The 143,314-nt window shown below is 52.2% G+C and overlaps 2 protein-coding genes and 1 non-coding gene across 5 annotated transcripts in view; 1 reads left to right on the forward strand and 2 right to left on the reverse strand.

Moving 5' to 3' along the window:
• Positions 1 to 19,189: 19,189 nt before the first annotated feature.
• Positions 19,190 to 84,128, reverse strand: LOC127587239 (transcriptional regulator Erg-like). 3 transcript variants are annotated; one of them, XM_052045505.1, is made up of 9 exons: positions 83,860 to 84,128; positions 34,674 to 34,873; positions 25,773 to 25,927; positions 23,816 to 24,019; positions 22,454 to 22,525; positions 21,850 to 21,912; positions 21,583 to 21,642; positions 21,449 to 21,496; positions 19,190 to 20,338 (listed from the first exon to the last, which is right to left on the reverse strand). In XM_052045505.1, the coding sequence occupies exons 1-9, from the start codon at positions 83,875 to 83,877 to the stop codon at positions 19,800 to 19,802; spliced, it is 1,359 nt and encodes a 452-aa protein (XP_051901465.1). In that variant the 5' UTR covers positions 83,878 to 84,128; the 3' UTR covers positions 19,190 to 19,799. The 3 variants fall into 3 exon arrangements, with proteins under 3 accessions (XP_051901465.1, XP_051901466.1, XP_051901467.1); XM_052045506.1 differs by lacking the exon at positions 21,449 to 21,496 and having other exon boundaries at positions 83,860 to 84,126; XM_052045507.1 differs by lacking the exons at positions 21,449 to 21,496; positions 21,583 to 21,642 and having other exon boundaries at positions 83,860 to 84,127.
• A 7,432-nt stretch (positions 84,129 to 91,560) lies between these two features.
• Positions 91,561 to 91,634, forward strand: trnan-guu (transfer RNA asparagine (anticodon GUU)). Its single transcript has one exon. It is a non-coding gene; the product is annotated as a tRNA-Asn (tRNA).
• Positions 91,635 to 107,698: 16,064 nt separating this feature from the next.
• The window catches only part of LOC127587179 (alpha-tectorin-like), a 40,053-nt gene continuing 4,437 nt past the window's right edge, over positions 107,699 to 143,314 (reverse strand). The window contains exons 4-13 of the mRNA XM_052045372.1: positions 140,536 to 141,131; positions 133,606 to 133,892; positions 131,171 to 131,439; positions 128,073 to 128,192; positions 122,607 to 122,791; positions 120,620 to 120,777; positions 117,828 to 118,076; positions 113,622 to 113,781; positions 110,013 to 110,106; positions 107,699 to 107,909 (exon numbers count right to left, since the gene is read on the reverse strand). Of these exons, the coding sequence (XP_051901332.1) occupies positions 107,812 to 107,909; positions 110,013 to 110,106; positions 113,622 to 113,781; positions 117,828 to 118,076; positions 120,620 to 120,777; positions 122,607 to 122,791; positions 128,073 to 128,192; positions 131,171 to 131,439; positions 133,606 to 133,892; positions 140,536 to 141,131 (2,216 nt within the window). The 3' untranslated portion in view covers positions 107,699 to 107,811. The remainder of the gene's footprint in view (positions 107,910 to 110,012; positions 110,107 to 113,621; positions 113,782 to 117,827; positions 118,077 to 120,619; positions 120,778 to 122,606; positions 122,792 to 128,072; positions 128,193 to 131,170; positions 131,440 to 133,605; positions 133,893 to 140,535; positions 141,132 to 143,314) is intronic.

Genomic DNA, 143,314 nt, shown 5'->3' on the forward strand with positions numbered 1-143,314 from the left:
TGTCAGATGCACAAGTCCGTGTGTGCACGGGTGCAATGAAAAACTTACTTGCAGCAGCATCACAGAGCATCAGAGACACAACATTCATTAGAAATACATAAATTATACAAGAAAGAACACATTTAAAACAAAAAACAAAGTCCATTGGAGTGCAGAGCGGTCCCAGTGTTGCTGTACTGAGGCAGTGATTAGGGTTGTGCCGGTCGGTTCAAGAACCGAATGGTTGAAGGGAAGTTGCTGTTCCTGAACCTGGTGGTGTGGGGACTTCAGACTTCTGTACCTCCTGCCCGATGGGAGCTGTGAGAAGACGGCACGGCCCGGATGGTGGGGGGATCTTTGATGACGCATGTTGCCTTCCTGAGGCAGCGCCTTCTGTAGATGGTGGGGAGGGACGTGGCCGTGATGTATTGGGGCTGAGTTCACTACTCTCTGCACCTTCTTACGTTCCTGTGCATTTGAATTGCTGTACCATGCATGTCAAAAGCTTTGCTAGTCCATATAAAAAACCATCAATTTGTTTTTAGTAACCTTGTCAAAAAATTCAGTTGGATTTGTGAGATGTGATCTCCCCTGCACAACACCATGTTGGCTCCCCCAAATCACTCCATGCCTTTCCAAATGATCATCAGTCATCTTCACGGAATCTTCCCTGCCATTGATATAAGGCTCTCTGGCCTGCTGCTTCCAGTTATATCTCATTAAACAGAATGTCAAATACCCGGGAGTGGGTTACAGGCTGGGATCTAATCCAGGGATTCGGGGGGTTTTATATATAGAATAACAGATCCCTGGGAGTGGGTTACAGGCTGGGATCTAATCCAGGGGTTTGGGGGGGTTTATATATAGAATAACAGATCCCTGGGAGTGGGTTACAGGCTGGGATCTAATCCAGGGATTCGGGGGGTTTTATATATAGAATAACAGATCCCTGGGAGTGGGTTACAGGCTGGGATCTAATCCAGGGATTCGGGGGGGTTTATATATAGAATAACAGATCCCCGGGAGTGGGTTACAGGCTGGGATCTAATCCAGGGGTTCAGGGGTTTTATATATGGAATAACAGATCCCTGGGAGTGGGTTACAGGCTGGGATCTAATCCAGGGGTTCGGGGAGTTTATATATAGAATAACAGATCCCCGGGAGTGGGTTACAGGCTGGAATCTAATCCAGGGGTTCGGGGGGAGTCGTTATATAAAGAATAACAGATCCCTGGGAGTGGGTTACAGGCTGGGATCTAATCCAGGGATTCGGGGGGTTTTATATATAGAATAACAGATCCCTGGGAGTGGGTTACAGGCTGGGATCTAATCCAGGGATTCGGGGGGTTTTATATATAGAATAACAGATCCCCGGGAGTGGGTTACAGGCTGGGATCTAATCCAGGGGTTCGGGGGTTTTATATATGGAATAACAGATCCCTGGGAGTGGGTTACAGGCTGGGATCTAATCCAGGGGTTCGGGGAGTTTATATATAGAATAACAGATCCCCGGGAGTGGGTTACAGGCTGGGATCTAATCCAGGGGTTCGGGGGGAGTCGTTATATAAAGAATAACAGATCCCTGGGAGTGGGTTACAGGCTGGGATCTAATCCAGGGGTTCGGGGGGTTTATATATAGAATAATAGATCCCCGGGAGTGGGTTACAGGCTGGGATCTAATCCAGGAGTTTGGGGGGTTTATATATAGAAAACAGACCCCTGGGAGTGGGTTACAGGCCGGGATGTAATCCAGGGGCTGTGCACACACAGAGAGTTGTACAACGCCAAGCACTTTCTCCCGTTGAGAATCAGTTAAGGTTGAGAGACATGTCCCTACTTGACCCTGAGCCACTCCTTGTGCCAGTAGGACAAAGGCTTGACTTCACTAAAGTTTTCTAGAATTTCCAAAGGTATGAGTCGAAGGTCAGGTGTGGGAGGTGTAGTGAAAGTGAACAGGGATTGGTCTATGTATCCCATATCATGGGATTACAGAACCACACACCACAGGAACAGAGCCTTTGGGCTGTTGACCTACCTGAGTCAGTCCCATTTGCCCGCGTTTGGCCCCTATCCGTCAGAACCTATCCCATCCATGGACTGGTCCAAACTCCTTTTAAATGCTGTAAATTGTACCTGCCTCTACCACTTCCTCTGGCAGCTCGTTCCGCACACCCACCACCCTCTGAGTGAAAAACGTGCCCCTTTAAATCTCTCCCCTCTCACCTTAAACTTGTGCACTCCTGTTCATACAATATCGAACATACAACATAGAACATAGAACAGTAGAACCATAGAACCATACAGCACAAAACAGGCCCTTTGGCCCATCATGTTGTGCCGTCCATCAAAACACAGGAACAGGCCCCGGGAGTGGGTTACAGGCTTGGATCTAATCCAGGGGTTCGGGGGGTTTATATATAAACCCCTCGAACCCCTGGATTAGATCCCAGCCTGTAATCTGTTATTCTATATATAGATCCCTGGGAGTGGGTTACAGGCTGGGATCTAATCCAGGGCTTCGAGGGGGGTTTATATAGAGAATAACAGGTCCCCGGGAGTGGGTTACAGGCTTGGATCTAATCCAGGGGTTCGGGGGGTTTATGTGTAGAATAACAGGTCCCCGGGAGTGGGTTACAGGCTGGGATCTAATGCAGGGGTTCGGGGGGTTTATATATAGAATAACAGGTCACCGGGAGTGGATTACAGGCTGGGATCTAATCCAGGGGTTCGGTGGGGTGGGGTGGGTTTATATATAGAATAACAGAACTCCAGCAGTAGGTTACAGGCTGGGATCTAATCCAGGGGTTTGGGGGGTTTATATACAGAATAACAGATCCCCGGGAGTGATGTTTTGCCAAACTAATTAAACGTAATTAAACGCCTAACTGAACTAATCCCTTCTGCCTGCACAATGTCCACATCCTTCCACTCCCTGCACATCCATGGGCCTGTCTAACAGCCTCTTAAACCCCTCTATCGTATCTGCCTCCACCCCCACCCCTGGCAGCACATTCCAGGCACCCACCGCTCTCTGTGTAAAAAAAACTTGCCCCCACACATCTCCTCTGAACTTCCCCCCCTCTCACCTTAAATGCACGCCCTCTGGTATTGGACATTTCGACACTGGGGGATAAAGATACCGGCTGTCTACTCTATCTTTGCCTCTCAGATTTTATAAACTATCAGGTCTCCCCTCAGCCTCCACCGCTCCAGAGAAAACAACCCAAGTTTGTCCGACCTCTCCTTATAGCTCACGCCCTCTAATCCGGGCAGCGTCCTGGTTAACCTCTCCTGCACCCTCTCCAAAGCCCCCCACACCCTTCCTGTAACGGGGGCGACCAGAACTGTATGCAATACTCCAGATGCGGCCTGACTAAAGTTTTATAAGAACTCCAGGGACAAGGAATAGGTTTAGTAGGAATAGGAAAGTTTGAGGAATGGAATAGATCCTATAAATCCGGATAGGATTGATGAGCATTTGGAGAACCATGGCTTAATTAGGCACAGTCAGAATGCCTGTGATCGGGGTAAGTTATGTCTTACTAACTTGAGTGAGTTCTTCGAGGAGGTGACGAGGGTGATTGATGAAGGTAGAACTGTCCGGGTGCTCCGGTTTCCTCCCACATTCCGAAGACATACAGGTTAAGATGTTGTGGGCGTGCTATGTTGGCGCCGGAAGCGCGGCGACACTTGTGGGCTGACCCCCCAGAACACTCTACGCAAAAGGATGCATTTCACTGTGTGTTTCGATGTAAGTGTGACCAATAAAGATATCTTATCTTACATGGATTTTACCAAGGTGATCGACAAAGTACCCCATCCAGAAGATTAAAGTGCATGGGATCCAGGGGAACTTGGCCGTTTGGATTCAGAACTGGCTTGCCCGTAGCAGACAGAGGGTAGTTGTCGATGGGACGTATTCTGGCTGGGGGTCGTGGCCAGTGGTGTTCCACAGGGATCCGTACTGGGACCTCTGCTGTTGGTGAGGTATACAAATGACCCAGATGAAAATGTAGATTGGGTGGGTTGGTAAGTCCACAGACAATACAAAGATCGGTGGACGGTGTAGAAGGTTGCCGAAGGACACAGCAGGATATAGATCAGTTGCAGATATGGGCGGAGAAGCGGCAGATGCAGTTTAACCCGGGCAAGTGTGAGGTGTTGCACGTTGGGACGTCAAATGTAGAGGGACAGTTCACAGTTAATGGCAGGACCCCGAACAGCGTTGATGTACAGAGGGATCTTGGGGTCCAAGTCCACAGCTCCCTGAAAGTGGCCGCGCAGGTCAACAGGGCGGTAAAGAAGGCGTACGGCACGCTTGCCTTTATTGGTCGAGGCATCGAGTTCAGGATTTGGAATTTTCATTGTATTGTTGAGTAGTGTGTAAGATAAAGGGATTTATAAATGTGCTTGAGTATTAATAAAGTACAATGTTCAATTGATCAGACAATGGAGACTGCGCCCAGGACCCCAAGAAACTGCAGAGAGTTGTGGACACAGTCCAGCACGTCATGGAAACCAGTCTCCCCGTGGAGTCCATCTACAGTTCCCGCTGTCTTGGTGAAGCAGCCGGCATAATCAAAGACCCCACCCACCCCGGGACATTCTCTCTTCTCCCCTCTCCCATCGGGCAGAAGATACAGGAGCCTGAGGGCACGTACCACCAGGCTCAAGGACAGCTTCTACCCCACTGCGATAAGACTATTGAACGGTCCCATTAGACAATGAGATGGACTCTTGACTTCACAATCTACCTTGTTGTGACCTTGCACCTTATTGCAGAGAAAGTGCAGTGCAATAAGGTAAGGATCTCCGCCAGAGGGTGTCGGGAGTCATGCGGTCAGCGACCAAGTCCCCAGAGATATGGCGTCGGCCATCGATATCCACCAGTGTCCCCACCTCCGGTTAAGTCACACACCAGAACCCAGTTCAGACAATTCGACTCCTTGTTTGTGGATCTGTGAGCAGTTCACCACTGCAATGGGGACTTCCCTTCCGGATTCCAGAGTGCACCATTCCCATTCACTTCCACTGCACCTCCCACGCCTGAACCCGGATCCATTCCTTCGGTAAATCCAGACACCAGAAACTAAGTCACGGATTGGCTCTCCTGCTATGGAGGCTGCGATTGTTGGATTGGTTCAGGCTCCAGTTGGGACAAGTCTCTGAACCTTACCTGCTTCTCAACGGGAGAAAGTGCTGGGCGCGGTACTGCTCCGTGTGTGTGTATACATTCACTGCCAGGGATCTGTCATTGTGTCTATATGCATCCTCCTGAACCCCTGTATCAGATCCCAGCAGGTAACCCACTCCCAGATATCTGTTATACTATTTATTACCCCCCCCCCCGAACCCCTGGATTAGATCCCAGCCTGTAACCCACTCCCGGGGATCTGTTATACTATATATAAATCTCCCCGAACTCCTGAATTAGATCCCAGCCTGTAACCCACTCCCGGGGATCTGTTATACTATATATAAACCTCCCCGAACTCCTGAATTAGATCCCAGCCTGTAACCCACACCCGGGGATCTGTTATTCTATATATAAACCTCCCCGAACTCCTGAATTAGATCCCAGCCTGTAACCCACTCCCGGGGATCTGTTATTCTATATATAAACCCCCCGAACCCCTGGATTAGATCCCAGCCTGTAACCCACTCCTGGGGGTCTGTTATTCTATATATAAACCCCCCGAACCCCTGGATTAGATCCCAGCATGTAACCCACTCCCAGGTAGCAGTTGATCTCTCTACAAACCCTCAATTAGATTGCAGCTCATTCAATACCAGGTTGCTGTTTAATAACTTTGATCAATTGTTAGTAACTTCCCCTAGTCAGTAATTATACTTGATCGATTACTCGATGAATAGCTGTTGAGTGATTTGCGAGCTGGTATCTTAGCCAGGGGTTCGGGAGGTTTATATATAGAATAACAGATCCCTGGGGGTGGGTTACAGGCTGGGATCTTATCCAGGGGTTCAGGGGGTTTATATATAGAATAACATCCCCGGGAGTGGGTTACAGGCTGGGGTCTAATCCAGGGGTTTGGGGTGTTTATATATAGAATAACAGGTCCCCGGGAGTGGGTTACAGGCTGGGATTTAATCCAGGGGTTCGGGGGGGGTTATATATAGAATAACAGGTCCCCAGGAGTGGGTTACAGGCTGGGATCTAATCCCGGGGTTCGGGGGGAGGGGTGTTTATACAGAAAGATCCCAGGAGTGAGTTACAGTGCGTTAGCGAGCAAGGGAGAGGGAAGGTGTACATGGGGTTAAACTCTGCCTGTGTTGCTTCTCTCTCTGTCTCGCCCTCTTTCTCTCTCTCTTTCTCTCTCTCTGACACTCTTTTTGACTCTCTCTGAAACTCTCTCTGACACACTCCCTCTCTCTCTCACTCCCTCCCTCTCTCTCCCTTCCCCTCAGAAAACAAGGAGAGCCTGAGGGCTGAGGATACCCCTGGCAATTGCGACATTGTGGGTGGGAGTGATTGGACGGGTTCGGACAGGATGGCGTTCCCCGGAATTCAATCCGTGTCCGGCAGGCAGGGACAGACCTCAGCTGCATTGCAAAGTTGGCAAGGCAGACACACCCACTTCAAAAGACCCGAACTATCAGCCAGAAAATCTCAGGGAAAGCCCGTGGTTGGGAGACACACAGGTTGCGGGGGAGATGTCAGTGTTTACAGAGTGCTCCCGATGAAGAGGTTTCCGGGGATTCCAGGCAAACAGAGGCAGTAAACAAACACAACAGGACACAGTCTGATGCTGAAACTCAACGGGACAGAGTTCTCTGGAAACGTCACCAAGACACAGAGAGAAAGTGAGAGAGAAGCTGAACCGACGTCTCGAGTGGGTGACCTCGAGGACAAGTCGACAGGTTTGAGATTACAGGAGAAGGTGAGTGGTTCGAATTGAATGGAAACACAGCCGTCCGGTTCATGGCCTCTTCTACCCAAGCTCCCTCTGTTCCCAGTGAATATATTCCAGATTTTCAATCCCATTCCCGGATACAGTGAACCTCTGATATCCAGACTTAATATTGCACTTCTGGACACACTAGTGAGTACTCAGACACACCTTAACCTGACAATTCTCAACGTTTCTTTGAGGAGATTCAGCACGTCACCGAGGACTCTGACAGACACCTACTGTTACCCACTCCTGGAGATCTGTTATTCTATATATAACCCCACTCCCCCGGGGGTTTATACAGTATATAGAATAACAGATCCCCGGGAGTGGGTTACAGGCTGGGATCTAATCCAGGGGTTCGGGAAGGTTATATATAGAATAACAGACCCTGGGGGTGGGTTACAGGCTGGGATCTAATCCAGGATTCAGGGGGATTATTTATGGAATAACAGATCCCCAGGAGTGGGTTACAGGCTGGGATCTAATCCATGGTTCAGGGAGATTATTTATTGAATAACAGATCCCCAGGAGTGGGTTACAAGCTGGGATCTAATCCCGGGGTTCGGAGGGAGGGGTGTTTGTACAGAAAGATCCCAGGAGTGAGTTACAGTGCGTTAGAGAGCAAGGGAGAGGGAAGGTGTACATGGGGTTAAACTCTGCCTGTGTTGCTTCTCTCTCTGTCTCGCCCTCTTTCTCTCTCTTTGACTCTCTCTCTGACAATCTCTCTTTCTGAAACTCTCTCTGACACGCTCCCTTTCTCTCTCACTCCCTCCCTCTCCCTCCCTTCCCCTCAGAAAACAAGGAGAGCCTGAGGGCTGAGGATACCCCTGGCAATTGCGACATTGTGGGTGGGAGCGATTGGACGGGTTCGGACAGGATGGCGTTCCCCGGCAGGCAAGGACAGACCTCAGCTGCATTGCAAAATTGGCAAGGCAGACACACCCACTTCAAAAGACCCGAACTATCAGCCAGAAAATCTCAGGGAAAGCCCGTGGTTGGGAGACACACAGGTTGCGGGGGAGATGTCAGTGTTTACAGAGTGCTCCCGATGAAGAGGTTTCCGGGGATTCCAGGCAAACAGAGGCAGTAAACAAACACAACAGGACACAGTCTGATGCTGAAACTCAACGGGACAAAGTTGTCTGGAAACGCCGCCAAGACACCGAGAGAAAGTGAGAGAGAAGCTGAACCAACATCTCGAGTGGGTGACCTCGAGGATAAGTCGACAGGTCTGAGATTACAGGAGAAGGTGAGTGGTTCGAATTGAATGGAAACACAGCTGTCTGGTTCATGGCCTCTTCTACCCAAGCTCCCTCTGTTCCCAGTGAATATATTCCAGATTTTCAATCCCATTCCCGGATACAGTGAACCTCTGATATCCAGACTTAATATTGCACTTCTGGACACACTAGTGAGTACTCAGACACACCTTAACCCCTCAATTCTCAACGTTTCTTTGAGGAGGTTTGGCATTCCATCAAGGATCCTGACAGACTTCTATTGGTATTGGTATTGGTTTATTATTGTCACTTGTACCAAGGTACAGTGAAAAACTTGTCTTGCATACCGATTGTACAGGTCAATTCATTACACATTGGGTTAGTACAGAGTGCATTGATGTAGTACAGGTAAAAACAATAACAGTACAGAGTAAAGTGTCACAGCTACAGAGAAAGTGCAGTACAATAAGGTGCAAGGTCACAACAAGGTAGATCGTGAGGTCAGAGTCCATCTCATTGTATAAGGGAACCGTTCAATAGTCTTATCACAGTGGGGTAGAAGCTGTCCTTAAGTCTGGTGGTACGTGCCCTCAGGCTCCTGTATCTTCTACCCGATGCAAGAGGAGAGAAGAGAGAATGTCCCGGGTGGGTGGGGGTCTTTGATTATGCCGGCTGCTACACCAAGGCAGCGAGAGGTAACGACAGAGTCCAAGGTGGGGAGGCTGGTGTCCGTGACACACTGGGCTGTGTCCACAACTCTCTGCAGCTTCTTGTGGTCCCGGGCAGAGCAGTTGCCGTACCAAGCCGTGATACATCCGGATAGGATGCTTTCTATGGTGCATCGATAAAAGTTGGAGAGAGTCAAAGGGAACAATCCAAATTTCTTTAGCCTCCTGAGGAAGTAGAGGCACTGGTGAGCTTTCTTGGCCGTGGCATCTACGTGATTTGACCAGGACAGGTGTCTGGTGGGAAGCATCCCGACCGGTTGCATCAGCTGGTGTGGGAAATCCGACGCACGGCAACGCAAAGGGGGCTGCAGCGAGTGGTGGGACTCAGCCAGCTCCACCGCGGTACAGCTCTCCCCATTGTTGGGGATCACCTACAAGAGGTGGCGTCTCAGGAAAGGCGACACCCACCATCAGGGACCCCCACCCTCCGGGACGTGCCCTCTTCTCGATGCTGCCCTCAGGCAGGGGGTCCAGGAGCCCGAAGACCCCATACCTCACGGTTTAACAACAGCTTCTTCCCCACTGCCGTCAGGGTCTTGAACCCACCTGATAAACCCTCACACACCCTCGGACGATATCCCTTTCTCTCTCTCTCTCTCTCTCTCTCTCTCTCTCTCTCTCTCACCTTGCACCGGTGTCGTGTGTTTTAATGTGTTGGTTATTTTTGGCACAGGTGTAAGGTATGTATATTTATGCTTTATGTTAATTCCTGCAACGCCAGAAACGCTGGAGGAACTCAGAGGGTCAGCCAGCATCTATAGAGTCACACAGCACGGAGACAAGCCCTTCGGCCCAACTGGTCCCTGCCGACCGAGACTTCCATCCAAGCCGGTCCCACTTGCCTGCGTTTGGCCCATATCCCTCTGAACCTTTCCCATCCGTAGACCTGTCCAAGTGTCTTTTAAACATTGTTAATGTACCTGCCTCACACACTTCCTCTGGCAGCTCATTCCATATACAGACCACCCTCTGGGTGAAGAAGTTACCCCTTTTAAATCTCTCCCCTCTCACCTTAAACCTGTGCCCTCTAGTTCTTGATTCCCCAACCCTGGGGAAAAGACTGTGCGCACTCACCCTATCGATGCCCCTTGTGATTTTATACACCTCTATAAGGTCACCCCTCATTCTCCTACGCTCCAAGCAATAAAGTCTCAACCTGCTCAACCTCCCTCCATAACTCAATCCCTCGAGTCCCGGCAACCTAAATCTCCCTCTGCACTCTCTCCAGCTTAATGGCATCTTTCCTACAGCAGGGCGACCAAAACCGAACACGATATTCAAAGTGCGGCCTCACCGACGTCCTGTACAACTGCACCGTGACCTCCCAACTCCTGTACTCGGTGCCCTGACCGATGAAGGCCAGCATGCCGAACGCCTTCTTCACCGTCCTGTCTACCTGTGACGCCACTTTCAGGGAACAGTGTACCTGTACTCCCTCTGTCCTACCACACTCCCCAGGGCCCTCCTGTTCACTGGGAAAGTCCTACCCTCATTTGTCTTCCCAAAATGCAACACCTCGCACTTGTCTGAATTAAACTGCATTTGCCGCTCCTCGGCCCACTTCCCCAGCTGATGAAGCTCCCTCTGTAAATCCTGATAACCACCTTCACTGTGAACAACACCCATTGTAGTGTCATCTGCAAACTTATTAACCAGTTGACAGTCGATTTTCCGTGTCGAGACTCTTCCTCTGTACCGATTCCAGGATCTGCAGACTCTTCTGTTACCGCATTGCTACAATGTTCTGTGCTACTGCTGCAAGAAGCTAATCTTCATGGCATTTATACCCTGGGTATGTACTCTCCTGACAATAAACTTGAACTTGAATGCTGGAAATACTTTGCAAGCAGAGAGAAAAGCAGCTGGCGTCTCGGGTGAGAGAGGGAGCCGTCACAGTGGGCTCCCTGTGTTACACCGGTTCTGAATCTGAACCCGATTCACCGCGAGGGACTAACTCACCGACCTTCCCCACCCACCCACCCCACGTCTGTTGTTTCAGGATGTCGGGGGGAACCGGAGCACCTAGGGGAAACCCATGGGGTCACAGGGAGAGCGTGCGGGTTGCATCACCGCCTGGTATGGAGGCTCCAACGTGCAGGATCGCAAGAGGCCGCAGAGGGTTGTAGACTCAGCCCAGCTCCATCACGGGCACAACCCTCCCCGCCACCGAGGACATCTTCAAGGGGCGGCGCCTCAGGAAGGCGGCGTCCATGACTGAGGACCCTCACCACCCAGGACATGCCCTCTTCTCGTTACTACCATCGGGGAGGAGGTACAGGAGACTGAAGACCCACACTCAACGATTCAGGAACAGCTTCTTCCCCTCCGCCGTCAGATCTCTGAACGGTCCACGAACCCATGAACACTCCCTCGTTATTCCTCTTTTGCGCTATTTATTTATTTTTGAAACTTACAGTAATTTTTACATCCTGCACTGTACTGCTGCCACAAAACAACACATTTCACGACGTACGTCAGTGTTAATAAACCGGATTCTGAGTCAGGTGGAGAAGAAAAAGGCCCTTTGGCCCATCTTTTTCATGCTATCCATTGACACCAACAATCCCAGTCCCAGTCCCAACCATTCAGGCCAACATCCAACTGGTCCAGGACCTGCCCAACCATTCCCAGACAGCTGGATCTTGGCCACTGGAAGAAAGATGCAGAGTTGGGGTGATCCCAGAACTTAGTCCCCTCTGGTGGTCGAGCAGAATACAATGAGTGGAAGGAAGAGGAACAGAGGGACCTCGGTGTCCAAGGGTAGGACACACACCGTGACTGGTGGGGAGTACTGAGGGACAGAGGGACCTCGGTGTATAAGGCCAAGGATCTCTGAAGGTATCAGCACAGGTCGGGAAGGTGGGGAAGCAGAACTTTGGGATACTTGCCTTCATTATCCGGGACACAGGAGAGAAGAGCAGGAGGGTTACGGTACAACTTTATCAAGAGCCAGTCAGGCCACACCAGGAGCACTGCGTGTAGTTCTGGTCCCCACACTGTGCACTGGAGAGGGTGCAGAGGGGATTGCCCAAAACGTTGCCTGTGATGGGACACTCCCCACTTGCCTGGGTGGAGTTAGTCCATGCACACAACATCCGCCACATTACCTTTCCCGCATCTACAAGTCAGGAGTGAGATGGGACACTCCCCACTTCCCTGGGTGAGAGCGGCGCCAACAACTCTCGAGAAGTTCGACACCGTCCAGGACAGAGCAGCCCGCTCGATCGGTGCCCCACCCACCCCCTCAAACACCCCCTCCCTCCGCCACCAGCCCACAGTAACCGCAGCGTGCACATTCTACAGAACACACCGCGGTCACTCGCTGGGGCTACTCTGACTGCACCTCCCGAACCCGCCCCCCCACCTCTCCCGCCCAGAGGTACGAGGGCAGTGGGGGTGGGGGGGCAGTGGGGCAGCAGGGGATCACCACCACCCGCAGGTTCCCCCCCCCACTCCCCTCCCCCCAACCGACTCAGAAACCTGTCACCCTCGCCGGGTCTGAACCCCGGGGGCTCCCTCCCCTCCTGACAAGCACAGTGGGAGCCCTTTCCTCGCACGGACTGCGAGGGGGTGGCTTGACCACCACCCCTACCACCTTCTCTGGGGGGGGGGGAGCGGGGAGGGATGGGCAAAAAATGCTGGCCAACCCCAGACGCGGGAATATGTAGATGAGATGAAACGCCAGGCACTGAGACCTTCGTTGAGGCAAGACCTTCTGTCGCGAAGGGCTGAGGAATGTCGATATATCGTTTGACCTTGCGCTTGCAACTGCTCTGAGAATAACATGGGGACCCAGACTTGTCCCAAAACAAGCTGGGATCTCTCCTGGAGCAGCACGGTACAGCACAGGAACAGGCCCTTCGGCTCACAACGTTGTGCCAGACAGGATGCCAAATTAAACTCAATCTCTGCACTTGATTCAGAAAAGGCGCGCCAGCGTCTTTACTTTCTCAGGAGGTTCGGCTTGTCACCGAACGCTCCAACAAGCTTCCACAGATGCGCTGTTGGGAGTGTCCTGACCAGTTGCATCACGGTCTGGGACGGCGATTCGAACACGCAGGAACGTAAGAAGCTGCAGGGAGTTGTGGACTCAGCCCCAATACATCACGGGCACATCCCTCCCCCGCCGTCGGTGGTATCTACAGGAGGCGCCGCCTCAAGAAGGCAACGTCCTTCGTCAAAGATCCCCCCACCATCCGGGCCGTGCCGTCTTCTCACAGCTCCCATCGGGCAGGAGGTACAGAAGCCTGAAGTCCCCACACCACCAGGTTCAGGAACAGTGACTTCCCTTCAACCATTCGGTTCTTGAACCGACCGGCACAACCCTAATCACTGCCTCAGTACAGCAACACTGGGACCACTTTGCACTGCAATGGACTTTGTTTTTGTTCGAATTGTGTTCTTTCTTGTAAAAATTGTGTATAATTTATGTTTAATTCATGTTTTTCTTGTGAATGCTGCTTATCTGATGCTCTGTGCCTGTGATGCTGCTGCAAGTAAGTTTTTCATTGCACCCGTGTACACACGGACTTGTGCGTCTGACAATAAACTCGACTTTGACCTTGACTTTAAAGAGAGCTCCCTCCCTGTCCTCAAATTTAAGCTTCTCAGTACTTGACATTGACTTTGATTTCTCTCCAGCACATTCATGTGACTATCGGACGCCTCTATCGTATCTGCCTCCACCCCCACCCCTGGCAGCACGTTCCAGGCACCCACCGCACATCTCCTTTGAACTCTCTCCCCCCTCACCTTAAATGCAAGCCCTCTAGTATTAGACATTTTGATCTTGGGGGATAAAGATCCCAGCTGTCTGCTCTATCTGTGCCTCTCATAATCTTATAAACCTCTATCAGGTCTTCCCTCAGTCTCTGCCGCTCCAGAGAAAACAACCCAAGTTAATCCGACGTCTCCTTATAGCTCATGCTCTCTAATCCAGGCAGTGTCCTGGTGAACCTCTCCTACACGCTCTCCAAAGCCCCCCCACACCCCTCCTGTAACGGGGGCGACCAGAACTGCACACAGTGCGGCCTGACCAGAGTTTTATACAGCTGCAACGTGACTTCCCGACTCTTGTACTCGACGCCCCGACCGATGAAGGCGAGCGCGCCGTACGCCTTCTTTACCGCCCTGCCTACTTGCCCGGCCGCTTTCAGTGAGAGAGTGCAGCAGTTGTGTGTTGGACATGGACAAGCACACAGCCCAGGAGTAGAAGAAGGTTATTCAGCCCTTCTAGTGTGCTCTGCCCCATTATGGGTGATCTCCACATTGCCCCGACCCCCTCCTTGTCCTTCCACCCCCCCCCCCCCCACATTGAGCTAAAGTTGCCTTAAAAATAGTCAGGGGTTGGGAAAAGGCCATTTGACTCCTGCTACCTCACTCACCCAGATCCTCAGAGACATTTTCCCTGCTTCCATATTCCCTTGAAACGCAGAAATCTATCTATCCACGCATCCGGACTGAGTCATGGAGACGTACAGCACAGGAACAGGCCCTTTGGCCCAACTGGTCCCTGCCGACCAAGATTCCCATCCAAGCCGATCCCATTTGCCCACGTTTGGCCCGTATCCATCTGAACCTTTCCCGTCCGTGGACCTGTCCGAGTGTCTTTTAAATGTTGTTAATGTACCTGCCTCAACCACTTCCTCTGGCAGCTCGTTCCACATACAGACCACCCTCTGCGTGTGAAGTTGCCCCTTTAAATCTTTCCCCTCTCACCTTAAACCTGTGCCCTCTAGTTTTAGACTCCCCGACCCTGGGGGGAAAAGGCTGTGACCGTCCACCTTATCTATGTCCTCGTGGTTTTATAAACCTCCATAAGGTCACCCCCTCAGCCTCCTCTGCTCCAGGGAAAACAGTCCCGGCCTGTCCAGCCTCTCCTTATAACTTGAGCCCTCCAGTCCCGGGAACGTCCCCGTGAATCTTTCCTGCCCCCTCTCCAGCTCAGTGACGTCCTTCCTATAGCTGGGAGACCAGAACTGCGCACGGTGCTCCAAGTGCGGTCTCACCGTTGCCTTGTACAGCTGTAACGGGACGTCCCAACTCCCGCACTCTTGAACAGAACCTCCAGGGGAGAGAATTCCGAAGATTTCCCCAACCCCCGGGTGAAGGAATTTCTCACCAGCTCTGTCCTAAATGGGACGGCAACTGCTCTGCCTCGGGACCGCGAGAAACCGCAGGGAGTTGCGGACACAGGAACGGAAACCAGCCTCCCCTCCGCGGACTCCGTCTACACTCCCCGCTGCCTTGGGAAAGCAGCCAGCATAATCAGAGACCCCCACCCGCCCCGGACATTGTCTCTTCTCCCCCCTCCCATCGGGCAGAAGATACAAAAGCCTGAAAGCACGTACCACCAGGCTCAAGGACAGCTCTGTTATAAGGCGATTGAACTGTTCCCTAGTACGATAAGATGGACTTTTGACCTCACGATCTACCTCGTCGTGGCCCTTGCACCTTATTGTCTGCCTGCACTGCACTTTCTCTGTAACTGTGACACTTTATTCTGCATTCTACTCTTGCTTTATCTCAAAATGCAAGACAAGTTTTTCACTGTACCTCGGTACAAGTGACAGTAATAAAACAGTTCCGATCCCTGAACGGCTGACCCCTTATTCTGAGAGTGGGACCCTTGACCCTGAACTCCTCAGCCAAGGGGGAAACTCCCTTGGAGCAAGAATTCTGTGAGCTTCAGAGTTCTCCTTCCGTTTCCCCTAAACACCATCCCTGTTGACTCAACCTCTTCTCTCATGGAAACCCCCACCATGCCTGGAACCATCCTGTGAATAGTCTCTGCACTCCTTCTGTGGTCAGTACATCCTTGCAGAAGTTCGGAGACCAGAACTGTGCACAACATTCCAGATGTGGTCTCACCAAGGTTCTACATAAATGCAGCGAGACTTCCTTACCTCTATAGGGAGAGGTTGGGCAAACTTGGGTTGTTTTCTCTGGAGCAGCAGTGGAGGCTGAGGGGAGACCTGATAGAGGTTTATAAGATTATGAGAGGCACAGATAGAGTAAACAATCAGTATCTTTCCCCCCCAGGGCTGAAATGTCTAATACTAGAGGGCGTGCATTGAAGGTCAGAGAGGGGAAAGTTCAAAGGAGATGTGCGGGGCAAGTTTTTTTACACAGAGAGCGGTGGGTGCCTGGAATGTGCTGCCAGGGGTGGGGATGGAGGCAGATACGATAGAGGGGTTTAAGAGGCTGTTAGACAGACACATGGATGTGCAGGGAATGGAGAGATGTGGACACTGTGCAGGCAGATGTGCGATTTAAATTGGCATTGTGTTCAGCACAGACATGGTGGGCCGAAGGGCCTGTTCCTGTGCCGGACTGTTCGATGTTCTATCGTCAAAGACCAGCATAACATCGGCCCTGCTAATGGTTTGATGCTCTGAGCTTTTGGTGACTGGTGTCTATGAACATCCACTACCTGATCTCTCAACATTGGAGAAGTACGAACTGAGGGTCTGTGTGTGTGTGTGTGTGTGTGTGTGTGTGTGTGTGTGTGTGGCCCGTCCCCCAGTGAGGGTCAGTGTGTGTGTGTGTGTGTGTGTGTGTGTGTGTGGGACCCGTCCCCCAGTGAGGGTCAGTGTGTGTGTGTGTGTGTGTGGGACCTGTCCCCCAGTGAGGGTGTGTGTGTGTGTGTGTGTGTGTGTGTGTGTGTGTGATCCGTCCCCCAGTGAGGGTCTGTGTGTGTGTGTGTGTGTGTGTGTGGCCCGTCCCCCAGTGAGGGTCTGTGTGTGTGTGTGTGTGTGTGTGTGTGTGTGTGTGTGTGTGTGATCCGTCCCCCAGTGAGGGTCAGTGTGTGTGTGTGTGTGGCCCGTCCCCCAGTGAGGGTCAGTGCGTGTGTGTGTGTGTGTGTGTGTGTGTGTGTGATCCGTCCCCCAGTGAGGGTCAGTGTGTGTGTGTGTGTGGCCCGTCCCCCAGTGAGGGTCAGTGCGTGTGTGTGTGTGTGTGTGTGTGAGATCCGTCCCCCAGTGAGGGTCAGTGTGTGTGTGTGTGTGTGTGTGTGTGTGTGTGTGTGTGTGATCCGTCCCCCAGTGAGGGTCAGTGTGTGTGTGTGTGTGGCCCGTCCCCCAGTGAGGGTCAGTGCGTGTGTGTGTGTGTGTGTGTGTGTGTGTGTGATCCGTCCCCCAGTGAGGGTCAGTGTGTGTGTGTGTGTGGCCCGTCCCCCAGTGAGGGTCAGTGCGTGTGTGTGTGTGTGTGTGTGTGTGTGTGAGATCCGTCCCCCAGTGAGGGTCAGTGTGTGTGTGTGTGTGTGGGACCCGTCCCCCAGTGAGGGTCAGTGTGTGTGTGTGTGTGTGTGTGTGTGTGTGTGTGTGTGTGTGTGTGTGTGTGTGTGTGTGTGTGGCCCGTCCCCCAGTTGAGGGTCAGTGCGTGTGTGTGTGTGTGTGTGTGTGTGTGAGATCCGTCCCCCAGTGAGGGTCAGTGTGTGTGTGTGTGTGTGGGACCCGTCCCCCAGTGAGGGTCAGTGTGTGTGTGTGTGTGTGTGTGTGTGTGTGTGTGTGTGTGTGTGTGTGTGTGTGTGTGTGTGTGTGTGTGTGTGTGTGCGTGCGGGACCTGTCCCCCAGTGAGGGTCAGTGTGTAGTTCGACTCCGGACTTTTGGGTGAACCCCCCTCTGTCAGCAGCCCGTTGCCTGGAGTCGGGAAGTGTGGGATGGTGTCGGGAAACGTGGGACGTGGGTGACAGGGAGCCCTCGGACTTCGGACGTTCACAACTACATCCGGCTTTCCTCTAAATATAAATTTATTCATTTCATTACATATAGGTAAAAGGCAGAAGCTGTAACGATCCCAACTCCCTCGTCCACTCCCAGCCCATTCCTCCCAGCAGTTCCTGAGGCCAGTATTCCATAACCTCGTAGGGTCGGAGCTTGGGATGAGGTGGGTTGGTGGGACACCACCCGCCGCCCCACCACCCCCCCCCCCACTTTCACCCAGCCTCTCCTCCCCACCCCGGATATGGGTCTCTCTCCTCCCATTGGCTGGCTGGGGGGAGATTGGGATGGTCCAGGAGTGAAGGCGATGAAGGGGTGGGGTCTGTTGGTGTGTGGGAGTGGGTGTTTTGGCAGGGATAGGATATCAGGGCTTTGGTTGGGGCCGTACGGTGTCAGGGAGAGGCCTTTTGGGCCATCTGATGCGTGCTGGATGTCGAGCGCCCAGTTACGTTTAATCCCGTTGGGTACGTCCCATAGCCCCGTCATCTGCCTCCTGCCCCTCGCTGGGGTGGGGCAGCGGGGAGGGGGGGAGGTTCACATGCCAGCCCCGCGCGTCTCTTTATTCTGGACGGTGGGGGGGCAACGGTGGGGAGGAAGGCACGGCACCCGGAAGTGTCGGGGAGAACGCGTGGACTCCATGCAGAGAGGCAGCGGATCGAACCCGGCTCTCCGGTCACCGTGGGGGGGGGGGGGTGGCGGGTGGGTGGGGGTCGCCTCTGCCCACCAGGAGGTCTCTGTCCACCCACTGCAATCCACAGTCAATGGGCTCTCACACCCCCCACCACGCCCATCCCTGCTCCACTCATCGATTCCACGGCCAATGGAAACCCTGTCTTGTCTTGATGTCATTGAGGCCGTGACCAATGGGCTCTCTCCCCCTACTGTCACCTCATTGGGTCCATGACCAATAGACACACTCTTCTGTCATGATGTCATTGAATCAGCAACAAATGGCCACACTCCTCTCTCATGATGTCATTGGGTCCATGACAAATGGATGCTCCCCCCTGCCCCCCTGTCATGACGTCATTGAATCAATAGCCAATGGCCACTCTCCCCTCTCATGATGTCATTGGGCCCATGACCAATAGACAATCCCCCCTATCATGACCTCATTGAATCGATAGTCACTGGACTCACGATGCCATGGAGGCAATGACCAATGGACACGTTCCCTTGTCATGATGTCATCTTCCATGGCCAATGGGCTCTCTCCCCTATAATCTCATTAAATCCACAACCAATAGGTGCTCCCCTCCGTCATGATATCATCGAGTCCATGACCAATTGACACTCCCTTCTATCATGACCTCATTGAACCAATAAACCAATGGCCACACTCCCCTCTCATGATGTCATTGGGTCCACGACTAATAGACGCACCCCCCCTGTCATGACCTCAGTGAATCGATAGCCAATGGACACACTTTCCTCTCACAAAGCCATCAAGTCAATGACCAATGGACACATACCTTTGTCATGATGTCATCGAGCCCACGACCAATGGGTTCTCTCCCCTATCATAACTGCATTGAGTCGACAGCCAATGGCCACATTCCCCTCTCATGATGCCATTGAGTCGATGACCAATGGACTCTCTCCCCCACCCACCCTCCCCCATCACGAACTCACTGAACCCACTCCCCACCCCATCACCGCCCCTGCCGACCCCCAACCGCGCCCATCGAGAAAGGACGCCCTCCCCCATTGCCAACTCGTGCAGCTGGGCTCGGGTGTGGCGGGACGTGGGGAAGGGGTGCTCCACCAGACGACCCTGAGCCGGATGCGTGCAGACCACCGAGAAGCCAGCGCGACTCGGGTTTCCGGCACAGTGGGATCCAAAGTGAGCTGCGAACTCAGTTGTCAACTGTCCTTCAAGAACAATGTATCCTTCATAGCCACAATTATACACATATATGTTTATATATATCTCAAACCACTAGTTACGACAAGTGGCAGGATTGTCTACGAGAAACGTTGTCACTAATTGTCTGTAAGATATCGATAGCATTGTAAATGTCCGAAGCAAAAGAAAATATACCACATTTTACAGGGAGGTGTGGATCTGCTGGGTCGATCCATCCTGCAGTACATTAGCAAGGAAGATGCCTCGACGGGTGCTGGGGATTAAGGGTCGGAGGAAGGAGGGGACAGGGAGAAAGCTTTTGCCATGGGGAGAGATGTGTCCCGGAGGCAGAGTCCACCAACAGCCGAGTCCTGTTGACCTTCTGATCTTCCGTCAGTAGAACGTGCCCAGGTGGGAAGGCACGTGAGACGGAGCCGGGAGCCGGGGGACGCTGGGCGCCGGGTACATGGTGGTGGACGCTGAGCTCCAGTAGGCATTGCCGGGGGCGAAGAAGGCTGCGGAGGAGACAGGCATGGGAGACGGGTGGGACGGCGGCCCCACGAAATTCATCTTCTGCTGGTGTGCGTGGTAGGCCGGGGCGTAAGGCAGTTCCGTCGAGTACTTGTAGATGGGAGATTCTGGCGGGTGGGGCTGGTGAGCCTGGGCGATGCCCTGGAAGTCGAACTTGTAGGCGTAACGCTTCCCGTGGACCTTGGTCATGATGTTCTTGTCGTAGTAGTAGCGCAGGGCGCGGCTGAGCTTGTCGTAGTTCATGTTAGGCTTGCTCTTGCGCTCTCCCCAGCGCCGGGCCACCTCGTCCGGGTCGGTCATCTTGAACTCGCCGTTGGCGCCCTCCCAGGTGATGAAGGCAGAGTTGGAGCCGTCTGACAGGAGTTCCAGCAGGAACTGCCACAGCTGGATTTGTCCGCTCCCTGCAGGGGAGGGGAGGTGGGGTGGGGGAGAGAGCAGGGGGTTGGTGAGAAGGACAGGGGCAGGGAGGAGCTTACATGGACGCCCTCCCCCGTCACCGACTCTCCCCACAGCCCACGGACGCCCTCCCCCGTCACCGACGCTCCCCACAGCCCACGGACGCCCTCCCCTGTCACCAACTGTCCCCACAGCCCACGGACGCTCTCCCCCATCACCGACTCCCCCCACAGCCCACGGACGCCCTCCCCTGTCACCGACTCTCCCCACAGCCCACGGACGCCCTCCCCCCATCTCCGACTCTCCCCACAGCCCACGGACGCTCTCCCCCATCACCGACTCCCCCCACAGCCCACGGACGCCCTCCCCCATCACCGACGCTCCCCACAGCCCACGGACGCCCTCCCCCCGTCTCCGACTCTCCCCACAGCCCACGGACGCCCTCCCCCATCACCGACGCTCCCCACAGCCCACGGACGCCCTCCACCCGTCTCCGACTCTCCCCACAGCCCACGGACGCCCTCCCCCGTCACCGACTCTCCCCACAGCCCACGGACGCCCTCCCCCATCACCGACTCTCCCCACAGCCCACGGACGCTCTCTCCCGTCACCGACTCCCCCCACAGCCCACGGACGCCCTCCCCCGTCACCGACTCTCCCCACAGCCCACGGACGCCCTCCCCCGTCACCGACTCTCCCCACAGCCCACGGACGCCCTCCCCCCGTCACCGACTCTGCCCACAGCCCACTGAACGTTCCCAGATTCCTGAGTCCCGGCTCAGACCGAGGGGTTCAGGGAGATTAAATCACGGAACGGACACGTCGTAACCTGCAGAGGTCTGGAGTCAGTGACAGGGTGTGGGGTGGGTGCAGGTCCGTCAGCGGGTAGTGTGGGTGGGATTGGCTGGGAGGGAGGGAGAGGGAGGGAGGGAGAGGGGGAGAGGGAGGAGGAGGGAGAGAGTGCACTTGTAAGGTCGCATGTGTGCCTGTGTTTGTGTGTGTGTGAGTGTGAACAGGAGTGTGTGTGTGAGTGTGAGCGAGCTGTGAGTGTGTGTGTGAGTGTGAGCGAGCTGTGAGTGTGCCAGATCTCCGACGCCTCCCACTGGAACACCCACCTGTACCCGTAATGCGACCGGTTGCCGTTGTCAGGACCGGGAAGGGATCTGTCGGTGAGAGACCAGGGCAGAGATCCGTTAACCGTGCTCACACACCCACAGCGCAACACTGAGAGGTGACAGCGGGTACCTACCTGGGTGTAAACGTGGCTGCTCGGTGGGTCTGCCAGGGGTTGGGGGCTGTGGTGGGGAACCTGCGGGTACAACAGAACTCAGAGTCACCCCGAACCCAGTGCAGGAGGGGTGTGGGGGCCAGAGGGGGTCACAAGAGACGGGGAGGGGTGTAGGGGAGGGAGGGGGATCACAGACAGGGAGGGGTGTAGGGGCCGGAGGTGGGGTCACAGAGACGGGGAGGGGTGTAGTGGCCGGAGGGGGTCACGGGGAGCTATAAGCCGCCTCACCTTTCGTCATGGTGTTTGTACACCCGACCCAACTTGTTCTGCGAGGCTCCTCGTACACGGCTTCTGTGGAGGGAGGGAGGGAGGGAGGGAGAGGTGAGGGGGCGGTCGAGGAGGAACGATTTCCGTGGTCCATCCCAGGGCCCCTCCTCCACCCTCACCCTACACGCCCTCCCTCCCCGTCTCCCTCACCGTGTCGCTTGTCCCTCCCTCCCTCACACCCTCTCCCCCTCCTTCCTCCCCCCTCCCCTCCCCCTTTCAACCCTCGTCCCTCCTCCTCACCCCTCCCCACCCTTCCCCGCCTCCTCCCCCCACCCTCGCCGCCCTCCTTCCCTCCTCCCCAACCCCCTTCCTCCTCCCTGCTCTTCACACCCTCCCCACCACCTCGCCCCCTTCCTCCTCACCTCTACCCTCACGCCGGTCCCCTCCCCGCCTCCCCCTCTCTCCCTCCCTCCCCACCTCCTCACATTCACCCTCACCTACAACCCTTCACCTCTTACACCTCCCCTCCTCCCCACTCCCCTCCTCCCCAGTCCCTCCCCTCCTCGCCCCTCTGCCCCCACCCACACCCCCTCCCCTCCTCCCCCTCCTGTCCCCGGTCACACACCTGTTTTGACAGGAGGTCGGTTGGTTTGCTGTGGGTGTGAGCTGGCATTCGGATAGGTGAAGGTAGGACTGTCTGTGAACCGATAGTGATGTGTGTATAAGTGTGCAAATCACACCCGCTCACACTCACCGACACACTGACCCCACGCACACTCACCGACACTGACCCCGCTCACACTCACCCACACACCGACCCCGCTCACACTCACCGACACACCGTTCCTGCTCACACTCACCCACACACCGACGCCGCTCACACTCACCCGCTCACACTCACCCGCACACCGAGCCCACTCACACTCACCGACACACTGACCCCGCGCACACTCACCGACACTGACCCCGCTCACACTCACCCACACACCGACCCCGCTCACACTCACCGACACACTGTTCCTGCTCACACTCACCGACACACCGACGCCGATCACACTCACCCACTCACACTCACCCGCACACCGAGCCCGCTCACACTCACCGACACACTGACCCCGCTCACACCCACCGACACACTGACCCCGCTCACACCCACCGACACACCGACCCCGCTCATACTCACCCGCACACTGACCCCGCTCACACCCACCCGCACACCGACCCCGCTCACACCCACCCACACACCGACCCCGCTCACACCCACCCACAGCCCCACCCTGTCTACATTTTGTCATCATCTGGACTCTTGGCTTCAGTACCCTGGACCAGGGTAACCAGAGCCTGAACTCCCTGGACCGGATTCCCTGGACTGGACTGCTTGACCTGCATTCCCTGGACAGCAAACCCTGGACTGGAGTACACGGAATGGATTCCCTGGACTGGACTCCCTGGACCGGATTCCCTAGCCTTGACCCCCCCTGGACTGGAAACCCTGGACCGGATTCCCAAGACTGGAGCTCCTGGACGGGAGTGCTTGGACTGGATTCCTTGGACTGGAAACCCTGACCTGGAATACTTGGACTGGATTCCCTGGACTGGATTCTCGGGACTGGATTCTCGGGACTGGAAACCCTGAACTGGAATCCTTGGACCAGATTCCATGGACTGGAAACCCTGGACTGGACTCCTTGGACCGGATTCCCTAGCCTTGACCCCCCCTGGACTGGAAACCCCGGACCGGATTCCCAAGACTGGAGCTCCTGGACAGGAGTGCTTGGACTGGATTCCTTGGACTGGAAACCCTGGACTGGATTCCCTGGACTGGAAACCCTGACCTGGAATACTTGGACTGTATTCCCTGGACTGGATTCTCGGGACTGGATTCTCGGGACTGGAAACCCTGAACTGGAATCCTTGGACCAGATTCCATGGACTGGAAACCCTGGACCGGAATAGCCGGATCGGAGCCCTCGGAGGGCAGACTCACTTGCACGGAGGTAACTGAGGTGGGAGAGGAGGATGTCGGCGTTGTACTCAGTGGTGAGCCTCATCAGGTCGTCCTTGGTCATCTTGCACAGCTCCCGGCCGTCGATATTCTGGAAGACGCTGCCGTCCACGTCCGACAGACTGTACTCCTTGACTGCCCACTCCAGCCACTGACGGACGTGGTCCTGGCTCCACACCCCGGGGTCTGGTGGGGGACACACACACACACACACTGGTCAATTCCCTGACCTCGGCACCTCCCACTCCATGTGTGAGGGTGTGTCTGAGTGTGTGACTGTGTTTGTGACTCTGTGTGTGTGTGTGTGTGTCTCTCTCTCTCTCCCTCTCTCTCGCTCCTCCCACCGTGTTTGTTCTGAGGTGTGTGTGTGTGTGTGTGTGTATGTGTGTGTGTGTGTGTGTGGAGACTGACTGTGTTTATTAGTGTGTTTATCAGTGTATACTTGTGAGTCTGTGTGTATGAGAGTGTGTCTGTACAGTGTTAGTGTGTTCATATCTCTGTGTGCATTGATGTGTTTCTGTACAATATTTGTGTGTGTCCGTGTCCGTGTGTGTGTGTGTGTGTGTGTGTGTGTGAGTATGGGGTGGGCAGCAGTGGATACATTGAGTGGGTCAGTGTCAGTGGTTGATCTCACACAGTTTGCTCGGGCCACGGGTGGCCCCTGCAGAGAGAATCCACCACACACCAGCAGAGGGCAGTGGAACTCCACCAGGGAAACACTCCCAGACAACTGTGTGTGTGTGTGTGTGTGTGTGTGTGTGTGTGTGTGAATGGGTGTGTGTCAGTGTGTCTGTGAGTATGTGTCTGCGTCAGTATGTGTGTCACCAAGTGTGCGTCACTGAGGGTTTGTGTTTCTGTGTGTGAGTCTTCGGGACACTGTGTGTATGTGGGTATGTGTGTCAGAGGGTGTATCACTGTGTAAATATTGTGTGTATGTCTGTGTGTGTTAATGAGTGAGCATGTCAGTGTGTCACCATGTGTGACCATGTCAGTGAGTGTGAGTGTCAATGTGTGTTGCTGTGTGTGTGTGTGTCAGTGTGTGTGTCAGAGTGTTACCGAATGTCAGTGTTACTGTGAGTGTGTCAGCGAGTGTGTGTGTCAGTGTGCATTGCTGAGTATGTCAGTGAGTGTTACTGAGTGTATCAGTGTGTCACTAGGTGAGTGCCAGTGGGTGTGAGTGTGTCAGTGTCCATCACTGTGTCAGTGAGTGTGAGTGTGTCAGTGTGCATTACTGAGTGTGTCAGTGTGTGAGCGTGTCAGTGCCCGTCACTGTGTCAGTGGGTGTGAGTGTGTCAGTGTCCATCACTGAGTGTCAGTGAGTGTGAGTGTGTCAGTGCCCATCACTGTTGGTGTCAGTGTGTGTGAGTGAATCAGTGTGCATCACCGGGTGTGTCAGTGAGTGTGTCAGTGTGTGTCACTGGGTGTGTCAGTATGTTACTTTGTGTGAGTGTGTCAGTGAGTGTAAGTGTGACAGTGTGCATCACTGAGTGTGTTAGTGAGTGCGAGTGTGTGTCAGTGATTGTGAGTGTGTGTCATGAGTGTGTGTCATGTGTGTGAGTGTGTTGGTGAGTGTGAGTGCATTACTGAGTGTGTCAGTGAGTGTGAGTTTGTTGGCAGGTGTGAGTGTGTCAGTGTGTGTCATGACTGTGAGTGTGTCATTGAGTGTGTCAGTGAGTGTGAGTGTGTTGGTGGGTGTGTCGGTGAGTGTGTCAGTGAGTGTGAGTTCGTTGGTGAGTGTGTCAGTGAGTGTGAGCACATCAGTGAGTGTGTCAGTGAGTGTGTCGGTGAGTGTGTCAGTGAGTGTGAGCACATCAGTGAGTGTGTCAGTAAGTGTGCCAGTGAGTGTGTCAGTGAGTGTGAGCACATCAGTGAGTGTGTCGGTGAGTGTATCGGTGAGTGTATCAGTGAGTGTGTCGGTGAGTGTGCCCCCCCACCTCACCTGCGGGAACAATGACCCTCTTCTCGGTGTTGCTGCTGGCCGGGGGACTGTCCCGCTGCTCCCCACCGTAGCCGGCGCTATAGACCACCTGCCCGCCGTCCGCGCCGCTCACCATCTTGCCCCTGCGGACCACGCTGCAGTCCACCGGAGACTCGCTGTGGGGAGAACGGGAAGCTCGCTCAGGAACCCGGCATGGGGCGGAGGGTTGATCCCAGGGAGCCTGGCGCCGAGGAGGGAGGGGTGGAGGCGGGTGTCAACCTCGGGGGGGTCGGACGCGTCAAGTGGGACAGGCTAGTGCGGACCCGACAGGCTGAAGGGCCCTTATCTCCTCTTACCTGATCTCCGACCGGGCCCAGCTCCCTCGTGAGGCAATCCCCAAACCCCCGACGTCTCGACCCAAAGCATCCCAACCTTCCTTAACTGTCTTACCTGATACGATGCGGTGTTGTAACCGTGTGGACCACAGAGTCCTACAGGACGGAAAACAGGCCCTTCGGCCCAACTGGTCCCTGACGGCCAAGATTCCCATCCCAGCCAGTCCCATTTGCCTGCATTTGGCCCGTATCCCTCTGAACCTTTCCCATCCATGGACCTGTCCGAGTGTCTTTTAAACGTTGTTAATGTACCTGCCCCACCCACTTCCTCTGGCAGCTCGTTCCACACACCCACCACCCTCTGGGTGAAAAAGTTGCCCCTTTTAGATCTCTCCCCCTCTCAACTTAAACCTGTGCCCTCTAGTTCTTGATTCCCCAACCCTGGGGAAAAATACTGTGCACATTCACCCTATCGATGCCCCTCAAGATTTTATAAATCTCCATGTTCACGGTAGTGTAGCGGTCAGCGTGACGCTATTACAGCGTCAGCGACCCGGGTTCGATTCCCGTCGCTGCCTGTAAGGAGTTTGTACGTTCTCCCCGTGACTGCGTGGGTTTCCTCCGGGTGCTCCGGTTTCCTCCCACATTCCAAAGACACACGGGTTAGGAAGTTGTGGGCGTGCTATGTTGGCGCCGGAAGCGCGGCGACACTTGCGGGCTGCCCCCCAGAACACTCTACGCAAAAGATGCATCTCACTGTGTGTTTCAAAATACGTGTGACTAATAAAGAGATCCTATCTTATCTTATAAGCTCACACCTCAGCCTCCGATGTCCCAGTGGGAATAAACCCAGCCGATTCATCCTCTCCTGACGACCACAGCCCGTTCCAGGCAACATCCCAGTGAATGCCGGTGAAGAGAAGGTGCAAAGATTTTCCAGGACGCTGCCTGGATTGGAGAGCATGTCTTATGAGGAGAGGTTGAGTGAGCTGGGGCTTTTCCCTTTGGAGAGAAGGAGGGTGAGAGGCGACTTGATAGAGGTGTACAGGATGATAAGAGGCATAGATCGAGTGGACAGTCAGAGACTTTTTCCCAGGGCGACAATGGCTAACACGAGGGGGCATAATTTTAAGGTGATTGGAGGAAGGTATAAGGGGGATGTCAGGGGTAAGTTTTTTACACAGAGAGTGGTGGGTGTGTGGAACGCACTGCCGGCAGAGGTTGTGGGCAGATACATTAGGGACATTTGTGGGGGCAGATATATTAGGGACATTTAAGAGACTTGTAGATAGACACATGAATGACAGCTCTGTTATAAGACTATTGAACGGTCCCCTAGTACGATAAGATGGACTCTTGACCTCATGATCTACCTCGTCGTGGCCCTTGCACCTTATTGTCTGCCTGCACTGCACTTTCTCTGTAACTGTGACACTTCATTCGGCATTCTGTTACTGTTTTACCTCGATGCACTGTGTAATGAATCGATCTGTACAGACGGTGTGCAAGACAAGTTTTTCACTGTACAAGTGACAATAATAAACCAATTCCAATTCAATTCAACCTTACAACAGTGAGATGGAAGCTGTCCTTGAGCCTGGTGGTACATGCTTTTGGGCTTTTGTATCTTCTGCCCGATGGGGAGGGGAGGAGGAGGGGAGAAGGGGGAATTTTGACTACCTCACCCTCGTCCGGATTAAACCCCACCTGCCACTGCTCTGCCCAGCGTCCGAGCGGATCTGTCCCTCTCCATCCTTGGACAACTTTCTCCGCTGCCCGCCAATTCCTAGCCTCGTCTACCGACCTGCAGATCAGACCGTCCGCGCCTCATCCACATCACAGGGCACTACAGCGCAGAAACAGGCCCTTCTGCCCATCCAGTCCCTTCCAGCCTGATCTTCTGCCTACCCGCACCCGGACCATATCCCTCCAAACCCCTCCCATCCATGTACCTATCCAAACCAATGTTACAATTGACCCCGCGTCCACCACTTCCCCAGGCAGCTCGTCCCACACTCGCACCTCCCTCCGAGTGAAGAAGATCCCCCTCAGATTCCCCTTAAATATTTCACCTTTCACCCTCAACCTCTAGTCTCACCCAACCTGAGGAGAAGAAGCCTGCATGCGCTCATAATTTTGTCAGCCTCTGTCAGATCTCCCCTCATTCTCCTGCGCTCCAGGGGATAAAGTCCGAACCTCTTCAACCTTTCCCGATAACTCAGGTCCTCAAGTCCCGGCAACATCCGTGTAAATTTTCTCTGCGCCCTTTCAAGCTTATTGATATCTTTCCTGTAGGTAGGTGACCAGAACGGCACACAATGCTCCAAATCTGGCCTCACCAATGTCTTGTACAACTTCAACATAACATCCCAACAATGATGAGTTGGAGTGCAGGAAGGAGACAGAGAGCTTAGTGACATGGTGTCATGACAACAACCTTTCCCTCAATGTCAACAAAACAAAGAGCTGGTCATTGACTTCAGGAAAGGGGGTGGTGTACATGCAACTGTCTACATCAATGGTGCTGAGGTCAAGAGGGTTGAGAGCTTCAAGTTCCTGGGAGTGAACATCACCAACAGCCTGTCCTGGTCAAATCACGTAGACGCCACGGCCAAGAAAGCTCACCAGTGCTTCTACTTCCTCAGGAGGCTAAAGAAATTTGGTTTGTCCCCTTTGACTCTCACCAACTTTTACCGCTGCACCATAGAAAGCATCCTATCTGGATGTATCACAGCTTGGTACGGCAACTGCTCTGCCCAGGACTGCAAGAAACTGCAGAGAGTTGTGGACACAGCCCAGTGCGTCATGGAAACCAGCCTCCCCTCCTTGGACCTCTCGCTGTCTCAGTGAAGCAGCCGGCATAATCAAAGACCCCACCCATCCGGGACATTCTCTCTTCTCTCCTCTCCCATCGGGTAGAAGATACAGGAGCCTGAGGGCACGTACCACCAGGCTCAAGGGCAGCTTCTACCCCACTGTGATAAGACTATTGAACGGTTCCCTTATACAATGAGATGGACTCTGACCTCACGATCTACCTTGTTGTGACCTTGCACCTTATTGCACTGCACTTTCTCTGTAGTTGTGACGCTTTACTCTGTACGGTTATTGTTTTTACCTGTACTACCTCAATGGACTCTGTACTAACCCAATGTGTAATGAATTGACCTGTACGATCGGTATGCAAGACAAGTTTTTCACTGTACCTTGGTACAAGTGACAATAATAAACCAATTCCAATACCAATTCCTGTACTCAATGCCCTGATTAATGAAGGCCAATGTGCCAAAAGCTCTCTTTACGACTATATTGACCTGTGACGCCACTTTCAGGGAATTATGGATCTGGATTCCCAGGTCCCTTTGTTCTAGCCCACACCTCAGTGCCCGACCATCCACTGTGTAAGTCTTACCCTGGTTTATCCTCCCAAAGTCATTTATATTCTGTATATCACCAGCAACAAGGGTCCCAGCACCGATGCTGGCGGGCTCCCCTGATTACAAACTTCTAGACAGTAAAACAACTTCTACCTCCCACCTCTTCCTTCTCCGACCAAGTCAGTTTTGGATCTGATTAGCCAATGCATCTTGGATTCCTATTTGGCGTAATCTTCTGGACCAGCCTACCGTGTAGGACGTTGTCAAAAGCCTCGCCAAACTCACTGTATATAAGGTTTCTTTATTAGTCACACGTACATCGAAACACACAGTGAAATGCGTCTTTTCGCGTCGGGTATTCTGGGGGCAGCCCGCAAGTGTCGCCACGCTTCTGGCGCCAACATAGCACGCCCGCAACTTCCTAACCCGTACATCGATGGAATGTGGGAGGAAACCGGAGCACCCGGAGGAAACCCACGCAGACACGGGGAGAACGTATAAACTCCTTACAGACAGCGGCCGGAATTGAACCCAGGTCACTGTCGCTACATTATCAGAGTCACCCATCGATTGTCTTAACAGCCTGACTGTAATCAGTATCCTGACTGGCTGCATTATGGCGATTCGAACGCGCAGGAACGTAAGAAACCGCAGAGAGTGGTGGACTCAGCCCCAATACATCACGGGCACATCCCTCCCCCACCGTCAGTGGTATCTACAGGAGGTGCTGCCTCAAGAAGGCAACGTCTGTCGTCAAAGATCCCCCCCACTGTCCGGGCCGTGCCGTCTTCTCACAGCTCCCATCAGGCAGGAGGTACAGAAGCCTGAAGTCCCCACACCACCAGGTTCAGGAACAGCGACTTCCCTTCAACCATTCGGTTCTTGAACCGACCGGCACAACCCTAATCACTGCCTCAGTACAGCAACACTGGGACCACTCTGCACTGCAGTGGACTTTGTTTTTGTTCTAATTGTTCTTTCTTGTAAAAATTATGTTTAATTTATGTTTAATTTATGTTTTTCTTGTGAATGTTGTGCCTCTGATGCTCTGTGCCTGTGATGCTGCTGCAAGTAAGTTTTTCATTGCACCCGTGCACACACGGACTTGCGTGTCTGACAGTAAACTCGACTTTGGAATTAGTCCCTGCCTTTCCAACTGATCAAAATTCCTATCCCAAAGAATCCTTTGTGACTTGGAACAGACCCCAGTGGTTCGGCGCGCTGGCCTTCACTGGTCAGGGCACTGAGTACAGGAGTCGGGACGTCCCGTTACAGCCGTACAAGGCGTCAGTGAGACCGCACTTGGAGCACCGTGTGCAGTTCTGGTCGCCCAGCTATAGGAAGGATGTCACTGAGCAGGAGAGGGGGCAGGAAAGATTCACGGGGACTTTCCCGGGACTGGAGGGCTCGAGTTATAAGGAGAGGCTGGACAGGCCGGGACTGTTTTCCCTGGAGCGAAGGAGGCTGAGGGGTGACCTTATGGAGGTTTATAAAACCACCAGGGGTGTAGATAAAGTGGACGGTCACAGCCTTTTCCCCCCAGGGTCAGGGAGTCTAAAACTTAGAGGGCACAGGTTTTAAGGTGAGAGGGGAGAGATTTAAAGGGGCAAGATTTTCACACACACAGGGTGGTGGGTGTGTGGAACGAGCTGCCAGAGGAAGTGGTGGAGGTGGGTACAGTTACATTTAAAAGACACTTGGACAGGTCCATGGATGGGAAAGGTTCAGAGGAATATGGCCCAAACACGGGCAAATGGGACGGATTCAGGTCGGGACATGGGTTGGAACGGATGAGTTGGGCTGAAGGGCCTGTTTCTGTATGATTCTCTGATCGCAGTGGCAGACTTTCCTGGCTTATTGTTACCGCCGTAGAACATGAAACATCGAACCCTCCAGCACAGGAACAGGCCCTTCGGCCCACATTGTCTGTGCTGAACACGATGCCAAATTAAACTAAATCCCTTCTGCCTGCATACGGTCCGTCTCCCTCCATTCCCCACACATCCATGTGTATGTCTAACAGCCTCTTAACCCCCTCTATTGTATCTGCCTCCACCCCCACCCCTGGCAGCACATTCCAGGCACCCACCGCCCTCTGTGTAAAAAAAACCTGCCCCGCACATCTCCTTTGAACTTTCCCCCCTCTCACCTTAACTGCAAGCCCTCTAGTATTAGACATTTCGACCCTGGGGGGAAAAGGTATCGGCTGTCTACTTTATAAACCCCTATCAGGTCTCCCCCCAGCCTCTGCCGCTCCAGAGAAAACAACCCAAGTTTGTCCAACCTCTCCTTATAGCTCATGCCCTCTAATCCAGGCAGCGTCCTGGTGAACCTCTCCTGCACCCTCTCCGAAGCCCCCCCACACCCTTCCTGTAACAGGGGCAACTAGAACTGCACACAATGCTCCAAGTGCGGCCCAACCAGAGTTTTATAAAGCTCTCATCTTAACCCTTATTCCTACATTCTTGAACCCTCCAGTCTCCCGGAATCTCTCCCCCGGCTAAGGATGACGCAAAGATCTCCGTTAGAGTCCTAAACAACTCATTAACAGATGACTTTTATTTGCAGGGGATACCAGAATGTTATTCAGGACCTCGAAGCTTGGACTCACGTGGACTAACCCCTGTGGCGCTAATATTTACCTTTGCGCGAAAGTCATTCGACCCCTGAAAACGGCTTGAGCTCACCTTCATTCCGTTATCCACTGAATGGGACACAGCGGTCCCCACCAGCAGAATATCGACCAGTTGCAGAAATGGGCAGAGAAGCGGCAGATGGAGTTTAATCCGGGCAAGTGTGAGGTGTCGCACTTTGGGCAGTCAGATGTAAAGGGACAGTACACTGTTAATGGCAGGACACTTAGAAGCATTGATGTACAGAGGGATCTTGGGGTCCAAGTCTAACACCCCCTGAAAGTGGCCGCACAAGTATACAGGGCGGTAAAGATGGCGTACGGCACGCTTGCCTTCATCGGTCGGGGCGTCGAGTACAAGAGTCGGGAAGTCATGGTGCAGCTGTACAAAACTCTGGTCAGGCCACACTGTGTGCAGTTCTGGTCACCCCTGTTACAGGAAGGGTGTGGGGGGCTTTGGAGAGGGGGCAGGAGAGGTTCACCAGGACGCTGCCTGGATTAGAGGGCATGAGCTATAAGGAGAGGTCGGACCGACTTGGGTTGTTTTCTCCGGAGCGGTGGAGGCTGAGGGGAGACCTGATAGAAGTTTATAAGATTATGAGAGGCACGGATAGAGTAGACAGCTGGTATCTTTTTCCCCAAGGTTGAAATGTCTAATACCAGAGGGCGTGCATTGAAGGTGAGAGGGGGGTAAGTTCAAAGGAGATGTGCGGGGCATGTTTTTTCACACAGAGCGCGGTGGATGCCTGGAATGTGCTGCCAGGGGTGGGGGTGGAGGCAGAGACGACAGAGGGGGTTAAGAGGCTGTTGGATATGCGGGGAATGGAGGGAGACGGACCGTGTGCAGGCAGAAGGGATTTAATTTAATTTGGCATTGTTTACGGCACAGACATTTTGGGCCGAAGGGCCTGTTCCTGTGCTGTACTGTTCTGTGTACCTGTACGTTCAAGAGGCAGATGGTCCCAGTGGCGCAGTGGGTATAGCCGCTGCCTCCCAGCCCTGGAGACCCAGGTTCGATCCCGACCTCCGGTGCTGCGTGTGTGTGTGTGTGTGTGTGTGTGTGTGTGTGCGCGCGTGTGTGTGCATGTGTGTGTGTGTGTGCACGTGTGCACGCCTATGTGCAGTCAGCACGCTTTCCCGTGACCCCGTGGGTTTCCCCCGGGGGTGGGGGGGGTGGTCTCCTAGGGTTGGTGGGTTAATCAGCTGCTATGGATCATGCCCTGGTGTGTGGGTGAGGGGGAGAATCTCGGGGGGGAGGAGTTGGTGGGAAGAAGGTGGTCCAGGGGACGTTAGCGGGGCAGTGGGATCAAAGGGGCAGCATCTTCTGCCTCATCACCCCCTGTCTGTTGTCTGTTGCCTCTCCCTGTAATAATGGGCCATTTTGGACACAGCTGTGGTACAGAGAGACATCCTTCTTTGTGGAGGAGAGTCACAGCATGAAACAGGCCCTTCAGCCCAACCAGTCCCTGCCGACCAAGATTCCCATCCAAGCCGGTCCCATTTGCCCGCGTTTGACCCGTATCTCTCTGAACCTTTCCCGTCCATGGACCTGTCCAAGTGCCTTTGAAACATTGTTAATGTACCTGCCTCACCCACTTCCTCTGGCAGCTCGTTCCATGTACGGACCACCCTCTGGGTCAAGAAGTTGTCCCTCAGGTTCCTATTAAATCTCTTCCCCCTCTCGCCTTAAACCTGTGTCCTCTGGTTCTTGATTCCCCAACCCCGGGGGAGAAAGGCTGTGTGCATTCACCCTATCGATGTCCCTCGTGGTTTTATACACCTCTATAAGGTCACACCTACACTCCAAGACATAAAGTCCCAACCTGCCCAACCCCTCTCCATAACTCAGTCCCTCGAGTCCCGGCAACATCCTCGTAAATCTCCTCTGCGCTCTTTCCAGCTTAACGGCATCTTTCCTATAACAGGGCGACCAGAACAGGGTCCTTTTCTCTCCGCCTCCCATGTGGCAGAAGATACAAAAGCCTGAAAGCATGTACCACAAGGCTCAAGGACAGCTTCTGTCTCGCTGTTATAAGACTATTGAATGGTTCCCTAGTACAATAAGATGGACTCTTGACCTCACAATCTACCTTGTTGTGGCCCTTGCACCTTATTGTCTGCCTGACTGCACTTTCTCTGTAACTGTGACACTTTATTCTACATTCTGTTACTGTTTTTACCTGTACTACCTCAATGCACTCTGTACTAACTCAATGTAACTGCACTGTGTAATGAATTGACCTGTACGATCGGTATGCAAGACAAGTTTTTCACTGTACCTCGGTACAAGTGACAATAATAAACCAATTCCAATCGCAATTCCAAAACTGAACACAATACTCCAAGTGCGGTCTCACCGACATTTTGTACATCTACAACAGAACATCCCAACTCTTGTATTCAGTGCCCTGACCGATGAAGGCCAGCGTGCCAGAACGGGAGGCACAGGGAGAGGAGGACAGGAGAATCCGGTGTTCCGGACATCATTGGGCTGGGAATCCTGTGAGCGGCCTGTCAAGTCTGTTGCTCTCCAGATGTGCAGCCCACCAACCTCTCCAAGTTGCAGATGTTGACTCACCTGGTTCCATTCACCTGGTCCACCTCCTGTTTCACCGTCACCCGAGTGGTTTGGCTGGTCCAGTCTGGGTCTCCGACCTCCGGACTACCCTTGGCTGAGTGTGTGTAGACCCCGGCAGGGATCTCGGGTTTGATCAGGTGCCCTGGGGTGTAGGAGGATTCGTAAAGGCCCTGATTCTCACTCACAGCGTTCAGAGCCTCCTGTCAGATAGAGAGAGAGGGAGAGCGGGGGTTACACAGTGGTAAACATCCTGACTCCCCATGGCTTGTTCCGGGAATGCGTTTACTCCGGCTCGCATTGGCAAGGATGGGTATCGGCTGCCAGTGGCCTGTCCTGTCTGGAATGCCAGATGTGGAGGGGAGGGACCTCGAAGCAGGTAAGGGAGACCAGATGAGTTGGAACAGGTGAGGGGGAGTGAGGGGTGAACAGGTGAGGGGAACGGGTGAGGGGAAGTGAGGGGTGAACAGGTGAGGGGGTACAGGTGAGGGGGGTACAGGTGAGTGGGGAGCAGGTGAGGGGGTACAGGTGAGGGGGGAACAAGTGAGGGGGACAGGTGAGGTGGGTACAGGTGAGGGGGTACAGGTGAGGGGGTACAGGTGGGGGGTATGGGTGAAGGGTGAACAGGTGAGGGGGTACAGGTGAGGGGGGTATGGGTGAGGGGGGGTGGGGGGAACAAGTGAGGGGGACAGGTGAGGGGGTACAGGTGAGGGGGTACAGGTGAGGGGGTACAGGTGAGGGGGTACAGGTGGGGGGTATGGGTGAAGGGTGAACAGGTGAGGGGGTACAGGTGAGGGGGGTATGGGTGAGGGGGGAAGTGGGGGGAACAAGTGAGGGGGACAGGTGAGGGGGTACAGGTGAGGGGGTACAGGAGAGGTGGGTACAAGTGAGGGGGTACAGGTGAGGGGGTACGGGTGAAGGGTGAACAGGTGAGGGGGTACAGGTGAGGGGGGTACGGGTGAGGGGGGAAGTGGGGGGAACAAGTGAGGGGGACAGGTGAGGGGGGAACGTGAGGGGGTACAGGTGAGGAGGTACGGGTGAAGGGTGAACAGGTGAGGGGGTACAGGTGAGGGGGGTACGGGTGACGGGGGTACAGGTGAGGGGGTGAACGGTGAGGAAAAGCCGGAGAAGTCTGCAGAGATTTCCAGGCAGCGGAACGGGAAAGAGGCGAGAAGACGCGAGAGTGCTTGCCAACTCCGAATCTCCTGAGCTCGGATCTTTCCCGGAAAGCAGAGCAACAGGATATGGGAGCGTTCCAAGACTTCAGATCTGCCCTATGGGTGCCAGGATGTTCAGGAAGCAAGAGCTTCCTCTCGGCTGAATCATTGCGCTGACGTACAACAGAGCTGACAGCCATTCAGTCCATTGGCAAGAATATTATCCCTCTTCACAAAATCCCAGCTCCAACAATCCCAAATCACAAGGAAAGCGATCACAAGGAAGGCGCGCCAGCATCTTTACTTTTTCAGGAGGTTCGGCTTGTCACCGAACACTGGAACAAACTTCTACAGATGTGCTGTTGGAAGTGTCCTGACCGGTTGCATCACGGTCTGGGACGGCGATTCGAATGCGCAGGAACGTAAGAAGCTGCAGAGAGTCGTGGACTCAGCCCCAATACATCACGGGCACATCCCTCCCCCACCGTCGGTGGTATCTACAGGAGGCGCTGCCTCAAGAAGGCAACGTCTGTCGTCAACCATCTCCCCCCACCGTCCGGGCCGTGCCGTCTTCTCCCAGCTCCCATCAGGCAGGAGGTACAGAAGCCTGAAGTCCCCACACCACCAGGTTCAGGAACAGCGACTTCCCTTCAACCATTGGGTTCTTGAACCGACCGGCACAACCCTAATCACTGCCTCAGTACAGCAACACTGGGACCGCTTTGCACTATAGCGGACTTTCATTTTGTTCTAGTTGTGTTCTTTCTTGTAAAAATTGTGTATAATTTATGTTTAATTCATGTTTTTCTTGTGAATGTTGTGTCCCTGACGCTCTGTGCCTGTGATGCTGCTGCAAGTAAGTTTTTCATTGCACCTGTGCACACACGGACTTGTGCGTCTGACAGTAAACTCGACTTTGACTTTAAACTCACCGCTTCCTTGTCCGTAACCCTCGTGGGCCATGAGGTGCGGTCAGAGAGAGAGCTAGCACAGAAACAGGCCCTTGGATCCACAAAGTCTGTGCCGACTATGCCCCTCTTTAAAAAAAAATCTGCCTTCGTTCAGTCATAGAACGTCAGACAGCGCAGGAACAGGCCCTTCGGCCCACCATGTCTGTGCTGAACATGATGCCAAATGAAACTAAATCCCTTCTGCCTGCACACAGTCCGTCTCCCTCCATTCCCTGCACATCCATGTGTCCGTCGAACAGCCTCTTAACCCCCTCTATCATAACTGCCTCCACCCCCACCCCTGGCAGCACATTCCAGGCACCCACCGCTCTCTGTGTAAACAAAACTTGCCCCGCACATCTCCTTTGAACTTTCCCCCATCTCACCTTCAATGCACGCCCTCTAGTTTTACCCAGGGGAGAAAAGATTCTGACTGTCTACTCTATCTGTGCCTCTCGAAAACCTCCATCAGGTCTCCCCTCAGCCTTCGCCGCTCCACAGAAAACACACGGTAGCGTAGCGGTTAGCGTACCACTATTACAGCGCCAGCGATCGGCGTTCGATTCCCGTCGCTGTCTGTGAGGAGTCTGTACGTTCTCCCCGTCTCTGCGTGGGTCTCCTCCAGGTGCTCCGGTTTCCTCCCACATTCTAAAGATGTACGGGTAGGCTAATATGGGTTTAAAATGGGGTGGCGCGGACTCGTTGGGCCGCAAGGGCTTGTTACCATGCTGTAACTAAAATTTTAAAAAAATTTAACACAAGTTTGTCCGACCTCTCCTTATAGCTCACGCTCTCTAATCCAGGCAGCATCCTGGTGAACCTCTCCTGCCCCCTCTCCAAAGCCCCCACACCCTTCCTGTAATGGGGGCGACCAGAACTGCACACAATACTCCAAGTGCGGCCTGACAAGAGTTTTACACAGCTGCAACGTGACTTCCCGACTCTTGTACTCAACCGATGAAGACAAGTGTGCCGTACGCCTTATTCGTGTTGTGCGGACGCTAGTGGTTAAGTTACCGGATTAGCAACCCAGAGACCTGAGTTCAAATCCCGCCAGTGCCTCTGTGAAATCTTCCTTTGTCACCTTCAATGTTAGGAATCCACCAGCGGATAGGGTAGTGAAGAAGGCATTTAGTACGCTTGCCTCAAAGGCCGAGGGATCATAAGAGCTGGGACGTCACGTTGCAGCTGTACAAGGCGTTGGCGAGACCGCACTTGGAGTACTGTGTACAGTTCTGGTCACCACACTACGTGGCCACAGTAGAGATCGGGCAGAAGAGGCTCACTGGGATGTTGCCTGGAACAGAGGGCTGTGGTTATCAGGAGAGATTGGACAGGTAGGGTTCAGTCAGAGGCTGAGGGGTGTCCTTATAGAGGTTTATAAAATCATGAAGAGCATGGATCAGATGGACGGTCACTGACTTTCTCCCCCAGGGTAGGGCAGTCTAGAGGCCACAGGTTGAGAGGGGAAAGACTTAAAGGGGCAAGTTTTTCACCCAGAGGGTGGTCCGTATGTGGAACGAGCTGCCAGAGGAAGTGGTTGAGGCAGGTACATTAACAATGTTTTCAAGGCGCTTGCACAGGTCCATGGATGAGAATGAGGCGGCGGGAAGTGGGATTGGAGTCGATAGTATCCACACTCAGCACGAATGAGTTGGGCGGAAGGGCCAGTTTTAAGTAGGAACTACTCTGGTCTCTCTCGGAGAGTTGAGTGTGGCACACCCTTGATTAAAGCTCTCGTTAGCTCTCGTCCGACGTGATCGATCTTTGTTCGTGACTATGATTCTCGGACCACTTCAAGCACCATTGAACGTCAGTACCCTCTTCTGAGCTGTCAACCTTCCTTGTTAAGGAAACAGAACCTAGGATATCGAACAGTCCAGCACGGGAACAGGCCCTTCGGCCCACATTGTCTGTGCTGAACACGATGCCGAATAAATCTAAATCTCTTCTGCCTGCAACACGGTCCGTCTCCTTTCCATTCTCTGCATGTCTAACAGCCTCTTAAACCCCTCCATCGTATCTGCCTCCACCCCCACCCCTGGCAGCACATTCCAGGCACCCACCGCTCTCTGTGTAAAACAAAAACGCCCCCCCACATCTCCTTTGAACTTCCCCCCCTCTCACCTTCAATGTATCCCCTCTAGTATTAGACATTTCGACCCTGGGGTAAAAGATTCTGATTGTCTACTCAATATCTGTGCCTCCCATAATCTAATAAACCTCTATCAGGTCTCCCCTCAGCCTCCGCTGCTCCAGAGAGAACAACCCGACCTCTCCTTACAGCTCATACTCTCTAATCCAGGCAGCGTCCTGGTGAACCTCTCCTACACCCTCTCCGAAGCCCTCCCACCCTTCCTGTGATGGGGGCGACCAGAACTGCGCACAATACTCCAAGCTATCTGCGTTGGGAGGTGGTGTTCGGGGAATGAGGTCGTCGATGAAATTCAACACGCCTTGCGACTGTCCAGAACCACTGGTCAATGAGGTTTGTGGTATCGTGTGCAATGTAGTTTCTGATACGTCTGTATCTGGGAGAAGGTTTCTTGCTCTCTATTCTAGCTCATAATGTAGTCTACCTCTATCAGATCCCTCCCACCGCTCCAGAGAGAACAGACCCAGCCTCTCCCCATATCTGAAATGTTCTGTCCCAGGGCAATGTCCCGGGGAAGCCCCTCTGCACCGTCTCCAGTGCAGTCCCCTCCTTCCCACAGTGTGAGGATTAAGAACTGTACTGTCCTCCTGCTGTGGACTGATCATGAAACGTTCCTTGATGTTGTAAGACACAATTGAAACTCTAGAGTACGAAAATTAAGGGGTTGTCCCAGTTCTGTGAGTGTGTGATTTAATAGAGGAGCTTCGCCCTGTGTCTGACCCCAGGAGTGTGTGATGGGACGGTGTGGAGGAGGCTTCACCCTGTGTCTGACCCCAGGAGTGTGTGATGGGACGGTGTGGAGGGAGTTTCACTGTGTGTCTGACCCTGGGAGTGTGTGACGGGACAGTGCGGAGGGAGCCTCACCCTGTGTCTGACCCATGCTGTCTCTGTCCTGGGAACTTTTTAACGTCGGTTGTGTTCAACATGAGAAATCAGTGTGGTCTGAATTCTGGGGATTGTCCATTCCTTTCCCTGGTTTGGTTTGTGAAACAGTGGAAGCCCTTTTCCTGTCAACAAAGGTCAGGGATCAAACGAAGACCTCAGCCTTTCTTTGACCCCAAATGCTGTTTTATTGTGAACCTGAAGCTTAGAAAATTGCCCCAATCGATCACGTGCCTTCAGTGGCATGGAGCTATCTAGATCCTTGCTGAAGGGAAATCTCTCAGTTCGGACTCTTTCTGTCTGATAAAACACTGGGCTAATTTAGCCAATATGTGCAGGATAGAGAGGGAGAGGGAAATCCAGTAATTCATGGCAAGGTGGGCATTGTTTCAAAGGAATCACTGTGAATCCGGGGCTGGAATTGTTGGTCATCTGTTCAGTGGGTTTTCACGAGGAAATAGTTGTTGCAAATGCATAGTGATTTCTCATGAAGTTTTTACTAAATACAGATCATGTCACAGTCACTTCCTGAAATATTTCACAACTTCCTCAGCAGAACGATACAGAAGCTGACAACACTCAGCCATCAGATCCTTCAGTCCCAGGACAGGGGTCAGACACAGAGTGAAGCTCCCTCCGCACCGTCCCATCACACACTCCCGGGGTCAGACACAGGGTGAGGCTCCCTCTGCACCATCCCATCACACACTCCCGGGGTTAGACACAGGGTGAGGCTCCCTCCGCACTGTCCCATCACACACTCCCGGGGTTAGACACAGGGTGAGGCTCCCTCCGCACCGTCCCGTCACACACTCCCAGGGTTAGACACAGGGTGAGGCTCCCTCTGCACCGTCCCGTCAATGTTACCCTTTCTGTTCTTGTACTCTATATCTTACTAAGCAAAGGTAGTGAGTGTTGCTGAAGTTCGAACTTGCAGTTGCTCTCTCTTGCGTTGTGAGTCAGAGTTTCTCTACCCCTGAACTCCACTTTCACTTCCGTAAAGGTTGTTGCTGCCCTGAGGTTCCACAGACCTCAGGTCAAATAAACAGAGGAGCCAAGCTCAGTGGCAGTCACCCGTACTTCCCCTGTCCCTGGGATGGGAACTGACTGATAGAACATCCCGGCAGATTTTCAGTTTCACACTGGCCTGGGTGTGTGTCTGTGTGTTTGTCGAGATGTCTGTGTGTGTGTATGTGTGTGTGTGTGTGTGTGCGCGCGCGTGCGTGTGTGTGTGTGTGTGTGTCTGTCCGTGCGTATGTGTCCGTGTGCGTATGTGTCCATGTGTGTATGTGTCCGTGTGTGTATGTGTATGTGTGTGTGTGTCTGTGTGAGGGTGTGTCCGTGTGTGTGGCTGTTTGTGTCAGTGTGTGTGTGTGTCCAGTGTGTATGTGTGTGTATGTGTGTGTGTGTCTCAGTGTGAGTCCGTGTCTGTGTGTGTGCGTGTGTGTGTGTGTGTGTGTGTGTGTGTGTGTGCGCCCCACCTTCTGGTTACATCACGGTCTGGGACGGCAATTTGAACGCGCAGAAGCGTAAGAAGCTGCAGAGAGTCGTGGACTCAGCCCCAATATATCACGGGCACATCCCTCCCCACTGTTGGTGGTATCTACAGGAGGGGCTGCCTCAAGAAAGGGGTGTGGGGGGCTTTGGAGAGGGTGCAGGAGAGGTTCACCAGGACGCTGCCTGGATTAGAGGGCATGAGCTATAAGGACAAACTTGGGTTGTTCTCTCTGGAGCAGCAGAGACTGAGGGGAGACCTGATAGAGGTTTATAAGATTATGAGAGGCACAGATAGAGTAGACAGACGGTATCTTTTCCCCAGGGTCGAACTATCTAATACTAGAGGGTGTGCATTTAAGGTGGGGGGGGGGATGTTCAAAGGAGATGTGCGGGGCAAGTTTTTTTTACACAGAGAGTGGTGGGTGCCTGGAATGTGCTGCCAGGGGTGGGGGTGGAGGCAGATACGATAGAGGGGGTTAAGAGGCTGTTAGACAGGCCCAGGGATGTGCAGGGAATGGAGGGAGACGGGCACTGTGTCGGCTGAAGGGATTAGTTTAGTTAGGCGTTTAATTAGTTCGGCACAGACATGGTGGGCCGAAGGGCCTGTTCCTGTGCTGTAGTGTTCCATGTTCTATGTGTGTTTCTTTGCACTAACGTCTTGTTTTTGTACAGTTTTTTTCTTCACTGTCTTGTATAGTTCATGTACAATTTATGTGCTGTGTGTTGTCTGTACCTACATGCCTGTGATGCTGTTGCAAGCAAGCCTTTCATTGTACCTGTACCTCACCGTACCTGTGCACAATATGATAAACTCTGGACTTGAATCCTGACCCCCCCCCCCCCCACTCACCCCAGAGTTGTCTAGCTGTCCCCTTTCGACTTCTTAAAGTTCCTTCAGACACAGATTGGGTTTAAGTGTGGGGTTGGGGTGGGGGGTGTGGAGTTGGGGATGGGTGGAGGTGGAGGGGATATTGGTCGACTGTGGGGGAAAAGATTGGGCAGGATTAAAGGTCAAAGGAGCCGAATTTATTGTCAGATGCACAAAGTTGGGTGAGGGGTCAAGGGGGACGTGCCGAATTTCTTTAGCCTCCTGAGGAAGTCGAGGTGCCGGCGAGCTCTCTTGGCCGTGGCGTCTGCATGGTTGGACCAGGACAGGCTGTTGGTGATGTTCGCTCCTGAGGACTTGAAGCTCTCAACCCTCTCGACCTCAGCACCGTTGATGTAGAGAGGTGGACGTATACCCCTCCCCCGTTTCCTGAAGTCAATGACCAGCTCTGTTGTTTTGCTGGAAGCACGTACCACCAGGCTCAAGGACAGCTTCTATCCTGCTGCTGTAAGACTATCGAACGATAAGATGGACTCTTGACCTCACAATCTACCTCGTCGTGGCCCTTGCACCTTATTGTCTGCCTGCACTGCACTTTCTCTGTAACTGTAACACCTTATTCTGTATTCTGTTATTGTTTTTACCCTGTACTACCTCAGTGCACTGCGTAATGAATTGATCTGTACGATCGGTACGCAAGACAAGTTTTTCACTGTACCTCGGTACAAGTGACAATAATAAACCAATCCCAATTCCACTTTCAATCATCAGGTTCTTGACCTGACCTGCACAAGCCTGAGCCTACCTCAGCAACAAACCACTGCAGACCACCTCTCGCACTACCATCGACTTGTCTCTGATTTTGTCTTGTCTTTCAAGGTCAAAGTCGAGTTTTCTGTCAGACGCACAAGTCCGTGTGCGCACGGGTGCAATGAAAAACTTACTTGCGGCAGCATCCCATGCACAGAGCATCAGATAAGCAGCATTCACAAGAAAAAACATAAATTATACACAATTTTTACAATAAAGAACATAACCAGAACAAAAAAAAATCCATTGTAGTACAAAGCAGGGTTGCTGTACTGAGGCAGTGATCAGGGTTGTGTCGGTCGGTTCAAGAACCGAATGGTTGAAGGGAAGTCGCTGTTCCTGAACCTGGTGGTGTGGGGGCTTCAGGCTTTTGTACCTCCTGCCCGACGGGAGCTGGGAGAAGACGGCACGGCCCGGACGGTGGGGGGACCTTTGACGACGGACGTTGCCTTCTTGAGGCAGCGCCTCCTGTAGGTACCGCCGACGGCGGGGGAGGGATGTGCCGGTGATGTATTGGGGCTGAGTCTGCGACTCTCTGCAGCTTCTTACGTTCCAACACGTTTGAATCACCGTCCCAGACCGTGGAGGGCACCAACTCCAGAAGGGTGCTGGATTCGTGAACAAGAGTTTAAGATCACTGGGCCTTTTACCAAGAGGTCACACTGGAGAGACGGTGCAGATGGAGTTCGCCAGGACGTTGCCTGGATTGGAGGACTGTAGTCACGGGGAGGGATCCGAGAGGCTGGGCTTGTTGATGGAGGCTTGAGGGGGGACCTGACGGAGGTATCATGAGGGGCACAGATAAAGTGGATGCTCAGAACGTTTTTCCAGTGGAGGGTAGGGGCGTTACTGAAACAAGGTAGAGGTTTAAGCTGAGAGTAAGGATTTTCAACTGGTTTATTACCGTCACATGTACCGAGGTACAGTGAAAAACTTTGTTTTGCGTGCCGTCCATGCAAATCATTTCATTTACAACAGAACATAGAACATAGAACACTACAGCACAGTACAGGCCCTTTGGCCCACAATGTTGTGCCGACATTTTATCCTGCTCTGAGATCTATCTAACCCTTCCCTCCCACATAGCCCTCCATTTCTCTATCATTCATGTGTCTATCTAAGAGTCTCTTAAATGCCCCTAATGTATCTGCCCCCACAAACTCTGCCGGCAGTGCGTTCCACGCACCCACCACTCTCTGTGTAAAAAAACTTACCCCTGACGTCCCCCTTATACCTTCCTCCAATCACCTTAAAATTATGTCCCCTCGGGTTAGCCATTGTCGCCCTGGGAAAAAGTCTCTGACTGTCCACTCGATCTATGCCTCTTGTACACCCCTATCAAGTCACCTCTCACCCTCCTTCTCTCCAAAGAGAAAAGCCCTAGCTCGCTCAACCTTTCGAGGTAGCACAGGGTAAAAACAATGACAGAATGCAGAATAAAGTGTCACAGTTACAGAGAAAGTGCAGTGCAGGCAGACAATAAGGTGCAAGGTCATAACGAGGTAGGTTGTGAGGTCAAGAGTCCATCTTATCGTTCAATAGTCTTACAACAGAGCTGTCCTTGAGCCTGGTGGGACGTGCTTTCAGGCTTTTGTATCTTCTGCCCGATGGGAGGGGGGAGAAGAGAGAATGTCTGGGGTGGGTGGGGGTCTTTGATTATGCCGGCTGCTTTCCCGAGCCAGTGGGAAGTGTAGACTGAGTACAAGGAGGGGAGGCTGGTTACATGGGGGAAATCCGAGAGGGGCAAGTTTTTGTTACACTGAAAGGGGTTGAGCTGTCAGTGGAAGTGGTAAAGTCAGATACAATCAGAGGCATTTTGGCAGACACCTAACGAGGCAGCAGTACAGAAAGTTACAGTGCTCATGGGGGCAAATGGGATTCGTGAAGATTGGCAAAGAGGCTGGGATGGAAAAGATGGACTGAATGGCCTCTTCCTGTGTCAGACGACTGATTGATTCCATGCCACTGAAGTTCACAAAGTTGTCAAATGGAACGCTGAAACCTTGAGGTGTCTCTGAGACTCCCGGCTGATCAATATCAAGGTTTCAAAATTTATTCCAGGGTGGTACACACATAGCTCCTTGGTTTATAGGATCTCTCAGCTGAAATGTTTCTCCACAGATGCTGCCTGATCTGTTGAGTGTTTCCAATATGTTCTGCTTAAATTTATCCCTGCCTACGAATGAAACTGCGATCCCAAAGTTTAAACCCACCGGGGTCCTGGTTCCCGCTCCTGTTAAACCCACTGGGACCCTGTTTCCCACTCCCGTTAACCCCACGGGACCCTGTTTCCCGCTCCCGTTAAACCCACCGGGACCCTGTTTCCCACTCCCTTTAAACCCACTGGGACCCCAGTTCCCGCTCCCTTTAAACCCACAGGGGCCCCGTTTCCTGCTCCCGTTAAACCCACTGGGATCCAGTTTCCTACTTCCGTTAAACCCACCGGGACCCCATTCCCCGCTCCCTTTAAACTCACCAGGACCCTGTTCCTCTCTCCCTATAAACCCACTGGGACCCTGTTTCCCGCTCCCCTTAACACTATGCGGTTCACTGGAAAACTTATTCTAATACTGTGTAATATCTGGGACAAAGTGAATTAAAAGTGTGTCAGAGAATTAATGGGGACCGACATCCTATGGTCCGGAATATCGGATAGTTTGGCAATGCCGAAGTCTGGGATGTGCCGGATTATCGGAGGTTTACTGGATGTATGTCCGACTTGGACTTGGGTGTAGGGGGAACAGTCTGCAAGTTCATGGGTGCCACTAACGCTGAGATGTGGTGAACTTTGGGTGGTCAGTGCTGGACTTGCAGTTGACGGGCAAGTTGGCGTGCTTGGGCAGAGAGGGGGCAGATGCAGTTTAGTGCCTAGGAATTTGGGGTCACGGAAGGAAGGGGAAAGGACCAGAGAGAACGGGTATGAGACTCACCCAGGGGAAAAAGGGGAAGAGAGATAGGGAGAGAGGGAGAGAGAGAGAGGGGGAGGGAGGAAGAGGGGAGAGAGAGAGAGAGAGACGGGGAGAGAGAGAGAGAAAGAGAGGGGAGGGAGAGGCGAGGGAGAGAGAAAGAGCGAGAGAGTTGGGGGAAGGGAGAAAGAGGGGAGAGAGGGGGGACAGAGGGAGAGAGAGGCTCTTTGAGTCACTGTGTTCGTCCAACTCCACCACTGAGTCCCATCACATCGCGCTGGATCACTCAACCGCCAGATCAAATCCAACACTGGATCACCCCCTTCACCGCCAGGTCAAACGCCCAACACCGGATCCCTTCACCGCCAGATCCCACCCCCAACGCCGGATCCCTTCACTATCAGATCTCAATCCCAACACTGGATCCCTTCACCACCAGGTCCCACCCCACCACCCCAACACGGGATACCTTCAGATCTCACACCCAAGTTGCTGTACTGAGGCGGTGATTAGGGTTGTGCCGGTCAGTTCAAGAACCGAATGGTTGAAGGGAAGCCACTGTTCCTGAACCTGGTGGTGTGTTTTCACTCAGGTCTTGCTTTTTGCAGAGTTTTTTCTCACTCTATGGCATAATCTTATGTAAAATTTACATTATGTGTGTTGTCTGTACCTACACACCTGTTGTGCACGTCTTCCATTGTACATGCGCCTCACCGCACTTGCGCTCAGGACAATAAACTCCACTCGACTTGACCCAACAAGGAGACTGGTGCAAAGTCCACAACAGGGGGGGCGTGAGGCATCAAGGGGACGGAGGCGGGGAGGGAGCAGAGGACGGGCTGCAAGCTTCCGAAGGGAATCAGAGGCCGGATATCAGCTGTAGAGGTGCGTGGATAGGAAAGGACACCGCACTGTGGGAAGGGTGCGGAACGACAGGGAGAGGGCGCAGAAGAGGTTCACCGGGATGTTGCCTGGAATGGAGGGATGTGGTCGTCGGGAGAGGTGGGAGATGCTGGGTTCATTCTCTGGAGTGACGGAGGCTGAGGGGTGACCTTATCTAGAGGTTTATAAAATCATGAGGGGCGTCGATAGGGGAGGTAGTCACCCTGGAGGGTGGAAAGAGGGCAAATATTTATGAGGATGTTGCCGGGACTCGAGGGCCTGAGTTATAGGGAGAGGTCGGACAGGCTGGGACTTTATTCCTTGGAGCGTAGGGGTGACCTTATACAGGTGTATAAAATCATGAGGGGCATCGATAGGGTGAATGTGCACAGTGTTTTTCCCCAGGGTTGGGGAATCAAGAACTAGAGGGCACAGGTTTAAGGTGAGAGGGGAGAGAGATTTAAAAGGGGTCACTTCACCCAGAGGGTGGTCCGTACGTGGAACGAGCTGCCAGAGGAAGTGGGTGAGGCAGGCACATTAACAACACTTAAAAGACGCTGGGATAGGTCCATGGATGGGAAAGGTTCAGAGGGATACGGGCCAAACGCGGGCAAATGGGACTGGCTTGGATGGGAATCTTGGTAGGCAGGGACCAGTTGGGCCGAAGGGCCTGTTTCCGTGCTGTACGACTCCGTGGCCCAGCGGGATGCTTGAGAGCAGCAGGGAGCAATGAGAGTGGGGGTTGGTGATTGATATGGGATGTTGGAATTCATAAACAGCAGTTCTTCTGTGTCGAACTGCAGCGAGACTCAGGGTAGTTTCGCTCTGAAACCAAGTCTGGGTCTTTTTGTAGTCTTGAATCTAAATATCCATCCCGGGTCTTACATCCACCCCTGGTCTTACATCCACACCTGGTCTTACATCCACTCCAGGTCTAATCTCCATCCAGGGGTTTTACATCCGCTCCTGGTGTTACATCCACCCCAGGTCTTACATCCATCCTGGGTCCAATCTCCATCCCGGGTCTTACATCCACCCCGGGTCTTACATCCTCTCTGGGTCTTACATCTACCACAGCTCTGACATCCACCCAGGGTCTTACATCCTCTCCGGGTCTAATATCCACCCCAGATCTTACATCCACTCAAGGTCTAATATCCATCCTGGGTCTTACATCCATTCCAGGTCTTACATCCTCTCTGGGTCTAATGTCCACCCCGGGTCCAATGTTACAGTGGCTCTACCGACCAATGGCTCTGACATCCACCATCGTGAAGTGCTTTGAGAGGTCGGTCATGGCACCCATCAACTCCAGCCTCCCAGACAACCTGGACCTATTGCAATTCGCCTATCGTCAAAACAGGTCAACAGCGGACGTCATCTCCCTGGCCCTACACTCAGTTCTGGAGCATCTGGACAGTAAAGACACCAACGTTAGACTATTGTTAATTGACTACAGCTCTGCCTTCAATACTATAATACCAAGCAAACTCATCACCAAACTCCGAGACCTGGGACTCAACACCTCCCTCTGTAACTGGATCCTTGGCTTTCTGATCAACAGACCACAATCAGTGAGGATCGGCAGCAATACCTCCGGCACGATTATTCTCAACACTGGTGCCCCACAAGGCTGCGTCCTCAGCCCTCTACTCTACTCCCTACACACTCATGACTGTGTGGCCAGATTCTGTTCTAACTCCATCTACAAGTTTGCAGATCATACCACCATTGTATCTCAAATAATGATGTCAGAGTACAGGAAGGAGATAGAGATCTTAGTGACATGGTGTCATGACAACAACCTTTCCCTCAACGTCAGCAAAACAACAGAGCTGGTCATTGACTTCAAGAAAGTGGACGGTGTACATGCACCTGTCAATGGTGCTGAGGTCGAGAGGGTTGAGAGCTTCAAGTTTCTGGGAGAGAACATCACCAACAGCCTGTCCTGGTCCAACCACGTAGATGCCACGGCCATGAAAGCTCACCAGCGCCTCTACTTCCTCAGGAGGCTAAAGAAATTCGGCATGTCCCCTTTGACACTCACCAACTTTTATTGATGCACCATAGAAAGCATCCTATCCGGATGCATCACGGCTTGGTATGGCAACTGCTCTGCCCAGGACCGCAAGAAACCGCAGAGAATTGCAGACACAGCCCAGCGCGTCATGGACACCAGCCTCCCCTCCGTGGACTCTGTCTTTACCTCTCGCTGCCTTGGTGAAGCAGCCGGCATAATCAAAGACCCCACCCACCCAGATCATTCTCTCTTCTCTCTTCTTCCATCGGGTAGGAGATACAGGAGCCTGAGGGCACATCCCACCAGACTTAAGGACAGCTTATATCCCACGGTGATAAGACTATTGAACGGTTCCCTAGTACGATGAGACCTCACGATCTACCTTGTTATGACCTTGCACCTTATTGTCTACCTGCACTGCACTTCCCTGTAGCTGTGACACTTTACTGTGTATTCTGTTATTGTTTTTACCCTGTACTACCTCAATGCACTGTGTAATGAATCGATCTGTACGATCGGTATGCAAGACAAGTTTTTCACTGTACCTTGGTACAAGTGACAATAATAAACCAATTCCAATACCAATACACTTTGCGTGGTTTAGGCGGGGTGCATGAGGGGTATAGACAGGGTGGACCACAGGAAACCTTCCCCTCACGTCAGAGATGAATAGACCCAGAGGGGCACAGATTGAGGGGAAGAGATTTAGACGGGATCTTTCTCACCCAGCGAGTGCCTGGTACCTGGATCACACAGTAGTGGATGATGTATTTAACATCAAACAGTACAGCACAGGAACAGGCCCTTCGGCCCACCATACCTGTGCTGAACACGATGCCAAATTAAACTAAATCCCTTCTGCCTGCACACGGTCCGTCTCCTTCCATTCCCCACATATCAAACTGCCTCTTAAACCCCTCTATTGTATCTGCCTCCACCCCCACCCCTGGCAGCACATTCCAGGTACCCACCGCTCTCTGTGTAAAACAAAACTTGGCCCCGCACATCTCCCTTGAACTTTCCCCCTTCTCACCCTGAAGCAGAGACTACCTGAGCACTTGAATGGCACAGGCAGAGAAGTCCACCGGACAACCGGGGGAAGATGGGTTGTATCAGGAATTCTTTTTTATTTGGGACGTCCTGAACGAGACCTGATAGAGGTGGATAAAACCACGAGGGGCATAGATAAGCTGGGATGGTCACCGTCTTTTCTCCCTCCAGGGTGGGGGAGTCCAAAACCAGAGTGTTTAAGGTGAGAGGGGAAAGAGATTTAAAGGGGACCTGAGGGGCAACTTTTTCACCCAGAGGGTGGTCCGTATGTGGAACGAGCTGCCAGAGGCAGTGGGTGAGGCAGGGACATTAAGGACATGTAAAAGACACCTGGACAGGAACACGGATGGGAAAGGGTTAGAGGGATAAGGATCAAATGAAGCTTCACTTAAACATGTTATTGAACCAGACTTGAACCACAGACTCGTACAACGCTGAAACAGGCCCAGCCGGTCCCTGCCGACCAAGATTCCCATCCAGGCCAGTCCCATTTGCCCACGTTTGGTCTGTATCCCTCTGAACCTTTCCCATCCGTGGATCTGTCCGAGTGTCTTTTAAATGTTGTTAATGGACCTGCTTCACCCTCTGGCAGCTCGTTCCATGTACGGACCACCCTCTGGGTGAAAAAGTTGTCCTTCAGGTTCCTATTAAATCTCTCCCCCTCTCACCTTAAACCTGTGCCCTCTGGTTCTTGATTCCCCAACCCTGGGGAAGCATAGAACCATAGAACAGTACAGCACAATACAGGCCCTTCGGCCCACAATGTTGTGCCGACCTTTAAACCTCGCCTAAGACTATCTAACCCCTTCCTCCCACATATCCCTCTATTTTAAATTCCTCCATATGCTTATCTAGTAATCTCTTGAATTTGACCAATGTACCTGCCTCCACCACCACCCCTGGCAGCGCATTCCATGCACCAACCACTCTCTGGGTGGAAAAACCTTCCTCTGGTATCTCCCCTGAACTTCCCACCCATTACTTTAAAGCCATGCCCTCTTGTATTGAGCATTGGTGCCCTGGGAAAGAGGCGCTGGCTGTCCACTCTATCTATTCCTCTTAATATTTTGTACACCTCTATCATGTCTCCCCTCATCCTCCTCCTCTCCAAAGAGTAAAGCCCTAGCTCCCTTAGTCTCTCCTCATAATGCATCCTCTCTAAACCAGGCAGCATCCTGGTAAATCTCCTCTGCACCCTTTCCAACACCTCCACATCCTTCCTATAATGAGGCGACCAGAACTGGACACAGTACTCCGTGTGGTCTAACCAGATGGAAAAAATGTGGAAAAAGATTGTATCGATGCCCCTCATGGTTTTCTACACCTCTGTAAGGTCACCCCTCAGTCTCCTACGCTCCACGGAATAAAGTCGTAGCCTATCCAACCTCTCCCTATAACTCAGGCCCTCGAGTCCCGGTGACGTTACAAGATGGTACAAGATACAGGTCTACAAGACAATAAGAGGCATAGATCGAGTGGACAGTCAGAGATTTTTTCCCAGGGATAAAATGGCTGGGAAAATTATAGGAAGGCTGTGAAAGCTTTAGAGAGGGTGCAGAGGAGATTTACCAGGATGTTGCCTGGATTGGAGAGCATGTCCTATGAGGATAGGTTGAGTGAGCTGGGGCTTTTCTCTTTGGAGAGGAGGAGGAGGAGAGGTGACTTGATAGACATGTACAAGAGGCATAGATCGAGTTTTCCCAAGGGCGACAATGGCCAACACGAGGGGGCATAATTTTAAGGTGATTGGAGGAAGGTATAAGGGGGATGTCAGGGGTAAGTTTTTTACACAGAGAGTGGTGGGTGTGTGGAACGCACTGCCGGCAGAGGTTGTGGGGGCAGATACATTTGGGACATTTAAAAGACTCTTAGATAGACACATGAATGATAGAGAAATGGGGGGCTATGTGGGAGGGAAGGGTTCAATAGATCTTAGAGCAGGATAAAATGTCGGCACAACATTGTGGGCCGAAGGGCCTGTACTGTGCTGTAATGTTGGATTTGACACAACTCATTAAACTAGGACGTTTTTGGACGAGAAGCTAATATCGTTCCATTATTCAAGAAGGGAAAGAGGGATAATCCCGGTAACGTCTAACTAAACTAGTCCCTTCTCCCTACACAGAGTTCATATCCCTCCATTCCCTGCACATCCATGTGCCTGTCTAAGAGGCTCTTAAACACCTTACCAACGCTCGAGGTTTATAAAACCACGAGGTGCATTAATAATGTGGGTGGTCGCAGTTAGGGGTAGGGGAGACCAAAACTAGAGGGCACAGGTTTAAGGTGAGAGGGGAAAGATTTATAGGGGGCAAGTTTTTTTCACACAGAGGGTGGTGGGTGTGTGGAACGAGCTGCCAGAGGAAGTGGTAGAGGCGGGTACAGTTACATTTAAAAGACACTTGGACAGGTACATAGATAGGAAAGGTTTAGAGGAATACAGGCCAAACACGGGCAAATGGGACTGGCCTGGATGGGAATCTTGGTCGGCATGGACCAGTTGGGCTGAAGGACCTGTTTCTGTGCTGTGTGAATCTGTGAATCTATGATCTGCCTCCCAGTTCGTCCGCTCAGTTCCACGATCTTTCTTAAAATGGGTCGATCTTGTCTTTGGAAACCTCCAGTGACACATCCATATAGTGGGCCAGATCTCAAACAGTGCTGAGACAAGAGTACAGGAAGGAGATGGAGAGCCCTGTGACATGGTGTCAAGGCAACAAACCTCTCCCTCAGTGTCAGCAAAACAACAGAGCTGGTCATTGACTTCAGGAAGTGGGGGCGGAGTACACGCTCCTGTCTGTAACAGTGGTGCTGAGGTCGAGAGGGTTGAGAGCTTCAAGTTCTCAGGCGTAAATACCACCAACAGCCTCCCCTGGTCCAACCACGTAGACGCCACGGCCAAGAAAGCTCACCAGCGCCTCTACTTCCTCAGGAGGCTAAAGAAATTTGGCATGTCCCCGTTGACCCTCACCAATTTTTTACAGATGCCTCACAGAAAGCATTCTATCCGGATGCATCCCGGCTTGGAATGGCAACTGCTCTGCCCAGGACCGCAAGATACTGCAGAGAGTTGTGGACACAGCCCAGCACATCACAGAAACCAACGTCCCCTCCGCGGATTCCGTCGACACTCCCCGCTGCCTCGGTAAAGCAGCCGGCATAATCAAAGACCCCCACCCACCCCGGACATTCTCTCTTCTCCCCCCTCCCATCGGGCAGAAGATACAAAAGCCTGAAAGCACGTACCACCAGGCTCAAGGACAGCTCTGTTATAAGACTATTGAATGATAAGATGGACTCTTGACCTCACCATCTACCTCGTCGTGGCCCTTGCACCTTATTGTCTGCCTGCACTGCACTTTCTCTGTAACTGTGACTTTATTCTGCATTCTGTTTCCCTCTGTACTCCCTTGATGGACTTATGTACAGAATGATCTGTCTGGAGGGCACGCAGACAAAAGCTTTTCACTGATTCTCGGTACACGTGACCATAATAAACCAATTACTAATTTATGATCTGTTCTGTACAACCACCTCATGCTGAACAGGTTACAAAGAAATGGGGTATATGTACTGTATATGGTTTGTCAAAAATGGCATAGTAGGTAGAGAATGCCAGGGGCTCTACTTCATTAGGAGTTTGAGGAGATTCAGGACATCACCAAAGACTCTTGCAAATTTCTACAGATGTACGGCGGAGAGCGTTCTGACTGGTTGCATCACCGCCTGGTACAGAGGTTCCGACGCGCAGGATCGCAAGAGGCCGCAGAGGGTTGCAGACTCAGCCCAGCTCCATCACGGGCACAACCCTCCCCGCCGCCGAGGACATCTTCAAGAGACGGCGCCTCAAGAAGGCGGCATCCGTCACTGAGGACCCTCACCACCCGGGACATGCCCTCTTCTCGTTACTACCATCGGGGAGGAGGTCCAGGAGCCTGAAGACCCACACTCAACGATTCAGGAACAGCTTCTTCCCCTCCGCCATCAGATTCCTGAACGGTCCATGAACCCTACCTCGTTATTGCTTCTTTTTTGGCACTAGTATTTATTTTTGTAACTTAGAGTAATTTTTAATGTCTTGCACTGTACTGCTGCCACAAGACAACACATTTCACATCATCTAAGTCAGTGATAATGAATCTGCTTCTGAGATTGGTCCAGGACGTCTGCAGGATCCTGGGCTCTACAACAGGAGCAGAGTGTTTGGGAGCAAAGAGGTTACGATGAGGCGTGTTCGAACACTGGCTTGACCCGAGCCAGAGTATGGGATTTCAGCTCCAGAAACTCCCTCCGGATCAGGGAACACATCTCCCATTGGTGGAGGGAGGTGGGTGTCGTCAAGGAATGAGGTTGAATGAAACTGATTGGCGGCAGGGGAAACCAATCAGAGGGCCGGAACTGTGAACGCGGTGAGGGACTGGCTCCTACAGGGCAGGCAGATTTGGTTAGTGGGGGTGGTGGTGGGTGGGGAACGCCTGCAAGGAAGTGGTGGGGAAGTGTGTGCGGATGGGATGCTCTGCCACGCACTCGATGGGCCGACTGCACTGCTTGGTGATGCTGCGGTGGGATTGCACTGTGCAGAGCCGGAATCCGGAGGATGAATCTCCGTGCCATGTTCCCATCATTGCTCGATTCTCATCCAATTTTGTATCCGTCATTTGCTGTGAATTCTGGGTTTAATGTCTGTCCTGGAGTGATGCCCATCTCGGGTTTAAACTCCACCCCTGGTTTCATGACATCCCGAGTTGAAGAATTCCAGTCCTGGGTTTAAAATCCATCCCTGACCTCACATCCACCTCCAGTTGAATGTGAAATCCAGGGCTTGAACTCCGTCTCTGGTTTAATGTCCATCCCTGGTTGAATTCCAAACCAGAGTTTAAAATCCGTCCTTGGTTTTATATCAAATCCCTGATTGGAAGTCCAGTCCTGCATCTGAACCCCATCCCTGGCTTAACATCCATCTCCAGTTGGATTCCGATCCTGAGTTTAAAATCTACCCCTGGTCTGATGTCCATCTCTGGTAATTCCCATCGGGAGGTTAAAATCCAGTCCTGGTTTAATGCCCATCTGAAGTCGAATTCAAGTCTTGGGTTTAAATTCCATCCCTGGTTTAATGTCCATCTGTAGTTGAATGTCCAGTCCTGGGTTCAAGCTCCAGCCCTGGTTTAATGTCCATCTGTAGTTGAGTCCAATCCTGGGCTTGATCTCCAGCCCTGGTTTAATATCCATCTGAAGAATGTCCAATCCTGGGTTCGAACACCAGCCCTGGTTTAATGTCCATCTGTAGTTGAGTCCAATCCTGGGCTTGATCTCCAGCCCTGGTTTAATATCCATCTGAAGAATGTCCAATCCTGGGTTCGAACATCAGCCCTGGTTTAATGTCCATCTGTAGTTGAGTCCAATCCTGGGCTTGAACTCCAGCCCTGGTTTAATATCCATCTGAAGAATGTCCAATCCTGGGTTTGAACTCCAGCCCTGGTTTAATGTCCATCTGTACTTGAATGTCCAATCCTGGGCTCGAACTCCATCCCTGGTTTAATGTCCAACTGTAGTTGAATGCCCAATCCTGGGCTCGAACTCCAGCCCTGGTTTAATATCCATCTGTAGAATGTCCAATCCCAGGTTTAAAATCCAGCCCTGGTTTAATATCCATCTGTAGTTGAATTCCAATCCTGGGCTCGAACCCCATCCCTGGTTTAACGTCCATCTGTAGAATGTCCAATCCTGGACTCGAAATCCAGCCCTGGTTTAATGTCCATCTGTAGTTGAATTCCAGTCCTGGGTTCGAACTCCAGCCCTGGTTTAATGTCCATCTGTAGTTCAGTTCCAATCCTGAGCTCGAACTCCAGCCCTGGTTTAATATCCACCTCGAGTAATGTTCAAAAGACACTTGGACAGGTCCACGGATGGGAAAGGTTCAGAGGGATACGGACCAAACGCGGGTAAATGGGACTGGCTTGGATGGGAATCTTGGGCGGCAGAGACCAGTTGGGCTGAAGAGCCTGTTTCCTCTGCACAACAGCATGCCGCAATCTTTCACCATTTAAGTAATAATCTGATCTTCTATTTTTCCTTCCAAAGTGGATGACCTCGCATTTACCAGCATTGTACTCCATCTGCCAGACCCTTGCCCACTCACTTAACCTATCTATATCTCTCTGCAGACTCTCCACATCCTCTGCTACATCTGTCTCTTGGTTTATTGTCTGTACCACTGTAATGTTATTATTTGGTGGCCTATAGACAACTTCCACCAGTTATATTTTTCCCTTTAACTATTCCTAAGGGCAGGCACGGTAGTGTAGTGGTTTAGGGTAACGCTATTACAGCGCCAGCGACCTGGGTTCAATTCTGACCGCTGTCTGTAAAGAGTTTGTACATTCTCCCCGTGTCTGCGTGGGTTTCCTCCGGGTGCTCCGGTTTCCTCCCACATTCTAAAGACGTACGGGCTAGGAAGTCTCACACACACACACACACACACACACACACACACACACACACACACACACACACACACACACACACACACACACACACATCTCCTCAATTTCCAGCACCGGGCGCTCAGACCTCAGCCGAGGGTCGGGATCGAACCCGGGTCTCTGGAGCTGTGAGGCAGCGGCTCGGCCCGCTGCGCCACCGCAGTCACAAGGCCTTCGGGCTCCGGCTGCCACACCCTCTGGAACTGAGGTACAGGAGGGGAGCTCTGGCCAGGGTCCTGCCCAGGCTGGGTTCTGACGGAAACCCCTCACCCTCTATCTCTCTCTCTCCACAGGCGCTGACCGACTCGCTGAGAATGTCCACAAGAAAAAGACAGATGTTTTTGCACTAATTCCAGTCATGTCTGGAGCCAACTGCCATTGAAACTCACTAGGAGTCAGAATGGGGTGGTAGATTTTGTATTGAGTCACTGCGAGATGTATGACTCTTCTGTTTGTTCGTCTTTGATGTTTTATATTCACCACAGTTTTGTATGTGTGTCTCTGTGTGTGTGTTTCTGTGTGTGTGTGTGTTTGTGTGTGTGGTTTTGTGTGTGTGGTTTTGTGTGTGGGTTTGTGTGTGTGGGTTTGTATGTGTGTGTGTCTGTGTGTGGGTTTGTGTGTGTGGGTTTGTGTGTGTGGTTTTGTGTGTGGGTTTGTGTGTGTGGGTTTGTATGTGTGTGTGTCTGTGTGTGGGTTTGTGTGTGTGGGTTTGTGTGTGTGGTTTTGCGTGTGGGTTTGTGTCTGTGGGTTTGTGTGTGTGGGTTTGTATGTGTGTGTGTCTGTGTGTGTTTGTGTGTGTGGGTTTGTGTGTGTGGAATTGTGTGTGTGGGTTTGTGTGTGTGTTTGTGTGTGTGTTTGTTTTGTATGTGTTTGTGTGTCTGTGCATTTGTGTGTATTTTGTGTCTGTGTTAGTGTGTTTGTGAGTGTGTTTGAGTGTCTTTGTATGTGTGTGTTTGTGTTCATGTGTGTCCTTGCGTGTGTGTCTGTGTTTGTATGTGTGTGTGTGTGTGTGTGTCTGTGTGTCCTGTTCCCCAGTGAGTGTGTGTGTGTGTGTGTGTGTGTATGTTTGTGTCTTTTTGTGTGTGTGTGTGTGTGAGACTCATTGGTAGGAGGGGGAAATATCTCAAGGTGGGTAGATCCGCTGTCTCCTGGCTCTCAGCGAACCGGGTTCGATTCCAACCACTGACACTCACGCGTGGATGGCGCAGGTTATGGGGTTCAGTCGATGAGGAAAGTGTGAGAGAGCGCCCCATACACTTGCAATCAAATCCCCATTACAATCAAGCTTTCTTGAGGCACTTTCAGTGAGGCCCTTAAGTACGGCGGAGAGCATTCTGACTGGTTGCATCACCGCCCGGTACGGAGGCTCCAACGCGCAGGATCGCAAGAGGCTGCAGAGGGTTGTAGACTCAGCCCAGCTCCATCACGGGCACAACCCTCCCCGCCACCGAGGACATCTTCAAGAGGCGGTGCCTCAAGAAGGCGGCGTCCGTCACTGAGGACCCTCACCACCCGGGACATGCCCTCTTCTCGTTACTACCATCGGGGAGGGGGTACAGGAGCCTGAAGACCCACATTTGGCGATTCAGGAACAGCTTCTTCCCCTCCGCCATCAGATTCCTGAACGGTCTGTGAACCCACGAACCTCGTTATCCCTCTTTTGCACAATTTGTTTATTCTTTTTTGTAACTTTTACGTCTTTGCACTGTACTGCTGCCGCAAAACAACAAATTTCACAGCGTGTTAGTGACAATAAATCTGACTCTGATTCTGAACTCTGTGGACCTGACTCTGTGGATCGGGCAATCCGCTGGGAGGGAAGGAACTCAGCGGATCGAGCAGCACCCGTGTAACGGATTACACTGGTTTCAGGTCGATTCATCAGGCTTTCCACGTTGATGGGGCGTCAACTAATCCTTCCTCCCTTTCCGCAGATGCTCCTCGATCTACTGAGTCCAACCCGGCAGATTGTCAGTGTCTCAAGATCCCAGATCCCAGATTCTGCAGTCTCTTGAGAGCAGGCTACTCGGATGACGAGGCCACTTCTGCATTTATTTGGGGTGAGAGCTGGTCATTGACTTCAGGAAAGGGGGCGGTGTACGTGCACCTGTCTACATAAATGGTACTGAGGTCGAGAGGGTTGAGAACTTCAAGTTCCTGGGAGTGAACGTCACCAACAGCCTGTCCTGGTCAAATCACGTAGACGCCACGGCCAAGAAAGCTCACCAGTGCTTCTACTTCCTCAGGAGGCTAAAGAAATTTGGTTTGTCCCCTTTGACTCTCACCAACTTTTATCGATGCACCACAGAAAGCATCCTATCTGGATGTATCACGATTGGTACAGCAACTGCTCTGCCCAGGACTGCAAGCAACTGCAGAGAGTTGCGGACACAGCCCAGCGCATCACGGACACCAGCCTCCCCTCCTTGGACTCTGTCTTTACCTCTCACTGCCTTGGTGAAGCAGCCGGCATAATCAAAGACCCCACCCCCATGAGTCATTCTCTCTTCCCTCCTCTTCCATCGGGTAGAAGATACAGGAGCCTGAGGGCACGTACCACCAGACTTAAGGACAGCTTCTACCCCACTGTGATAAGACTATTGAACGGTTCCCTTATACGATGAGATGGACTCTGACCTCACGATCTACCTTGTTGTGACCTTGCACCTTATTGCACTGCACTTTCTCTGTAGCTGTGACGCTTTACTCTGTACTGTTACTGTTTTTACCTGTACTACATCAATGCACTCTGTACTAACCCAATGTGTAATGAATTGACCTGTACGATCGGTTTGCAAGACAAGTTTTTCACTGTACCTTGGTACAACTGACAATAATAAACCAATACCAAAACCAATACACCACCCCCCCCCCCGAAAATTTAAGAGAGCAGGGGCTGACCTTTCAACCCTGATCTGGAGGGTCAGAACAGTCTGTCCCTGCATTGAATGATCTCAGTGACTGAGCCTTCCCAAGGGAAAGAATTCCAGAAATTTCTCCCCTCTTGGGGTGAAGGAATTTCTCCCCATCTGTGTCCTAAACATCCGGCCCCCTCATTCTGAGACGGGGACCCCTGGTCCCAGACCCCACAGCCGGTAATAATCTTTCGAGTTTCAATGAGAGGGTCACAGTCATAGAGTAATACAGTGCAAAAACCCAACCGGTCCCTGCTGGTCAAGATTCCCATCCAAGCCAGTCCCATTTGCCTGTGTTTGGCCCATATCCCTCTAAACCCTTCCCATCCGTGGACCTGTTCAAGTGTCATTTAAAAATTGTTAATGTACCTGCCTCAACCACTTCCTCTGGCGGCTCATTACATGTACGGACCACTCTCCGCATAAAAAAAAACTTGTTTTTAACTGTACTACCTCAATGCACTCTGTATTAACTCAATGTAACTGCACTGTGTAATGAATTGACCTGTACGATCGGTTTGCAAGACAAGTTTTTCACTGTAACTCAGTACAAGTGACAATAATAAACCAATTCCAAAACCTTCAGGTTCCTATTAAATCTTTTTCTCCTCTCACCTTAAACCTGTGCCCTCTAGTTCTTGATTCCCCAACCCTGGGGGAAAAAGTCTGTGCGCATTCACCCTATCAATGCCCCTCATGATTTTATACACCTCTATAAGGTCACCCCTCAGTCTCCTACGCTCCAAGGAATCGTCCCAGCCTGTCCAACCTCTCTTCCTGACTCAGTTCCTCGAGTCCCGGCAACATCCTTGTAAATCTCCTCTGCGCTCTTTACAGCTTAATGGCATCTTTCCCACAGCAGGCTGACCAAAACCGAACGCAATACTCCAAGTGCATCCTGTACAACTGCAACATGGCCTCCCAACTCCTGTACTCAGTGCCCTGACCGATGAAGGCCAGCGTGCTGAACGCCTTCTTCACCGCCCTGTCTACCTGCGGCACCACTTTCAGGGAACCATGTACCTGTACTCCAAGGTCCCTCTGTTCTACAACACTCCCCAGGGCCCTGCCGTTCACTGTGAAAGTCCTACCTGGATTTGACTTTCCAAAACACAACAGCTCTCACTTATCTGAATTAAACTGCATTTGCCATTCCTTGGCCCACTTACCCAGCTGATCGAGATCCCCTGTAATTCTTGATAAACTTTTTCACTGTCTACCATACCAACTATTTTAGTGTCAAGTCCAAACTTGCTAACCATGAGATCACAAGGAAGGTGCGCCAGCGTCTTTACTTTCTCAGAGGTTCGGCTTGTCCCTGAACATGCAAACAAACTTCTACGGATGTGTTGTTGGAAGTGTCCTGACCGGTTGCGTCATGGTCTGGGATGGCGATTTGAACGCACAGGAATGTAAGAAGCTTCAGAGAGTCATGGACTCAGCCCCAATACATCACGGGCACATCCCACCCCACCGTCGGTGGTATCTACAGGAAGTGCTGCCTCAAGAATGCAACGTCCGTCGTCAAAGATCCCCCCACCATCCGGGCCGTGCCGTCTTCTCCCAGCTCCCATCGGGCAGGAGATAGAGAAGCCTGAAGTCCCCACACCACCAGGTTCAGGAACAGCGACTTCCCTTCAACCATTCGGTTCTTGAACCGACCGGCACAACCCTAATCACTGCCTCAGTACAGCAACCCTGGCACCACTGTGCACTGCAGTGGACTTTGTTTTTTGTTCTAGTGTGTTCTTTCTTGTAAAAATTGTGTATAATATGTTTTTCTTGTGAAGGCTGCTTATCTGATGTTCTGTGCCTGTGATGCTGCTGCAAGTAAGTTTTTCATTGCACCCGTGCACACACGGACTTGTGCATCTGACAATAAACTTGACGTTTGAGTCTTTTGATCACCTCTCGTCCTGATAAAGTTCTGGATGGCTCAATCTCTCTTCTGGAGCAACCTGGAAACTTTCGGGTGAATCCCCACCACACTCCTGAGGCAGGTACGTCCTTTGATTACCAGAACTGTGCGGAGTACTCAGGCGTGGCTCTGCAGGGTTGTAGGAAGGGATCCTTCTGAACCCCTCACCTCTTGCGCCCGCGTTCAGTGACTGGTGTGCAAGAACGCAACGTGGACCTCGCTGAAAGTGGCTCAGGACGTTTTGGTGCCATGTTATCGTTACGGGGACTTCGGCCTATCGAATCCGTGTGTGTGTGTGTGTGTGTGTGTGTGTGTGTCTCCGAGAGTGTGTATGTCTGTGTGTGTGCGTCTATGTGTGTGTGTGTGTGTGTGTGTGTGTGTCTGTGTGTGTGTGTGCCTGTGTGTGGCTGTGCATGTGTGTGTGTGTGAGCATCTGCGTGTGTGTGTGCGCGCGTGAGAGTGCGTAGTTACAGCACGTTCTCCCTCTGACCCCTGCAGACCACCCTCGGGTGCTCCTGCATCCCCCCCCCCACTCCCCCTAAAAGAAGGTGAACTACCCCCTGCTTGTAAATTGCCCCCATAGCCTGTAGAATTCGGTGGGGTGAGGGGGGGGATGGCCTTGAACCCTGGTCACCGGAGCTGGTAGTTGCCGGTAAGGGGACGGTGCAGGAGATGGGAATGTGGAGGGAAAAAAAATTAACGTTGAAGGGTGGGAGTGAAATGCGATTATTCAGGGCATAATGTCCCCTTGATGGGTCAACTGGGGCTTCAAAGGGGGATACAACCCTCTGGGGAATACAACGCCTGTTGTACTGACGGACTTTCAAACAAATAATCAGCTCTCTGTCCACTTCAACAACAACCTTTCCCTCAATGTCAACAAAACAACAGAGTTGGTCATTGACTTCAGGAAAGGGGGGGGGGTGTACATGCACCTGTCTACATCGACGGTGCTGAGGTCGAGAGGGTTGAGAGCTTTAAGTTCCTAAGAGTGAACATCACCAACAGCCTGTCCTGGTCCAACCACATAGATGCCACGGCCAAGAAAGCTCACCAGCGTCTCTACTTCCTCAGGAGGCTAAAGAAATTCGGTTTGTCCCCTTTGACTCTCACCAACTTTTACCGATGCACCATAGAAAGCATCCTATCTGGATGCATCCCGGCTTGGTACGGCAACTGCTCTGCCCAGGACTGCAAGAAACCGCAGAGAGTTGTGGACACAGCCCAGCGTGTCATGGACGCCAGCCTCCCCTCCATGGACTCTTGTCTTTACCCCTCGCTGTCTTGGTGAAGCAGCCGGCATAATCAAAGACCCCACCCACCCGGGTCATTCTCTCTCCTCTCCTCTCCCATCAGGCAGAAGATACAGGAGCCTGAGGTCACGTACCACCAGACTTAAGGACAGCTTCTACCCCACGGTGATAAGACTATTGAACGGTTCCCTTATACGATGAGATGGACTCTTGACCTCACGATCTACCTTGTTGTGACCTTGCACCTTATTGCACTGCACTTTCTCTGTAGCTGTGACACTTTACTCTGTACTGTTATTGTTTTTACCTGTACTACCTCAATGCACTCTGTACTAACCCAATGTAACTGCACTGTGTAATGAATTGACCTGTACGATTGGTTTGCAAGATAAGTTTTTCACTGGACCTCGGTACAAGTGACAATAATAAACCAACACCAATACTTCTAGTGTACAGCTCCACTCAATTTCCCCTTGCTCTAATTGCCGACCTTATTAATAGACCTTCTGAAGCCCCAATGAACTGCTACCATTCTTTCTGGTTTCCAAATTAACTCGGGTGTGGTATACTTACTACTGCTCAAATGAGAAACCACTGGCCGATCGCAATCTCCGTTTACTTATCAGGACTCTTTAGACTTGAGCGTGCTTTTTTTTTCCGCCTAACCTCGACAGATTTTGCAAGTCCTCAATACAAGTACACGGCACTTGTGGCACAGTCGAGGGCCTGGCTTAGTGGCTGCAGTTTGCAAGCTCACGGGGTGCAGCACTAGGTGTTAACATTGGAGGTGGCGAAGATTTACTTCTGCATCGACCAAAGCTTTGCAGTTCTTTAGTGGTCCCACCAGTGAGCTAACTTTCAGCCGAGTTAAACTATGCAGAGCTGGGTGCAATCCTGGCAGGCCTAGAGATGGGAGAAAGTCCCTCGATCAGGGACAGGGTCACATTTTCTTTTCCCCCAGGGTAGGGGAGACTAAAATATAGATTTAAGGTTCTTTAAGGCCGGGACTGTTTTCCCTGGAGTGAAGGAGGCTGAGGTGTGACCTGATAGAGGTTTATAAAATCACGAGGGACGTAGATAAGGTGGACGGTCACCGTCTTCTCCCCCCCGCCACCACCCCACCCCAGGGTAGGGGAGTCTAAAATAAACGTTTGTGAGAGGGGTAAGATTTAAAGGGGACCTGAGGGGTAAGGTTTTCACACAGAGGGTGGTGGGTGTGTGGAACGAGCTGCCAGAGGAAGTGGTTGAGGCAGATACGTGCAAAGTTTAGAAGACGTTTGGGCAGGTCCGTGGATGGGAAAGGTTCAGAGGGATACGGGCCAAACACGGGCAAGTGGGACTGGCTTAGATGGCACCTCGGTCAGCAGGGACCAGTTGGGCTGAAGGACCTGTTTCCGTGCTGTGAGAGTCTGTGACTATGAAAGTCTCTCCTTCCTGAGAAGGCTCTCAGAAGACCAAAACCCCAGGTGCTGTTCTAAAGTGTGTGTGTGTGTGTGTGTGTGTGTGTGTGTGTGTGTGTGTGTGTGTGTGTGTGTGTGTGTGTGTGTGTGTGTGTGTGTGTGTGTGTGTGGGGTGTTTCTTCCTGGGACTTGTACAGCTGTACAAGGCGTCGGTGAGACCGCATTTGGAGCACTGTGCGCAGTTCTGGTCGCCCAGCTATAGGAAGGACGTCACTGAGCTGGAGAGGAGGCAGGAAAGATTCACGGGGACATTCCCGGGACTGGAGGGCTTGAGTTATATGGAGAGGCAGGACAGGCCGCGACTGTTTTCCCCGGGGCGAAGGAGGCTGAGAGAAGACCTTATGGAGGTTTACAAAACCATGAGGGGCATAGATAAGGTGGACGGTCACCGCCTTTTCCCCCCAGGGTGGGGGAGTCTAAAACTAGAGGGCACAGGCTTAAGGTGAGGGGGAAAGGTTTAAAGGGGCAACTTTTTCACCCAGAGGGTGGTCCGTATGTGGAACGAGCTGCCAGAGGAATTGGGTGAGGCAGGTACATTAACAACATTTAAAAGACACTTGGACAGGTCCACGGATGGGAAAGGTTTAGAGGGATATGGGCCAAACACAGGCAAATGGGACTGGCTGAGATAGGTTGGTAGGGACAAGTTGGGCCGAAGGGCCTGTTTCCGCGCTGCATCACTCAATGACTGCATGGGTTCCCCCCCCTCCGAGGTGCTCCAGTTTTTTCCCACGTTCCAACAATGGGTTAATCGCCCGCTGTGAAATGCCCACTCCCCCTTAAAGTGCGTGGGTGAGGGCGAGAATCTGGGGGGATGGGGGGAAGTTGACGGGAACTTGGGGGACAACAGACAACAAAGAAATAAGTCTCTATCTGGATGTATCGCGGCTTGGGACGGCAACTGCTCTGCCCAGGACCAGAAGAAACTGCAGAGAGTTGTGGACACAGCCCAGCGCATCACGGACACCAGCCTCCCCTCCTTGGACTCTGTCTTTACCTCTCGCTGTCTTGGTGAAGCAGCCAGAATAATCAAAGACCCCACCCACCCAGGTCATTCTCTCTTCTCTCCTCTTCCATCGGGTAGAAGATACAGGAGCCTGAGGGCACGTACCACCAGACTTAAGGACAGCTTCTACCCCACTGTGATAAGACTATTGAACGGTTCCCTTATACGATGAGATGGACTCTGACCTCACGATCTACCTTGTTGTGACCTTGCACCTTATTGCACTGCACTTTCTCTGTAGCTGTGACACTTTACTTTGTACTGTTATTGTTTTGACCTGTACTACCTCAATGCACTCTGTACTAACCCAATGTAATCGCACAGTGTAATGAATTGATCTGTACGATTGGTATGCAAGACAAGTTTTTCACTGTACCTCGGTACAAGTGACAATAATAAACCCAAACCAATACCATCTCAGCTCCAAAGGGTTACAGACCACATCTTGAATACCTCATTTCAACAAGATTCATCCCAAGACTTCATTCCTGGAATTCCCAGAATTCTGACTTTACAACTATGTCTTCCCGAGACTGTCTCACAGTTTAAGAGAGTCAAGGACTCATAATGTCCAACCTCTCCTGCCACCACAGATCGCACAATCTGGTGATAGAACATAGAACAGAGAACAGTACAGCACAATACAGGACCTTCGGCCCACAATGTTGTGCCAACCTTTAAACCTCGCCTAAGACTATCTAACCCCTTCCTCCCACATGTCCCTCTATTTTAAATTCCTCCATATGCCTATCTAGCAATCTCTTGAATTTGACCAATGTACCTGCCTCCAGCACCGCCCCAGGCAGCGCATTCCACGCCCCAACCACCCTCTGGGTAAAAAACCTCCCTCTGATATCTCCCTTGAACTTCCCACCCATTACTTTAAAGCCATGCCCTCTTGTACTGAGCATTGGTGCCCTGGGAAAGAGGTGCTGGCTGTCCTCTCTATCTATTCCTCTTAATATTTTGTACACCTCTATCATGTCTCCTCTCATCCTCCTTTTCTCCAATGAGTAAAGCCCAAGCTCCCTTAGTCTCTCCTCATAATGCATCCTCTCTAAACCAGGCAGCATCCTGGTAAATCTCCTCTGCACCCTTTCCGACGCCTCCACATCCTTCCTATAATGAGGCGACCAGAACTGGATGCAGTACTCCAAGTGTGGTCTAACCAGAGGTTATTTTGAGCTGCATCTCGAATACCTCATTTCAGTGAGGTTCATCCCAAGACTTCGTTCCTGGAATTAGGTTCCATCCATTCTGACTTTACAACTATGTCTTCCCGAGACTGTCTCACAGTTTAAGAGAGTCAAGGACTCATAATGTCCAACCTCTCCTGCCACCACAGATCACGCCAGATTACTGGTGATGTTCCAGTAAAACCTCCTCCAACCTGCTTTCTACATGCAGATGCTGGGATATGAAGCCACAACTGAGTCCCGAGGCAGAGCTTCGACACGAGACGTCGACAAGCTCGAGCCGCTGAGCTCCTCCAGAACTTTGCCCATTGTCCTACGCTAAGCATGTCCTTCCCGGAGATAAAGAGATGAGAAATTGTTCTGGGTGGTTTCTCCCACGACCTGTGCGCCCAGACATCTCCCTCTTTCCAATTCCTTATCCCCGGCGCTGGGGATACGCAGTGGAACGTTGCCTTGGTGGGAACAAGCAAGGACTCAGGGGGTCGGGCAGTGCCCGCGGAGGGAGATGGACAGTCGACGTTTCGGGTCGAGACCCTTCCTCTGGACTGGAGGAAGAGGTGGAGGGGAAGGGGGTCAGAGCAAGAGATGGCAGGAGATTGGTGGCTCCAGGTGAGGAGGAGGGGGGTGGGGGTGTGATAGGCAGATGGAGGGTGGGAGGTGAGAGGTGGGAAGGCGGAGCAGGTGGGGGGGGGGTTCTGATGGGAGAGGAAGGTGGAGCGTGGAATCGAGGGATGGGCAGGAACTCGGGGTGGGGGGGGGGATCCCGGTGGGTGATGGGGAAGATAGAGAGGGGGAAGAGACAGGGAGACGGGAGAGGGTGGGGGTTGCTGGCGTGGGCGTAGGAGGGTCTAGGTCGATCAGGAAGAGAAGAGTACAGAGAGGGGAGCTGTTCACAAATTGGAGATTTCAACATTCATCGGTGGGGGTGGGGAGGGGGGGGGCGGCGTAGATAAGGTGGACGGTCACAGTTTCTTTCCCCAGGGTAGGGGATTCTAAAACTTGAGGACACAGATCTCAGATGAGAGGGCTGCTTAAGGCCGGGACTGTCTTCCCTGGGGCGAAGGAGGCTGAGGGGGTGACCTTATAGAGGTTTATAAAACTATGAGGGGCATAGATAAGGCGGACGGTCACCGTCTTTTCCCCCAGGGTCGGGGAGTCGAAAGCAAAGGTTTAAGTTGAGAGGGGAAAGGATCTAAAGCGGCAACTTCTTTGCACAGAGGGGCAGGGTGCATGGGACGAACTGCCAGAGGTGTGGGTGGGAGTTTTACATTTAACAGACCCTTGGACAGGGTAGGTCTTGGAACGGAGGACTGTGGTCGTCAGGAGAGGTGGGAGACGCTGGGTTTATTCTCTGGAGTGACGGAGGCTGAGGGGTGACCTTAACTAGAGGTTTATAAAATACATGAGGGGCATTGATAGGGGAGGTGGTCACCCTGGAGGGGTGGAAAGAGGGCAAATATCTACAAGGACGTTGCCGGGACTTGAGGGCCCGAGTTACAGGGATAGGCCGGACAGGCTGGGGCTTTGTTCCTTGGAGTGTAGGGGTGACCTTATAGAGGTGTATAAAATCACGAGGGGCATCGATAGGGTGAATGTGCACGGTCTTTCTCCCCCAGGGTTGGGGAATCAAGAACTAGAGGGCACAGGTTTAAGGTGAGAGGGGGGAGAGATTTAAAAGGGGTAACTTCACCCAGAGGGCGGTCCGTATGTGGAACGAGCTGCCAGAGGAAGTGGGTGAGGCAGGCACATTAACAACACTTAAAAGACGCTGGGATAGGTCCATGGATGGGAAAGGTTCAGAGGGATACAGGCCAAACAGGAAGGATGTGGAAGCTTTAGAGTGGGTGCAGGGGAGATTTACCAGGATGCTGCCTGGATTGGAGAGCACGTCTTATGAGGATAAGTTGAGCGAGCTAGGGGTTTTATCTTTGATGCGACGCAGGATGAGAGGGGGCTAGGTAGAGGTGTATAAGGCTATTTGAGGGGCATAGACAGAGTGAACAGCCAGCACCTTTTCCCCAGGGCGGCAATGGCCAATACCAGAGGACTTCAGCTTAAGGTGAGTGAAGAAACGTTTAGGGGAGATGTTCTTTACACACAGAGTGGTGGGTGCCTCGAACGCAGTGCCGGGGGTGGTGGGAGAGGCTGATACAATCAGGGGGACATTTAAGAGACTCTTAGGTAGGCACATGGATGTAAGGAAAATGGTGGGACCTGGGCTGTGTAGGAGTGAAGGGTTAGGTTGAACATGGAGTAGGTTTGTATAGGTCGGCACAACATTGTGGGCCGAAGGGCCTGTACTGTGCTGTACTGTTCTATGTTCTAACCTTAGCCTCACCAAAATCCGAGATATTAATTTGTCCTATCTGTCTCCCATCCTCCATAACTCTTCATTTCAGACTATGTCCCCCACAACTGCCTTTATTCCACAACTTTTATGCTCCTTTGATTACATCCCCCCTCTCCTTCTGCAGCCCCTTTTCACCTATCATCCATATAACTTCATGTACAACTTATCCCCTTGGCAACCCTGCCCTCACCCCATCGGCAATATTCCCTTTGTCCTATCCATTCAGCCCTACCCCCCCCCCCCCAAATCTAGGGGCACACATGGTAGTGTAGCGGTTTGCATAACACTATTACAGCGCCAGCGACCCGGGTTCAATTCCGGACACTGCCTGTAAGGAGTTTGTACGTTCTCCCCGTGTCCGCGTGGGTTTCCTCCGGGTGCTCCAGTTTCTTCCCACATTCCAAAGACGTACGGGTTAGGAAGTTGCGGGCGTGCTATGTTGGCGCCGGAAGCGTGGCGACACTTGCGGGCTGCCCCTAGAACACTCTACGCAAAAAAAGATGTATTTCTCTGTGTGTTTTGATGTACATGTGACTAATGAAGTTCTTATCTTAAAACTTTTTTTTAATTCCCTATTTATCTGGTGAGATCTTCGACAAATAAAAACTTGGTTTCTCTCTCCACAGACGCTGCCTGACCCCTCTCATTGAGTCATACAGCATGGAAACAGGCCCTTTGGTCCAACTGGTCCCTGCCGACCAAGACTCCCATCCAAGCCAGTCCCATTTGTCCGCGTTTGGCCCGTATCCTTCTGAACCTTTCCCATCTGTGGACCTGTCCGAGTGTCTTTTAAGTGTTAATATACCTGCCTCATCCACTTCCTCTGGCAGCTCGTTCCACATACGGACCACCCTCAGATCCCCTCTCACCTTAAACCTGTGCCCTCTAGTTCTTGATTCCCCAACCCTGGGGAAAAAGATTGTGCACATTCACCTTATCGATGCTCCTCATGGTTTTATACACCTCTATAAGGTCACCCCTCAGTCTCCTACACTCCAAGGAATAACGTCCCAACTTGCTCAACCCCTCTCCATATCTCAGGCCCTCGAGTCCTGGCAACGTCCTCGTAAATCTCCTCTGCACTCTTTCCAGCTTAATGGCATCTTTCTCACAACAGGGTGACCAAAACCAAACACAATACTCCCAAGTATGGCCTTCACCAACGTCTTGTACAACTGTAGCATAGCATCCCAACTCTTATACTCAATGCCCCAACCAATGAAGGCAAGTGCACCAAACGCCTTCTTCACCACCCTGTCAACCTGCGATGCCACTTTCAGGGAACCGCGCACTTGTACTCTGAGGTCCCTCTGTTCTACCACACTCCCCAGAGCCCTACCATCCACTGGAAAAGCCCTACCCTCATTTGCCTTCCCCAAAACGCAACACCTCGCACTTATCCGAATTAAACTGCATTTGCCATTTCTCGGCCCACTTACCCAGCTGATCGAGATCCCCGCTGTAACTTCCGATGAACTTTTTCCACTGTCCACGATAGTATCTGAGCATTCTCTCGTCATAATTCTGATTCCCTGCATCTGCAGGCATTCCCACCCCCCCACAACCCCCCGCCATTTCTATTAAATCTTGCCCCCCTCCCACCTTCGAATGCGACCTTGACCGATTCTGGGAGCGTGGACATTGTTCAAGGAGAGTTTGACCCAGTTCCAACCTAAAACCATAGAACCACAGAACACGACAGCACAGAAAACAGGCCATTCAGCCCTTCTAGTCTGTGCTGAAACTTTATTCCACTAGTCCCATTGACCTGCGCCCAGTCCATAACCCTTCAGACCTCTCCCGTCCATGTATCTATCCAATTTATTCTTAAATCTTGTGAGCCTGCATTTACCACGTCAGATGGCAGATCGTTCCACACTCCCACCACTCTCTGTGAAGAAGTCCCCCCTGAACCTTTCCCCTTTCACCTTAAAGCCATGTCCTCTTGTACTTATCTCTCCTAATCTGGGTGGAAGGAGCCTACTCACATTAACACTGTCTGTACCCCTCATAATTTTGTAAACCTCTATCAAATCTCCCCTCATTCTTCTGCGCTCCAAGGAATAAAGTCCTAACCTGTTCAATCTTTCCCTGTAACTCAACTCCTGAAGACCCGGCAACATTCTAGTAAATCTCCTCTGCAATCTTTCAATCTTACTGATATCCTTCCTATAGTTAGGTGACCAGAACTGCACATAATACTCCAAATTTAGCCTCACCAATGTCTTATACAACCCCACCATAACATCCCAACTCTCTCCTCAATACTTTGATTTATGAATGCCAGGATGCCAAAAGCCTTCTTCACAACCCTGTCTACCTGTGACGCCACTTTCAGGGAATTATGTATCTGAACTCTCAGATCCCTTTGTTCCTCTGCACTCCTCAGTGCCCTACCATTTACTGTGTATGTACAACCTTGGTAAACATTTTCCCAATGGTCCACATTGGAATGGATTGAAGCATAATTTCACTAAAACCTTTGGCAGACAAATATTTGCCCTCTGCAGCTATCCGCAGGGAATTCCGAACAGGAAGAACACCAAACAATTGGACTGAGATTACAATGACACACAGCTCTCGGTTCTTCCGGTCAATGTAACGGACTCCATGTAAGTTTTGGCTGGTAAGTTTCAGTCGGAAAGCTCTCGTAGTTTCTGACCACGGTCCTGACACCCGGCGCTCCCAATCCCGATTCCAGCTCAGTAATCACCAAGCCACAATTCAATCCTCACTACTTCTCAGCTCAGGACATCCAACACGATCCACCTCACGGATGATGGGGTTCCCAGGACCCCACAGGGGAGACATCCGGATGGAAACGGCGATGCATGTCGAGACTCCCAGCGCTGCCCAAACGGGCATCAGTTCCAACTGCGCAAGTCGTTGGTGAGAATGGTTTCACCAACAAGACCGGTTGCACCACCGCCCGGTACGGAGGCTCCAACGCGCAGGATCGCAAGAGGCCGCAGAGGGTTGTAGACACAACCCTCCCCGCCACCGAGGACACCTTCAAGAGGCGTCCGTCACTGAGGAGCCTCACCACCCGGGATATGCCCTCTTCTCGTTACTACCATCGGGGAGGAGGTACAGCAGCCTGAAGACCCACACTCAACGATTCAGGAGCAGCTTCTTCCCCTCCGCCATCAGATTCCTGAACGGTCCATGAACCCATGAGCACTGCCTTGTTATTCCTCTTTTGCACTATTTATTTATCTTTGTAACTTAGAGTAATTTTTAAGTCCTGCACTGTACTGCTGCCGCAAAACAACACATTTCACGACATATGTCAGTGATAATAAACCTGCTTCTGAGACCGCACTTGGAGCACCGTGTGCAGTTCTGGTCACCCAACTATAGGAAGGACGTCACTGAGCTGGAGAGGGGGCAGGAAAGATTCACGGGGACGTTCCCGGGACTGGAGGTTCCCGGGACTGGAGGGCTTGAGTTATAAGGAGAGGCTGGACTGGTCAGGACTGTTTTCCCTGGAGCGAAGGAGGCTGAGTGGTGACCTTATGGAGGTTTATAAAACCACGAGGGGCGTAGATAAGGTGGACGGTCACCGTCTTCTCCCCCCCAGGGTCCGGGAGTCTGAAACTAGAGGGTATATGTTGGAGATGAAGTACATGGTTCAGAGAAGTCCATGGATAGGAAAGGTTTAGAGGGATACGGGCCAAACACTGGCAAATGGGACTGGCTTGGATGGGAATCTTGGTCGGCAGGGACCAGTTGGGCCAAAGGGGCCTGTTTCCGTGCTATATGACACCATGACTTTCCGGGTCTGTGGACTGTAAGTCAGCGGCTAACGAGGCAGTGCACCGCACACAATCCTGCCTCTTCCCCCATTCGTGACTTCCAGATCCCATTTCCTATTGACTCTGTTCCTCTCTCTCTACGGATGCTGCCCGACCTGGTGAGTGTTTCCACGATCTTGCTGTTGAATTTACTTCAGGCACACTTGAGGTGAAAATACACTCGATCCAAATCTCCCACTGATTCCCTGCCAGTTATTTTCAATTCCTGGATGGTTCCCTTCCCACAATCAGGGACACAAGTTGATTGGCGGCCCCTTTCCGATTTGGTGTACTGCATTTGGCGCTCACAGTGTGGTTCCCTCTACGTTGGAGCGTCCAAAGGCAGCTCCGTGTTCTGTCCGCAGGTGAGATCCCCGTTCGCCTGCCACGTTAATTTCCCATCCCACTTCCAGAAACCGCAGAGAGTTGTGGACACAGCTCAGCACATCGCGGAAACCAGCCTCCCCTCCGCGGACTCCGTCTGCGTTTCCCGCTGCCTCGGGAAAGCAGCCAGCATAATCAAAGACCCCCACCCACCCCAGACATTCTCTCTTCTCCCCCCTTCCATCGGGCAGAAGATACAAAAGCCTGAAAGCACGTACCACCAGGCTCAAGGACAGCTTCTACCCCGCTGTTATCAGACTCTTGAATGATAAAATGGACTCTTGACCTCACAATCTACCTCGTTATGGCCCTTGCACCTTATTGTCTGCCTGCGCTGCACTTTCTCTGTAACTGTGACACTTTATTCTGCATTCTGTTATTGCTTTTCCCTTGTACTACCTCGATGCACTGATGTGATGAAATGATCTGTACGGACGGCATGCAAAACGAAGTTTTTCACTGTACCTCGGTACATGTGACAGTAATAAACCAATTTAGTTCCTCCTGTCTTTCTGTGACCCAACTGTTACAACAATGCCCAACGCAAACTTGAGGCGAAACATATCTTCCAACTGGGTATGTTGTAGTCTTGGAATTGGTTTATTATTGTCACTTGTACCGAGGTACAGTGAAAAACTTGTCTTGCATACCGATCGTACAGGTCAATTCAATACACAGTGCATTGAGGTAGTACAAGGGAAAACAATACAGAATGCAGAACAAAGCGTTACAGTTACAGAGAAAGTGCAGTGCAGGCAGACAATAAGGTGCAAGGGCCACGACGAGGTAGATTGTGAGGCCAAGAGTCCATCTTATCATATTGGGGAACTGTTCAATTGTCTTATAACAGCGGGGTAGAAGCTGTCCTTGAGCCTGGTGGTACGTGCTTTCAGGCTTTTGTATCTTCTGCCCGATGGGAGGGGGAAGTAAAATACCGGGTGCAAGGGCAGATTTTGAGGTCAAGACTTCATCTTTAATGTACAAAAGGTCCCTCAAGAGTCTGGCAAACAGCCTCTCTGATGTATGTACCTGTCCCAGTGTCTTTCAAATGTTGTTAAGGCAGCTGCCTCAACCACTTCCTCTGGCAGCTTGTTCTACATACGCAAACTGACTGGTTGCATCACCGCCCGCGACGGAGGCTCCAATGCGTAGGATCACAGGAGGCCGCAGAGGGTTGTAGACACAGCCCAGCTCCAACGCGGGCACAACCCTCCCCGCCATCGAGGACATCTTCAAGAGGCGGTGCCTCAAGAAGGCGGCATCCGTCACTGAGGACCCTCACCACCCGGGACATGCCCTCTTCTCGTTACAACCATCAGGGAGGAGGTACAGGAGCCTGAAGACCTACACTCAATGATTCAGGAACAGCTTCTTCCCCTCTGCCATCAGATTTCAGAACGGCCCATGAACCCATGAACACTGCCTCCTTATTCTTTTTTTTGTAACTTGTAGCAATTTTATGCCTTGCATTGTACTGCTGCCACAAAACAACACATTTCATGTCATATGTCAGTGATAATAAACCTGATCCTGATTCTAACTCCATCTGGGTGAAAAAGTTGCCCCTCAGGTTCCTATTAAATCTCTTTCCCCTCTAACCTTAAACCTGTGCTCTCCAGTTCTCGATTCCCCAATCCTGGGGGTAAAAAAACTGTGCGCATTCACCCTGTCTATGCCCCTCATGGTTTTATACACCTCTATAAGGTCTCCTACACTCCAAGGAATAAAAGTCCCAACCTCTCCCTATAACTCAGGCCCTCAAGTCCCAGCAACATCCCACCCAGGGTAGGGGGGAGTCTAAAACTAGAGGGCACAGGTTTAAGGGGAGAGGGGAAAGATTTAAAGGGGCAACTTTTTCACCCAGTGGGTGGCCCGTACATGGAACGAGCTGCCAGTGGAAGTGGTTGAGGCAGGTACAATTACGTTTAAGAGACATTTGGACAGGTCCATGGATGGGAAAGGTTTAGACGGATATGGGCCAAACGCGGGCACATGGGACTGACTCAGGTAGAATTTGGAACGAGTTCTGTGCTGTATAACTCTGTGGCTCTTTAATATCTCCCTGCTCTCTCCCCCACAGCCTTACCTATTCCCCCCACCTTCCCCCACCCCTTCTCTCACCCCTGACTTTGGAAAGTTATCTCAGAGACCCCGGTTCAATTCCGGCTGCTGTCTGTAAGGAGCTTGCACGTTCTCCCCGTGTGTCTGCGTGGGTTTCCTCCGGGTGCTCCGGTTTCCTCCCACATTCCAAAAGGCGTACGGGTTAGGAAGTTGTGGGCGTGCTACGTTGGCGCCGGAAGCGTGGCGACACTTGCGGGCTGCCCCCCCAGAACACTCGACGCATTTCACTGTGTGCATCGATGTACATGTGACTAATAAAGAAATCTGATTTGATCTGATAACGTGAACAAGACTACAAGATGACAGCAGCTTGCCATGGGGGAAACATTTCCCCCTTGTCTCCCCACCATCTGACTCCCCCACCAATATCTGAGCTCCTCCGACCTCTGACTCTCCCCAAAGTGGGCACCTCCCGGATTTACATCTTTCAGCCGTCCTCGTTTCCAAGCTGGATAAGGGCGCTGAGCCAACGCGGGACACTGGTAACAAGAAGGGACGCTCTAGAACCTGTTTTGTGGCTGAGTGCAATGATGCTGCAGTGGGTTGTGACCCATCTGCTATATGGGAGACCCGGGTTCAAATCCCCACCAAGGGTGACCACTGAACGAATGGCTTAGCAGAGGACTTAAGTGTCAAACAGGCCCTTTGGCCCAACCGGTTCCTGCCGACCAAGATTCCCATCCAAGCCAGTCCCATTTGCCCGCGTTTGGCCCGTATCCCTCTGAACCTTTCCCATCCGTGGACCTGCCCAAACGTCCCTTAAACATTGCTAATGTACCTGCCTCACCCACTTCCTCTGGCAGCTCATTCCACACACAAAGTTTCCCCTCAAGGTCCTATTAAATTTTTTTGCCCTCTCACCTTAAACCTGTGCCCTCTGGTTCTTGATTCCCTGACCCTGGGGATAAAGGCTGTGCACATTCACCCTATCGATGCCCCCTCATGGTTTTATACACCTCTATAAAATCACCTCTCAGTCTCCTACACTCCAAGTCCCGGCCTATCCAGCCTCTCCCTTATAACTCGAGCCCTCCAGTCCCAGGAACGTCCCCGTGAATCTTTCCTGCCCCCTCTCCAGCTCAGTGATGTCCTTCCTATAGCTGGGCAACCAGAACTGCGCACGGTGCTCCAGGTACGGCCTCACCAACATCCTGCACAACCGCAACACAACGTCCCAACTCCTGTACTCAGTGCCCTGACCGATGAAGGCCAGCGTGCCGAACGCCTTCTTCACCGCCCTGTCTACCTGCGACGCCACTTTCAGCGAACCGTACTCCCATGTCCCTCTGTTCTACAACACTCCCCAGGGCTCTGTTATCTTGGATGTATTGTTGTTTCTCAGTTGGGAATTATAGAAGATAATTAAATCTCCACTTGGGCTTACTGTGAGAGGGAGAAGGTTGAACCTGCCATAACTCCCATCCCACCTCACCGTTGTATGTGACTCCAGTCCCACACAAGGTGGCTGGCTCCTGTTACAAACGAAACATAGAACACTACAGCACAGTACAGGCCCTTTGGCCCACGATGTTGTGCCGACATTTTATCCTGCTCTATCTAACCCTTCCCTCCCACATAGCCCCCCATTTCTCTATCATTCATGTGTCTAAGAGTCTCTTAAATGTCCCTAATGTATCCGCCCCCACCAACTCCACCGGCAGTGCGTTCAACGCATCCACCTGACATCCCCCTTATACCTTCCTCCAATCACCTTAAAATTATGCCCCTCGTGTTAGCCATTGTCGCCCTGGGGAAAAGTCTCTGACTGTCCACTCGATCTATGCCTCTTATCATCTTGTACACCTCTATCGTCACCTCTCATCCTCCTCCTCTCCAAAGAGAAAAGCCCGAGCTCACTCAAGCCAATCCTCATAAGACATGCTTTCTGATCCAGGAAGCATCTGGTAAAAATCTCCTCTGGACCCTCTCTAAAGCTTCCACATCCTTCCTATAATGAGGCGACCAGAACTGAACACCATACTCCAAGTGTGGTCTGACCAGAGTTCTATAGAGCTGCAACATCACCTCACGGCTCTTGAACTCAATACCCCGACTAATGAAGCCCAACACTCCATACGCCTTCTTAACAATCCTATCAACCTGCGTGGCAACCTTGAGGGCGCTATGGACATGGACCCCAAGATCCCTCTGTTCCTCCACACTGCTAAGAGTCCTGCCCTTAACCTTGTATTCCGCCTTCGAATTCGATCTCCCGAACTGTATCACTTCACACTTATCCGGGTTGAACTCCATCTACCACTTCTCAGCCCAGCTCTGCATCCTATCCGTTGTAATCTGCAGCAACCTCCTACACTATCCACACACACACCAAACTGGCTACAAGTGATCAAGGAGGAAACAATACGATGCCTGCCACCCCTCGATCTCAGTGCAGGCACGGCCCTACGCTACCGGGAATCTACTTAGGACGCTCCTAACCCTTATGAAAGTGCACAATGGTCTCTTCAGCATTGCTTCCCGATTCCTGGAGCGGTCAAGAGAGAGAGAACAAAGCACATGTGGCACTCTTTATAGTGCTGGAGAGCTGGGTGGAGCCAGCCAGGTGGTTCAAACAGACCAATGGCTCAGGGCCAGGTACACAGGTGTTTACAGGGGCCAATGGCCAAGTGTGTGCACTACTGGGTGGGTGGAGCCAGACCTTGACAGCCATGACCCTTCACAGTATGGGGGGTGGGGGGAGGGATATTTTTCCCCGGGGGGTCGGGGGGGGTGGTGGTTGGAATCTGGTACGGACTGCCTGAGGGGGTGGGGGAGGCAGGGACTGTCCCAGCACTGAGGGAGTATCCGGACGGGCACTTGAACGGCCGAGGTGGCAGTGCTAGGGAATGGGATCAGTACATATGGGCTAGTATGGACAGGGTGGGCCAAAGGGCCTGTTTCTGTGCTCATGGAATCACAGAGTTGGCCCTTTGGCCCAACTAGTTCCTGCTGACCAAGGTGTCCACCTGAGCTAGTAGTCCCGTTTGCCATATCCTTCCCAAAGTTTCTCATCCATTCACCTGTCCAAATGTCTTTTAAGTGTTGTAATTGTACCCTGCACTGGCAGCTTGTTCCACACACCCACCACCCCCTGTGTGAAAAACTTACCCCTTTAAATCTTTCCCCTCCCACCTTAAACCTGTGCCCTCTAGTTTCAGACTCCCTGGCCCTGGGGGGAAAAGATGGTGACCGTCCACCTTATCTATGCCCCTCGTGGTTTTATAAACCTCCATAAGGTCACCACTCAGCCTCCTTCGCTCCAGGGAAAACAGTCCCGGCCTGTCCGGCCTCTCCTTATAACTCGAGCCCTCCAGTCCCAGGAACGTCCCCGTGAATCTTTCCTGCCCCCTCTCCAGCTCAGTGACGTCCTTCCTATAGCTGGGCGACCGGAACTGCGCACAGTGCTCCAAGTGCGGTCTCACCGACGCCTGGTACAGCTGTAACGTGACGTCCCAACTCCTGCAGTCAGTGCCCTGACTGATGAAGGCCAGTGTGCCGAATGCCTTCTTCACTGCCCTGTCTACCTGTGACACCACTTTCAGGGGAACCGTGTACCTGTACCCCGAGTTCTCTCTGTTCTACAACACTCCCCAGGGCCCTGCCGTTCACAGTGTAAGTCCTGCCCTGATTTAACTTCCCAAAATACAACACCTAGCACTTGTCCGAGTTAAACTCCCATCTGCCGCTTCCCCAGTTGATCTGGATCCTGCTGTAACTTTAGACCCCACCCTGTTGCTTGCAAGGACGCCATCCCCTTTTCCCAGTTCCTCCGCTGCACCTGTCCCCATGATGATGCTTTCCACTCCAGGACATCTGAGGTGTCCTCCTCTTCCTCCAGTAGACGGGATTTCCCTTCTGCCACCTGCTCTTATCTGCATCTCCTCCATTTCCCACTCTCATAACAGGGACAAGTTTCCCCTTGTCCTCACCTACCACCCCACGAGCCTCCGCGCCCAACACATCGTTCTCCCCAACTTCCAGTGCCTCCAACGGGATCCTACCACCAAGCACGTCGTCCCCTCCCCTTACCCGCTTCCCGCAGGGATCTCTCTCTCTGCGACTCCCTTGTCCACTCGTCCCTCCCCACCAATGGCCCTCCTGGCGCCTACCCCTGCAACTCTACAGTGCTACACCTGTCCCTACCCCTCCTCTCTCACCGCCGTTCAGGGCCCCAGACCGTCCTTCCAGGTGAGGCAGCGCTTCACCTGTGAGTCCGGGGGTGGGGGGGGGGGGGTCACATCGCGTTTGGTGCTCCCGGTGCGGCCTCCTCTACCTCAGTGAGACTCCGACGCAGATCGGGGTGACCGGTCCATCGAGCACCTTCACTCCGTCTGCCACAACAGCCGGGACCTCCCAGTGGCCGCCCACCTCAATCCCACATCCCACTCCCCACACCATGTCTGTCCACGGCCTCCTCTACTGCCACGCCGAGGGCAGGCGCAGGTTGGAGGAACAACACCTCACATTCCGCCTTGGGAGTCTCCAACCTGACGGCCTCAACATAAAGAAAGTTGGCTTGTCCCCTTTGACTCTCACCAACTTTTACAGATGCACCACGGAAAGCATCCTATCCAGATATATCACTGCTTGGTACGGCAACTGCTCTGCCCGGGACCGCAAGAAACAGCAGACAGTTGTGGACACAGCCCGGCGCATCACAAAAACCAGCCTCCCCTCCTTGGACTCTGTCTTTACCTCTCACTGCCTTGGTGAAGCAGCCGGCATAATCAAAGACCCCACCCACCCGAGTCATTCTCTCTTCTCTCCTCTTTCATCAGGTAGAAGATACAGGAGCCTGAGGGCACGTACCACCAGGCTCAAGGACAGCTTCTACCCCACCGTGATAAGACTATTGAACGGTTTCCTTATACGATGAGATGGACTCTGACCTCACGATCTACCTTGTTGTGACCTTGCACCTTATTGCACTGCACTTTCTCTGTAGCTGGGACACTTTACTCTGTACTGTTATTGTTTTTACCTGCACTACCTCAATGCACTCTGTACTGACCCAATGTAACTGCACTGTGTAATGAATTGACCTGTACGGACGGTTTGCAAGACAAGTTTTTCACTGGACCTCGGTACAAGTGACAATAATAAACCAATACCGATACCAATACAAATCGATTTCTCGAACTTCCGGTAACCCCCTCCCCTCTTTCCCCCCCTCCTCTTCGTCTTCCCTCATTCCCGTGGCCCCCTTCTCTTTCCCCTCCCCTGCCCTCATGACCTGCCCATCCATTCCCCACCTCCGTCCCTTTATTCCGTGGTCCACTGCCCTCTCCTACCGGATTCCTCCTTCTTCAGCCTCCTCTGTCACTACCCTACTTCACCCCCTCTCCCCCACCCTTCCTACCTTCCCCCTCTCACCTGGACTCATCACCTGCCAGGATGCTCCCACTCCCACCACCCCCCCCCACCCCCACCTTCCCATACCGGCTTCTGACCCCTTCCAGTCCAGACGAAGGGTCTCGACCCGAAACGTCGACTGTTCATTTCCCTCCACAGATGCTGCCCGACCCGCTGAGTTCCTCCAACATTTGGGGTGCGTGCGTTGTAACTTTAGACAACCTTCTTCGACGTCAACCAACGGCGACCCTTTTGGTGTCATCTGCAAACTCACTAACCCCGGTGACAACGTTGTCATACTGATCCTTAATTTGGACGTCAAACAACAATGGACCCAGCACCGGTCCCTGTGATGCACCAATGGTCACAGGTCTCCAATCTCAATAACATCCCTGACTCCTAACACAAGGCCAATTTTGTGTCCAGTTGGCTAGCTCACCCCAACTCTTGGGGATTAAGTCAGGCAATATGTGCAGACCAAATACTGTAATGGATAAATTGGTCAATTGATTTACCATTGTCACATGTACCGAGGTACAGTGAAAAACTTTGTTTTGCATGCCGTCCGTACAGATCATTTCATTTACAATAGAACATAGGACATAAAACATTACAGCACAGTACAGGCCCTTCGGCCCAGAATGTTGTGCCGACATTTTATCCTGCTCTAAGATCTATCTAACCCTTCCCTCCCACATAGCCCCCCATTTCTCTATCATTCATGTGGCTATCTAAGAGTCTCTTAAATGGCCCTAATGTATCTGCCCCCACAACCTCTGCTGGCAGTGCGTTACACGCACCCACCACTCTCTGTGTAAAAAACTTACCCCTTATACCTTCCTCCAATCACCTTAAAATTATGTCCCCCTCGTGTTAGCCATTGTCGCCCTGGGAAAAAGTCTCTGACTGTCCACTCGATCTATGACTTTTACCATCTTGTACACCTCTGTCAGGTCTCCTCTCATTCTCCTTCTCTCCAAAGAGAAAAGCCCCAGCTCACTCAACCTATCGGGGTAGTACAAGGGAAAAGCAATCACAGAATGCAGAATGAAGTGTTACAGTTACAGAGAAAGTGCAGTGCAGGCAGACAATAAGGTGCAAGGGCTGTGACAAGAATGTACACAATATTTGAACCCCATTGGGTCAACTGATGCTCTGCAGGCAAGGGTTTGAGCTATAGGTGACTCCTGACCCCAGGTAATGTGATTGACATATAGCTACCAAACCACACGACCCCCCCCCCCCCCCCGTCCTCCACAGAGCCACAGGTTTGTAACCATATGGACGGAAATGGGTACATAGTGGGATCTTTACCGAGGGTGGGATTCAGTGGGTGGGTGGACAAAGCCATTCCGACACTGGGAACCTCCATGCACAGGTGACCCAAGACATCCCCAGAAATGAGCATGGGTGGGGGTGGGAGGGGGCCAGCTCTTCTTAATTCAGTGAGAGAGGCTGGCGTGTGATGGGACGGTGCGGAGGGAGCTTCACCCTGTGTCTGACCCCGGGAGCGTGTGATGGGACGGTGTGGAGGGAGCCTCACCCTGTTTCTGACCCCAGGAGTGTGTGATGGGATGGTGTGGAGGGAGCCTCACCCTGTTTCTGACCCCAGGAGTGTGTGATGGGACGGTGCAGAGGGAGCTTCAGTCTGTGTCTGACCCCGGGAGTGTGTGACGAGACGGTGCGGAGGGAGCCTCACCCTGTGTCTGACCCCGGGAGTGTGTGACGGGACGGTGCGGAGGGAGCCTCACCCTGTGTCTGACCCCGGGAGTGTGTGATGGGACGGTGTGGAGGGAGCTTCACCCTGTGTCTGACCCTGGGAGTGTGTGACGGGACGGTGCGGAGGGAGCTTCACCCTGTGTCTGACCCCGGGAGTGTGTGATGGGACAGTGTGGAGGGAGCTTCACCCTGTCTGACCCCGGGAGTGTGTGACGGGACGGTGCGGAGGGAGCCTCACCCTGTGTCTGACCCCAGGAGTGTGTGACGGGACGGTGTAGAGGGAGCTTCACCCTGTGTCCAAAAGCAGGAGTGTGTGACTGGGCAATGCACAGTCGACCTTGCCTCTCCAGCTGCCTACTTGAACAACTCGTTCCAAGTCGCCCAAGCAAGTTGGAAATTCCGCCTTGGAACATGGAACAGAGCTGAGATTCCCGGACTCCCAGGAACACAAAGTGCAGCGCACACACAGCGCGTCACACCTGCCCCTGGCTCGCCAGTTAAAACCCTGGCGAATCATTGCAAGGTCTCTATCCCTTGGCACTGCAATAAGTTATTCTCCGTTGAGGATTTAAGTTCCTTCCAAGCTTCCCGTCCCTGGCGCGCTAGTGCTGGTGACCCTTAACACCCCGCTGAAACCAGCCGCTTCCGATCTTAGCAGTGACTAACTGCTTTGCAAAATAGGGCTTGCTTTTGTCGTCTCAAACCGCGGGCGTCAAACTTGCTGCTAAAATCACCTCCCCTCCTCCTGACCAATCTCTCTCTGTGCTGCGTCGCCTCTTGCAAACACTTGTTGATTTTTCGTTTTGTTTTGGAAAAGTTTGTTCCTTGGGATTCTGTCCTGAGGAATCTATAAGTTTTTGTTTTGCAATTTGCTTGCTAGCAGCTGGTATCTACAGAAAGGAGAAGTTTGCGACTCAAATTCGGTTGCATTTTGCAGACGTACTTGGCTCTCGAAGCAACTGTTATGTGCAGTTTTTTTTCTCTCTCTTGTCTTGTGGTTTTTTTTGTTTAAGAGAGATCAGTGACAATTTTACAGCAACGCTTCTCTCTCTCACACACACGCACACACAGAAGAAACCCTGGCTGAGACAATCCTGTCCACATCTCTGCAATGCGATGGGTTCTAACTTATAAGAGAGAGAGAGAGAGGGAGAGTGGGGATAATTGAAATTAAAAACGTCAAGCACTTCCAAATGTTTGCAAAACAGGTCCCCCCCCCCTCCTCTCTCTCTCTCTCTCTGCATTACCGTGCAAACAGGAAATTCAGTCAGGAAACCGGATTACTGTGGCCGGAAACCTGTGCTCTGTGAGATAAGGCACCTGACGAAACTCGCACTGCTAATGTAAATTTATGCTTTAAATAACCGGCCCCAGCTAGCAGCGAGAAAAAAAGAGAGGTGGAGGGGTGTGTGTGTATGGGGGTGTCTTCATTAGAAGTACCTAACTTTGCAAAGGATCTTGTCAACGGTAGCAACATGTAACTCCGCGCTGCGCCCGAATCTCCTTCACGATCCCGGGTCCAGGGGACTCCAAGTGACTATTTGCAACTTTCCTCCACACCACCCACCTTCCTCCACCTCTTCCCCCCCCCCCTCCCTCCCTCCCTCCCCCCATAAATGCCCGAGAGCGGGTAAAGTGAATCGCTGGTCCAGAGGATGGCTTGGAATTTGGAAAGCCACCTTGAGCGTTGTTTTTTTTTTACGCGCCGCTTGCGGCGGTCTCCAAGCGCTCCAACGTTGGTTTGGGTCACAGAACCGTGAGCCCCGCAGTCTTTCGAGGTGCTAAGGCTTGTCCCTCCCGTGTTGGGAGAAGGGGATTCCGTCCCAAACTCGACCCACCCCTGAGTTAATGCAACTCCAGCGCAGCAGAGCGCAGTGCGGTAGCGCGTTAACCGGACACTGTGTGTGTGTGTGTGTGTGTGTGTGTTTAGTGGTTATGAAAGCGCAGTCTTCGAACCGCCAACGGGAAGGAAAGGAGTGTACTCAGAACTATCGGAGAGCACGGGGAGGGCGAATTATCAATGTCCCTACATGCAAAAAAAAAATGTGGGCGGTTGGCAAATGCATGTACTTAGTTACTTGCCCTCGAACAACGCTGATCTTACCTTAATAGTGCAATCCATTGTAGCGGCCCCGGGGGTACGGTGGGGAAGAAATTCCTCTGTTTTGACTGATCTCAAGACCCACGCTTTACACCGAGTAGGGTAGCCAGCATTGCTGCAAACTCGTTCTCGTCACACCCGGATGACACAGAGAGAGAGAGAGAGAGACAGAGAGAGAGAGAGAGAGAGACAGAGAGAGAGAGAGAGAGAGAAGTTTTTTTTTGCTAAATTTGGGAAATGAAGTCAGCTCTTGGGTGCGCGCTGGGTTTCTATTGGTGAACGGGGGAGGCTGTAGGAGTTCACTTAGAGGAGGTGAGGGTTTTTTTTTTCTCTGTGTGTGTGTGTGAGAAAGTTGGTTATAGAGACAAGAGAGAGAGAGCGGGAGGCAGAGAGAGGGGAGGTGTCAGAGGTAGTGCGAGAGAGGGAGGGAGAGGGGGAGAGAGGGAGGGGGAGACAGGGTGAGGGAGAGAGAGGGGGGATGAGGGAGGGGAAGGGGAGGTGTCAGAGGTAGTGCGAGAGATGGAGGGAGAGAGGGGGAGAGAGGGAGGGGGAGGGAGGGAGGATGAGAGAGGGAGGGAGAGGGTGAGGGGGAGAGAAGGGGGGAGAGAGGGAGGGAGAGAAGGGTCAAGGGTAACGTGAGAGGTGGAGGGAGGGAGGGGAGAGGGGTGAGAAGGGAGAGGGGGCGGGAGAGAGGGTGTGTTTGGGGATACGGAAGAGAGAGTGGGAGGGAGAGAGATCGAATTGATCAGACGGAGGTGAGTGGGAAGGAGAGGATGAGGGGGTCGAGAGGGAGTACGGGGGAGAAAGTTACAGATGGGGGCGAGTATCGGGTATAAGCTAATAGGCAAAGGGTGGGGTGGGGAGGGAAAGAGAGAGGGGATCGATAGATAGATAGACAGACAGACAGATAGACAGACAGGTAGATAGACAGGTAGATAGACAGACAGGTAGACAGACAGATAGACAGACAGACAGATAGACAGACAGGTAGATAGACAGACAGACAGATAGACAGACAGACAGATAGACAGATAGACAGAGAGAGATAGACAGACAGGTAGATAGACAGGTAGATAGACAGACAGGTAGACAGACAGATAGACAGACAGGTAGATAGACAGATAGACAGACAGACAGATAGACAGACAGGTAGATAGACAGACAGACAGATAGACAGACAGACAGATAGATAGACAGACAGGTAGATAGACAGACAGGTAGATAGACAGACAGACAGATAGACAGACAGATAGATAGACAGGACAGACAGACAGATAGATAGATAGACAGACAGATAGACAGATAGATAGATAGACAGAGATAGACAGACAGATAGATAGACAGACAGGTAGATAGACAGATAGAGAGACAGAGATATATAGACAGACAGATAGATAGACAGACAGACAGACAGACAGACAGCAGATAGATAGATAGATAGATAGATAGATAGATAGATAGATAGATAGATAGATAGATAGATAGATAGATAGATAGATAGACAGACAGACAGATAGATAACGGTCAGCAATAGAAAGATCTGTGGGTGAAGACAGGGTGTCAGGGAGCGGGAGAGAGTCACAGAGAGAGAGAAGCAAAGTCTAACGAAGAGAATTGGTCTAGAGAGGAACAGCCGGAGAGAATGTCCACACACCACACAGAGAGTGGGCGGGGAGAGGGGAGTCGTGCATGGAGGGAGAGTGTCAGAGTGTCCCGCAGACGGAGTGCGGAGGGCGAGGGGTGCACGGGGAGAGGGACGGGAGGAGGGAGGGAGGGAGGGAGGGAGAGAGGCGGAAGGGGGAAGAGGGCGGGTTGGAAGTGTGCGGTTTGCAGGGCGCGGTTGTGCACCAGATTTCTCTGAGAGTGCAGCCTGTTGACAGGGACGGGCTGAGATCCAGTCCGGGTGTCCCGGACCTGACGAGCGAGGAGACCCCTTCCCACAGCGGCGGAGCCCGGCGGCGGGGGCGGGGGGACCTCGGGCGCATCTCCGGCGGACGCGCCCTGCGCCCTCGTCCGCTGCTGTGCCGGAGCTGAGACTCCGTGCAGACACAACAGGTGGAGAGAGAGAGGGGGAGGGAGGGGGACAGAGGAGGAGGGGAGAGAGGGGGAGGGAGGGGGACAGAGGGGGAGGGGGAGAGAGGGGGAGAGGGGGAGAGAGGGAGGGAGGGGGACAGAGGGGGAGGGGGACAGAGGGGGAGGGGGGAGAGGGGGAGAAAGGGGGAGGGAGAGGGGAGAGAGGAGGGGGACAGAGGGGGAGGGGGAGAGGGGGAGAGAGGGGGAGGGAGAGGGGAGAGGGAGGGGACAGAGGGGGAGGGGGAGAGGGGGAGAAAGGGGGAGGGAGAGGGGAGAGAGGAGGGGGACAGAGGGGGGGGAAGAGGAGAGAGGAGGAGGGGAGAGGGAGGGGGACAGAGGGGGAGAGAGGGGGAGGGAGAGGGGAGAGGGAGGGGGTCAGAGGGGGAGGGGGGAAAGGGGGAGAGAGGGGGAGGGAGAGGGGAGAGGGAGGGGGTCAGAGGGGGAGGGTGGGGAGAGGGGGAGGGAGAGGGGAGAGGGAGGGGGTCAGAGGGGGAGGGGGAGAGGGGGAGAGAGGGGGAGGGAGAGGGGAGAGAGGAGGGGGACAGAGGGGGAGGGGGAGAGGGGGAGAGGGGAGAAAGGGGGAGGGAGAGGGGAGAGAGGAGGGGGACAGAGGGGGAGAGGGGGAGAGAGGGGGAGAGAGGAGGAGGGAGAGGGGAGAGGGAGGGGGTCAGAGGGGGAGAGAGGGGGAGGGAGAGGGGAGAGGGAGGGGGTCAGAGGGGGAGGGGGGAAAGGGGGAGAGAGGGGGAGGGAGAGGGGAGAGGGAGGGGGTCAGAGGGGGAGGGGGAGAGGGGGAGAGAGGAGAGGGGGAGAGAGGGGGAGGGAGAGGGGAGAGGGAGGGGGTCAGAGAGGGAGGGTGGGGAGAGGGGGAGGGAGAGGGGAGACGGAGGGGGACAGGGGGAGGATGGGGAGAAGGGGAGGGGGGAAGAGAGGAGAGGGAGGGGGAGAGAGAGGGAGAGGGGGAGAGGGGAGAGGGAGGGGGACAAGAGGGGGGAGAGGGGGAGAAATCTATAAGAGAGAGGGGGGAGGGAGGGAGGGGGAAGGGAAAGGGGGAGAGAGGGGGAGATGGATGGGGAGGGGGGAGGGGGAGAGGGGGGAGGGGGGAAGAGGGGGAGGGAGAGGGGTAGAAAGGTATAGGAGAAAGGGAGGGGGAGGAAGGGAGGGGGAAGGGGGAGGGGGAGATTGGGGGAGGGAGGGGGAGAGAGAAGGGGAGAGAGGGGGGAGGGGGGGGAAGGGAGGGCGAAGGGGAGGGGAGGGAGGGGGGTAGAAAAGTATAGGAGAGAGGGAGAGAGGGGGAGGGAAAGGGGGGAAAGAGGGAGGGGGAGAGAGAGAAGGAGAGGGAGACAGGAGGGAGTAGGGGGAGGGAGAGAGGGGGAGAGAGGGAGGGGACGGGGAGAGGGAGCGACAAAAGAAGGTAGAAAGGTGGACAGGTAGGGAGAGAGGGAGATAGAGAGAGGGCGAGAGAGAGAGCTTAGATTCGTGAAACAGAGAGAGGAAGGCAGGGAAAGAGAGAGTTGAAAATAAAAGGTGGCTAGATAGAGAAAGTGGGTGAGAAGGAGATCGAAGGCGAGGCAGTGATTGAACGCATGCGAGAGGGACACTGAGGGTGTGTGTGTGTGTCTGCGTGTGTGTCTGTGCATGTGTGTGCATGTGTGTCTGCGTGTGTGTCTGCGCATGTGTGTGTGTGTGTGCATGTGTGTCTGTGCATGTGTGTGCATGTGTGTCTGCGCATGTGTGTGCGTGTGTGTGTGTGTTTGTGCAGTCTGCACACTCTCCCTGTGACCCCATGGGTTCCTCCCGGGTGCTCCGGTTCCCTCCCACGTCCCTAGTACGTGAGGATTTGTCCTAATTACTTGTCTGTGTAGGCAAGTGGTGGAGCCTGGCAAGAGCTGACAGAGATATGGGGAAGAATCAGTCCCAGAACATGGCATTGAGTATATATATCGCAGGGAGGTTGAGACACTATCAAGCGCTGAACAGACCCCAGCGGCAGGACTGCCTGCAGTCTTTGTCCTCACACAGTGGGAAGGAGGCAGCTGCACAGGGGAGGGGGCAGAGAGGATTCCCCAGGATGGTGCCCTGGGACGGAACGCCCTTGGTTATGAGGAGAGGCTGGGTCTGTTCTCCCTGGAGCAGAGGGAGATTGAGGGCGGAGGGAGGGTGGTGGTTGACCCAATCGAAGTGGGCACCATTAGAACTGACGTAGATGAGGTTGAGAGTAGGAAACTATCTCCCTCGACAGACGTATCCAGAGAGACAGGGTGAGAGAGAGAAGGAGAGACAGAGAGAGAGCAACGGACATACAGAGAGGACAAAGAGAATATCTCTGACAGGGTGAGGCCAGGGTTGCAGCAGGGATAAGTTGTTGATGACTCCATCTGGTTAGTAGGTTAACGAGGGGAGTTAGAGAGATGAGGTCAGTGTGTGTGTGTGTGTGTGTGTGTGTGTGTGTGTGTGTGAGAGAGAGAGAGAGAGAGAGAGGAAAGCAACAAAGGGATGTAAAGGTTGTGAAATTCAGGGCCATGTGATGTGCTTAGCAGGTCAGATTGTACTAATGCAGAGAGACACACTCAGCCAATACCACAGATAGTCCTAAAATACTGCCCAGTTGTGATGCAGACGGTGAAAATGATTGGGAGACACAGGAGACTACAGACGCTGGAATCTAGAGTAACAAACAATCTGCTGAAGGAGGTCACGAGGAGAGGCCGGGTCTGTTCTCCCCGGAGCAGAGGGAGGCTGAGGGTGGTGGAAGGGTGGGGGTTGACCCAGTTGAGGTGGGCACCATTAAAACTGGTGTAGATAAGGTACAGAGTCGGAAACTTTCTCCCTTGAGTATCCAAAACTACAGGGTGTAGTTTCAGGGTGAGTAGGAAGGGGTGTAGAGGGGGTCTGAGGGTAGGGGAGAGGGAGTTTTTTTCCCTGGGGTTGGGGGGGTGGTTGGAATCTGGAACGGACTGCCTGAGGGGTTGGGGGTTGGGGCAGAGACTGTCCCAGCGCTCAAGGAGTATCCGGACTGGCACTGGACTGGCCGAGATCGTGCAGGGTAACGGGATCGGTGGAGACGGGGGGAGGGGTTTGAGGGCCGGCACAGAGACTGTGGGCCAAAGTTCCTGCTTCTGTGCTCAGAGAGTCACAGAGATACACAGCACAGAAACAGGCCCAACTCAGCCCTGCTGAGCAAGAGAGACAGTGAGAGAGTAGTTCTGGAGGGAGGTTGGGCAGGTATTCCTTGGAACGTAGAGGTGACCTTATAGAGGTGTATAAAACCATGAGGGGCATCGACAGGGTGAATGCGCACGGTCTTTCCCCCCAGGGTTGGGGAATCAAGAACTAGAGGGCACAGGTTTAAGGTGAAAGGGGGAGAGATTTAAAAGGGGTAACTTCACCCGGAGGGTGGTCCGTACATGGAACGAGCTGCCAGAGGAGGTGGGTGAGGCAGGTACATTAACAATATTTAAAAGACACTTGGACAGGTCCACGGATGGGAAAGGTTCAGAGGGACATGGGCCAAACGCGGGCAAATGCGACTAACTGGGATGGGAATCTTGGTCGGCAGGGACCTGTTGGGCTGAAGGGCCTGTTTCTGTGCACTGGGACTCTATGAGTGTGTGTCTGTCTGTATCTGTGTGTGTGTGTGTGTGTGTGTGTGTGTGTGTGTGTGTGTGTGTGTGTGTGTGTGTGTGTGTGAGAGAGAGAACGTGTGTGTGGGTGTGTAGGTGTGGGTGTGGGTGTGTGTGTGTGCGTGGAGGGATTTCTCGGGAAGCCTCTCGGGGGACGGGGATCTCCTGTCCCGTGGAGAGGCCGGGAAGGTCGCGACCGTGCTCCCCAGAGCGAGGCAGGTGAGGGAGAGATTGAATTGGGGCGTTCGGCACTGGGGAGGGGAATTTGGGGCAGAGTAAATCAGGGAGGGAGAGCTTCAGGGGGTGCAGGGGAGGGTGGAAGACCAGTAGGAATGGGGAGGGGGGTGGTGTGGAGAGGAGGGGGTGAACTTACCCCAGAGGGGGTGGGGGAGAAGTGCAGGAAAGGGGAGGGGGAAAGGAGCAGATCCAGTAGGGGAGAGAGCAGGGGGATCTGGTCAGATTATAACCCCCTTTTCAAACTCTCTGTTCTCTGTGGAAGTGAGATTGAGGTATGGTGGGGGGGGGGGGGAATGTGGCAGAAAATGAGGGTGTGAAAGGGCCAGAGAGTGGCAGAGATAATCAAGGGGAACAGCATTATATTCGTACAGAGAAGGACAATAACATATGAGAGAAAGAGAGGGAGAGAGAGAGAGTTGGAGTGAGAGAGGGGAGAGAGAGAGAGGAGGGGAGAGGGAGAGAGGGGGGCAATGGGGAAGTGTTGACAAGGCCGGACACACTCAGCAGGTCAGGCAGTCACTGTGGGGATAGAAACAGAGGCCACCCTTCTTCAGGACTGGGAAAGAGAGAAAACAAGTTGGTTTTAAGTTGGAGACAGAGGAGGAAGGAATGGATAGGGTAAATGGATTATCTGTGGCAGGGTGAGGCCAGGGTTGCCGTGAGGATAAGTCATCGTTGATATCATCTGGTTGGTAGTTTACTGAGGGAAGTTGAAGGGGGGAGGAGAGAGAGAGAGATGTGGTGGGGGGGAGAGTGAGAAGGAGAGACAGACAGAGAGAGGGAGAAAGAGACAGAGACAGAGAGGGAGGGGAGGAGTGAGAGAGAAGGGGTGAGAAACAGAGAAATGAGAGGGAGAAAGAGGGATATAGTGATAAAGAGAAAGAGAGAGACAGGAAGAGATGGGGAAAGAACAAGAGAGAGAGAGAGGGATAGACAGGGGAGAGAGAAGCAGAGAGAGGCAGGGAGCGAGAGAGGGAGAGAGTAACAGAGAGAGACGGTAAAGGGAGAGAGGGAGACAGAATGAGAGGAGGGGGAGATAGAGAGCGAGGGAGAAAGAGAGAGGGAGAGAGGGTGACAGAGAGGGAGGGAGGGAGGGGAGAGAGAGAGAGGAGAGAGAGGGAGAGAAAGAGAGGGGGAGAGGGTGACGAAGAGAGAGAGAGGGGGGAGAGAGGGAGACAAAGAGGGAGAGAGAGAATGGAAAGAGACAGAGAAAAAGAGTGAGAGAGAGTGAGGAAAGAGAGAGGGAGGAGGGAGAGACAGAGAGAGAGAGAGAGAGAGAGAGAGAGAGAGAGAGCGTAAACAAAGGGATGTAAACCTTGTGAAATGCGGGGACAAACCCCAGGTCAGGGAGTGCTGAGAGAGCCCGACTGAGCCATTATCACAGACACCACAACAGGAATCTGCAGATAAAAACGAGTTCACTGAATCTGAATGACTCCGGACGCCTCACTGTGCCCAGATCAGAGGTGAGGCCCTCTCACCTGCCCCTCACCTGGATCCACCTGCCAGCTCTTGCCCCTCCCCTTCCCGATCACTGGCTACCTCCCCTCTTCTCTTTCAGTGCAGGTGAAGCGTCTTGACCAGAAACATCGTCTGTCCGTCCCCCCTCTGCCTGACCCACTGAGTTCCTCCAGCTGTTAGTGTGTTGCTTCAGATCCCAGCATCTGCCGTCTCCTGTGTGTCTCTGGGAGGTGAGCTGTTGTTCCCCGGCGTCACCCAGAGGGCTGGGATCTGGAGTCGATTGTCAACGCAAAGTGTTACCCTCCTTATATGTGTCCCTGTGGCGCAATTGGCCAGCACGTTCGGCTGTTAACCGAAAGGTCGGTGGTTCGAGCCCACCCAGGGACGGTGAGCGAAGGTTTCGGGCAGGCAGCGGTAGTGTAGCGGTCAGCGTAACGCTATTACAGCGCCAGCCACCCGGGTTCAATTCCGGCCGCTGTCTGTAAGGAGTTTGTACGTTCTCCCCAGGGCTTTCCTCCGGGTGCTCCGGTTTCCTCCCACATTCCAAAGACGTACAGGTTAGGGAGTTGTGGGCGTGCTACGTTGGTGCCGGAAGCGTGGCGACACTTGCGGGCTGCCCCCCCCCAGAACACTCTACGCAAAAAGATGTATTTCACTGTGTGTTTCGATATACGTGTAACTAATAAAGAAATCTTATGTTGAGAAGGCCACAGGACACCAGTGGAGTAAGCCGTGGGGTGGCTGCTGTTTCCCTGAACAAAAATATAAGAGGAAGTTCCCCAGGACGTTGCAGTGGGACGGAGCGTCTCAGTTCCGTGGAGAGATGGGAGGGGCTGGGTCCTTTCTCCCTGGAGCGGAGAGAGGCTGACGGGGAGACCTGATAGATGTGGAAGAGATTGAACGGGGCGGATATGGTAAATTGGTTTATTACTTTTGCATGTCACCGATCCAGATCAATTCATCATTGAGGTAGTACAAGGGAAAAGCAATAGCAGAATGCAGAATAAAGTGTCACAGTTACAGAGAAAGTGCAGTGCAGGCAGACTATAAGGTGCAAGGGCCACAACGAGGTAGATTGTGAGGTCAGGAGTCCATCTTATCGTTCAATAGTCTTATTACAGAGCTGTCCTTGAGCCTGGTGGTACGTGCTTTCAGGCTTTTGTATCTTCTGCCTGATGGGAGAGGGGGAGAAGAGAGAATGTCCGGGGTGGGTGGGGATCTTTGATTATGCCGGCTGCCTTACCGAGGCAGCGGGGAGTGTAGACGGAGTCCGCGGAGGGGAGGCTGGTTTCTGTGATGTTCTGGTCCCCTACAACGATAAGATGGACTCTTGACCTCACTATCTACCTCGTCGTGGCCCTTGCACCTTATTGTCTACCTGCACTGCACTTTCTCTGTAACTGTGACACTTTATTCTGCATTCTGTTATTGTTTTACCTTGTACTACCTGTGTAATGAATTAATCTAGAGGGACGGTATGCAAGACAAGTTTTTTACTGTACATGTGACAACAGTAAACCAATTTACCAAATTCTGGTGGGACCTATCAAGTAAATCGCAGCGTTGATGTACAGAGAGACCTTGGGGTGTGTGAATCCACAGCTCCCTGGAAGTGTCGACACAGGTGGACAGGGCAATGAAGAAGGCGTTTGGCTCGCTGGCCTCCATAGGCCGAGGCATTGAGCATAAGAGCTGGAACATCATCTTGCAGTTGTACAAAACGTCGGTCAGACCGCAGTTGGGGTAGTGCGCGCGGTTCTGGTGACCACGCTACAGGAAGGGTGCGGAGCGACAGGGAGGATGCTGAAGAGATTCACCAGGATGTTGCCTGGGGGAGAAGAGAGAATGTCCGGGGTGGGTGGGGGTCTTCGATTATGCCGCCTGCTTTCCCGAGGCAGCGGGGAGTGTAGATGGGAGTCCACGGAGGGGAGGCTGGTTTCCATCCTGTGTCCACAACTCTCTGCGGTGACAAGAGGACACAGGCTTAAGGTGCTGGGGAGCAGGTACAGAGGAGACGTCATGAGTAAGTTTTTCACTCAGAGAGCGGTGAGTGCGGGGAACGGGCTGCCGGCAACGGTGGTGGAGGCGGATACGACAGGGTCTTTTAAGAGACTTTTGGATAGGTACATGGAGCTGAGAAAAATAGGGCTATGTAATTTCTAAGGTAGGGACATGTTCGGCACAGCTCTGTGGGCCGAAGGGCCTGAATTGTGCTGTAGGTTTTCTATGTTTCTATGTTTCTAGAAAAGGGAATGACCCAGAGTGACAGGGATCCTTGACGATACTGTTCACCTTCCTGATGTGTTATTATGCGTTATTATGCAGTTATAATAAAGAACTACAGTTCCCTGGAGGCAATGCCAGGGGTCACATGAGGGAGCAGGAAGTGGCTGTAAAAAGGGGGGAAGCAAAGCCAGTCTGGTGTTAGTTCATAAAATGTTCAGATGTTAAACCCACGTGAAGTTTGTCTCTTGATGAAGAGCAAGGGTAACACTTGAAGCAACGTACAGTGAGGATGGAAGGAAAGAACGAGCCTGTGACGGACTGGGCAGTGTTTACTGATGTCCGCAGGTTCCATTGGCCCAGATCAGAGTAGTCGCCCTCCCAGTCTGAGACGCAGACCCATCGGGATTCTTTCGATGGCGCCCCTGTAGGAGGGAATCCTGGTGGACAAACTTCTGGGGAGGAAAAAAGTCCCTTCGTCTCAACCCTCACTTTAAGTGTAAAACCTCTGGTCTTACACGCCTCTGCCACAGGGAAAGGTTTCCTGCAAAACGGTAGATGCCACGGCCAAGAAAGCTCACCGCCAGCGCCTCTACTTCCTCAGGAGGCGAAAGAAATTCGGCACGTCCCTTGTGGACCCTCACCGATTTTTATCGATGCACCGTAGGAAGCGTGCTATCCGGATGCATCACAGCTTGGGACGGCGACTGCTCTGCCCGGGACCCCAAGAAACCGCAGAGAGTTGCGGACACATCACGGAAACCGGCCTCCCCTCCGTGGACTCCGTCTACACTCCCCGCTGCCTCAGTAAAGCAGCCAGAATAATCAAAGACCCCCACCACCCTGGACATTCTCTTTTCTCCCCCCCTGCCATCGGGTAGAAGATACAAAAGCCTGAAAGCACGTACCACCAGGCTCAAGGCTGTTATAAGACTATTAAACGGTTCCCTAGTACGATAAGATGGACTCTTGACCTCACAATCTACCTCGTCGTGGCCCTTGCACCTTATTGTCTGCCTGCACTGCACTTTCTCTGTAACTGTGACACTTCATTCTGCATTCTGTTATTGTTTTACCCTGTACTACCTCAATGCACTGATGTGATGAATTGATCTGTACAAACGGTATGCAAGACAAGTTTTTCACCGTACCTCGGTACAAGTGACAATAATAAACCAATTTAATTTAATTTAAACATGAACTTTACATAACTTACACTACAAAATAAACACAACGACACTGGTGAAAGTTGAGAGAGAGAGAAAGGCAAAGAAATATCGTCTGAGGTAGTGTGAGGGTTTCTCAGGTGGGTTCAAGAACCTGAGGGCAGTGGGGACGAAGCTGTTGTTGAACCGTGAGGTGTGGGGTCTTCAGGCTCCTGGACCCCCTGCCTGAGGGCAGCATCGAGAAGAGGGCACGTCCCAGAGGGTGGGGATCCCCGATGGTGGACGTCGCCTTTCCTGAGACGTCCCCTCTTGTAGATGTTCCCTGACGGTGGGGAGAACTGGCTCAGTCCCACCGCTCGCTGTAGCCCCCTTGCGCTCCCGTGCGTCGGACTTCCCACACCAGGTCAGATGCAGCCAGTCAGGATGCTTCCCAGAGTCCTTGAAGACATGCCAAATCTCCGTAAACTTCTGAGGAAGTCGAGATGCCGGCACACCAAAGTAAGAGACACAATCTGAGAGAAGTCCATCGTAATGCAAGAGGTGGTCCCAGTGTTGCTGTACTGAGGCAGTGAATAGGGTTGTGCCGGTCGGTTCAAGAACCGAATGGTTGAAGAGAAGTCGCTGTTCCTGAACCTGGTGGTGTGGGGACTTCAGGCTTCTGTACCTCCTGCCTGACGGGAGCTGCGAGAAGACGGCACGGCCCGAATGGTGGGGGGATCTTTGACGAAGGACGTTGCCTTCCTGAGGCAGCGCCTCCTGTAGATACCACCGACGGTGGGGGAGGGATGTGCCCTATTATGTACTGGGGCTGAGTCCACTACTCCCTGCAGCCTCTTCTGTGTTCCTGTGCAGTCAGAGAGGTTGGAAGGGATTGGGAGTGTCTCGGATGTCAGTGGGAAGGGAAAGGATCAGGGAGACTGGGAGGAGACACCAAGAAATTGCTGATGTTGGAATCTGGATCCAAAAACAAACAGCTGGGGGAACTCAGTGGGTCAGGAAGCATCTGTGGAGGCAGAGGAATTTTAAATAGAGTCACAGAGTCACACAGCACAGAAACAGGCCCTTTGACCCGAGTGGTCCCTGCTGACCATGATTCCCATCCAAACTAGTTCAATTTGCCCGTGTTTGGCCCGTATCCCTCTGAACCTTACCCATCCATGGACCTGTCCAAATTCCCTGTTAATGTACCTGCCTTGACCACGTCCTCTGGCAGCTCGTTCCACATACGGACCGCCCTCTGGGTGAAGAGGTTGCCTGGCGTAACACTATTACGGCGCCAACGACCCGGGTTCAACTCCGGCCGCTGTCTGGAAGGAGTTTGTACTTTCTCCCTGTGTGTCTGCATGGGTTTCCTCCGGGTGCTCCGGTTTCCTCCCACATGTACAGGTTAGGAAGTTGTGGGCATGCTATGTTGGTGCCGGAAGCGTGGCGACACTTGCGGGCTGCCCCCGGAACACTCTATGCAAAAGATGCATCTCACTGTGCGTTTTGATGGACATGTGACTAATAAAGAAATATTACCTGCACTATCTGGGACACTTTATTCTGCATTCTGTCATTGCCTTTCCCTTGTACTACCTTGATGCACTGATGTGATGAAATGATCTGTTTGGACGGCAAGTTTTTCGCTGACCCTCGGTATATGTGACAATAATAAACCGATTTTCAAATTTACCACTGACTCATTTCACTGTGTGTTTTGATGTACGTGTGACTAAAGATATAGAACATAGAACATAGAACACTACAGCACAGTACAGGCCCTTCGGCCCACAATGTTGTGCCGACATTTTATCCTGCTCTAAGATCTATCAAACCCTTCCCTCCCACATAGCCCCCCATTTCTCTATCATTCATGTGTCTATCTAAGAGTCTCTTAAATGTCCCTAATGTATCTGCCCCCACAACCTCTGTCGGCAGTGCGTTCCACACACCCACCGCTCCCTGTGTAAAAAACTTACCCCTGACATCCCCATTATACCTTCCTCCAATCACCTTAAAATTATGTCCCCTTGTATTATCTTATCTCTCTCATCCCCACCTCTCTCTGCTCCTCCTCCCCAGCCCTTCCACCTTCCCCCTCCCACATTACACCACTGCCGAGCTCTGTCCCCTTCTGCTAACTCTGCAACCCTTCATAAACTGCAGCTCCCGAGCACAGCCAGCATTTTCGTTAGATTGGTTTGGTTCCCCAGCTTCTGGGGTGTTTAGCTCCGACAGTCATTCGCTTGCTGTGCAGAATCAACCTGTTTATCAGGCATTGTTTCACGACCATTGACCTTCCGTTGAGAATTACAAGCACTTGGATTTAATTTCAGTGTGTCCTCAATGCCCGAGGAACTTCCTCCTGTTGTTTGGAGATAAAAGTTGGCTGGAACTTGGGAAGGGAGAGGAGGCAGAATGGATGGACATCTCCTGGGATTTCTCCTGCATCCCGGAGAGAGTTCATCTGCGGGCAAGGCAGGAGATACGGACATCAGGACTGATCACAACACTGAGAGAGTTGAGGGGGTTTTGGAAACCATGATATAGGCAGAAAAGTAATTGTAAATTTGAATTGGTTTATTATTGTCACTTGTACCAAAGTACAGTGAAAAACTTGTCTTGCATACCGTCCGTACAGATCGATTCATTACACAGTGCATTGAGGTAGTACCGGGTAAAACAATAACAGAATGCAGAATAAAGCGTTACAATTACAGAGAAAGTACAGTGCAGGCAGACAATAAGGTGTAAAGTCATAACAAGGTAGATCATGAGGTCAAGAGTCCATCTTATCGTTCAATAGTCTTACAACAGAGCTGTCCTTGAGCCTGGTGGTACGTGCTTTCAGTCTTTTGTATCTTCTGCCCGACGGGAGAGGGGAGAAGAGAGAATGTCCGGGGTGGGTGGGGGTTCTCTGATTATGCCGGCTGCTTTACTGAGGCAGTGGGAAGTGTAGACGGAGTCTGCAGAGGGGAGGCTGGTTTCCATTCTGTGTCCACAACTCTCTGCAGTTTCTTGGGGTGCTGGGCAGTGCAGTTGCCGTACCTAGTCGGGACGCATCCGGATGGGAAGCTTTCGACGGTGCATCAATAAAAATTGGTGAGCGTCGGCAGGGACCTGCTGAATTTCTTTAGCCTCCTGAGGGAGTAGAGGCGCTGGTGAGCTTTCTTGGCCGTGGCATCTACGTGATTGGACCAGGACAGGCTGTTGGTGATGTTCACTCATAAGAACTTGAAGCTCTCAACCCTCTCAACCTCAGCACCATTGATGTAGACAAGTGCTTATACACCGCCCCCTTTCCTGAAGTCAATGACCAACTCTGTTGTTTTGCTGACATTGAGGGAAAGGTTGTTGTCATGACACCATTCCACTAAGTTCTTTATCTCCTTCCTGTACTCCAACTCATCGTTATTTGAGATATGGCCCACTACAGTGGGATCATCTGCAAACGTAGATGGAGTTAGAGCAGAATCTGGCCACACAGTTGTGAGTGTATAGGGAATAGAGGGCTGAGGATGCAGCCTTGTGGGGCACCAGTGTTGAGAATAATCATGCCGGAGGTATTGCTGCCGATCCTCACTGGTTGCAGTCTGTTGGTCAGAAGGTCAAGGATCCAGTTACAGAGGGAGGTGTTGAGTTCCAGGTCTTGGAGTTTGGAGATGAGTTTGCTTGGAATTATAGTATTGAAGGCAGAGCTGTAGTCAATTGACAACCTAATGTTCATGTCTTTACTGTACGTTGGGATTTTTGGAACTGAATAATATTCTGGGAGCTCATTCGTATGGTGGGTGAGTTCGTAAGTTTTGCCTCTGTAATCCGGAGAGTAAAGTTGCAACATCAAGATATCATCAGTTAGGGCATTGAGTGTAGGAGCTGGAAAGTTATGTCACAGTTATATAAGACGTTGGGGTGTTGAGTACAGTTTTGGTTGCCCATTATAGGAAAGATGTTGCTAAACTGGAAAGGGTACAGGGGAGATTTACAAGGATGCTGCCTGGACTGGGGAACATGCCTTATGAAAGCAGGCTGAGGGAACTCGGCCTTTTCTCCTTGGAGCGACGGAGGATGAGGGGGGACCTGATAGAGATGTATAAGATGATGAGACGTATTGATCGGGTAGATAGTCAGAGGCTTTTCCCCAGGGCTGAAATGGTGGCCACAAGAGGACACAGGTTTAAGGTGCTGGGGAGTGGGTACAGAGGAGATGTCAGGGGTACGTTTTTTACTCAGAGAGTGGTGAGTGCGTGGAACGGGGTGCCGGTAACGGTGGTGGAGGCGGATACGATAGGGTCTTTCAAGGGACTGTTAGATAGGTACATGGAGCTGAATAAAATAGAGGGTTATGGGTAAGCCTAGTAATTTCTAGGGTAGGGACATGTTCGGCACAGCTTTGTGGGCCGAAGGGCCTGAATTGTGCTGTAGTTTTTCTATGTTTCTATGTTTTCTATGTTTCTATGATGTTGCCTGGACTTGGGGGCCTGAGTTACAAGGAGATGCTGCCTAGACTAGGACTTTATTCCCTGGGACATAGGAGATTGAGGGGTGACCTGATAGAGGTGCATAAGATCTCAAGGGGCATAGGGTGAAAACACATCGTCTTTTTCCCAGGGAGGGGGTGCTAAAAACAGGAGGGCATAGGTTTAAGATCAGAGGCGAGAGATTTAAAAGGGACAGCTTCTTCACGCAAAGGGTGGTGCGTATTTGGAATGAGCTGCCAGAAATTATGGTTGAGACGGGCACATTAGCAACATTTAAAAGCCAATGAGATAAGTCCATGGATAGGAGAGGTTTAGAGGGCTATGGGCCATACGCGGGCAGATGGGACCAGCTCGCTGGGCAACAGAGTTAGCACAGACGAGTTGGGCTGGTTTCCATGCTGTGTGACTCAGTGATTCGAAGTATGGGTCGGGGTGCGGGTGCCTCAACGGGATTCATTCACGGAGCGACTGCAGAGGTCAGCTAGTCGTGGGGAGAGACGGGAGAGGCTGGGTCCGTTCTCCCTGGAGCAGAGGGAGCTGAGGGGGTGTCTGATAGAGGTGGACACAATGATGATGAGGGGCATTGAGAGGGTGGATACATTTCCCTGTGAAACTAGAGGGCAGAGGTTAGGGCAAGGGGTTGGGGGGGTGGGTTGAGGAGAGAGAGAGGGAGAGGGGTAGAGGGAGAGGTGTTGAGAGGGGAGAGAGGGAGGGGAGGGAGGAGAAGGGAGGAAGGGGGAGGTGGAGGGAGGGAGGGGGAGGAGGAGTAGAAGGGAGAGGTAGGGAGGGGAAGGGATAGGGAGGGAGGGAAAGGGGGGAGGGGAAGGGAGAGGGGAGAGGGAGGGGAGGGGAAGGGAGAGAGGGAGGGGAGGCAAATAGACGTGTTTTTCACTGTACCTTGGTACATGTGACAATAATAAACCAACTTACCACATTTCTCAGGAAGTACTGGAAATGGGTTTATTACTGTCACATGTACCGAGGTACAGTGAAAAATGTGTCTTGCACACCAATCGTACAGATCAATTCATTACACAGTGCGGTTACATTGGGTTAGTACAGAGTGCATTGAGGTAGTACAGGTAAAAACAATAACAGTACAGAGTAAAGTGTCACAGCTACAGAGAAAGTGCAGTGCAATAAGGTGCAAGGTCACAACAAGGTAGATCGTGAGGTCAGAGTCCATCTCATCGTATAAGGGAACCATTCAATAGTCTTATCACAGTGGGATAGAAGCTATTCTTAAGTCTGGTGGTACGTGCCCTCAGGCTCTTGTATCTTCTACCTGATGGGAGAGGTAACCAGAACTGCACACAATACTCCACATTTGGACTCACTGATGTCTTGCACAACTTCAACATAACATCCCAACTCCTGTACTTGATGCCCTGATCTTTGAAGGCCAAAGTGCCAAAAGCTCTCTTTCTGAACCTATGGACCTGTGACGCCACTTTCAAGGAACTATGGATTTGTGTTCCCGGGTCCCTTTGTTCTAAGGGGAGCGCAAAACCAGTAGCAGAAGCATGGAAGAGGAGAGCGGTTGTTGCACTGGGCACCGTGCTGTCTGAGTGCGCAAGGTACGGCCAGCACTTATCCCCCCTCCCGCAGCGCCCCCCGCGACAAGGGTCTCCCACGCTGGTGTCAGGGGGAGGGAGTCCCCTGACTCACACCCAGCGAGGGTGAAGTGAGTTGGGGGGGCGGAGGGAGGGGGGAACCTGGGGTGGTGGTGCTCCCCCTGCAACAACACCCCCCCACCCCCACTGCCCAATCCCCTCAACTACACACCAGCTGCCCTCGGATGGGAGAGGTGGGGGAGTAGCCCAGGCGAGTGACCGTGTGGCGTTCTGTAGACACTGTGGGGCTCACCCAGACCTCGATCTCAGTGACCACCCCCCCCCCCGGCCCCTATACCCCTCCCCGTCTCTGTGACCCCTTCCAGCCCCCTACACCCCTCCCCGTGACCCCTTCCAGCCCCCCACACCCCTCCCCGTCTCTGTGACCCCCTCCAGCCCCTACACCCCTCCCCGTCTCTGTGACCCCTTCCAGCCCCCTACACCCCTCCCCGTCTCTGTAACTCTCTCCAGCCCCTACACCCCTCCCCGTCTCTGTGACCCCCTCCAGCCCCTACACCCCTCCCCGTCTCTGTGACCCCCTCTGGCCCCCTACACCCCTCCCTGTCTCTGTGACCCCCTCCATTGTCAATATCTTGCCCAATGGTGGCCTCTGGTGGTAACATGTTGCCTCCACAGTGTGTGGGTTGGGGGGGGCGGGGGGGCGGAATCTGAGGGGGAGGGGGAGGGGAGTCGATTGGACCGTTGGGGGAGTTGGGTCGCAGGGGTACGGGCAACATGGAGAGTGGTGTGCAGTGATGGGATAGGCAAGGGGCTCACTGGGGCGGGCACAGGCAAGATGGCTCGAATGGCCTCTGTGTATTTTCATGAGTGGGCCGGGGGTGAGGGAGATCACAGGGCAGGCACTGTTTCCCAGGGAGGACGTTATTGTAGCTGACTGACACTTTAACTGTGTTTCTCTCCCTCTCCCTTCCTCCCTCTCCCTACCCCTCTCTCCCCCTCCCCCCTCTCTTCCTCCTCATCCCTCTCTCTCTTCCTCCGTCTTCTCCCTCCCCTCTCTCCCTCTCCCCTACTCTCTCTCTCTCCCCTTCCCTTCTCCCCCCCCGTCTCCTTTCCTCCCTCCCTCCCTCCTTCTCTCTCTCCCTCTCTCCCTCCCTCCCTCTCTCCCTCCCTCCCTCTCTCCCTCCCTCCCTCTCTCCCTCCCCTTCTCCCCTTCCCCCCTCTCCCTCTTTCCCTCTCCTTCTCCCCTCGTCCCTCCCTCCCCCTCCCCCTCCATCTCCCTCCCTCTCCTCCCCACAGGGAATGGACCCATCCGACTCTGGCGATTCCTTCGGGACTGCCTCCTGGACAAACCCCGCCAGTCCGTCAGCTGGACGGGTAACGGCTGGGAATTTAAACTCTCCAACCCCGACGAGGTGCGGGGTTTCTGTGCCTCTGGCCGCCTGTCTCCCTCTGCCCCCTTCAACCAACAGCCTCTGGAACCATTCACCAGCGATTAGGGACTTTGACTAGCGCGGGACTTTGGGCATTGAATCCGTACAGAGCTAGATCCCATTATCAGCATCATTGTAAAGGCCTGACCTCGTGACTGGTGATGTTACCCGAAAGATAACAGAGTCACACAGCGTGAAACAGGCCCTTCGGCCCAACTGGTCCCTGACGACCAACATTCCCATCCAAGCCAGTCCTGTTTGGCCCGTATCCCTCCAAACCTTTCCCATCCCTGGACCTGTCCAAGTGCCTTTCAAATGTTGTTAATGTACCTGCCTCACCCGCTTCCTCTGGCAGCTCGTTCCACACACGGACCACCCTCTGGGTGAGAAAGTTGCCCCTCAGGTCCCTATTAAATCTCTTTCCCCTCTCACCTTAAACCTGTGCCCTCTAGTTCTTGATTCCCCAACCCTATCGATGTCCCTCATGATTTTCTACACCTCTATAAGGTCACCCCTCAGTCTCCTGCGCTCCAAGGAATAAAGTCCCAGCCTGCCCAACCTCTCCCTGTAACTTAGGCCTTCGAGTCCAGGCAACATCCTCGTAAATCTGTCTCTGCGCTCTTTCCAGCTTAATGGCATCTTTCCCACAGCAGGGCGACCAAAACTGAACACAATACTCCGAGTGCGGCCTCACCGACGTCCTGTACAACTGCAACATCACCTCCTAACTCCTGTACTCAGTGCCCTGACCGATGAAGGCCAGCGTGCCGAACGCCTTCTTCACCACCCTGTCTACCTGCGATGCCTTTCAGGGAACCAGGGACTTGAACTCCTAATCTTCAAATGCAGGATCCAAAACCTGAATTATTCTTACAAAGGGGCATTAGGAGGGAGCGCCGTGCTGCGGGAGGAGTAGCGAGGAGGGAGCGCTGCTGGACGGGTGGCGAGGGAGGGAACGCCACGTGTCTGAGGAAGATCTCAGGGCTTCCACTGGGGGGTGGGGGTGGGGGTAGAGGGCAGGCGAACACAGGATCCCAGTTTGCATCAGCGCACACGTATCTCCCAACTAACTTCTCCCAGAGCATAGAACATAGAACAGTACAGCACAGAACAGGCCCTTCGGCCCACAATGTTGTGCCGACATAGCTAATCCCTTTCAATGAGTCATGGACTTGCACCCCAAGGTCTCTCTGCTCTTCAACGCTGTTGAGGGTCTTGCCCTTAAGAGTGTGCTGCCTCTTGACATTAGTCCTACCAAGATGCAACACCTCACATTTATCCGGGTTAAACTCCATCTGCCATTTCTCTGCCCACGTCTGCAGCTGATCTATATCACACTGTATCCATCGCCAGTCTTCTACACTATTCACAACTCTGCCAATCTTGGTATCGTCTGCAAACTTACTAACCCACCCTTCAACATACTCACCCAGGTCATTTATGTACATCACAAGAGAGATAAGGTATCTTTATTAGTCACATGTACATTGGAACGCACAGTGAAATACATCTTTTTGCGTAGAGTGTTCTGGGGGCAGCCCGCAAGTGTCGCCACGCTTCTGGCACCAACATAACGTGCCCACAACTTCCTAACCCGTACGTCTCTGGAATGTGGGAGGAAACTGGAGCACCCGGAGGAAGCCCACACGGGGAGAACGTACAAACTCCTTACAGACAGTGTCCGGATTTGAACCTGGGTCGCTGGCGCTGTAAAGCGTTACGCTGACCACTACACTACCGCGCCTGCCCTTACAGCAGAGGTCCCAGCACAGATCCCTGCAGAACACCACTACTCACAGGCCTCCAGCCCAAATAAGTCCCTTCAACCAGCACCCTCTGTCACAGGTGCTGTATATCTTCCAAGTTATAGGTGATTTACAGATTGAGGTTTAACCTTAATATATTATTTCAGTGAGAGAGAAACAGTGGCAAAGTGGATGGAGGCACTGCCTTTTAACTTGGGAGACCTGGGTTCGATCCTGACCTCCAGAACTGTGTGTGTGTTCTATTTCAAGTTGATTATTGAGATGTACATACATAGGGTATAAATGCCATGAAAATTAGCCTTTTTTTTTGCAGCAACACAGTATATTACAAACATAAGTTAACATAAACTTAAAGTAACATAAAATGTACATAACTTACATGACAAAATAGTTGTAACAACACTGGTACAAGTTGAGAGAGAGAATCTGAATCCGGTTTAATATCACTGACGTATGTCGGGAAATGTGTTGTTTTGTGGCAGCAGTACAGTGCAGGGCATAAAAATTACTACAAGTCACAAAAATGAATAAACAGCGCAAAAGAGGAATAACGAAGTGGTGTTCGTGGGTTCATGGACCGTTCAGGAATCTGATGGCAGAGGGGAAGAAGCTGTTCCTGAATCGTTGAGTGTGGGTCTTCAGGCTCCTGGACCTCCTCCCCGATGGTAGTAACGAGAAGAGGGCGTGTCCCGGGTGGTGAGGGTCCTTAGTGACGGACGCCGCCTTCTTGGGAACACACGCCAGTCCTCATTGAGGGGTCAGGTTCAAGTTCCTGGGCGTCAACATCTCCGAGGATCTATCCTGGGTCCAACGCACTGACGCAATCACGGAGAAGGCACGCCAGCAGCTCTACTTCGTTAGGAGTTTGAGGAGATTCAGTCCGTCACCAGACACTCTTGCAAATTTCTACAGATGTATGGCGGAGAGCGTTCCGACTGGTTGCATCACCACCCGGTACGGAGGCTCCGACGCGCAGGATCGCAAGAGGCCGCAGAGGGTTGTAGCCTCAGCCCAGCTCCATCATGGGCACGACCCTCCCCGCCACCGAGGACATCTTCAAGAGGCGGCGCCTCAAGAAGGCGGCATCTGTCGCTGAGGGCCCTCACCACGCGGGACACACCCTCTTCTTGTTAGTACCTTCACCAGGTTGTGAAGCTGTCTCACACCTCCCAGATTCGGTTCCAACCTCCCGACCTCTGATGTGTGTGTGCATGCGTGCGTATGTGTGTGTGTGTGCGCGCGCGTGCATGAAGTTTGCACGCTCTCCCTGTGACCCTGTGGGATCCGCCCCCCAGCACACCCCGGGCCCTCTGGATCCCTCCCACATCCCAATGACGTGTGGGGTCGGTGGGTTAATGGTCCGCTGTGAATCGTTGTCCCTTTCGTGTGTGGGAGAGGGGAAGAGGGGTGGGGGGGGTTGATGGGAATGTTGGGGGAGAGATTACATTTCAGGGATACATGAAGAAAGAGAGATGAACAGATGAGATGGTTCAACTGAGAGCTAGAATGGACTCGATAGACCGAATGGTCACATGGAAGTGTTGGAAAGGGTGCAGAGGAGGTTTACCAGGATGCTGCCTGGTTTAGAGAGGATGCATTATGAGGAGAGACTAAGGGAGCTAGGGCTTTACTCTTTGGAGAGGAGGAGGATGAGGGGAGACATGATAGAGGTGTACAAAATATTAAGAGGAATAGATAGAGTGGACAGCCAGCGCCTCTTTCCCAGGGCACCAATGCTCAATACAAGAGGGCATGGCTTTAAAATAATGGGTGGGAAGTTCAAGGGAGATATCAAAGGGAGGTTTTTTTACCCAGAGAGTGGTTGGGGCGTGGAATGCGCTGCCTGGGACGGTGCTGGAGGCAGGTACATTGGTCAAATTCAAGAGATTGCTGGATAAGCATATGGAGGGATTTAAAATAGAGGGATATGTGGGAGGAAGGGGTTAGATAGTCTTCGGCGAGGTTTAAAGGTCGGCACAACATTGTGGGCCGAAGGGCCTGTATTGCGCTGTACTGTTCTATGATTCTATGGTTCTATGGTCACATTCTGTGTTGAGATAAGCAAGTTACAGTTATTCAGAAATGGTCGTCCCTCTGTCGAACCCCTAGCTATGCAAGGTAGCACCCCAAAGAAGAGACACAGGAGACTGTGGATGCTGGAATATGGAGCAACACACAATCTGCTGGAGGAACTCAGCAGGTCGAGCAGCGTCTGTGGAGGGGAAAGTATCTGTCGACGTTTCTGATGCGGGGTCTTGACCCAAAATGTCGACAGTTCCTTCCCCACCTCTCCCCCCGCCCAACACAGATCCTGCTCGACCTGCTGCGTTCCTCCAGCAGATTATTCGTAGCAAGCATCCAAGAGAATTCAGTGCTAGTGACATTGTACAGTCAAATCCCAATAATCCAGGAATGTCTTTGGAGAGGGTCACCAGGATGCTGTCTGGATTAGAGAGCGTGAGCTATAAGGAGGGGTTGGACAAGCTTGGGTTGTTTTCTCTGGAGCGGCGGAAGCTGAGGGGAGAAGTTTATAAGATAAGATTTCTTTATTAGTCACATGTCCAGCGAAACACACAGTGAAATGCATCTTTTTCGCGTAGAGTGTTCTGGGGGCAGCCTGCAAGTGTCGCCACACTTCCGGCGCCAACATAGCACGCCCACAACTTCCTAACCCGTACGCCTTTGGAATGTGGGAGGAAACCGGAGCACCCAGAGGAAACCCACGCAGACACGGGGAGAACGTACAAACTCCTTACAGACTGCGGCCGGAATTGAACCCGGGTTGCTGGCGCTGTAAAGTGTTACGCTAACTGTTACATTACCATGCCTGCCATAAGATTATGAGAGGCACAGATAGAGTAGACAGCTGGTATCTTTTCCCTCCAGGGTCGAAATGTCTAATACCAGAGGGCGTGCATTTAAGGTGAAAGGTGGGGTAAGTTCAAAGGAGATGTGCGGGGCAAGTTTTTTTTACACAGAGAGCGGTGGGTGCCTGGAATGTGCTGCCAGGGGTGGGGGTGGAGGCAGATACGATAGAGGGGCTTAAAAGGCTTGTAGACAGACACATGGATGTGCAGGGGATGGAGGGAGATGGACCACGTGTAGGCAGAATGGATTCGTTTAATTAGGCTTCATTAGCTTAATTAGTTCAGCACAACATCGTGGGCTGAAGGGCCTGTTCCTGTGCTGTAGTGTTCTGTGTTCTATATTCTAACATAGGTGTATAAAATCATGAGGGGCATAGAAGATTTACAAGGGTGTTGCCAGGACTCGAGGGCCGTGTTTATAGGGAGAGGTTGGACAGGCTGGGACTTTATTCCTTGGAGCGCAGGAGACTGAGGGATGACCCTAAAGAGGTTGTATAAAATCACGAGGGGCATAGATACGGTGAGTGCGCACAGCCTTTTTCCCAGGGACCGGGAGCCAAAAACTAGGGGGCAGAGTTTAAGGTGAGAGGGGAGAGATTTAAAAGGGACCTGAGGGGCAACTTCTTCACCCAGAGGGTGGTCTGTATGTGGAACGAGCTGCCAGAGGAAGTGTGTGAGGCAGGTACATTAACAATAGTTAAAAGACACTTGGGCAGGTCCACGGATGGGAAAGGTTCAGAGGGATATGGGCCAAACGCGGGCAAATGGGACCAGCTTGGATGGGAATCTTGGTCGGCCGGGACCAGTTGGGCCGAAGGGCCTGTTTCTGTGCTGTTTGACTCTGAGGGATTGAAATATCCATGTGCTGAATACCACCATTCAACAAAACAATTTGCCTTGGTGAATATCATTTATTCAGAAAGGATCTTTTGAAACAATAAAAGCTACAACATTATCGAAACCACACCGCAAGATTGCATTAATATCACACGGAAATGCGAAAGGCCTGATTGTTTTATTGATAGAGGTTGTCGTAATATTTAATTGAAATGTTGACCAAGCTTCAAATGGACTTTCAAAGTTGCAGAACGTGTTGGAGGAAGAGACGGCTGAGAAGGATGGCAGCTGTGAGTGAGGAGCCTGAGACTGGTTGGTTACCGCTGGAAACGATTCCTGCAGAAAGAACGGTTCACAGCGTTAGGATCTTCATACAGGGAAAGGCACCATTCATAGAAGGGTGTACAGTGGTGTAGTGGGCAGAGCCACTGTCTCACAGCTCCGGGGGTCCCAGGTTCCATCCTGACCTCCGGTGCTCTGTGTGCGTGTGCGTGTGCGTGTGTGCATGCACGCGTGCGCCTCTGTTTGGGTGTGCACTGCTGTTTCTGTGTGTGTGTGTGTGTGTGTGTGTGTGTGTGTGTGCCTGTTAGAGTGCGTGTGCTGTTGTTTCTATGTGTGTGCGCATGTGTGTCTGCGTGCGTGTGTGTGCCCCATTGTTTCTGTGTGTGTGTGCGTGTGTGCGCGCACCTCTGTGTGTGTGTGTGTGCGCGCGCGCGAGCACGCCTGTGAGTGTGTGCTCTTCTGTTTGTGTGTTTGTGTGTGTGTGTGTGTGTGTGTAGTTTGCACAGGTCTCAACACCTCCCTCTGCAACTGGATCCTTGACTTCCTGACCAACAGACCGCAATCAGTGACGATAGGCAGCAATACCTCCGGCACGATTACTCTCAACACTGGTGCACCACAAGGCTGCGTCCTCAGCCCTCTACTATACTGCCTATACACTCATAACTGCATGGCCAGATTCTGCTCTAACTCCATCTACAAGTTTGCAGATGATCCCACCGTAGTTGGCCATATCTCAAATAACGATGAGTCGGAGTACAGGAAGGAGATAGAGAGCTTAGTGACATGGTGTCATGACAACAACCTTTCCCTCAATGTAAGCAAAACAAAAGAGCTGGTCATTGACTTCAGGAAAGGGGGCGGTGTACATGCACCTGTCTCCATCAATGGTGCTGAGGTCAAGAGGGTTGAGGGCTTCATGTTCCTCAGAGTAAACATCACCAAAAGACTGTCCTGGTCCAACCACATAGACGCCATGGCCAAGAAAGCTCGCTAGTGCCTCTACTTCCTCAGGAGGCTAAAGAAATTTGGCTTGTCCCCTTTGACACTCACCAACCTTTATCAATGCACCATAGAAAGTATCCTATCCAGATGCATCACGGCTTGGTGTGCAACTTCTCTGCCCAGGACCTCAAGAAACCGCAGAAAGTTGTGGACACAGCCCAGTGTGTCACGGACACCAGCCTCCCCTCTGCGGACTGTCTTTACCTCTCGCTGCCTTGGTGAAGCAGCCGGCATAATCAAAGACCCCACCCACCCGGATCATTCTCTCTCCTCACCCCTCCCATCAGGCAGAAGATACAGGAGCCTGAGGGCACGTACCACCAGGCTCAAGGACAGCTTCTATCCTACTGTGATAAGACTATCGAACGATAAGATGGATTCTTGATCTCACAATCTACCTCATTATGACCTTGCACCTTATTGTCGACCTGCAATGCACTTCCCTGTAGCTTTGACACTTTACTCTGTATTCTGTTATTGTTTTTACCCTGAACTATCTCAATGCACTGTGTAATGAATTGACCTGTACAAACACTATGCAAGACAAGTTTTTCACTGTACCTCGGTACAAGTAAGACAAGATTTCCTTATTAGTCACATGTACATCGAAACACACAGTGAAATGCATCTTTTGCGTAGTGTGTTCTGGGGGCAGCCCACAAGTGTCGCCACGCTTCCAGCGCCAACATAGCACGCCCACAACTTCCTAACCTGTACGTCTTTGGAATGTGGGAGGAAACCGAAGCACCCGGAGGAAACCCACGCACACATGGAGAGAAGGTACAAGCTCCTTACAGACAGCGCCGGGAATTGAACCCGGGTCGCTGGCGCCGTAAAGCGTTACGCTAACTGCTACACTACTGTGACAATAATAAACCAATTCCAATACCAATACTGTGATGAATTGATCTGTATGGATGGCATGCAAAACAAAGTTACAGTGTCAGAGTCTCTGAATAAGGGGTCGACAGAACCAAGATGGGGAGAAGATGGGGGAATATTTGGGACTCTCTGCCCTGCTGAGAGCTCCAAGACAGAGTTGGAAGGACCTTTGGATAAGGTGCTTGAGGTAGAACAACAATTGTATCTGTCCCGAAGGAACGGCATAGTCGATTCGAGCGGCCCAGAGGTTTACTTCTGTTTTTGATGTACCTGCACTACTTCTCCTTGTGATTGGTCCAATGGAGAGAAGTTCTGATTGACTGCCGCCTCCGCCAATCCGATTGGTTCTTTCGAGCGAACAATTCTGAATAGACACAAGAGGTATCGCGGTTTATAATGTAGAAGAGCGAGACCCCAGGGGGACAGGTACACCCGAAAGTTGCGATGCAGGCAGGACAGTGCAGTGAAGAAGTCGCTCGGCACGCTGGCCTTTGTCGGACGGGGCACTGACTGCGGGAGTTGGGACGTCCCGTTGCAGCTTGGTGACACTGCACTTGGAGCACTGTGCGCAGCTCCGGTCGCCCAGCTGTAGGAAGGACGTCACTGAGCTGGAGACGGTGCAGGAAAGATTCATGGGGACGTTCCCGGGACTGGAGGGTTTGAGTTATAAGGAGAGGCTGGACAGGCCGGGACTGTTTTCCCTGGAGCGAAGGAGGCTGAGGGGTGACCTTATGGAGGTTTATAAAACCACGAGGGGCGTAGATAAGGTGGACGGTCAGTCTTTTCCCCCCTGGAGTAGGGGAGTCTTAAACATTGTCACCCTGGGAAAAGGTGTCTGACTGTCCACTCGATCTATGCCTCTTATCATCTTGTACACCTCTATCAGGTCACCTCTCATTCTCCTTCTCTCCGAAGAGAAAAGCCCTAGCTCGCTCAACCTATCCTCATAAGACATGCTTTCCGATCCAGGCAGCATCTGGTAAATCTCCTCTGCACCCTCTCTAAAGCTTCCACATCCTTCCTATAATGAGGCGACCAGAACTGAACACAATACTCCAAGTGTGGTCTGACCAGAGTTCTATAGAGCTGCAACATCACCTCGCGGCTCTTGAACTCAATCCCCCGACTAATGAAGGCCAACACACCACACACTTTTTAATGACCCTGTCAACCTGCGCGGCAACCTTGAGGGAACTATGGACATGGACCCCAAGATCCCTCTGTTCCTCCACACTGCTAAGAGTCCTGCCATTAACCTTGTTTTCTGCCTTCAAATTCGATCTCCCGAAGTGTATCACTTCACACTTTTTCCAGGTTGAACTCCATCTGCCACTTCTCAACCCAGCTCTGCATCCTATCAATGTCCTGTTGTAACCTACAGCAACCTTCTACACTATCCACAATACCACCAACCTTCGTGTCATCAGCAAACTTACTAACCCACCCCCCCACATCCTCATCCAAGTGATTTATAAAAATCACAAACAGCAGTGGTCCCAGAACAGATCCCTGCGGAACACCACTGGTCACCGACCTCCAGGCAGAATACGCTCCATCTACCACCACCCTCTGTCTTCTATGGGCGAGCCAATTCTGAACCCACACAGCCAAGTTACCTTGGATCCCATGCCTCCTGAGTTTCTGAATGAGCCTTCCATGAGGAACCTTATCAAACACCTTAGTAAAATCCATGTACACCATATCTACTGCTCTACCTTCATCAATGTGCTTTGTCACATCCTCAAAAAAATGCAATCGGGCTCGTCAGGCACGACCTGCCCCTCACAAAGCCATGTTGACTGTCCCTAATCAGCCTGTGCTTTAATTCATGTTCTTCTTGTGAATGTTGTGCCTCTGACGCTCTGTGCCTGTGATGCTGCTGCAAGTAAGTTTTTCATTGCACCCTGTGCACACACTGACTTGTGCGTCTGACAGTAAACTCGACTTTGACTTTGATTCACGAGGGCCCTAGATAAGGTGGACGGTCACAGCCTTTCTCCCCCAGGGTAGGGGAGTCTAAAACTAGAGGGCACAGGATTAAGGAAAAAGGGGAAAGATTTAAAGGGGCAACTTTTTGCACACAGAGGGAGGTGGGTGTGCGGAACGAGCTGCCAGAGGAAGTGGTAGGGGCTGGTACAATCACGGCGTTTAAAAGGCATTTGGACAGGTTTGTGGACAGAAAAGGTTTAGAGGGATATGGGCCAAACGCAGTCTTGGCGGGGTCAGTTAGGCCGTGGGGCCTCTTCTCATGATGTATGACTCTATGAATCCGTAATGGAAACCAGAAGACTTGACCCTCTGCCACTTAACCTGGGCTGAGAAGTGGCAGTTGGAGTTCAACTCGGAGAAGTGTGAGGTGGTACACTTTGGAAGGACAAACTCCAAGGCAGAATACAAAGTTAATGGCAGGATTCTGGGTAGTGCGGAGGAGCAGAGGGATCTGGGGGTCCATATCCACACATCCCTGAAAGGCTCACAGGTGGATAGGGTAGTTAAGAAAGCTTATGGGGTGTTAGCATTCATAAGTTGAGGGATCGAGTTTAAGAGCTGTGAGGTAATGATGCAGCTCTACAAAACTCTGGTTAGACCACACTTGGAGTACTGTGTCCAGTTCTGGTCGCCTCATTATAGGAAGGATGTGGAGGTGTTGGAAACGGTGCAGAGGAGATTTACCAGGATGATGCCTGGTTTGGAGAGGATGCATTATGAGGAGAGACTAAGGGAGCTAGGGCTTTACTCTTTGGAGAGGAGGAGGATGAGGGGAGACATGATAGAGGTGTACAAAATATTAAGAGGAATAGATAGAGTGGACAGCCAGCACCTCTTTCCCAGGGCACCAATGCTCAATACAAGAGGGCATGGCTTTAAGGTAATGGGTGGGAAGTTCAAGGGAGATATCAGAGGAAGGTTTCTTTACCCAGAGAGTGGTTGGGGCATGGAATGCGCTGCCTGGGGCGGTGGTGGAGGCTGATACATTATTGGTCAAATTCAAGAGATTGTTAGATAAGCACATGGAGGAATTTAAAATAGAGGGATATGTGGGAGGAAGGGGTTAGATAGTCTTAGGCGAGGTTTAAAGGTCGGCACAACATTGTGGGCCGAAGGGCCTGTATTGTGCTGTACTGTTCTATGTTCTATGTTATAATATAGGGAGCTAATGAGATAATACATTGGGAGAGAAGGTTTTTGGAGTGTTACTTTAATACGGTGGCTAGGATTCCCTCGAGGTTAATATGCAGGTTGAGTCAGTGGTAAGGAAGGCAAATGCAACATTAGCATTCATTTTGGGAGGACTGGAGTATAAAAGCAAGGATGTAACGCTGAGGCTTTATAAGGCATTGGTCAGACCACATTTGGAACATTGTGAGCAGTGTTGGGCCCCGTATCTAAGGAAGGATGTGCTGGCATTAGAGAGGGTCCAGAGGAGGTTCACAAGAACGATCCTGGGAACGAAAGGGTTAACACGTGAGGCATATTTGATGGCTCTGGGCCTGTACATTGGAGTTTAGAGGATGGATCTCATCTAAACCTCCCGGATACTGAAAGGCCTGGATAGAGCGGACGTGGAGAGGATGTTCCCATCAGTGGGAGAGTCCGGGATCCGAGGACACAGCCTCGGAATAAAGGGACGTCCCTTCAGAATCTTCAGCCAGAGGGCTGTGAATCTGTGGGATTCGTTGCCACAGAGGGCGGTGGGGGCCACGTCGTTATTTCTTGATTGGTAAGGGGATCAAGGGTTACGGGGAGAAGGGGGAGAATGGGGTTGAAAGAAAGTCAGGGGAGGTGATTGAATGGCTGGACAGACTCGATGGGCTGAATGGCCTAACTCTGCTCCCACGGTCCAATTAAAGAATCGTCACAACTGTAACAAGGACTTACCACTGAGCATTGAGTCGTTTGGAGATTGCACAGTCGGATCTGGCAATGCAAGTAGATATTATCCACCCCACCCACAAACTTAAAGACCGGGAACTTGAATCGACCGATGGGGGAGACACCACTTTCTTTGATCTCCACTTCACTGAGAGAATTCGGGCACCTGCGTAAATTTTGAACAATGGATAAAAAAAACACGATCAACGCACGTGTAGAACCAGGGCCAAGAAATGCTGTAAACATAGGTTGAGCGAGCTGGGGCTTTTCTCTTTGGAGAGCAGGAGGATGAGAGGTGACTTGACAGAGGTGTACAAGAGGCATAGGTCGAGTGGACAGTCAGAGACTTTTTCCCAGGGCAACAATGGCTAACACGAGGGGGCATAATTTTAAGGTGATTGGAGGAAGATATAAGAGAGACGTCAAGGGTAAGTTTTTTTACACGTGGGTGTGTGGAACGCACTGCCGGCAGAGGTAGTGGGGGCGGATACATCAGGGACATTTAAGAGACTCTTAGATACATGAATGATAGAAAAATAGAGGGGTATGTGGGAGGGAAGGGTTAGATAGACCTTAGAGCAGGATAAAATGTCGGCACAACATTGTGGGCCGAAGGGCCTGTGCTGTGCTGTAGTGTCCTTTGTTCTGTGTTCTATGCAACACTCAGCTGGTCAGACTGGGAAAGATAACACCGACTCTCTCTCTCTCTCTGCTTCTCAAATTGATGGGTTCTTCCATTCTTTTTTTCTTTGTTGTTTCAGAGTACAAGAACCTGGCTGTGCACACGCGTGTTCTGAAAATGTACACAGTTATTGGCATTGGTTTATTATTGTCACTTGTACTGAGGTACAGTGAAAAACTTGTCTTGCAAACCGTCCGTACAGATCAATTCATTACACAGTGCATTGATGTAGTACAGGGTTAAAACAATAACAGAATGCAGAGTAAAGTGTCACAGCTACAGGGAAGTGCAGTGCAGGCAGACAATAAGGTGCAAGGTCATGGCGAGGTAGATTGTGAGGTCTCATCGTAGAAGGGAACTGTTCAATAGTCTTAGCACTGTGGGGTAGAAGCTGTCCTTGAGCCTGCTGGTACGTGCCCTCAGGCTCCTGTATCTTCTGCCTGATGGGAGAGGAGAGGAGAGAGAACGTCCGGGGTGGGTGGGGGTCTCTGATGGTCGTACAAGGGAAAAGCAATAACAGAATGCAGAATAAGATGTCGCAGTTACAGAGAAGGTGCAGTGCAGGCAGGCAATAAGGTGCAAGGGCCACGATGAGGTAGATTGTCAGGTTAAGAGTCCATCTTATTGTACTAGGGATCCATTCAATGGTCTTATAACAGCAGCATAGAATATGTCCTTGAGCCTGGGGGTACGTGTTTTCAGGCTTTTGTATCTCCTGCCCGATGGGAGAGGGGAGAAGAGACAATGTCCAGGGTGGGTGGGGTCTTTGATTATGTTGGCTGCTTTACCGAGGCAGCGGGAAGTGTAGACGGATACCATGGAGGGGAGGCTGGTTTCCATGATGCACTGGGCTGTGTCCACAACTCTCGGTGGTTTCTTGCGGTCACGGGCAGAGCAGTTGCTGTACCAAGCCAGGATGCATCCGCATAGGATGCTTTCTATGGTGCATTGGTAAAAATTGGTGAAGGTCAACGAGGACATGCTGAATTTCTTTAGCATCCTGAGGAAGTAGAGGCACTGGTGAGCTTTCTTGACCGTGGCATCTACGTGGTTGGACCAGGACAGGCTGTTGGTGATGTTCACTCTGAAGCAAATGCAACGTTAGCATTCATTTCGAGAGGACTAGAATATAAAAGCAAGGATGTAATGCTGAGGTAGATTGTGAGGTCTCATCGTAGAAGGAATAAGGTGTAGGTCAGATTGCATTTGATATATCGTGAGCAATTTTGGGCCCTGTATCTAAGGAAGGATGTGCTGGCCCTGGAGAGGGTCCAGAGGAAGTTCACAAGAATAATCCCGAGCATGAAAGGGTTAACGTATGAGGGGCGTTTGATGTCTCTGGGCCTGTCCTCAATGGAATTCAGAAGGATAAGGGGAGATTTCATTGAAACCTACCCGGTAGGGTAGGGACATGTTCGGCACAGCTTTGTGGGCCGAAGGGCCTGAATTGTGCTGTAACTGCTCCATGTTCTATGTTCTATAGATACTGAAAGGCCTGGATAGAGCGGACGTGGAGAGGATGTTCCCATCAGTGGGAGAGTCCGGGATCTGAGGGCACAGCCTCAGAATAAAGGGACATCCCTTTAGAACTGGGATGAGGAGGAATTTCTTCAGCTGGAGGGCGGTGAATCTGTGGAATCCGTTGCCACAGGGGGCGGCGGAGGCCAAGTCATTGGGTGTGTTTAAGGCAGAGGTTGATGGGGTCTGGATTAGCAAGGGGGTTAAGGGTTACGGGGAGAAGGGGGAAGAATGGGGTTGAAAAAAGCAGCCATGATCGAATGGCAGGGCAGATTCGATGGGCCGAATGGCCCAATTCTGCTCCTATATCACTGTCTTATGTTACTAATCATATGTATGTATATGATCGAGTTCTTTAGTTACCTGTAATACACCACAATCTATATCAATAAATGCAATGTACACAATATATGCCCCATAGAAAGCATCCTATCCGGATGCATCCCGGCTTGGTACGGCAACTGCTCTGCCCAGGACCGCAAGAAAGCGCCAAGAGTTGTGGACACAGCTCAGCACATCACGGAAACCAAACTCCCCTCCACGGATTCCATCTACACTCCCCGCTGCCTCGGGAAAGCAGCCGGCTTTCCCCAAAGACCCCCACCCACCCCGGACATTCTCCCTTCTCTCCCGCTCCCAACGGGCAGATACAAAAGCCTGAAAGCACGTCCCACCAGGCTCAAGGACAGCTCTGTTATAAGACTATTGAACGGTCCCCTAGTACAATAAGATGGACTCTTGACCTCACAATCTACCTCGTCGTGGCCCTTGCAGCTTATTGTCTGCCTGCACTGCACTTTCTCTGTAACTGTAACACTTTATTCTGCATTCTGTTATTGCTTTTCCCTTGTACTACCTCGATGCACTGAAGTGATGAAACAATCTGTCTGGACTGCAAGTTTTTCACTGACTCTCGGTATATATGACAATAATAAACCAATTTTCCAATTTACTACTGATGACAACAACATTTCTCTCAATGGCAACAAAAGAGCTGGTCATTGACTTCAGGAAAGGGGGCAGGGCACATGCTCCTGTCTACGTCAATGGTGCTGAGGTCGAGAGGGTTAAAAGTTTCAAGTTCCTGGAAGTGAACATCACCAACAGCCTGCCCTGGTCAAATCACGTGGACGCCACAGCCAAGAAAGCTCACCAGCGCCTCTGCTTCCTCAGGAGGCTGAAGAAATTTGGTTTGTCCCCTTTGACTCTCACCAGCTTTTACCGATGGACCACAGAAAGCATCCTATCCACATGTATCACGGCTTGGGACGGCAACTGCTCTGCCGGGGACCGCAAGAAACCGCAGAGAGTTGCGGACACAGCCCAGCGCGTCACGGACACCAGCCTCCCCTCCTTGGACTCTGTCTTTACCTCTCGCTGCCTTGGTGAAGCAGCCGGCATAATCAAAGACCCCACCCACTCGGGACATCCTCTCTTCTCTCCTCTCCCATCAGGCAGAAGATACAGGAGCCTGAGGGCACGTCCCACCAGGCTCAAGGACAGCTTCTACCCCACTGCGATAAGACTATTGAACGGTTCCCTTATACGATGAGATGGACTCTGACCTCACGATCTACCTTGTTGTGACCTCGCACCTTATTGCACTGCACTTTCTCTGTAGCTGTGACACTTTACTCTGTACTGTTATTGTTTTTACCCGCACTACCTCAATGCACTCTGTACTAACCCAATGTAACTGCACTGTGTAATGAATTGATCTGTACGGACGGTATGCAAGACACGTTTTTCACTGTACCTTGGTACAAGTGACAATAATAAACCAACACCAATATGAAGTTAATCTTCAGGGAATCCTGAATTAGGACTCCCAAGTCCCTTTGCGCCTCCGATATCTGAAGTCTCTCCCCATTTAGAAAATAGTGTGCACCTTTATTCTTCCTGCAAAAGTGCCTGACCCCACCCCTCCTTGTGTCTGTCTTCCATTATGCCACCTCTTCACCTGCTGTCCCGAAGGTCCGGCCGCAGACTCCCTGCCTCCGCGACGTACTTACTGATTGGTTATCAGCCCCCATTTAGTTGGCGACGACGTGTCCCTGACAGGAGTGGTCCAGCAATTCTCCAGCGTCAGGACAAACTGATCGGCATCAATGCCCTGGACGTGAATCCCAATGTAAACGTTGCTTCCAATATCGAGGGTGACTGGCGTCTCAGTGAAGGGCTGGCTGTATTGCGGATCGCGATACATGATCATTACAGCTTCAAAGATTTCGGACCCAGCAGGCAACACCACGTTCACAACACTGGTCAATGAAAGAAACACTTAGTTACAGTCATAGAACATCAAACAGTACAACCAGGAACAGGTGTGTACTGAACTAATTAAACTAGTAATTAATCGCCTAACTAAACTAATCCCTTCAGCCGACATGGTGTCCATCTCCCTCCATCCCCTGCACATTCATGTGCCTGTCTAACAGCCTCGTAAACCCCTCTATCGTATCTGCCTCCACCCCCACCCCTGGCAGCATATTCCAGACTCCCACCGCTCCCTGTGTAAAAAAACTTGCTCCTTTGAACTTTCCCCCCTCTCACCTTAAATACTTGCCCTCTTGTATTAGACAATCCCGCCCTGGGAAAAAGATATCAGCTGTCCAACTACGCCTCTCATAATCTTATAGACTTCTGTCAGGTCTCCCCTCAGCCTCCGCCGCTCCGGAGAAAACAACCCAAGTCTGTCCGACCTCTCCTTATAGCTCACGCTCTCTAATCCAGGCAGCGTCCTGGTGATCCTCTCCTGCACCCTCTCCAAAGCCCCCCCCCCACACCCTTCCTGTAACGGGGGAGACCAGAACTGAACGCAACACTCCAGATGCGGCCTGACCAGAGTTTTATAAAGCTGCAACGTAACTTCACGACTCTTGAACTCAGTGCCTCGACTAATAAAATCAAGCGTGCCATATGCCTTCTTTAACGCCCTGTCGACCCGTGCGGCCACTTTCCACAATCCCAGAGCACATTTGGTCTGTCCCTGTCGACCCTTACCGATTTCTACAGATGCACCATTACAAACCATCGTTCTACTAGTGAGGACCAGAAATATGTATGCTTAATTAGTCACCATCCTAATCACTTAGAATGACTTGTCTATCCATCCTCCTAGTTCCCTCTTGTAGAACAGAGGGACCTTGGAGTACAGGTACATGTTCCCCTGAAAGTGGCATCGCAGGTAGACGGGGCAGTGAAGAAGGCATTCAGCACGTTGGCCTTCATCGGTCAGGGCACTGAGTACAGAAGTTGGGAGGTTACGTTGCAGTTGTACAAGAGGCCGCACTTGGAGTATCGCGTCCGGTTCTGGTCGCCCTGCTATAGGAAAGATGCCATTAAGCTGGAAAGAGCACAGAGGGAGATTTACGAGGATGTTGCTGGGACTGAGTTATGGAGAGAGGTTGGGCAGGTTGGGACTTTATTCATTGGAGTGTTGGAGAATGAGGGGTGGCCTTAGAGAGGCGTATAAAATCATGAGGGGCATCGATAGGGTGAATAACTCAGTCCCTCAAGTCCTGGCAACATCCTTGTAAATCGTTTCTGCACCCTTTCCCGTTTAATAACATCTTTCCTATAGCAGGGTGGCCAAAGTTGAATACGATACTCCAAGCAGGCGCGGTAGTGTAGCGGTTAGCGTAACGCTATTACAGCGCCAGTGAACCCCGGTTCGATTCCGGCCACTGTCCGTAAGGAGTTTGTACGTTCTCCCCTTGTGTCTGCGTGGGTTTCCTCCGGGCGCTCCGGTTTCCTCCCACGTTCCAAAGACGTACAGGTTAGGAAGTTGCGGGCGTGCTATGTCGGCACCGGAAGCGTGGCGACGTTTGCGGGCTGCCCCCCAGAACACTCTACGCAAAAGATGCATCTCACTGTGTGTTTCGATGTACATGTGACTGATAAAGAGATCTCATCTTATCTTAAGTGCGGCCTCACCAGCGTCCCGTACAAACAGATACGATAGAGGTATTTAAGAGGGCATTAGACAGACACATGGATGTGCAGGGAGCAGAGGGATGTGGACACTGTGCAGGCAGAAGGGATTTAGTTTCATTTAGCATCGTGTTCAGCATAGAACATTGTGTGATCATGGTGTCACAGAGCCAAACGGCATGGAAACAGACCTTTCGACCCAACTGGTTCATGCTGGTCAAGCTAGTCCCATTCGCCAGTGTTTGACCTTCTAAACCTTTCCCATCCGTGGACCTGTCCAGGTGCCTTTTAAATGTCGTTAATGTACCCGCCTCAACCACTTCCTCTGGCAGCTCGTTCCACATACGGGCCACCCTCTGGGTAAAGAAGTTGCCCCTTGAGTTCCTTTTAAATCTCTTTCCCCTCTCACCTTAAACCCGTGCTCTCTACTTCTTGATATCCCAATCCTGGGGAAAAAGACAATGCGCATTCTCCCTATCTATGCCCCTGCTGATTTTATACACCTCTGTAAGGTCACCCCTCGGTCTCCTACACTCTAAGGAATAAAGTACTAGACCTTGGATGGTGGTGATGGGAACGCCACCACACGTAGGATCCCCACCGCCCTCCCACGCGGAAATCTGTCGACCGTCGCCAGGTCTGAATCCTGGGATTCCCTCCTCCCGACAGCGCCGTGGGAGAGCCTTCCCTGCACGGACCTGTGGTGGTTCGGGGGGGGGGGGGGCAGGTGGGGGGGATGGATGGAGGGCGATTGGGGATATGTAAAAAATGCTGGCATCGCCGACGAAATCCAACGTCAGTTGGGAAATGGATAAAAAAATGTAAGGTATTGACTTTAATTTAATACATCAGACGACAATAAGGACCTTACCTCTTCACAACCCTTGTCAGAGGTAGGGACAAGTTGATCGTTAGCGGGAATCCGCAGGAGAATTCCACAGAGAGTGACCGATTCCGTGAAATAATTCCATTATCTTCAACAATATATCCGTGGAGAGTGTTGGAATATGCAAAGTGTGTTCTATTTACCTAATTGTTAAAAAAGGCATCACTTTATCGAGTCAGGGAGTCACACAACTTGGAGGCAGGCCCAATTCGTCCGTGCTAACTCTGTTGCCCAGCGAGCGAGTCCCATCTGCCCGTGTTTGGCCCATAGCCCTCTAAACCTCTCCTATCCATGGGCTTATCCAGTAAACATTGCTAATGTGCCCGCCTCAGCCACTATATCTGGCAGCTCGTTCCAAATACGCGCCACCCTTTGCGTGGAGAATCTGCCCCTGATGTCCCTTTTAAACCTCTCGCCCCTGATCTTAAACCTATGCCCTCTTGTTTTTCACACCTCCCTCCCTGGGGTAAAAGACTCTCTGCTTTCACCCTGTCTATGCCCCGCAAAGCTTCACATACCAGCGTCCTGGTGAACCTCTCCTGCGCCCTCTCCGAAGCCCCCCACACCCTTCCTGTAACCGGGCGACCAGAACTGAATGCAATACTCCAGATGCGGCCTGACCAGAGTTTTATAAAGCCGCAACATAACTTCCCGACTCAGTGACTCAGTGCCTCGACTAATAAAGGCCAGCGTGCCATACGCCTTCTTTACCGCCCTGTCAGCCTGGGCAGCCACTTTCAGGGAGCTATGGACTCGGACCCCAAGAACCCTCTGTAGATCGAATTTTACACACCTCTATCTTGTCACCTCCCATTCCAGGGAGAATAGATCTAGGCTATCTGGAAAAGACTGCAGATGCTGGAATCTGAAGCAACAGTCGTTCTGCAGGATTGTCCTTTCTGCAACTTCAATCTCTCCGATCCTTGCAACATCCCTGAGAATCCTTGCTGCCCCTTGGTTTGTGTCCAATACGACTAAGATCGCCTCCTTGCCAGCAACACAGTCAGTGTAAAGTCAGCCACTTAGAACCATAGAACTGACCCTATACCCCCCACCACACTTCAATGGTTTTCTCAAATTATAACATATTTAAACTTAGAAAAAGTTAGGAGGGTACTGTTGATCCTTCGCTTAAATTTGAGGAAGTTTGGAGTCCATTTATTCAATATTTCCCTTCGATGAGAGCAGACCTTTTTAAAATCCCCTCCAATAACCTTTGAATACAGAGGAGCGGAGCTGACAACATAAGAATGTGTTTTTTTAAAATTGAAGAAATATGTCCAGTTTTTTTTCTTTGAAGTTTTTTGTTTGCTTCTGTTTAACATTACACCTTTTTTTTGATTTGGGGGTTTTCTCTTCAAAAAATTAAATTTCTTTTCAATTTTTTTTCCCCGTCATGTACACTTAGCAAGAGAGCGGGAGGTCGAGATTACATATTTTACTCCTTGTGAGTATAAATATTAACTACAGCACAGAAAACAGGCCATTCGGCCCTTCTAGACTGTGCCGAAACTTTATTCTGCTAGTCCCATTGACCTGCACCCAGTCCATACCCCTCCAGCCCTCTCCCGTCCATGTATCTATCCAATTTATTCTTAAAACTTAAGAGTGAGCCCGCATTTACCACATCAGATGGCAGCTCGTTCCACACTCCCACCACTCTCTGTGAAGAAGTCCCCCCTGAACCTTTCCCCTTTCACCTTAAAGCCATGTCCTCTTGTACTTATCTCTCCTAATCTGGGTGGAAAGAGCCTACTCGCATTAACACTATCTATACCCCTCATTATTTTGTAAACCTCTATCAAATCTCCCCTCATTCTTCTGCGCTCCAAGGAATAAAGTCCTAACCTGTTCAATCTTTCCCTGTAACTCAACTCCTGAAGACCCGGCGACATTCTAGTAAATCTCCTCTGCACTCTTTCAATCTTACTGATAATCCTTTCTATAACTCGACGCATCGATCAATAATTACCTTGAGTTTCGAGCCACAGGATCTTCGACTACCGTCGAAATTGAACACAATCCGACCATGGCTAACTTGCCCCTTGCAGCTGGGATCGTTGAGATGCAGGGGTCGAGTCATCCATCCGTCACTGAACAAAAGACAGCGGGAAAATGATATGTTGCTCTTTTCGCCACTGCATGTCAGCTTGTAGTCTGAGAAAGGAAGACCATCAGAATCAGGTTTATTATCGCTGACGTATCGTGAAATGTGTTGTTTTGCGGCAGCAGTACAGTGCAGGGCATAAAGATTACTATAAGTTACAAAAATAAATAAGTAGTGCAAAAGAGGAATAACGAGGGAGTGTTCATGGGTTCGTGGACCGTTCAGAGATCTGATGGCAGAGGGGAAGAAGCTATTCCTGAATCATTGAGTGTGGGCCTTCAGGCTCCTGTACCTCCTCCCCGTAGTAACGAGAAGAGGGCGTGTCCCGGGTGGTGAGGGTCCTTAGTGACGGACGCACCGCCTCTTGGAGATGTCCTCGGTGGCGGGGAGGGTTGTGCCCGTGATGGAGCTGGGCTGAGTCTACGACCCTCTGCGGCCTCTTGCGATCCTGCGTGTTGGAGCCTCCGTACCGGGCAGTGATGCAACCGGTCAGAATGCTCTCCGCCATGCAGTGACTTGTGTACCATCTCCTGATGGGCTGCCTATCTCTTGGGGAACAAAGTTGACATGATCTAAGCTGGGATTTCACTTCGTTGGTAAAATGCCTGGCCCAGATGGGATAATAGAACGTAGATATTCAAACATAGCACAGTACAGCACGGAAACACGCCCTTCGGCCCAACTCATCCATGCTGACCAAGGTGCCTTACTGGGCCAGTCCCATTTGCCTGCATTTGGACCCTATCCCTCTAAACATTTCCTATCTATGCACCTGTCCAAATGTCTTTCAACGTTGTAACTGTACCCGCCTCTACCACTTCCTTTGGCAGCTCGTTCCACACACCCACTACTCTCTGTGTGTGAAAAACTTTCCTCTCAGGTCGCCTTTAAACCTTTCCCCGCTCACCTTAAATTTCTGCCCTCTAGGTTGAGACTCCCCCACCCTGGGGAAAAGACGATGACCGTCCACCTTATCTATGCCCCTCGTGGTTTTATAAACCTCGATAAGGTCACCCCTCAGCCTCCTTCGCTCCGGGGAAAACAGTCCCGGCCTGTCCAGCCTCTCCTTATAATTCCAGCCCTCCAGTCCCGGGAACGTCGCCATGGATCTTTCCTGCCCCCTCTCCAGCACAGTGACGTCCTTCCTATAGCTGGGCGACCAGAACTACACACAGTACTCCAAGTGCGGTCTCACCAACGCCTTGTACAGCTGTAACGGGACGTCCCAACTCCTGTATTCAGTGCCCTGACCGATGAAGGCCAGCGTGCCGAACGCCTTCTTCACCGCCCTGTCTACCTGTGTCTCCACTTTCAGGGAACTATGTACCTGTACCCTGAGGTCTCTCTGTTCTACAACACCCTGCCGTTCACTGAGTCTGCGGATTGTACATCAGCCCCCAACAGAACCAGGGTGGGAATGATTCTCCAGCAGTGGGCAAAGATCCAGCAAGTGGAGTATAATGCTGGAAAATGTGGAATTAGGCATTTCGGCAGGGAAAATTGTTAATAATAAACTGTTCAGATGGCATGGGATGTGAGTGGGGTTTGGGTGTCCCAGTGCATACTTCACCAGAAGCTAGTGAGTAGGTACAGCAAGACAAATGAATCACAGAGTCATACAGCACGGAAACAGGCCCTTCAGCCCAACCGGTCCGTGCCGACCAAGGCGAACGTCCCTGCTAGTCCCACTTACCAGGGTTGTAGACTCAGCCAGCTCCATCACGGGCACAACCCTCCCCGCCATCGAGGACATATCCCTCTAAACCTTTCCTATCCCTGTACCTGTCCAACTGTCTTTTAAATGTTGTTCATGTACCTGCCTCACCCACTTCCTCTGGCAGCTCGTTCCACATACGGACCACCCTTTGTGTAAAAAAGTTGCCCCTCAGGTTCCTATTAAATCTCTTTCCCCTCTCACCTTAAACCTGTGCCCTCTAGTTCTTGATTCCCCAACCCTGGGGGAAAAGACTGTGCGCATTCACCCTATCGATGCCCCTCGTGGTTTAATACACCTCTATAAGATCATCTCTCTGCCTCCTGCACTCCAAGGAATAAAGTCCCAGCCTGTCCAACCTCTCCCTGTAACTCAGTCCCTCGAGTCCCGGCAACGTCCTCGTAAATCTCCCTCTGCGCTCTTTGCAGCTTAATGGCATCTTTCCTATAGCAGGGCGACCAGAACTGAACACAATACTCCAAGTGCGGCCTCACCAACACCTTGTATGGCTGCAACATCACCTCCCAACTCCTGTACTCAGCACCCCGACTGATGAAGGCCAGTGTGCCAAACGCCTTCTTCGCCACCCTGTCTACCTGTGACGCCACTTTCAGGGAACTGTGTACCTGTACTCCTGGGTCCCTCTGCTCCACAACACTCCCCAGGGCCCTGCCGTTCACTGTGAACGTCCTACCTGGATTTGACTTTCCAAAATACAACACCTCATATTTATCTGAACTCCAAGTGTGGTCAAAGATCTTATTAATAGCAAGAATAATTGAAACGTTGGGAGCTTATATGGAGCGAGATGGGACGCCTGGGTGAACGGTGCCCCAACAGCAATCTCTCGCTCAACGTCAGTAAAACTAAAGAGCTGATGGTTGACCTCAGGATGGGGAAGGAGGGCGAACACGCACCGGTCTACGTTGGGGGATCGACGGTGGGGAGGGTCAGCAGCTTCAAATTCCCGGGTGTTAACCTATCGGACGTAGCACGTAGACCCGGTCACAAGGAAGGCGCGCCAGCGTCTTTACTTCCTCAGGAGGTTCGGCTTGTCACCAAACACTCCAGCAAACTTCTACAGATGTGCTGTTGGAAGTGTCCTGACCAGTTGCGTCACGGTCTGGGACGGCGATTCGAACGCGCAGGAACGTAAGAAGCTGCAGAGAGTCGTGGACTCAGCCCCAATGCATCACGGGCACATCCCTCCCCCACCGTCGGTGGTATCTACAGGAGGAGCTGCCTCAAGAAGGCAACGTCCGTCGTCAAAGATCCCCCCACCACCCGGGCCGTGCCGTCTTCTCGCAGCTCCCATCGGGCAGGAGGTACAGAAGCCTGAAGTCCCCACACCACCAGGTTCAGGAACAGCGACTTCCCTTCAACCATTCGGTTCTTGAACCGACCGGCACAACCCTAATCACTGCCTCAGTACATGAACCAACCGCTCGCCCCTTTTCCCTTCTCCGTCTCTCCTCCTGATCCACCTGCCCCCCTAACACCCTGTCTCCTTCCCCTCCCTCCCGCCATCGCCCACACACCCCTCCGACTGGTTCCCCCTCCCCACCTCCCTCCCACCGTTCCACCCTCCACCTTCCTCTCCTGTCAGATTCCATCTCAGTCACCTCCACCTATCACCTCCCAGCTCCGGACACCAGCCCCACCCTCCGCCCTCCCCGATCTGCCTATCAACCTCCTCCCTCTGCAGGATCCACCTATCACCTCCCAGCTCCTGTAGTATGAGAGCACATGGCTGTCACGTGACCGTAACACTGACCTCGCTGGTTGGAGGACAGCATTGCTCTTTGGATCAGAAGTGACATCACTGTCAATCAAGGTGTGGCTCCACCCCACCCATCAGGTGTGGGCATAGGGATTGGCTTTGGAGAGGCACCTTTTTTCTTTGAACCTGTCTGACCATTGGCCGTGGCAGGCACCTTTGTCCATGACCTCCAAACCACTGGCCAGTCTAAATCACCTGATCAGGCTCCACTCAGCCTCCTAGCACTATAAAGAGTGTTGCAACCCCCTGGCCTGCCTCTTTTGACTGCCTCAGGAGTAGTGAGACAACGCTGCAGAGACCGCTGGTAAGAGTGTGTACCACCACGTGGTTTGGGAGCGTCGCAGTCAGATTCCAGGGAGTGTTAGGGCCAATGCTTGTTGGAACAAGGTACTCAGGCATTGTAGTGTTTATCCCTTGATAAGCTGTACCTTGTCTATTGTGTGTGTGTGTGTGTGTGTGTGTGTGTGTGTGTGTGTGTGTGTGTGTGTGTGTGTGTGTGTGTGTGTTTGTGTGTGTGTGTATCTCATCCTCGTTGAGATTCCCCCTCATGTCCGCGGTCTCCTGCGTGTGTGCGAGTGTGCATCTGTTCCCATGCATTCTGTCCCCGCATTTGCCTTTGTGATTAAACTACTTTTAAGATCCAAAGTCTGTGGCCAGAGTCCTCCATCTTTGAGATTCCAAAAGAACATTTTCACACAACAGCTCCTGATACCAGTCCCACTCTCTGCCCTCCCCTATCTGCCTATCAACCTCCCCTCCTGCAGGATCCACCTATCACCTCCCAGCACCTCTTCCCCTCCACCCCTCTACACCGGCCTCTTCTCATCCAGTCCAGATGAAGGGGCTCGACCTGAAACGTCGACACTCCATTTCCCTCCACAGATGCTGCCTGACTCGCCGAGTTCCTCCAGCGTTTTGTGTGTTGCTCTGGATTCAGGCACCTGCCGTCCCCTCTGTCGACACTATGACCACTTTGCACTGCAGTTTTCGTTCCAATTGTGTTCTTCAGAAGACTACAGCACAGTACAGGCCCTTCGGCCCACAACGTTGTGCTGACATTTTATCCTGCCCTAAGATCTATCTAACCCTTCCCTCCCACATAGCCCTCCATTTCTCTATCATTCATGTGTTTATCTAAGAGTCTCTTAAATGTCCCAAATGTATCTGCCCCCACAACCTCTGCCGGCAGTGCGTTCCACGCACCCACCACTCTCTGTGTAAAAAACTTACCCCTGACATCCCCCTTATATCTTCCTCCAATCACCTTAAAATTATGTCCCCTCGTGTTAACCATTGTTGCCCTGGGAAAAAGTCTGACTGTCCACTCAATCTATGCCTCTTATCATCTTGTACATCTCTATCAAGTCTCCTCTCACCCTCCTTCTCTCCAAAGAGAAAAGCCCCAGCTTGTTCAACCTATCCTCGTAAGACATGCTCTCCAATCCAGGCAGCATCCTGGTAAATCTCCTCTGCACCCTCTCTGAAGCTTCCACATCCTTCCTATAATGAGGTGACCAGAACTGAACACAATACTCCAAGTGTGGTCTGACCAGAGTTCTATAGAGCTGCAACATCACCTCGTGGCTCTTGAACTCAGTACGCAAGTAAGTTTTTCATTGCACCTGTGCCCATATTGACTTGTGCATCTGACAATAAACTCCACTGTGACTCTTACTTTGAAACCACTTCAGGATTACTATGTACGATATCGGCATCTGTCAGTCTTGTAGCCCTCGATGTAATGAATAAACATGATTGCAAATTAATCAACTGCGGTAGAATTCGATAGCAAGTAAGCAGCCTGTTTTAATTCAGAGAGACGAGCCTGCTCTGTTACCGTAAGTGTGGTCATCGATGAGATCAACCGTTGGGTTGCAGAAGCAGCCATAAGCACCTCTCCGTTCTCCGCACCACTCATCGGCCGTGCATTCCTGGTCTCCGCATGGATCTGGTGGCGCTAAAGAGAACACCAGGGCATTAATTCACGGCGGGCAGCAGCTCCTGACGGGAAATCCCTGGGACTATACTCGCTGGAATTCAGAAGAACGAGAGGGGATCTTACAGAAATATATAAAATTATGAAAGGGTTATGTGTTATTCTGTAGTTATAATAACGAACTACAGTTCCCAGTTGGCAATGCAAGGGGTCACATGGGGGAACCGGAAGTGGCTGTAAAAAGCCAGTCGGGTGTTGGTTAATAAAATGTTCAGATGTTAAACCCACGCGAAGTTTGTCTCTTGATGAAGAACAAACATAACAGGATAGAAAAGATCGAGGCAGGAAGGTTGTTTCCACTGGGAGGTGAGACTAGAACCAGGGGACACAGCCTCAAGGTTCGGGGGAGTAGATTTAAAACGGAGATGAGGAGGAACTGCTTTTCCCAGAGAGTAGTGAATCTGTGGAATTCTCTGCCCAGGGAAGCAGTAGAGGCTTCCTCATGAAGTATGTTTAAGACATAGTCAGGTAGATTTTTGCATAGGAGGGGAATTAAGAGTTTTGGGGAAAAGGCAGGTGAGTATAGAAGTTGGGAGGTCATGGCACACTTGGAGTATTGTGTTCGGTTCTGGTCGCCCTGCCGCAGGAAAGATGTTACTAAACTGGGAGAGAGCGCAGAGGCAGATTTACAAGGACGTGGCCAGGACTCGAGGGACTGAGTTACAGGGAGAGGTCGGACGGGCTGGGACTTTATTCCTTGGAGTGTAGGAGATTGAGGGGTGACCTTACTGAGGTGTGTAAGGTCATGAGGGTGAATGTGCACAGTCTTTCCTCCCAGGGTTGGGGAATCGAGAATGAGAGGGCACAGGTTTAAGGTGAGAGGGGAAAGAGATTTAATAGGAACTTGAGGGGCAACTTTTGTTTTTATATATACAAAGGGTGGTATCCGTGTGGAACGAGCTGCCAGAGGAAGTGGTTGAGGCAGGTACATTAACATTTAAAAGACAGTTGGACAGGTACAGGGATAGGGAAGATTCAGAAGGTTTTGGGCCAAATGCAGGCTAATGGGACTAACGGTTGGCATGGATCAGTTGGGCTGAAGGGCCTATTTCTGTGCTGTTTCACTCTATGACTCCATGAGGCCCTTCGGCCCACAAAGTCTGTGCCGAACACGATGCCGAATTGAACAATCCCTTCTGCCTGCACACGGTCCATCTCCCCCCATTTCCTGCACATCCATGGGCCTGTCTAACAGCCTCTTAAACCCCTCTATTGTATCTGCCTCCACCCCCACCCCTGGCAGCACATTCCAGGCACCCACCGCTCTCTGTGTAAAAAAAACTTGCCCGGCACATCTCCTTTGAACTTACCCCCCTCTCACCTCCAATGCATGCCCTCTGGTATTAGACATTTCGACCCTGGGTAAAAGACACTGTCTATCTGTGCCTCTCGTGATTTTATAAACCTCTATCAGGCCTCCCCTCGGCCTCTGCTGCTCCAGAGAAAACAACGCAACTTTGTCCGACCTCTCCTTATAGCTCGCTCTCTAATCGAGGCAGCACCCTGGTGAACTTCTTCTGCACCCTCTCCAAAGCCCCCGCGCCCTTCCTGTGACCAGCTCAAATCCCTCAGAACCTTTCCTATCTCTGTACCTGTCCAAATATCTTTCAAAATTCGTTATGTACCTGCCTCACCCACGTTTAACACCCTGCCTCATCAAATTTCCTGGTCAACTCATCAAAACACTCAGTCAAGTTTGTGAGATGTGACCTCCCACACACAAAGCTACTCTGACTGCCCCTAATCAACCCCATCTTTCCAGATGTGCGAATATCTTATCCCTTAGAATCCTCTCTGGTAACTTACCCACCACAGATGTTAGAGTTACTTCCTCAGGAGACTAAAGAAACTTGGCATGTCTCCTTTGACACTCACCAACTTTTATCGACGCACCACAGAAAGCATCCTATCCGGATGCATCCCGGCTTGGTACGGCAACTGCTCTGCCCGGAACCGCAAGAAACCGCAGGGAGTTGTGGACACAGAACGGAAACCAGCCTCCCCTCCATGGACCTCTCTCTGCCTTGGTGAAGCAGCCGGCATAATCAAAGACCCCCACCCACCCCGGGTCATTCTCTCTTCTCCCCTCTCCCATCGGGCAGAAGATACAAAAGCCTGAAAGTACGTACCACCAGGCTCAAGGACAGCTTCTACCCCGCTGTTATAAGACTATTGAACGGTCCCCTAGTACAATAAGATGGACTCTTGACCTCACAATCTACCTCGTCGTGGCCCTTGCACCTTATTGTCTGCCTGCACTGCACTTTCTCTGTAACTGTGACACTTTATTCTGCATTCTGTTATTGCTTTTCTCTTGTACGACCATTAGAGACCCCACCCACCCCGAACATTCTCTCTCCTCCCCTCTCCCATCGGGCAGAAGATACAGGAGCCTGAGGGCACGTACCACCAGGCTCAAGGACAACTTCTATCCCACAGTGATAAGACTATTGAATGGTTCACTTCTACGATGAGACCTCACAATCTACCTCGTTATGGCCTTGCACCTTATTGTCTGCCTGCACTGCACTTCCCTGTAGCTGTGACACTTTACTCTGTACTCTGTTATTGTTTTTACCCTCTGCTACCCCAGTGCACTCTGTACTACCTCAGTGCACTGTGTAATGAATTGATCTGTGCGATCGGTGTGCAAGACAAGTTTTTCATTGTACCTCGGTGCAAGTGACAATGATAAACCAATACCAATACCAAAAATTTATGTTTTTCACTCATCTCACCCCTCAACACTCCCCAGGGATCTGACGTTCACTGTTCAGAATGAACCCCTCAACCTCCGCCTGACTTCACTCGATAACTAACGTCACCCCGACTGCAATACAGGTCGAGAAAAGATTCTTCCCCTGGCCCGCTTTCTCCTGAGCCCAAGCCCTCCAGTTTCGGACACCCCTCCGTCCCTCATACAAGGGAAATTTTCTTACGGCAATTGTCGTCGCCGTGCCAAGCGGGAATGTCCACCCCTTCGATGTTGCATGCCTTCTGGTAGGTTCTGACAGCTTGGCAGAGCCTTGGACCGGCCGTACGGTGGAGGCACAGGTCACCCACGCAGGACCTGTAATAGTTCACGGGGTCCAGGTGACGGTGGCAGCCAGCGAAGGGCCCTGTGGCGTTGAGGATGATGGAACACAGGTACTCAAATTCGGGAGACTCGGGGCACTGGGGTTCCGTCCCTCCGGAGTCGTCTTCACACCTGCAAGAGGGAACATCAAGTTGTGAGGCGCGTCGGTTTGAGCGGGGGGGGGGCAGTGGGGGTGGGTCTGGCAGTGTGGCAAAGTGGGTAGAGCCACTGTCTCACTGCACCGGACACCCAGGTTCGATCCTGACCTCCACCACTGTGTGTGTGTGGTCTGTGTGTGTGTGTGCATGTGTGAGCCTGTGTGCGGGTCTGTGAGTGTGCCTGTGTGGAGTTTGCACATTCTCCATTACCCCGTGGCTTTCCCCTGGGTAACTACAGCACAGGAACAGGCCCTTCGGCCCACGATGCTGTGCCGAACTAATTAAACTAGTAATTAAGCACCTAACTAAACTAGTCCCTTCTGCCTGCACAAGGTCCATTCATATCCATGTGCTTATCAGCAGCATCTTAACCCCCTCTATCGTATCTGCCTCCACCTCCACCCCTGGCAGCACATTCCAGGCACCCACCGCTCTCTGTGTAAAAAAACTTGCCCCGCACATCTCCTTTGAACTTACCCCCCTCACCTTAAATGCACGACCGCTGGTATTAGACATTTCAACTTCTGGGGAAAAGATTCTGACTGTCTACTCTATCTGTGCCTCTCATAATCTTATAAACCTCTATCAGGTCTCCCTTCAGCCTCTGCCGCTCCAGAGAAAACAACCCAAGTTTGTCCAACCTCTCCTCATAGGCAGCGTCCTGGTGAACCTCTCCCGCACCCTCTCCAAAGCCCCCCACACCCTCCCTGTAACGGGGGCGACCAGAACTGCGCGCAATACTCCAGATGCAGCCTGACCAGCGTTTTATAAAGCCGCAGCATAACTCCCCGACTCTCGAGCTCAGTGCCTCGACTAATAAAGGCCAGCGTGCCGTGCGCCTTCTTTACCGCCCTGTCGACCTGTGCGGCCACTTTCAGGGAGAGAGCAGTTGTCTCCCACATCCCTGAGACATGCGGGGTCGGTGGGTTAATCGGCCGCCGTGAACTGCCCCCCTAGTGTGTGGGCGAGGGGTAGGATCTGGGGAAGAGTTGAGGAATGCAGGGAGAATGAAATGGCGTAAATGAGTGTCAGACAAAGAGATGTGTAAAGCACAGAAACAGTCCCTTCAGCCCATGACTCCCATTCTAACCTTTCTGCTAATCTGCACTAATCCCATTTCCTTGAATTAGGACCTTAACCTTCTATGCCAAGTGTCCGTCCAAATCCCTCTTAAAGTGTTACAGCTGTATAAAACTCTGGTCAGGCTGCATCTGAAGTGTTGCATTCAGTTCTGGTCGCCCCGTTACAGGGAGGGTGTGAGGGCTTCGGAGAGGGTGCCGGACAGGTTCACTAGGACGCTGCCTGGATTAGAGGGCGTGTGCTGTAAGGAGAGGTCGGACAAACTTGGGTTGTTTTCTCTGGAGCGGCGGAGACTGAGGGGAGACCTGATAGAGGTTTATCAGGTTATGAGAGGCACAGATCGAGTAGACAGCCGGTATCTTTCTCCCCAGGATCAAAACGTCTAATACTAGAGGGCGTGCATTTAAGGTGAGAGGGGAGGGAAGTTCAAAGGAGATGTGCGAGGCAAGGCTGAAGGTTCACAGGCTGGATTTGGAGGCTTTGGAGAGGGTGCAGAGGAGGTTCACCAGGATGCTGCCTGGATTAGAGGGCAGGAACTATAAGGAGAGGTTGGACAAACTTGGGTTGTTTTCTCTGTAGTGGCGGAGGTCAAGTTTCCCTGGATCCCATGCGTCCTGACTTTCTGAATGGGCATTATAAGGTTCTTTATCAAACGCCTTACTAAAATCCATGTACACCAGATCCACTGCGCTACCTTCATCAATGTGCTTTGTCACATCCTCAAAGAATTCAATCAGGCTGGTGAGGCATGATTTGCCCCTCACATAGCCTAATCAGACGGGAAAGACGGGCAGGTTTTTCAACATTTGGAACGAGCTGCCAGAGGAAGTGGTAGAGGCGGGTGCAAAGACCTTTAAAAGGCACTTGGACAGGTACATGGATAGGAAGGGTTTAGAGGGATATGGGCCAAACACGGGCCAAATGGGACTCGCTCAGGTAGTCAGCATGGATGAGATGGGCCGAAGGGTTTGATTCCGTGCTGTCGAGCACTCTGACCCTGCGCTATACCTCCCTCGAGCGACGGAGATTGGACTGTCACCTGCCTGCTGGAAATTCCTACCTCCAAGAGCTGTTTGCGGTCTCCCAGGAGTTCCCGAACCCGCTGTCGTTCCTTGCTGTCCACCCGGAAGGGGTCACCTTGTCGTCCGTTGGATCCCCGTTGAAGTTGCCGCACATCCCGCACAGGCTGTTGGCGTAGAGAGAGCCGACCTTCACAAAGAGGGACCCCTGCCCGTCAAAGCGGACTTCCACCTGGTTCATCGTGACAACCAGGACGTCGCCACCCACCTGGGATATGTTCGCGACCGTGGCGACGGAGGTGGGGAGAGAGACGGCGGTCCCGTTCACCTGAGAAGGTGGGGGGGGGGGGGTGAGCCATTGCTTGATTATCCATTGCACAGACACATGGTGAAGCTCCCTCCGCACCGTCCGATCACACACTCCCGGGGTCAGACACAGAGTAAAGCTCCCTCCACATTGTCCCATCACACACTCCCGGGGTCAGACACAGGGTGAAGCTCCCTCCGCACCTTCCCATCACACACTCCCGGGGTCAGACACAGGGTGAAGCTCCCTCCGCACCGTCTCATCACACATTCCCGGGGTCAGACACAGTAAAGCTCCCTCCACACCGTCCCATCACATACTCTCGGGGTCAGACACAAGGTGAAGCTTCATCCACACCGTCCCATCACACACTCCCAGGGTCAGACACGCTGGCCTTCATCGGCACAGGGCACTGAGTACAGAAGTTGGGATGTTATGTTGCAGTTGTACAAAGATGTTGGTGAGGTCATATTTGGAATATTATGTTCAGTTTTGCTCACCAATCTTTGAAAAGGTGCCATGAAGCAGGAGGTACAGAAGCCTGAAGTCCCCACACCACCAGGTTCAGGAACAGCGACTTCCCTTCAACCATTCGGTTCTTGAACCGACTGACACAGCCCTAATCACTGCCTCAGTACAGCAACACTGGGACCACTTTGCACTGCAGTGGACTTTGTTCATTTTTTGTTCTAGTTGTTTTTTTCTTTTAAAAGTTGTGCATAATTCATGTTTAATTTATGTTTTTCTTGTGAACGTTGTGTCTCTGATGCTTTGTGCCTGTGATGCTGCTGCAAGTAAGTTTTTCATTGCCCCAGACTTGTTCATCTGACAATAAGCTCGACTTTGACTTTGAATTAAACTCCACCTTAACTGGTATGTCATAGAACACAGAACACTACAGCACAGGGACAGGCCCTTCAGCCCACGATGTTGTGCTTAACTAACTAAACTCATAGTTAAACGCCTAACTAAACTAATCCCTTCTGCCTGCACGATGTCCACATCCGTCCATTCCCTGCACATCCATGGGCCTGTCTAACAGCCTCTTAACCCCCTCTATTGTATCTGCCTCCACCCCCACCCCTGGCAGCACATTCCAGGCACCCACCGCGCTCTGTGTAAAAAAATACCTGCCCCGCACATCTCCTTTGAACTTTCCTCCCCTCAACTTCAATGCACGTCCTCTGGTATTAGACATTTCGACCCTGGGGGAAAAGATACCATCTGTCTACTCTATCTGTGCCTCTCATAATCTTGTAAACTTCTATCGGATCTCCCCTCAGCCTCTGCCGCTCCGGAGAAAACAACCCAAGTTTGTCCGACCTCTCCTTATAGCTCATGCCCTCTAATCCAGGCAGCATCCTGGTGAACCTCTCCTGCACCGTCTCCAAAGCCCTCCACACCCTTCCTGTAACGGGGACGACCAGAACTGAATGCAATACTCCAGATGCGGCCTGACCAGAGCTTTATAAATCTGCAACATAACTTCCCGACTCTTTTGAGGTCAATGCCTCAACTAATAAAGTCGAGCGTGTCGTATGCCTTCCTCACCGCCCCATTGACCTGTCGTTAGCGGTGGTATGGACGGGAGGGATGAAATGGCCTCATGCTGGCCGCTTGGATCTGACTGATGGTGACCTCCCCTTCTCAAGGACCACGTGCCTGCCAGCCGCCCGGACGCAGACACGGGAGACGGTCGGTGCCGGGGGAGTTACGAAATTATGAGAGGCACAGGTAGAGTAGACAGCATCTTTTTCGCCAGGATAGAAATATTGAATAATAGAGGGCATAGCTTTAAGGTGTGAGGGGGAAATTTTAAAGACTTCACACTTGTATTACACATTACACAGGAGTATAATACATTTTTTGATGAACCAAGTGAGTTGAAAGAGGGCAGGGAATATACTGAATGAAACTTTTTTTTTTAAACACCTGCAATTTCCTAACCCGTCCGTCTTTTTAAATGTGGGAGGAAACCGGAGCACCCGGAGGAAACCCACGTGGACACACGGGGAAACATACAAACTCCTTACAGGCAGCGGCCGGAATTGAACCCGGGTCGCTGACGCTGTAATAGGGTTATGCCAACCGCTACACTACTGTGCCTGGCCCTTTCTCGATTTATCCAAATCCCTTTGGGCTGTTCCTTTTGAATCAGTTCCCATCACAGGACGTTCCAGATCGCGGCATCTCACCACATACCTCTGCCTCTGTGCCTCAAACTTGCCCCCTCTGGTCACTGATCTTCACCTCCCCACCCCACCCACCATTGGAAATATTCTCCTCGGACACCCTGGTCAGCTTCCCCACCACCGATCTGCTACAAGAGAATGTCACCGGCTCCTCCATGCAAAGCCAACGGTTGGGAACCAATCCCAGGATGGTCCAGAGCAAGACTGAAACCCTGTCCGGTTTGCGGCCAGCGAGTTACTGGACGTGAGGCCTTGTATATAGCAGAGGTGTTGGGGTAACCAGCTGGGAGTCACATAGTCACTTCTCAAATTATGAACACCCACCCCTCACACACTGCCCCCGTATATACGCACACACACAATCTGCCGCATATAGAACATAGAACAGTACAGCACAATACAGGCCCTTCGGCCCACAATGTTGTGTCGACTCTTCCTCCCACATATCCCTCCATTTTAAATCCCTCCATATGCTTATCTAGTAATCTCTTGAATTTGACCAATGTACCTGCCTCCACCACCGCCCCAGACAGCGCATTCCATTTCCCACCCATTACTTTAAAGCCATGCCCTCTTGTATTGAGCACTGGCGCCCTGGGAAAGAGGCGCTGGCTGTCTATTCTATCTATTCCTCTTAATATTTTGTACACCTCTATCATGTCTCCCCTCATCCTCCTCCTCTCCAATGAGTAAAGCCCTAGCTCCCTTAGTCTCTCCTCATAATGCATCCTCTCCAAACCAGGCAGCATCCTGGTAAATCTCCTCTGCACCCTTCTCAACACCTCCACATCCTTCCTATATATAAACACACACACACACACACACACACACACACACACACACACACACACACAGCCCCACTGTTGTGTTGTACACATGTACACAAACACATTGCCCAGTGGCCCCTTCACCTCCAACCCCACCCAGGAAAATTGCCCAACGCCCCAGGACCCAGGATTTACTTAATTCGGCATCGTGTACGGCACAGACATTGTGGGCCGAAGGGCCTGTTCCTGTGTCGTACTGTTTGATGTTCTGTGTGCCTCTAAATTGCAGATTCATTTAATTAATCAAGTTTAAACTCTCCACAGGTACTGTGCTGGCATTTGAACGACTTCTTCCCTTTAATGACCTCCATTCAACATAGTTGGACTAATATTATTCCCGTGAGGTCTTTAACATCGCAATGGTTCAAGGTGGTAACTCAAGAGCCGCGAGGTAATGATGCAGCTCTACAAAACTCTGGTTAGACCACACTTGGAGTACTGTGTCCAGTTCTGGTCACCTCATTATAGGAAGGATATGGATGCTTTGGAAAGGGTGCAGAGGAGATTTACCAGGATGCTGCCTGGTGTAGAGAGTATGGATTATGAGGAGAGACTAAGGGAGCTAGGGCTTTACTTTTTGGAGAGGAGGAGGATGAGGGGAGACACAATAGAGGTGTACAAAATATTAAGAGGAATAGATAGAGTGGACAGCCAGCGCCTCTTTCCCAGGGCACCAATGCTCAATACAAGAGGGCATGGCTTTAAAGTAATGGGTGGGAAGTTCAAGGGAGATATCAGAGGGAGGTTTTTCACCCAGAGAGTGGTTGGGGCGTGGAATGCGCTGCCTGGGGTGGTGGTGGGGGCAGGTACATTGGCCAAATTCAAGAGATTGCTGGATAAGCATATGGAGGAATTTAAAATAGGGGGATATGTGGGAGGAAGGGGTTAGATAGTCTTAGGAGAGGTTTAAAGGTTGGCACAACATGATGGGCTGAAGGGCCTGTATTGTGCCGTACTGTTCTATGTTCATCATCACTTACTCAGGGGCAACTAGGGGCGGGCAATTAGATGGAGACACATGAGATTCTGCAGAGTCTAGAGCAGACCCACAGGGACTCAACGGGTCGGGCAGGGTCTGTGGAGGAAGACAGGAGGGTCGACGTTTCGGGTCGAGACCCTTCATCTGGACTGGAAGAGGAGAGGGGAGATGGCCGGTGTGAAGGGCTGGAGGGGTGAGGCAAGAGCCGGCAGGGGATAGGTGGATCCTGGGGAAGAGGAGGGGGAGGGCGATAGGCAAATGGAGGAGGGGGGAGTGGGGATGGCGAGAGAGGCCGGGAGGTGAGAGGTTTGTGGGGGGGAGGAGCAAAAGGCTGCAGATGGTGGGGGTCTGACGGGAGAGGGGGGCGTAGCGCGGGAATCGAGGGAGGGAGGTGGGGAGGGCGGGTTGGAACTTTTGGGGAGGGGTGTGGGTGATGAGCAGAAGGAGAGGGGGAAGATGGTGGGCGTAGGAGGAACTGGGTCGATCAGGAGGAGAGAGGAGAGGCACGTCTGTCAGAAGTTGGACATTTTCAATGTTTGTGCCAGCAGTTGTAGACTATACGGGGGCGATCTGAGGGGCTCTTGAGATATGAGATATTTATTTATGAGTCCAATGTACATCGAAACATACTATATCCTTCTTTCAGGTCAAGGGACCAAAACTATGCTAAGTACTCCAGTGTGGCCTCACCAACACCCTGTACAATTCTAAATAAATGTCCTTACTTTTAAACTCTAACCCCTTTGCAATAGGGGCTATATGGTAATGTAGCGGTCAGCGTAACGTTACTACAGCGCCAGGTTCAATTCCTCACCAACACCCTGTACAATTCTAAATAAATGTCCTTACTTTTAAACTCTAACCCCTTTGCAATAGGGGCTATATGGTAATGTAGCGGTCAGCGTAACGTTACTACAGCGCCAGGTTCAATTCCCGCCGCTGCCTGTGAGGAGTTTGTACGATCTCCCCGGGTGACCGCGTGGGTTTCCTCCGGGTGCTCCGGTTTCCTCCCACATTCCAAAGACGTCCGGGTTAGGAAGTTGCGGACGTGCTACGTTGGCGCCGGAAGCGTGGCGACACTTGCGGGCTGCCGAGCCTCACCCTGGCAGTGGAGGGGGGCCAAAGGCAGAGAGGTCTGTGTAGGGAACGGGAGAGGGGGAATTAAAATCGCCAGCTCCTGAAGGGCAGAACGATCCCGGGAATGAAAGGGTTAGCGTACGAGGAGCGTTTCATGTCTCCGGGCCTGTCCTCGGTGGAGTTCAGGAGGATGAGGGAGGGAATCTCATAGAAACCTCCCGGATACTGAAAGACCCGGATAGAGCGGATGCGGAGAGGATGTTCCCATCAGTGGGAGAGTCCGGGATCCGAGGGCACAGCCTCGGAATAAAGGGACGTCCTTTTAGAGCTGAGACGAGGAGGAATTTCTTCAGCCAGAGGGCGGTGAATCTGTGGAATCCGTCGCCACAGAGGGAGGTGGAGGCCAAGTCATTGGGTGTATATAAGGCTGAGATGGATAGGTTCTGGATTGTTAAGGGGGGGGGGGGTGGTTAAGGGTTACGGGGAGAAGTCGGGAGAATGGGTTTGGAAAAATCACCCACGACTGAATGGCAGAGCAGACCCGATGGGCCGAATGGCCTAATTCTGCTCCTATACCTTGTGGCAGCTGCCCCCAAACAACTCCCACTGCCTTGGGGGGCAGGGGGGGCGGAGGGAGGAGGGGGAGAAGGGCGAAAGGGAAGGGGTAGAGAGGGAAGGGGTGTGGAGTGCAGAAGGGGAAAGAGGAGACATGGGGAGGGGAGGTAGAGGGGAGGGGGAGAGGTCAGAGCAGGGGTGATGGGGGGAGAGGAGGGAGGAGGGGAAGGGGTGCGAGAGGGGAAAGGGAGGGGAGGGAGGGGTGAGAGACCAGGACGGTAGAGGAGGGGAGGGGGGAAGAAGAGAGTGAGCGGGGAAGAGGGGAGGGGGAAGGGGGAAGGGAGGGGAGTAAAGGGGGGAGACGAAGGGGGAAAGAGGGGGGATTGGGGGAGAGATGCGAGCAAGGAAGTCGGGGGAGAGGAGAAGGAGGGAGAGGTGAGGGAGGGAGGGGGGTGTGGAAGGAGGGGAGAGGGGAGGGAGTGGAGAGGGGGAGTTGGAGGGAGGGGAGAGTTGATAGGGGAGGAGAGGAGGAAGAGGGGAGGGAGGGGGGAAGGCAGGAGGGGAGGGAGCATTGACGAGTGGAGGCGAGGGGAGGGGGAGGGGGAAGAGGGGAGGGAGCGTTGACGAGTGGAGGCGAGGGGAGGGGAAGAGGGGAGGGGGAAGAGGGGAGGGAGCGTTGACGAGTGGAGGTGAGGGGAGGGGAAGAGGGGAGGGGGAAGAGGGGAGGGGAGGGGATAAGATGGGAAGGGAGGGACAGGATGAATGGAGGTGAGGGAGGGGGAAGAGGGGAGGGAGCATTGACGAGTGGAGGTGAGGGGAGGAGGGATGAGGGGAATTGGGGGAGGGAGGGGGAAGACGGGAGGGGCGGGAGGGGGAAGGGAGCAAAGAGGGAATGAGAGGAGGGGAGGGGAGGGGAGGGAGGGGGGATGTGGAGGTGAGGGGAGGGGGGTGGAGGGGAGGGGAGGGAGAGAGGCAGCCAGAGGGGAGAGACATGCCATACAACAGGGAGGTAACCAGATACACATCGGACTAACCTGCACCGTGCCGTTCTCCCCCTGAGAAATCCGTATCCGATGTCCGTGCACTTCGACTTCCACCATCCGGGCCCGGGACCCCCGGTGCTCGATCTCCACTGTCACGCTGAACAGGGCGAGGTTGTGGGTGAGGTTCCCTGGGGGCGGGCAAGCCCGGCTGAGGGTGTACCTACAGAGCCCCTGTAGATCGAGGGACCTGCCGTCGAAGGTCTGGTGGTGGTCTCCCGAGGACCAGCAGATGCCTGCTGTCCTGAGGAAGCAGCCCCTCACCCCGTCCCGCAGCCCGCACTCCTCCAGGGGTCCGCAGGCGTGCGCCGCGCACTCCATCGGGCCGCCCGCCTCGGGGCAGGTGCACCTCAGGCCGCAGTCTGCCCCCAGGACGGCGGAGCTCCCCCGGGGGTAGTACAGGCCCTGGAAGGAGCAGCCGCAACGGCGCAGGGGGATGCAGCTGGCGCCGCTCAGCACGAAGCCCTCGTCGCAGTGGCAGCCCTCGACGCAGGGGCGGTCGCAGTAGAAGGGGGCGGTGGTATCAGAGCAACTGGGCGGGCAGGCGGAGGTGCAGAGCTCGTAGCGGCTGTGGGGCGGGCAGCGAAGGCCTGCAAGAGACAATGTCGAGACTCAGATGCAATTCTCCTCTGCATGCGCGGTTGGAATGCAAGTATTACTTGAAGCTACAACTCAGGCATAACATTTGGCACGCCCTCCCCGTCGAACCTCGCCAATATTTTATCGATGCACCGTAGAAAGTATTGGTATTGGTTTATTATTGTCACTTGTACCGAGGTACGGTGAAAAACTTGTCTTGCAAACCGATCGTACAGGTCAATTCATTACACAGCGCAGTTACTTTGAGTTAGTGCAGAGTGCATTGAGGTAGTACAGGTAAAAACAATTAAAGTGCAAAGTAAAGTGTCACAGCTACAGAGAAAGTGCAGTGCAATAAGGTGCAAGGTCACAACAAGGTAGATCGTGAGGTTAAGAGTCCCTCTCATCGTATAAGTCTTATCACAGTGGGGTAGAAGCTGTCGTTAAGTCTGGTGGTATGTGCCCTCAGGCTCCTGTATTTTCTACCTGATGGGAGAGGAGAGAAGAGAGAATGACCCGGGTGGGTGGGGTCTTTGATTATGCCGGCTGCTTCACCAAGGCAGCGAGAGGTAAAGACAGAGTCCAAGGAGGGGAGGCTGGTTTCCGTGATGCGCTGGGCTGTGTCCACGACTCTCTGCAGTTTCTTATGGTCCCAGGCAGAGCAGTTGCTGTACCAAGCCGTGATGCATCCAGATAAAATGCTTCCTATGGTGCATCAATAAAAGTTGGTGAGAGTCAAAGGGGACAAACCAAATTTCTTTAGCCTCCTGAGGAAGTAGAGGTGCTGGTGAGCTTTCTTGGCCGTGACGTCTACGTGATTTGATCAGGACAGGCTGTTGGTGATGTTCACTCCCAGGAACTTGAAGCTCTCAACTTTCTTGACCTCAGCACCATTGATGTAGACAGGTGCATGTACACCACCCTGGTCTCCGTGATGCGCTGGGCTGTGTCCGCAACTCTCTGCAGTTTCTTGCTGGTCCCGGGCAGAGCAGTTGCTGTACCAATCGTGATACATCCAGATAGGATGCTTTCTGTGGTGCATCGATAAAAAGTTGGTGAGAGTCAAAGGGGATGTGCCGAATTTCTTTAGCCTCCTGAGGAGGTAGAGGCGCTGGTGAACTTTCTTGGCCGTGGTTGGACCAGGACAGGCTGTTGGTGATGTTCACTCCTGGGAACTTGAAGCTCTCAACCCTCTCGACCTCAGCACCATTGATGTAGACAGGAGCATGTACACCACCCCCTTTCCTGAAGTCAATGACCAGCTCTGTTGTTTTGCTGACATTGAGGGAAAGGTTGTTGTCATGACACCATGTCACTAAGCTCTCTATCTCCTTCTTGTACTCATTGTTATTTGAGATACAGCCCACTACGGTGGTATCGTCTGCAAACAGACCAGTACTGCCCCTTGTTGACCGAACACAGCTGAATTTGACCCTCACCAACTTTTGTCGATGCACCGTAGAAACCATCCTATCCAGATGCATCCTGGCTTGAGACGGCAACTGCTCTGCCCTTGACCGGCAAGAAACCAGGTAGAGTTGTGGACACAAGAACGGAAATCAGCCTCCCCTCCGCGGACTCCCGTCTGCACTTCCCGCTGCCTAGGGAAAGCAGCCGACATAATCAAAGACCCCCACCCACCCCGGACATTCTCTCTTCTCCCCCCTCCCATCAAAAGCCTGAAAGCACGTATCACCAGGCTCAAGGACAGCTTCTATCCCACTGTTATAAGACTATTGAACGATAAGATGGATTCTTGACCTCACAATCTACCTTGTTATGGCCTTGCACCTCATTGTCTGCCTGCACTGCACTTTCTCTGTAACTGTAACACATTATTCTGCATTCTGTATTGTTTTCCCTTGTACTACCTCAATGCACTGTGTAATGAATTGACCTGTACGATCGGTATGCAAGACAAATTTTTCACTGTACCTCGGTACATGTGACAATAATAAACCAATTCCAATTGCATTTGTTGGAAAAACATAAATTAAACATAAGTTCTACAGGGAAAACAGTCCCTGCCTGTCCAGCCTCCCCTTAAAACTCAAACCCTCCAATCCTGGTCCCAGAATTGGAAACAGAATTGGTTCGATGGCAGGAAGCAGAGGGCAATGGTGGAAGGTTGTTTCTCGGACTGGAGGCCCGCGACTAGTGGTGTTCCCCAGGGGTCGGTGGTAGGACCATGGCT

The sequence above is a fragment of the Pristis pectinata genome, chromosome 39 (genome assembly GCF_009764475.1).
Source record: "Pristis pectinata isolate sPriPec2 chromosome 39, sPriPec2.1.pri, whole genome shotgun sequence".
Lineage (NCBI taxonomy): Eukaryota > Metazoa > Chordata > Chondrichthyes > Rhinopristiformes > Pristidae > Pristis > Pristis pectinata.

Bases quoted from the DNA above. Each gene is read 5' to 3' on its own strand.
- LOC127587239 (XM_052045505.1), bottom strand. The intron at 22,526-23,815 runs GTGAGTCTGCCC...ATCGGTTCACAG, and splicing joins CCTCAGTTACCTCCGTGCAA to ACAGTCCTACCTTCACCTAT. The intron at 21,497-21,582 runs GTAGGTACCCGC...TCTCACCGACAG, and splicing joins GCAGCCACGTTTACACCCAG to ATCCCTTCCCGGTCCTGACA.